Source organism: Argiope bruennichi, chromosome 7, assembly GCF_947563725.1.
Source record: "Argiope bruennichi chromosome 7, qqArgBrue1.1, whole genome shotgun sequence".
NCBI classification, from domain to species: Eukaryota; Metazoa; Arthropoda; class Arachnida; order Araneae; family Araneidae; genus Argiope; species Argiope bruennichi.
In genome coordinates this window covers 17,265,778-17,409,956 of record NC_079157.1, presented here as the reverse complement: position 1 = coordinate 17,409,956, position 144,179 = coordinate 17,265,778, and the positions used below count along the sequence as shown (strand labels likewise).

At 30.8% G+C, this 144,179-nt stretch overlaps 6 protein-coding genes across 12 annotated transcripts in view; 2 read left to right on the top strand and 4 right to left on the bottom strand.

Annotated features, from left to right (window-relative positions):
• Positions 1–14,657, bottom strand: part of LOC129975320 (zinc finger protein 239-like) — a 27,131-nt gene extending 12,474 nt beyond the window's left edge. For 3 of the 4 annotated variants that reach the window (XR_008785035.1, XM_056088382.1, XM_056088380.1), the window contains exons 1-2: positions 14,573–14,657; positions 1,535–1,604 (exon numbers count right to left, since the gene is read on the bottom strand). The gene's annotated coding sequence lies outside the window, so the exon portion shown is untranslated. Of the gene's footprint in view, positions 1–1,534; positions 1,605–14,568 lie in introns of all 4 variants that reach the window. The other variant, XM_056088383.1, reaches the window with a different exon arrangement.
• A 9,988-nt stretch (positions 14,658–24,645) lies between these two features.
• LOC129975298 (uncharacterized) lies at positions 24,646–25,746 on the top strand. The gene has a single exon (XM_056088352.1). The coding sequence runs from the start codon at positions 24,646–24,648 to the stop codon at positions 25,744–25,746; it is 1,101 nt and encodes a 366-aa protein (XP_055944327.1).
• Positions 25,747–35,682: 9,936 nt separating this feature from the next.
• On the bottom strand, positions 35,683–39,221 carry LOC129975297 (uncharacterized). Its single transcript, XM_056088351.1, has 2 exons — positions 39,137–39,221; positions 35,683–37,382 (listed from the first exon to the last, which is right to left on the bottom strand). The coding sequence occupies exons 1-2, from the start codon at positions 39,219–39,221 to the stop codon at positions 35,683–35,685; spliced, it is 1,785 nt and encodes a 594-aa protein (XP_055944326.1).
• A 3,620-nt stretch (positions 39,222–42,841) lies between these two features.
• LOC129975295 (uncharacterized) lies at positions 42,842–44,923 on the bottom strand. Its single transcript, XM_056088350.1, has one exon. It carries the CDS (start codon positions 44,921–44,923, stop codon positions 42,842–42,844), a length of 2,082 nt encoding a protein of 693 aa, XP_055944325.1.
• A 6,999-nt stretch (positions 44,924–51,922) lies between these two features.
• LOC129975321 (gastrula zinc finger protein XlCGF7.1-like) lies at positions 51,923–68,891 on the top strand. Its single transcript, XM_056088384.1, has 3 exons — positions 51,923–52,025; positions 61,008–61,077; positions 67,533–68,891. Exon 3 carries the CDS (start codon positions 67,861–67,863, stop codon positions 68,692–68,694), a length of 834 nt encoding a protein of 277 aa, XP_055944359.1. The 5' UTR covers positions 51,923–52,025; positions 61,008–61,077; positions 67,533–67,860; the 3' UTR covers positions 68,695–68,891.
• A 6,494-nt stretch (positions 68,892–75,385) lies between these two features.
• Positions 75,386–130,703, bottom strand: LOC129975316 (zinc finger protein Xfin-like). Of its 4 annotated transcripts, XR_008785033.1 has the most exons (5): positions 130,536–130,703; positions 117,575–117,640; positions 99,854–100,056; positions 80,306–80,384; positions 75,386–76,171 (listed from the first exon to the last, which is right to left on the bottom strand). XR_008785033.1 is itself a non-coding variant. In XM_056088371.1 (3 exons), the coding sequence occupies exon 3, from the start codon at positions 98,956–98,958 to the stop codon at positions 96,730–96,732; it is 2,229 nt and encodes a 742-aa protein (XP_055944346.1). In that variant the 5' UTR covers positions 98,959–100,056; positions 117,575–117,640; positions 130,536–130,703; the 3' UTR covers positions 93,157–96,729. The 4 variants fall into 4 exon arrangements, 2 of the variants coding, with proteins under 2 accessions (XP_055944346.1, XP_055944347.1); XR_008785034.1 differs by lacking the exon at positions 80,306–80,384; XM_056088371.1 differs by lacking the exons at positions 75,386–76,171; positions 80,306–80,384 and having other exon boundaries at positions 93,157–100,056.
• Positions 130,704–144,179: the final 13,476 nt, after the last annotated feature.

Here is a 144,179-nt window from a genome sequence, read left to right as displayed (position 1 = left end):
TGTGGATTCCATGTCTAATTGAGTGGATGCTGTGACTGAAGTCAGAGGCAACTTAACTAAATATTGCATGCTTTTCACTTCACTCGAACACTTATATTATCTTTTCTGATCAACAGAACTTGAAATTTTTCCTTCATTGCATTTTATTCCGGGGAACCAAAATGAATTCCGATACTGATAAGCTGTAAATTTTGTTTGTATTTTATTCTTTTTGAAATTAATCAATTTATTGTTTGTCCAATAGCTTAATTATACCATGCCTTTAGACTAATTTAATATATTGACATAAAAAATATCATTTTAAATGAAAAAAAATATTACTTTTCGGGGGCTTATTCTTGAAAAAATGTGAAATTTCCCAAACTTGCAATACCTTTGATCAGTAATACAAATGTTTATTCAAAGTCTGATGCTTTCGCATGCTATACTATTCGCACAATAATTAAATCTTTTTCATGCCTATATGTGCCAGTCAGTACATTAAAAATGGCAAAGTGTTATTTGTTTGTATTGTGCATTGCATTCCAACGGATTCTAAAACCCTTTCCGGTTTTGCCCATGAGTTAGAATGGGTTCAATTCAACCAAAAAGGGACGAGAAGAAAGATAAATGGAGGCGTATTTGCATTTAGCAATACAGTTAATTCCGGAAATGTGTACTTCCTTTAATGTCTCACCCATGAGTTAGATAGAAAAGTCGAAAAGTGGTAGTTTAAGGATAATAAAACAAATAGTATCTCCTGATTACATGACACCGATGTTAAACACCAAGTTAGTGTTATGATCTGGGGTTATGTGGCAAAAAAATTCATGGGCAGAATTAGTGTGATGGATGAGAATATAAATGCCCCCGAGTTCATAAATGAAAATTTATTCCAAAACGGCCGCCTTCTGTATGTGGTGTTTCTCAGGTAATGAAGAATTTATAATTTATCAGGAATCAACTATGTTATATAGCAATTGTATGTAAAAACTGACTTCAAGGCAATCGGCTTTATCCAAATCGAAAATCTCACAGAAGTAAGCTAGCTATTAACACGCAATTAATGAAATAATGATTCACCTCATAACAGCTGAATAACTAAAAGCATTGATGAACTACAAGGGACGATATTCAAGTTCGTCCAAATAAGAATTAACTGTCATAAAGAAGACTTTTTGCTTATGTCATTATTTCCGTTTCCTTTTTACTTCTTAACCACTGTCTTTCCAATATAAACATCCATCACAAAAATTATTTTATAGAATTCTTGGTTAAACGATCTTGAAATTGATGCATAACTTATGCGGCATCAAATCAAAAATAAGGGGAGTTTTACTAAAAAAAAAAAAAAAAAACTTTTTCCACAATTTTGGCCATTAAATATTTAGCCACATTTATGAAGCCAATGGCATTGAGGTAACTCATTTTATATTACTTTTTAAAAATTTTGTTCTGATATATATAAAAATTATGTCCTTTATTGCAAATATTTTTCTCTAAAGCAACTATATTATTCATTATTCTTGCTTCTAATGAATTAAAATTCACATACCTTTAAACACATAATTACAAGGTTTTACATGCTGTATACGTCAGTCTCCTCGCACCACTGCAGGTAACAACTGTAAAAAAAAAAATTTCAGGTTTTAGAACATGACAACAGGCATGACCCTGCAAAGGTGCTTACCACCTGTTACGTCATGGCATGCAAGAGCGCCACCTACAACAATTGTGATCTTGTGCATTCGAATGCTGTAACCCGTTGAGAGCGGTTGCACAAAATAAAAGCCTGAATAACTAACGTCATCCGTATTTTCTTCTATTACATCCATATTTAATCGACGATAACATTGATCAAAAGCGAGCCGGAGCAAATACCATGGATAAAAATGTTGAAAAAAGCGATGACCAAGAAGCGGTTTCAGAAAAGAAACTAAATAAACTGAAAGGCTCGATAAAAACTACTCTGAAAAGAATCGAGAGTTTTAGTGCCGAAAAGTCAGCTTCCAAAGACATTAAAGCAGTGGAATTAGAAGTGAAATTAAGAAAACTTGGACAATTGCAAGCACAGTTGGACAAAATATCCGAACAATATTGTGGTATTGAAACGTCGGAAGATATAGAAACCATCCTAGAAGATATTGATCAAATAAATATACGGATTGAAGAAACAGAGGTAGGTCTGAAATTGCTATTAAATTCAATTAAAGATGAATTTAAAATTAACCCTGTTTCAAAGGATAATACAGTAACTAAAATCCGACTTCCGGAATTTTCTGGGAAAATAGCTGATTTTGCAAATTTTAAAAATTTATTTGTTAATTTAATTAGCAACAATGAGCAATTAAATGATTCTCAAAAGCTGTATTATCTCCGTGCATGCTTAAGAGGAGAAGCTAAATTATTAGAATCGTCTAGTGATAACTTTCAATCACTCTTTAAAGCATTATCAGATCGTTATGAAAATCAACGTCAATTGATAGACTCTCATATACTAGAAATAATAAATTTTGAGAAAATTCGTAGCGAATCTGCTAAAGAACTGTGCGCCTTAATGAACTGCGTTAATAAAAATATCAGAGCGTTAAAGGTTCTTAAATTCGAGCAAAATTAAGCTATCTGATTTAATGCTAGTAAACATCATTCTACAGAAAGTAGATAAAGAGACAAGGAAACAATTCGAGCTTTCTCTAAATACGGCAGAAATTCCTACATTTGAAAATTTGATGAAATTTCTAGAAAAGCGAAGTTCTTTGTTAGAAAGTATTAACCGTATTCCAAGTAAATACGAACGTCCACAAAATACGAGCATAATTAAAAGAGCGAAAATACTTATAGTTAATAATAAAAATTCCAATGCTAAAGCTTGTATTTTATGCAAAAACTATCACGCACTATTTAGATGCGTTACTTTTCAAAATATGTCTATCGATGACAGAAAGAACTTTGTTAGGAATAACAAATGATGCATTAACTGTCTTAAACGTCATCCGGGGATCTGAAAATCAAAATATTCTTGCAATATCCCAAGTTGCGGTAAAAGGCATAACTCACTCATACATGATGAGTCAGCTAAAAATCGCGCTATCACTTCAGATTCAAGGGCACGGGCGAGCGAAAGCCAAACAGATGCAGAAACGAAACCGAAGCTAAACGTACTAACCGAAGTATCTGCTTTGACGTTGAATCCGAGAGAGACTAAACAGGCGAAAGAAGGGAATAAATCAGTTATATTAAACACTCTTCTTATTTATGTGAAAACTGCAGATGGTCGCAGAGATCAATTAAGAGGGCTCTTAGACAATGCTTCGACTTTATGTATTCTTCGAGAAGATGTAGCTAGAAAATTGGGAATCAAACTAAAATCAATAAAACAAGGTGTAACTGGTATAAATGGAACTACGCAGTTTATTAAACACGCTGCTAACATTGAAGTATCAAATCGAGATTATTCATTTTCACACATGGTGAAATGTTCTATTCTTCCTAAAATAACCGATGAGATTCCTATATCGAAATTAAATATATCTGAATTAAATATTCCCTGTTCAATTGAACTAGCTGATTTCAATTTCCACACACCAGGTCAAATTGATATACTATTAGGAAGTGAGCTATTTTTTGAGATTTTAAAACCTGAACAACTTCGTCTGCAAAATGGAGATGTAATATTACAAAATACTAAGTTTGGTTATTTAGTTACAGGCATTCTTCCCCAGTTACCTCAAAAGCCAATTGTTATCTTGTAAGTGAACCAAATTTAGATGAAGCAGTTCAACAATTTTTTGAATTGGAATCATTGCCGGGAAATGCTAAAGAAATAACAAAGAGTGAAGAAGAAATTTATTGTGAGGAGCATTTTGTTAAAACCTATAAAAGAGATAAAATGGGAAGATTTATAGTTCAGTTACCCATAAAGGAAAATGCCGAATCATTACTAGGAAATTCCAAAGAAAATGCAATCAAGCGCCTAAATGGTATCTGGAATAAATTAAACAAAAATAATACTATGGAAACCTTATATAAGGAATTTATGCGAGAATATGAGAGTTTAGAACACATGGAGGAGATAAAAATTGAAGATGATAGCAATGTGAACTATTACATTCCCCACCATGTGATATATAAACCTGAGAAAACGTCAACTCCCTTAAGAGTGGTTTTTGATGCAAGTGCAAATACAACAAGTGGATATTCTCTGAATTCCATTTTACTAAATGGAGGTATTATTCAGCAAGATCTTTTTTCCATAGTAAGTAGATTCAGAAAGCACAGATATGCATTTAGTGCAGATATTAAAAAAATGTACAAATATTGATCGATCCCACTCAAAGAGACTTACAGCGTATTGTCTGGAAATCAAGTGCTGATGCTAAAGTGAAGATTTTCAAACTGTCTACAGTAACCTATGGAACAGTTTTTGCGCCATTTTTGGCTACCAGGACCTTAACAGCTTTAGCAGATGAGGAAAAAAAGGACTTTCCTAAGGCTGCAGATGTGATTGGTTCTGATTTCTACAGGGATGACATTCTGTCAAGGGATGCAACACTGGAAGATACTAAAAATCTTCAAACCCAGATTTCTGAACTCCTCGGAAGAGCTGGATTTGAGCTTCACAAATGGGTCGCTAATAACTCCAATTTACTACAAAACCTGTCTACGACATCCTATTCATTTTCGAAAGAACAAGGTGTTAGTTCTGTAAAAACATTAGGTATGTTTTGGGATCCAAAAGAAGATTGCTTTACATATAAGGTAAAGATCAAGCCTAAGGACTCTTTTTCAAAAAGGGAAGTGCTGTCAGAAATAGCGAGTCTTTATGACCCACTTGGACTTTTAGGCCCTCTCATTACCAAGGCAAAAATATTTATCCAAGGACTTTGGAAGATAAAATTGGACTGGAATGAAAAATTACCATCTGATGCAATGACAGAATGGAAAAGGTTCTACATAAAACTCTCGGAAATAAACAACTTCAGAATTCAAAGGTTTATTCTACTTCCCGATGCAGTTCGCACTGAGATTCATGGATTTTCTGACGCATCAGAACGTGCCTATGCTGCTGTTGTCTATTTAAAGTGCTTCGCCCAATCTGGACAGTTTAAAACTAGTCTAGTGTGCAGCAAATCCAGAGTGGCTCCATTAAAGTCACTTACCATTCCCCGACTTGAACTGTGTGCTGCGTTGCTGTTATCTAGATTAGTGAAAAAGATAGTTCCAATTCTGCAATTACCCATTGATGTTATCTCATTGTGGACAGACTCTACTATTGTTTTGGCATGGATCAAGACTGAGCCCTATAAGCTAAAAACATTCGTCAGCAATAGGGTTGCGGAGATCCAAACGCTCACATCAGATTGCCATTGGAAACATATAAGTAGCAAAAACAATCCTGTAGACATAATTTCTAAAGGATGCAGTGCAGATGAACTCATAAGGAATAAAATATGGTTTGCTGGTCCAGATGAAGTTACTGATGAACCGGTGGACAATCAATCCATGCAGGATTTTGCTTTTGCTAATGAAGTAAAATGTGTTGTGACTCTGAACATTAATGACTTTAATTCAAATTTTTATGATGAACTCTTTAATCTTACAAATAATTTCATAAAATTAATTAGAATAATTAGTTTTATTTTCAGGTTTATTAACAACACTAAAACTAAGGAGTCTCGTAATAAGATAAGTAAATATTTAACTACTGAGGAGCTGCAAAGAAGTACTGAATATTTAGCTAGTGTAGCACAGTTGAGTGAATTTAAATCAGAAATAGATGCACTAAATAAAGGTGAAAATATTTTAAAAACAAGTAAGTTAATATCTTTAGATCCATTCCTAGATGAAAAAGGATTACTTAGAGTTGGCGGTAGACTTAAAAATTCTGACTTGCCATTTAAATCTAAACATCAAATAATTCTACCCAGTAAGCATACATTCACTAAGTTACTTTTTGAGCATGTACATAAAAAATGTCTACATATTGGTGCACAAGGTTTGTTACATCAAATTCGATTACAATACTGGCCCTTAAATGGTAAAGGTATTCCAAGGAAAATTGTCCATGATTATATTAGATGTTTTAGGCAAAGGCCTAGGGTGTTAGACCAGTTAATGGGAAATTTACCTTCAGAGAGAGTAACTCCTAGTTCTCCATTTTTAAATTCTGGAGTAGATTTTTGTGGCCCTTTTCAAATAAAGTTTAAAAACCAAAGAAAGGGAATATATTCAAAGGTTTATGGGAGGCAGGAGTAAAATCATTTAAACACCATCTTTATAGAACTTTAGCTAATAGTAAAATAACTATTGAAGAATTTGAAACAATAGTAATTCAGATTGAAGGTATACTTAATTCACGTCCCTTAATTCCATTATCAGATAATATTAATGAATATGAAGTTTTAACTCCTGGATACTTTATCATTGGACGCCCAATAACTTCAATACCTGAACCGGATATTGTAGATATTTCTGACAATAGGTTGTCGCGCTGGCAATATACTACCAAATGTGTTCAAACAATTTGGAAACGCTGGAAAATTGACTATTTGAATCACTTACAGCAAAGAAATAAATGGCAATTCGGAAATTCAAAAAAAAATAACGTTAAGGTCGGATGTCTAGTATTGTTAAAGGAAAATGATTTGCCTCCTTGCAAATGGGCAATGGCTAGAATTTTAGAGATAATTTATGGAAATGAAGGCAGAGTAAGAGTTATTAAATTAAAAACTAACACAGGTATTTTTACACGCCCTATTTCAAAAATTTGTCTCTTACCAATAAAGGATAACTTTGAAAATTAAATTAGTTAAAAAAGATAGTTGTGTATATTGTATGTACATAATAATTTTATTTATATCATGTTTAGTATACAATTTGCATATATTTTGCAATTTTGATGTTCACTTGTAAATATTTCATCTGAATAGTATTTATTTGGTTTTAGAAAATGTAAGCTAATTGTATAATTAAAAGTGTTTTGAAATCTTGCATATTTCATTGCCGGGCGGAATGTTACGTCATGGCATGCAGGAGCGCCACCTACAACAATTGTGATCTTGTACATTCGAATGCTGTAACCCGTTGAGAGCGGTTGCACAAAATAAAAGCCTGAATAACTAATGTCATCCGTATTTTCTTCTATTACATCCATATTTAATCGACGATAACACCAGCATAGACAAAGAAATCAAATTGTAGAACTTTTTAATTTTTTTATACATAATATTAAATTTTTTAATGCGTAAACAATTTTCTCTTTTAAATAGATAAATACATTTAGAAGATAAATCACATTAATTTAAACTATGTATTTTTTTAAAAAAAGATAAGCAGCTTGTGGGAAAAAGACCACTCAGAAATATAGTGTTTAAAATGAAAAAAATTAATTTTCAAAAATTAGAAGGCAATCGTAAAATTTTTTTAAAAATTCAAATAACTTTTCCTACAAGAAAGAGGTGTAAATTTTCATATTACATTAAAAATTGAATTTTAATATTGTTAAAAATAGGGGAGAAAGATATGCATTCATTAGACCTTTATGATGTAAACTACCGAATTTTAAAACCCGCATTCATCACAAGGCAAGCTGTAGAATTTAAAAATAAGGTTTAAAACATCTTTTGCACAATATCAGTTGTGGAAATTAATCCCGAAAAGTACATTTCAATTTTATTAAAAACCACAACGAAAACAGGTGCCAACCGTTTTTCAACGAAGTATGCCTCGGTGAAATTCGATAGATCAACAGCAAATTATGCAAGCCTTTAAATCACAAACATCCATTATCATTGAAGTTAAATTAATTTGTGTTATCTCTACAATAATGGAGGAGAAGTATAAGCTGTACAGACAAGCAGTTCGATCTGAGCACTTTAAATTCGGCTCAAATATTTTCGGTGGTAGGAAAGAGCAACTTCGAATGTGGTCCCCCTCCCACACACACACATTTCAATTAATTTACAATTAAACAATATTTTATTGCCATTTTAAAAATTGTGTTTTACAAGTCACGAAAATGTTGCCGCTGTCCTGATATATGGGTAGCGCGTCTTCCCCGTAATCAGGGCGTCCTGGGTTCGACCATGGTTGTTCTTCCTTTGTTCTATCTGAGAGATGTGTGAATGTGTCCTCCTGTAAAAAGGGGTTGAGCAAGCGAATGAGTGATGAGTGCCAGGCAAAATCGTACTCTTGGCCCTAATTGGCGTTACTAAAACAAGCGACGTTCCCCTATCGGCTTTAATCGCTGTCTTCGTAACAGCGGGCTTGTCCATGCAAGTGCCATAAGGAACAACACACACACGAATTTGTTAGACTTCCAATTTCTTCATCGAAGTTTTGCAATCGATCTGAGCACTTTAAATTCGGCTCAAATATTTTCGGTGGTAGGAAAGAGCAACTTCGAATGTGGTCCCCCTCCCACACACACACATTTCAATTAATTTACAATTAAACAATATTTTATTGCCATTTTAAAAATTGTGTTTTACAAGTCACGAAAATGTTGCCGCTGTCCTGATATATGGGTAGCGCGTCTTCCCCGTAATCAGGGCGTCCTGGGTTCGACCATGGTTGTTCTTCCTTTGTTCTATCTGAGAGATGTGTGAATGTGTCCTCCTGTAAAAAGGGGTTGAGCAAGCGAATGAGTGATGAGTGCCAGGCAAAATCGTACTCTTGGCCCTAATTGGCGTTACTAAAACAAGCGACGTTCCCCTATCGGCTTTAATCGCTGTCTTCGTAACAGCGGGCTTGTCCATGCAAGTGCCATAAGGAACAACACACACACGAATTTGTTAGACTTCCAATTTCTTCATCGAAGTTTTGCAATTTATTAAAAATATTTTGATTAATTTACGGTAATGCAGTTCGTGCCAAAAAAATTCAAATTGCTTCACCTGTTCCGTCAAATATTTAGTCATGTGGTTTTCTTTTGTTGTTGAAAGCTAAGAAAGATTCTGATTAATATTTAAGCACTTAATACGAGGAATAACGTTACCAGGAATGTAGAATATAATTTAAGTCGGATTATCACATTTTTTAATAATATTATAAAGTAAACCTAAATTATTATATCTTTGGAAGGTTGTTGAATAATATAATGTAGCAGCCGAGAAATATATCTAATTTATTCAACTGCTTAATTAAACTATTTCAAAAATTAGATATTATAAAGAGTCTCCCTCCTTCTCCTAGTAAGAATCATTTTACATATCACAAATTGGATGCCTTTATTGACGGGCGGGGGGGATGAATTAGTGAGATATTAATTGCTTTCATTGGTGCTAGAGCAAAATGTTAGTATTTTTTTTTCTTCTTTTTTGCTCCAAATCATTAGGAGTATCTGGAGGAAAAAAATAAATTACAAACAATGCATGGGTCCTTTTAGTCCCTTCGTCAAATTTTAAAAAATGACACAAATGCTTTGTCTTAACGGTTTCCTGACATCTCAAACTTTACATAGTGCATATGCAACTAAATAAAGAAGAAAAAAAGATAATAAAGTAAATAAATTAGCTGAAGGGAGACGGTTGGAACTTCTCCAGTTAATTATTTGCGTAGCCTAATTTGCTATGAAATAGCAGCTTCTTAATTTGCAGACAGAATGATATTGTAAGTTTATGATTTTCCTTGATTCATATTTTAGAAAGTAAAGACATATGAGAGGTGTTCTCGATAATAATAATTAATGATTAAAATCCGTCTTGAACTGTCTGAAAAATGTTCCTTCGATTCTTTTAATGGGATGAATTATACAGACAAATTTCATAATCTAAGTAATTTCCTATTCTTTCCAATTTGAAAAAATATTCTTAAATTTTAGGAGGTAAGAAAAAAAAATCATGTACTGTACATTAACAATTTATAAACAGTATTGATATTTGAAGAAAAATATTATTTCACTTTGAATAAAATTATACAGCTCAAAAAGAGGATAAAGCATGAAAATTGTTAAAATAATAGCTTTAAAATAAATATACAGTGCCAGAAAATTAACAAAAGAAATCATCTACAAATTACAAAAACTAAGTGCAGATTAAAAATTTCTCCCCCACTTCAATAAATATTTACAATAAACATCATTTTTTTTTTTACTAGACTAGACTTCAGTCAATTTTTAAAATAAAAATAAATTATATGTATTTAAACATAAATAATTAATTTTCATATTTAAGACACACTTTTCTTGGTCAATAAAGTTGAAATAAAGAAATGAATAGTAGAGCAAACTATACACAATATACTTGCTTCAACTTGAACAGAGATAGTGAAACTCCTTCAGTTTCAAAAGAATGCGATAAAATGTCAATTCTTTCAAAAGCTGTTTTAGTTTCTTTGAAAGAATCAAAATTTGATATGCTTTCAATATTATTACTTTCAGCTTAGAGTAAAAAAAATAGCAAAAAAATATGCACGGAAGTTCTAACAGCAGATATGGTTGCAGCTTGTCTTCATAAAGAGCATTCAGAATGTAAAATGTAGAAACAACAGTACTGTTGAAAAAAATCTGGTGGCAGACAAAGTATAGCAATTTAGAAAGATATCAGAGAAAGAATGAAAAGTAGAAGCATCACACTGTACACTTTGGAGAAAATATGAATTACAAAATTATTCCTTTTTATGCCAGCATTCTGGTGCATAAAAAAAATATTTTCTCCCACAATTTGCAATTAAAGAAATACCTGAGATCTGCTCATTAAAATTGGTGCTCCTATTATTTATATACATGATGAAATAAGTATCCCAAAATACATAAATTCAAGAAAAGGCATGAATGTTCCCTATAATCATCAAATTCCACATTTTTTTAATGTAATTTTTGTAGTTGGTTTAAATAGTTTAAAGAATTAATTTTTTCATTTTAAAAGACTGACAAAGATAAATATTTATGATAATAAAATAACACTCTTGCAACAGCAAAAAACTTTTTAAGAGGAGGAAAAGTAAAAATCAGACATTATTATAGCATAAAGAAGATTGGATTTTTAACTACATCTTGGTAGAGAAACAGCATACTGTTTCATATATTAAGGACTTATTTCCAATCATACAAGCTAGCAAGTAGGCAAAAAAATTTCTGAAATATTAAATTCACTACAAAAGAGCAATTTTTAAATTGTTTAAATTATACAGCATACTCTATACCAATCAACTTCTTAGGCCTTCTCGTAGTAAATAAAAAGTTTTCAGTTGTTAGTATTTAGTTTTATTATCTTTTCAATAATCACAAGTAACATTTTTTGACGGTATGTTTATACCTCATAAAACATTTCTTTAGAAAAAAATGGCACGTTGATCCTTAAAGGTTCGCCATTCCTGCTCTATACCAATCTAATTATTAGACCTTGTCCTTTTTTTTAAGTGGTCATTTTTACAGTTTTTTTTTACCTGCACATTGTCAGAAAGAAATCTCACCGCTCTTATGGTATGATCTCTACAAATTGAAAATAAGTAATTTTAAGATAATTTTACTCCATCCTACTGTATTTATATTTAAATTATCTTATGATATTTTAGTATTTGTAAAGTACACTTCTGACCTTTTAAAGTAAATACATTTTGTTTTTCATGGTGATCACCTTATTTAAATTCACAATACAATGCATACAAGAAAAGCCAAAAATGGTTACCACTCTGCAAAATAAACAAGTAAGATTTTATACTATATAAAGTTAGTATGTTGTGTTTTCTGCTCATGATAAATCAGCTTAAATATAGAAAACAATGCATACAAGATATGGCAAAGATTGTGTAATAAAAAAAGAAAATAAGGCACATGCTAGAGATTTTCCACTAGTATGCATCCAATCAAGCAAAAGAGTAGAAGATTTTTCAAATAATAATAAATTTATCACCTATAAAAAACACACATTAAAAAAATTCAGCTACTTAATAGCCAAATTTTAATTCCCTTAATAGAATGCAGGAATACAAAATAATTTTTATAATGAAATACATATTGCATACATTAATAGTGCAAATTCTTAGGAAAAATAAACGTTATGAACACGTAAGTCTCAAGTTCAATTTCCTAATGTTTATCTTAAATTGGCCTAATTACTTTATTTTAGAATTTTGTATTATTCTCTGATGTAAATTATACTTTTTCATTTAATTATTTTAAAGACACCTGTTAATACTATATTTCACACACCACAAACAAAGGAATAATAATTACAAACACCCTCACATTCCTTCAAAAATAACCAAGAACCCATTTTCTAAATCGACATATCAAGGAACTTCTACTAGATTTCCTTAGTAAAATCAGTTTCCTCATATGTTTTGTTGTGAATGAACAAATTCTAACTTCAACCCATGTACAAACTTTGCCTTCCCCTAGAAAAACAAATTGAAATTTATTCTAAGAGTCATCTTTTTGACCATGCATCTGTCAAAATTATTTTATATATATAGTTATGTTTTCACAATTTATGTTATTAAAGATAAGAAAAGAAACCCAAAAACCAAGATAAAAAATCTTATTGTAGAGAAGTAAATCAGAAAGTTATTGATTTTCATATTATCATACAAATATCCATGTATCTACAAATAACTACTATCCTATTATATCTAGAATGTTATCAAGTTTTGATGGCATAAAAAGATCAGAATTGCTCAAGAAATCTCAAAAAAATTCAACCATATTATTCTAAATGCAAACAACTGTATGTTTTAAGGCAGGGATTTATATTAAATGCTTAACAAGTATTGAAGGCAGGAAAAATAAATATTTTCAATATCTTGTTTGCAGGTCAATCCTTGTCAACTTGAAGTCATCATCTCCTTTATTTAAGAAGACATATATATGTGATTTCTAAAATTCTTAAACTTAGATTCCTTGTTTTTATTCTCTTAAAAATTAGATACCATATCACTTAGAATTAACTGATTATATTATTCTAGAAGACTGAAATGAGGTACTATATTGCAAAAAGCTTTAATATTTTTCACAGCAAAATTTTTTTCATTTTTATAATTAAAAGAGTTGCTATTATATTACTACTCAAATAGGTTTAATAATTCAATCACTGACAGGAGAACATGTAAATTCAGATAGTTCTTTTGTGATTATTTTAATCAAAATTTCATAAAAATTTAAAATTGATAGTAATTTTATTCCTGCAAAACTTTTCAAAAACACATGTAACATTTCACACTTAGAGTAAGCTTTTTTAAACCCTCTTATTTCTAACATCATTCGAGCTCAGTTTCTTCAACACACTGGAATGCATGGGTTTCTCTTTCAAACATAACAAAAATTATCTTCAGCCACAAAAAAGCAATAACGAGAATTCTTAAAAAACATTTCTGTCCCCAAATCAATCTGTGTGACAATTTTTAATGAACAAATTAGGTGCTAGGGGTATTAGCTCAATCACATTTGGCTGCTGAGAGTTTTGATATAGCAAATTAAAAGAAATCTGCATTATTATCTTAAAAATAAATTTTAAAGGAATATGCACAATACAAAAATGTGGTTTTACTGTTATAACAGTTAATACCATTCTGATGAATAAGAATTTTTCTTTATATTAGGCTCTTTATCTTCAAAGAATTTTATGTTTCTTAATTAATGAAACAGAACTGTCATATTCTACTTAACAGATATTTAAAGTTTCATTTCCATTGATAGCCTCAGCATGCAAAATATTAGCGGAGAATTTCTTGCCAAATATAATTCAAGTAATTTTTATTGCAGCTCTTGCAGTTTTTTAACATATCTGAAAGACATACAAGAAGCCGGATTGAATGATTTTCTCATGCTTAGAAAAGAAACAAGACACTAACGGGCCTCTGAAGAAACAATACAATTGTTTTAAAGGTCTGGAACACTAACCTCTTCTGCATTTATTATTCAAGAATAATCAATGGTCTATTTTCTGCTGTGGCCAGTCAGTTTCTTATAGCAGACCAGTAAGAACTCTTCCAGGTTTTGAAATTCTTAATAATTTTTGGGGTTAAATTTTTGGAAATATTTCTAGTTTACCAGTGGATTACATAAAACAGTAAATATAACATCTCTGACATTCATGTAAATACTTAATACATTTTATTTTTCTTACATTCACTAATCATTCTATGTTTTTACATGTTGAAATCTATGTAAAAGATTAAAATTATAATATGAGTAATTAATATTGTTAGTTGAAAAGTGAAATTTATACAACATAATTTCAAAACAACAGTAGGAGAAAGAATGTAAATAACATGGTGTGGGAAAAGCAACCATTGATTATTTTTCTCATTTGTTCTTGTTCTACGGCTATATGATATATTTTCATAGCGAATAATTTCATATAACTATAAATCTTACAAAAAATTTGCATTGGATTCATTTACAACATTAGTTGAAATAAGATACATATATTTATATATATATAAAATATACTATATAAATTATACTATAAAATATTATACTATATAAAAAAATACAAACAATACTTCGCGCGCTTTTTATTTACAGAAGAAGCAAGTGCTAAATTTTCAATACAACAACTATCTTATTTTAGTCATATATAACGACTTTTAATTTTTCAAAAAATAAGCTCTTTAAAATATAAAATGAGTTTCGAATCTATTAAAACTTACTTACAAATATTTCAAAATTAAGAACAGAAGTTGAGCTCAAACTGCGGCATTCATTACAGAGATTCGTTAACCGGAGGACGCTTGAACCCCCACCACTAGAGAAGCGGATAGCGAGAGAACGATCATGTAATGTTAACAGACTTAGAAAAATTTTTCGGAAGAAATATCTACCAGGCAGCTCTAATCGATAACATTTAGCTAAGGTGCTTAATTTTTGCATCCATTTCTCACTACGCACACTGGATCAGATTATTATTTAATTTTAATATTGTATGCAAATAATTTTATACTATTTGTTTTATTAATTCTGTAATTTTTTTGCTTTGATTTAGAATTTTGTTTAACACTTCAATTGTGTCATTATCTAGAATTATGCATATATATATATAGATAGGGATATAAATAATTTTAATTGAATTATTCTATGCAATGATTTAAATTAAAATTTAATTATTTTAATGATTAATTTTATCAAATTTTTGAAACTGCAATTATTAAAAATTAAAATTTACACTATTATAAATATCAGCTTTGTAAAAAAATGTTTTGTTTTATTATCATTTTCTCCTATTTAATCATATATATTATCTTACTATATATATATATATTGTTACAAAAATTTTTCTTCTACAACAAATACCGCCACTCAATTTTAATTACTCAGCGCATTTAATTGTAAGTTTAGCAGCTTGTTTGCTGTCTAATTATCCAGTTTCTTTACCTGTCGGCGACTCCGACCACTCTCACACACACAACTTCTGCCGATACACACACTTCTTCTCCAGCTTCAGAGGTCTGTCTTTTATAGCTCCGGGAGGCGGGACTAGAAACTTCAGACCAATCAGGGCGTACCTGGGTGTATCTCTGTTATTACTGGATGGATCATGAAACTTCTCGAACTTTCTGGTGTTATCCATTTAGTCGCCAAACTCGCCAAATTACAGATTTGTAACAATATATATATATATATATATATATATATATATATATATATATATATATATATATATATATATATATAACCAATCAAAAGTAATAAAAAGTTTGAAAACGAAACAAAACAGTTTCGAAATCGCAACTAAAATTTATTACCTATTTAAACTAAAACCAAAAAGGAACTTCATAGTATTTAGAGAGCGCAATTGCAGCTACTTCTAAAACACAGATGAATTGATACAAAAGTATTAGAATCAAGTTAATAGGAAAAACAAAAATCAAATAAAAATTAAACCAAAAAATTATTAAAAAAATATTAAAGTCTTGAAAAAGTCTTCAGGCCGGATTCTTTTTTAATATTTTTTTAATAATTTTTTTGGTTTAATTTTTATTTGATTTTTGTTTTTCCTATTAACTTGATTCTAATACTTTTATATATATATATATAGACCCCTAAATCCCATGCCCCTAAATCCCATGAGGCAAAAATCGCTGAGGAACATTTTGTTAAAACTCATTATAGAGAGCCTAGTGGAAAATATGTAGTCACAATCCCACTTAAAGAGGAACCTAGTTGTTTAGGCGAGTCTAAAAGTATAGCATTAAAAAGATTAAATTCACTTTGGAGTAAACTATCTAGTGATAAAACTTATTTAAAATTGTATGAAGAATTTATTAATGAGTATGAAAGGTTGGGACATATGAGAGACGTGACGCATGAGACAGAACCAGAAACAGTGTATTACATGCCCCATCATGGAGTATATAGACCAGAGAAAATGACCACTAAGCTTTGTGTAGTATTTAATGCCTCTAGTGAAACCACGAATGGAAATTCATTCAATAGCTTGCAAATTAATGGGGGAATTGTGCAGGAGGACTTAATTTCAATTAGGATGCGATTCCGCAAACATTCATATGCATTTATTGCGGACATTGAGAAAATGTATAGGATGATTTACATTCATCCCAGTCAGCGAAACCTACAAAGAATACTTTGGAAGGACAGTGAGTTTGGTTCAGTGAAAAAGTTTGAACTGTCCACAATTACTTACGGTACTACTAGTGCCCCATTTTTAGCTACTCGAACGCTAATTCAAATTGCAAGGGATGAGGGACACAATTTTCCCCTTGCAGCACCCGTTGTTGAGAAAGATTTTTATGTGGACGATGTGCTATCTGGTGCTAAGACTTTACCCGTATGCATAGAGATGCAACAGCAGCTCACTTCCATGTTAAAACGAGCTGGCATGAACTTGCATAAATGGCGAGGCAATCATCCTCAGTTGTCTACCACTTCTGGATGCAACTACGACTTTGCAGACTGTGATAACAAAACTTTAGGTGTCACGTGGGACCATACTAATGACTGTTTTTGTTTTAAGGTGTCCATAACTTCAACGGATGTTCATACTAAACGAACAGTTCTATCCACAATAGCCAAGTTGTTTGACCCTCTGGGCCTCCTTGGTCCTGTGATTTCACTAGCGAAAATCTTTCTACAAAAATTGTGGCTTCTGAATCTTCAATGGGATGATCAGCTTCCTCCTGAATATCATAGTGAATGGGAGAAGTTTTCAACCGAGTTACAGTGCATTAACAACATCAAGGTGAGCAGATGTATTCTTCCATTTTCCGACGTCGAAGCTATAGAGCTTCATGGTTTCAGCGACGCTTCTGAAGCTGCCTTTGGAGCTGTTGTGTACTGCAAATCCCAAACACCTGCTGGTGAGGTTGTTGTCAAGATGGTGGCCAGTAAATCCAGAGTGGCTCCACTGAAGAAGCTCACGATCCCTAGATTGGAGCTCTGCGCTGCTGTGCTGCTGGTGAAATTGATGCAGCGTATCCAGTCGGCTCTTCGACTGAAAGTGTCCAATATCTATTACTGGAGCGATAGTATGATTGTGCTGTCATGGATTAAAAAAGAGACGTCCCAGTTAAAAACCTTCGTGGCAAACCGTGTAGCCACACTTCAAGACCTTTCGTGTCAGGAGCAGTGGAGACATGTTTCGTCAGGAGATAATCCAGCTGACCTTATCAGTCGTGGTGTAAATCCGTCCAAAATGCTCGAGAGTAACTTGTGGTGGGAAGGCCCTGCCTTTCTAAAAGACAGTGAGTATCCGTGCAGAGAAATCTCTGACTCTGTGATAAAGGACGATGTAGACTGTGAACTCAAAAAAGTTGACTGTGAAAGTGTTTTAGTTACTACATTGAACAATTCATGTGTTACTGATATTCTTAATTGTAGTAATAGTTATACTAAAATATTGCATGTAATAAGTTATGTTTTCAGATTTCTCCACAACTTGAGGAGTCCAACTGAAAGGAGACTGGGTCCCTTGAAAACAGAGGAAATTAGGAAGGCTGAAACCTTCATAATAAAGGAAATCCAGAGTAGGGAATTTTCAGAAGAGTTAAGGTGTTTAAATAGAAATAAACCTGTTCTTGGCAAAAGTATGTCATCGGATGAAAGATTTAATATTATTATGGATTGATGAAAATTGTACCTTTCGATTCTGTTTCACCATTATGGTAATGTGATAGAACTGCGGTTTCATGGAAATTATTCTGTTATAGCAATTTTGTGAAATTTTTATATATTAACTGTTAAACTGCTTCATAGTATTGCATAAGAAATTGTGATTTAAATTAATGCAGCTATTTATATCCAACTCATGTGAAAACTGAATATGAGATTAATATCTGTTAGTAATATATAGAAATATTTATTTTGTTATGCATATTACTTACTTTATTAAATATTTTCTATTCTCTAGCTTTGTCCAAGTGGAAGGTAGAAAAAGATAATGTAAAAATCAATGAGTTAGTGCTTCTTAAAGATGAAAACCTACCCGATCAAAATTGGGCATTAGGTTGAATAATTGAGTGTTATCTGGGTGAAGATAAAAGGGTCAGAGTTGTAAAAGTTAAAACTCAATCTGGAGTTTATAAAAGAGCCATTTCAAAAATTTGTATTTTACCTATTGATGTGTAATCTTATATTAGTGTTCTTTATTGTGTGATTAATGTTATTACCTTGTAATGTGTAGTGTTTAAAATCTGAATTTCTGTGTTTTTATTCAGCATTGTGCATTGAATTGTGATATTCCATAGTTTTTCCTTCTGTGTGTGTGTTGACAACATTATGTCAAGGCGGGCGGTATGTTCCAACCTGTCACTGTGCTGCCCTCTTGCGGCAAAGGGAAAAACTCTTCAGTGTATCGTGTAGCGTTAGCGAGTGTGTGTGCGGTATCAAGGCTGCGCCTGCTAACCAATGATGGCCAGAATAAAGGAAAAAGAGTCCAAAATTATTCTTGTGTTGTGATTTTTTAATAATGTGAGAGCTATCAACATAAATTTAGTGCTTGTGTAATCAGTTGGAATCTTTAGTATTATATACAATTATTGTATTTTTTATTCTCACTTCAAATTACTACAAAAATAAGATCTAGAATTTGTAATTTTTTATCAGATCCACTTTCAATTAAAAAAAAAAAGAAGAAATTTTTTTAACTAAAATACTCAACAAAAGAAGATATGAAGAAAAACAGCAGCTTCAATTAATATGCTGGTTGATACTTCCTTGTTGCTCAAAAGCCCTTTTTAAAATAATTTCAAATGTTATTCTCAGAAATTCCTCAAAGGAAGATAAATTTCTTTAAGTTTTCTACATTATTGTATCAAATTCATATGTATGGGTATTTGATTACTAACATTTTTAAATAAAGCATTTTAAAAAAATAAGGTTAACCTTTATTTAACTTTAAATATAAGAAGAAAAAAAAAAACATAACCATACTTTCCTAACTTACATCATCAATATAGTATTGAAGACACATTAATTTTACTGTCATTTTTCAGGAAGTCTCATTAAATATTTAAGAAGCCAAAAATCAACCCTATTTTTAAAGTTTGAATTTTAAAACAATTTATTTATAAAATACTTTTTTAATTAACTTTCAAAATACATTGAAAAAAACCTTTCCTACTTTTTTATAATAGTTGTAAATGATAAAATATTTTTAACATTTTTGATTTTCTAAACACGAAAAAATTCTTCATCCTGATGATGCTCCTGACGTAAGCGGATAGCGAGAGAACGATGAACGATTCTGAACCATAGTGAATATTACTTATTTTCTCAAGTAAAATCGGAGCATGCGCAGAGACACTGATTCCTGTTCAGAAAATTTCTAAGTCCGTTAACATTGTATGATCGTTCTTTCGCTATCCGCTTCTCCCCACTAGAAGTTGAAAGGGAGGGAATCATTAGAAGTGATGGGATAGAGATGTAGCACTGGAGGACGGGTTTCATTCCGGTAGTGATGGAAATGGGGGGAATAGATGAATGGTTGCTTAAGGAAAATCTTTTTTGCGCCAAAAGGTGAAAATTTATTTACACGCCAAGAATGGGGCGCATTTTTGGTAGTACGTGGACTACTGTCAGGCGGATCTATGAAGAAGGCAGACCTTATTTATGCATGATCTTTCTTAATAAAAGGATAATACAGTGATAAAATTTATTTATTTTTGGTCATAATTACGTTTTATGAATCTAATTTTTGACTAGAAATGAATGTTGACTGTGGCTGAGAACAGTGAGAGCTTGAGAAAGCTGAATTTTCCACAGCCGCCTTCTATTTATAATTAAATGGCAAGAAACTAGTATGTTAACTAAGAATTAAATTCTATCTTCTACTGGTTTGTTAAATGAAATTTAAAGTTTCCACAAAGTAATGGAATGAACTTACACGTTTCATTTAAATTCTTAATGGAAGCAAAAAATTATGCTTTATTCGGAATACAAATTCGATGTTGTTTTAATTTTATTTCTTGCAATTTGGCTGTATTCATTGAAAAGTATTTTAATTTTTTTATACTATTAATTTTAATGCTCATATTTTGTTTAATATACAAAGCTAAATGCTTTTAAAAAATCAGCTAAAATTTTTTTTAATGATGCTTTTTAAAAATTTTATATATTTTTTTACCTAATTAAGTAATAAATTAGTGTTATAGAACATTTAAAACATTTTTTATAACTGCAGGCATGCTTTGATTTTGTTATTTGCTAGTATTTGTATTAGCAATCAAGCATTTATATTTTGTGGTCTAAAAATTGCAATAATAAAAATCTGTAAACTCTTTCTTGCAGTTTTGTCCATTCTTTTTTTTTTTTTTTAATGTTTATAATGTGCATGATAAACTCTTTAAATTTTTTTTTTCAAATTGAATAATTCATACTTGTAAAAATATGCATTGTAAAGATATATATATATATATATATATGAATTCTTTTCACTATATATATAATTTTAGCTAAGTTTTTGATAAAATATGGCTTATTTTCTGTTAAGAAAGTATGATAACCAAAATTCCTCAAAGGAATCATCAAAATATTCAATATTTTCTGTTTAATAAAAACTAATTTTTGTTTTGCTAAAATAAGATATATATTGAATTAAAAATTATATGCATAAGCTGATTAATATTACATGATTTTAAAAAGCACTTTTTCAATACATTTATTCCTTATTCTAATTTTTTTTTTGTTTGTTTCATAAAGGCTTAATAAATTTATTTATGCATACCACAATTTAATTCTTCTTTTAATGTTGAAAATCAGAATTTTGATTGAAAGTAGCCAAACTAAATCTGATAAGGTAATAGAATCAATTCTTTCTAATTATACGGTTGGTGTAATTGGTAAAATTGTAATATCTTGGATAAATTTGTTCAAAATGTTGAATTTTCTACTTTTATAATAATGCACAAAAGTAAAAACTTTTAACGATAATTTGGAATATAATTTTTAAATTCAAAAAATAAAATTTATTTTTAATTTAATATAATAATATAGTTTATTCTAAATTAGCCAATTGAATTTTCAATTAAATTGTATAATATCATTTGTTAATTTTTGCATAATATTTAAGTAATATTTTATTCAACACTTACATTTTCTTAAGTAATTTTTCTTTTTCTCTGTTTTTTGAAGCTTAATTTCCTCTCATTTTGATTTTCAATAATAATTCATGAAATAAAAGTGATTTCCTTCATAAGTATTCATTATTGTAATATACTAATGTATATTAGTTAACCAAACCATAAACAAAATAAGAAACATTTGCTCCACCTTAAAAAATGCTATACTAATATTGTTTTAACTGATTCAAATAAGTGGATAAATACTGAGTGGTGAATATTTCTGAGATATTGTGTAAAAAAATTTATAAAGGATGGTAAAAATTCTTAAAACCTATAAAACTTATATAGTTTATATACCTACTTTATCTTTTAATATTAAGGTTTTGACTAAATTATTTTTTAAAAAAATGACAATTTCTATAAGGATGTAGGAAAAAAAAATGTAGAAAAATGAAATGGGAGAATAATTTTTATTGTTTTAAAGTAATGATAATTACAGTGGAATAATGAATTTTAACACTGTTATATTAAGTTGAAAAAATTATTTACAATTTAGGATAAATAATAAAAATAATCATAATCTCTGAATCAAATTATCTGCAAATTCATTTGTTCAATAGGCAATTTAATAACTTGGAGAATATGACTTTAGTCACTTGGAGACTTTAAAACAACTTCCATTGTCCCCATTACAAAAACATGAGGAAAGGCTAATTTCCAAAAATAATTTAGTATTGATTCAGTTCACCTTCAGTAAAAATTTTAAAGCTAATGACACAAGTAGGTAAAAACTGTCTGAGTGGTTTAACTTACATATATCAATCGGATCAATAAAAGAAAATAGATGGTAATCAACTAAAGACAGATTTCATTCATTACCGAAAAAAGGATGGACAAAGAATGAAAAATATCAGAAGTATCACAAAATAGGTTCTGTCCACTGTTTTGATGAAGGAGTTTGCATGAAGCCAATATTTTACAAATCAAAGTAGTTTTGTACATTTTAAATGCAAGTGAAAGAACTTCCTGGGCCATTGTATTCACAAAAGTAGAAAAAAGAAATCTTGTAGCATATGAAAGAGCATTTGAACTTGGATATGTATCATATAATTGGAAAACTTATAAAGAGAACTTGATAGAAAAAAAAAAGTAAACAATGAACAAAGAGGAAGCACAATGATTTACAAGTGGAATATATGATATGATTATTCCACAAGATATTGTATAAAAGCTGATAATCTATGCAACTCCTCTCAAAATTCAAATTCTACCTCTAAAACATGATTCTTAATGCTTAAACCACAGCCTAAAAATCGGAAGGAAAAAAACTGTAAAAAATATCTTTCATTTTTGTTTCCAATATCATTTTAAGTGAAAAAAAAATCATTTTTTTAAAAAATTTAATTAAAATTACTTAAAAAAAATCGTCTACCTCATTACTGTTCATTGTAAATAAAAAGAATTTAAATCAAGTATGTATAATGTGTTATTGTTTGTTTTTTTATTAATTTTTTTTAAAATTTTGTAAAATAAAAAAAAATTATGTGCTTCTTTTTTTTTCTCTCATTTATCTTTATACTTTTTCTGCCCCTTTATAACATTAGCATATAAGAGCATACAGTTTCTTTTCTATGAATACAATTAATTGAAAAATAAATTTCCATTCTGGATATTTATCCATAAAATTAGATACCCGAATTGCATCACTAATCAACTCGCACTTAAATTTCTTTATAGCACTTTTTTTAAAGAATATTTTACTTTTGAAGAAAAATAATTCTTTCACAAATAAAATAAATCTTTGTTAATGCTTCAGAAGAAAATTTCATAATTTCCAAATGTTATTTTTGAAGTTTTAAATACTAAATCTGAATGATAAAATGGTATTTTAACAAAATTTTGAATATGGCTGTGTTAATTTATCTAAACATTTTTATTAAACAAATAAAATATCTTGAAGAGTACGAGAAATTGTCTTGTGTCAAGACGTCATAAGGAATTGTTATCCTCGTTTGTAGATTTTTCAGCTACTACTGCAAACATAATATTCCATTTTTTTTCAAAGATTATTATTATCAAATAATATTGTTGCTGCCATACTTTTTTTTATTACTATATTGCATACAAACAAACGTGTATTGTTGAGTGACAGAAAAAACAAGTTTAAATTAATAGCAAAAGAATAAATTCGTCTTTACTTGAGTAGTTACATTTTGATAGAGTATTGGGGATGAAATGAATTGTATTATAATAATAAAAAGTATTGTAGAAATACATTCTAAAATTTTTTAGTTTATTAATATTAAAAAGACAATTATATGATAATGAAATTGATATCAATAAAAGGATTTTGATATTAAGTTTGGAAAATGGTGTTCGTTTCATTTTTGTACAATAATATATTTTGGGAATTAGAAGAGGAAAACATCAACATTTTGTTTAGTTAAAATTAAAAGTGGAAATTTTGATGCATTGCATCAAAGCACATGCTTTCAACCTTTAAAGCATGTTTGATAAATTCTCAGTTTCTGGAGTCGGCAGTCTGTCTTATAACTCATGTTAAAGTATAGATAAATGTATGAAAACTGTATATTTCTTCAGTAAGATTGAAATTACAATTGCATATCTGTATGTTGACCTAATGTTATTCTTTTGATTTGATATCCACTGGAATGCAGCATCTTGTAAAATTTTTATTCATCTACTATTCTATTTAAAAGTGAAGGTTTTTTTTATCAAATAATTTTAATAAACATTATTTTGACATTTTCCCCTTTCTTCTTTAGCATTTTAATCAGCAAAATAAAATTGCTTAACTGTTGTTTCTCAAAGAAAGCTTATTTGCAGAGAAGTATTTCCTAGATAGGGCAGTAAGAGATGCTTTCATGAGCATCAAGGAAGAAAAATAGATACGTATGACAGTTCTGTAATTGATTTTTCTACTTCCATCTACTGTCTGTCGATCACAAGAATAGCACCCGCCAAGAAGTCTGTCTAGTGGCGATCGTTGTAGTAACAAGACTAGTTCATTTCTAATGGGGATTAAGCGTGTAGGGAATTGGCGGAATTAAAGGTTACATCACGTCATTCGTCTTCTCGGATTTAAAAGAGTTGCACGCGTTATCTTATCCTTGTGTTTATTTTGCTTTTGCTTTTATAATTATTTGTTCCTTACTGGTTTAATTGATTTTGCTAATTTGCTAAACTTGCAAGATGGCCTTTAAGTTAAGGAAGGGTGAAATTTTGAAATCACAGGCACGTAAAATTGTATATAATGTTGCGGAATTTTGTTCCAGTGAAGCTTCATCGAAATCTGCGTTAATTCCACTCCCACAAGCTCTGAAAAGGGCTTCTCAAGCAACTGGAATTTCTGAAGCTACAATAAAAAAAATAAGAAAGGAAGTTTCATTATCGGGCTCATCGACAGTTTTAAAATCACCCGGTAAACACCGTAAAAGAACTAGTGAGCGAAATTGTGAAATAGACGACTTTGATAAGTGTGTTATACGGCAAACAATTCAAGACTTTTACATAAAAGAAAGGAAAATACCATCTATCAGAAAATTACTACCCGTGTTCAAAGAAAAAATTGGATTTTCGTGGCAAAAAGACACATTGTACAAAGTCTTACATTCAATGAATTTCCGATGGAAGAAGTGCATGAATAATAGAAAAGTACTCATGGAAAGACCAGATATTGTTTTTTGGAGACACAGATATTTGAGAGAAATGAGATGTCACAGGGAAGCTGGACGACCGATTGTCTATATTGATGAAACTTGGGTAGACAGCAATTTGACATTTAAGAAATGTTGGCAAGATGACACAGTTTTGGGAGCTACAGCAAATGTTAATTCGAAAAATAGACTTATAGTTGTTCATGTTGGGTCATCAACGGGTTTCCTTATGGATGCTTTACTAGTATATAAAGCATCAACAAAAAGGGGGCTATCACGGCAAATGAACTATAAAAACTTTAAAAAATGGGGGTTGGAAAAACTTCTTCCAAATTTGCAACCAAACAGTGTTGTACGCATGGATAATGCATCGTATCATACGACTGTCGAAAACCCCACTCCAACGAAGTATTCTACAAAAAAAGTTATGATAGACTGGTTGAAAAACAACAGAATACCCTGCGATCAAAAAATGCGAAAAGCGGAACTGTTCTCTCTTATAGACAGTAATCGTCCAAAGAAAATTGTCTATAAAATTGATAATTTAATAGAGAAAGAAGGACATGAAGTTATCCGACTACCCCCTTATCATTGCGATTTGAACGCAATCGAATTTGTGTGGTCCTCTGTAAAATAAATGATAAAGGAACGAAATGTTACTGGCGATTTAAGTTTGGACAATCTGAAATCTCTTCTTCAAACAGCTATCACTGAAGTTACTTCGGCAAAATGGGCAGCGCATTGCAAACACGTAGAAGAGCTTGAAAATAATTATTGGAAGAAAGATGGACTGTTAGAAGATTCAGTGGACGAACTGTCATTTCAAATTGATACCAATGATGATTCTGATTCAGAAGAAACCGAAACTTGTGAGAGGGATTTAGAGGATTTTGAAATGCGTGAATGAACATTATTTTCGAAATTTAGACGGTATTTTATTTTACTTTTAAAACTGTTTTCCCTTAGAAATTGTTGGAAAATACATGCTGAAAGTTTAATAATCAACGAAGTTCTGTCATTGTATTAATAATCTGAAGTCCTTGATAATTATTAATAGTTATGAAAATATTAAACAATTATTAAAAAGTTAAATAGTTACTTTTTTATTGTAATAATTTTCATCTTTATTGCATATTCATTAATATTTCATTTTTATGTCTAAAAGTTTAAATATTATTATATAATTAATATATTAAACAATTTTTTTCACTCTTTATAAATCAATTAAAAAAATCGCCAATACATCATCAAGGCGATCAGTAAGCCAACATGGATGCCTTTCTTTTTAAATCCCTTATTGAAAATAGAGCAGGTCTTGTTTCCACGGCAACAGACTATCGTAGACATATTGGCGGGAGCTATTCTTGAGGTAGACAAACAGTACTTATTTATCACTGCTGCTTTTGAAAGCTACCCCAATTTGCTTACGGCAGCAAAACCACCTGGTGGTCGTAAGCAGATGCGCTCTTAACTAGTATCATATGTGCTGAAGTTGTAGGATTAATGGAATTTAATTACCTTTTAGAGAAAACTTGGTAAGCATTTAGAAAAGTTGTAGGGATTGCATATTTCTCATTCTTATAATGAGAGTGATTGATGGATAATGATTATTTTTTATGGGATAATCAACATTTTTGCCATGCGAAATTTGATAATTACTTGAACCCATGCCTAGAGATGGGAAAATTCAGTGAACTCATGGTCTAATTTCCTTCAAATAAATGCCTTCATTTTATAAAAGCAAATGAATAAATTTTTATAGAATTGAAAAAAAGACAAATTAAGGAAAAATTAAACAGACAGTTATTTGTTTACACAAATAATATAACAAAGTATTTGACATTCGCATTGGTCTGTGAATTTCCATTTTGAACAGATGTTTTTTAAGTAAAGTTGATTAAACTGAATCTAGTTTTCCCTTGTAGCATATAAATATTACTAATACTTGATAAAGAATATTGGAATTATTATTACGATTTATTTCTTATTTAATACTTTTTTTATCGATGTATTTTAGTCAGTTTTTGAGTTCGCTGTTTTGTGTTCAATTTTAGTATTGTTAATATTTTGATAGCAAAAATGGAACCATTTTTTTTTTATGTAACTATGTCGAATGAGTTTTATTTCAATAACCTCTAAATCACGTTTGCAAAATATTCAAGCTTTGAAGTCGGCAGTCTGTCTTGTAACTCATGTTATCGTATAGATATAAACACATTAACAAGTCTATTATTTTTCAATAAGATATCAGCACCTTACTATAACGTTATTATTTTGATTTATTATTCATTATAAACGACCGCGAAGAGCTATTTGGAATGCAGCATATAGCAAAATTTTTATTATTTTTATTCATCTACTTGGTGATAAATATTTTTAATCAAAAAAATTTTAATAACATGAGTTTTATATTTTCCTCTTTCTTGTTTGGTATTGTATTCATCAAAGAAAGAAATCGCTTAAAAGTCCCTTCTCTAATAAAGGCAGTTGTTTGCAAAAATTAATTCAAGTTAAAATATCGATTTTTATTTTTTTAATTATATTTTTTTATATTGGACTCAATTTATCATTCTGTTGATATGTCTTAATTTTTCTGAAAAGGATGTCGCATCATTTACAAAAATTTTAACATGATTAAATTTATAGACTGGATGTTGTCTCTGAATTAAGTTAGAAGAACTTTTATAATGCAAAAACATATTCGAGATTTCTGAAGGCTAGACCGTTCGACCGAATGTTGGTTCGTAATTTGAATAGTAATTGTTCACTAAGAGATGTTTTTAAAATTGTAAATAAGTTTTTCTTTAAAAATTTATTGATGTTTTAACCCTTCGTCTCAATAACTTTGGAGCGTATTGTTGCATAGAAACCATTCTTACGCCATTTTAAAATTCAAAATATTAATTATACAGTGATATCAATTTTATTTTTGTGCAATTTCTTTGCATATTTTAATTAAAGATTTGAAAATATTTTAAAGAATATTTTATAATAATACTTTCTAGTGCCTTTGTTACAGGGTCGGTCTTAGAAAACGCTAGGCCCAATTTGAAACTATTTTCTATAATACTTATTTCTAGACAATTTTAACCGGTAATATAAAATAACTTTTGTAAAAAAACACTTTTTAAAAGATATTTTAATTAGTGAATTAAAAGTAGATTTTAAAAAAATTTAATTTATTTTTTAAAATTTTTAAATCATTGTTACTATCTTCCTTTGACAACTAGCTGGTTTGCCAGCATTAACATTTGCTTTCCAATTAAATATTTTATGTAACTTGCTCTCTTAATAGATTCTCAAGCAAAATGTTTTTAAGCTTCAAATTTTTATAAACGTATCACCGATACTATTATAGAAGCCTTACCTTATTCTGTTCGTTCTTCGATGCCTTTCTCTAATTTTCTATCAGCTCCCATAAAATGTGAACTTGAAATTGAAGCTGGAATTGATAAATTTTCAATAAATACATTTTTTAAAATCCAAACACTTAAAAAAAAATATATGAGTTCAGAATTGAAATATAATTTGTATTAGAGAATATTTTAATAATTTATGAATTATATAAAAGCATTATTCAATAATATTTTCTTTGGCCTCATCATAAAATTTTATTTTCAATTTTGCTTTCTAAAGGATTTTAATGACGTAATATATAATTTTATTTCAATCAAAAAGTACTTCTGTAAACGATTATGAAGTCTAAATTTTATACGGTCCTTCAAGCCTAGGAATCCTATTCAGTAAAATAATCTTGACCATCTAACGTATCCATCTTTTGCGGCCAAATCTGACCGAATTATAAAGCCTTCAATATCCTTATTTTAGGACAATCAAAAATGTAACTATTTTAGGTCGATCAATCTTGAAGAAACTCAGGGCACTGATTGGATATCTTCGAGATGGTGAATGGAGTTCCGCGTTTTTATAAAACAGTGGCATTGAAATTGTCATAACTCACTCAGTTTTGGTCACAAAAGGGCGAACTTTTTTTTTTATTTAATACAACAAAATATATATAGAAAAATTATTAAAAGTATGTCTCATATTTAAGCCACTCAACACGGGAAAATAAACCGAACCTGTAGAAATGTAAATGGTTTCAGTTTCTCTTCAATAATAAAATATATGGCAAAGTTTTTAAGATTATTTTACAGTGTTGTAAAATAATCTTAAAAACTTTTAAAAAAATAAAAAAATATATGGCAAAAAATTTGGCATTATAAAAAAGATAATGTTTTGAATTTTAAGATGCTGTACAAATCGTTTTTCTGCTATAATATTTTCAGAAATTATTGCACAAACGCCGAAATTTCACAAATTTTAATTAACTGAAAATTCAAAAAATCGCACCGAAATTTCAAATTTCTCACTGCATATATGTGCAAAATTTGGTTGTTATAGATGAAACGATAAACGTATCAAGAATAATAATTCAAAAGCATAAGAATTCTGGAAAAACACCAAAGTTATTATTAAATTTGCAAAAAAATGTTCAGTTTTCGTTTTATTATGCGAATTATTATTCTGTCTTTTACAAAAAGTATTACTGGCAAAGCTAATTTCAGGAAAGTAAGCAATATAAATATTTAATTCTAAAAAAAAAAAAAAAAAAACTGAAAAATTTACATTTAAAATACTTTTAATATGAAGAAAAATGCCAATTTTTGTTTTGCTCTAGGTTAGAAATTAGATTGTATTGCTAAAAGACTAAAAATATCAAAGTGCATCCGTGATGGTTAGTGACGTTGGCAGAAAATTAGAGAAATGCGTAGTAAAATGAACAAAATCATAGAAGTCTTCTAATTTAATATTTATTATAGACTATCTATCAAAATTTGAAGCTTATAAATAATTTGCTGAAGCAGCTATTAAGACCCAATTAAGTAAAGTATTTAATTGAAAATTTTGGCTAGCCAATTGGTCGGTGACTAGTATTAAATAAAATGTTGTTATAGATATAACTCAGCAATAGAATGGAAATCACAAATAGAAATTAACGCTAAATAGAAAATGATTAAAACGGTTGTTGACTTTTGCATACCGTATACTTTGGGTGCCAGTCATAAAACTGTCAATCAATAGTCTCGTTTGCAATGCGGTTGTGTTACTGATAAGGGTCAGTTCTAGAAGAGGTTGCAACATTTTAAACGTTATCTAAAAGTGTCATATTTGACAAGATTTAGCATGATGTTTGATTACAATTTCGAATATTTAACGATACGTTCATTAATACAATTTCATGCGTTTTAGTACTATATGAATAATTTCCACTTTACTTTTTATGAAAGATGGATTGCTTTTCAATGTATTTATTCAAAAATGTATGATAAAAATCATTGAGGAATGATATTTTTTTCTCATATAAATATTGTATCCATTTCGAAATAATAATCATTTCATCTAGATTTTATATATAAATGCATTACTTTACATAAATATAACGTTTTGCATTAAACGAGGAGTTTGCGTTTCATTAGTTTTTGCTTTATTTTTTCTTGGTTCGTTTATTTAATTCAATACTTTCGAACATTAAAATGTATGTTATTTAAATATAGGCACTTAAAAAAAGTTGTTTCTTAAATTTAAAGTAGAATTAAATGAGGTTAGTGGTATTGGAATGATTTGTAAGGAGAGAAAAGTTGCAAAAGCAATTCTTGAAATGCCGTAAGTAGTAAGAAAAGCTTCCAATTACGGATGTTAAGTTACCATGCTATATCAGTTTTTAAAAAAATCAGTTTCCAGAGTAGAACGCCATTACAAATTTAAACTTTTCTGTTTATCATCGTAGATTTAATTTAAATGTTACATTTTTTTAAAAATCTGTACTCTGATAAAGATAAATTATTTGTTCATTATATGACTTTGCATTTTGTATGTGAAATATTGTAAGTATACGGTGCATATAACGGTGCGGCTTATTAACTCAGAAATATATTAATATTTTGCTAATTGATCATTTGTATCTGCGAAAATTTGTAGGAGATATTAGCTGAATTCACATTTAATTTTCTTCTAGTTGCACTATTTATTAAACCATAATCCAAATCTACTGTTAAAAAATTAAATAGAATTAAGAGAAACGTTTTTTACTTTAATATTGTTACGAAATTTCCGGGTTCGTTTGGATAGTGGAAATTATATGGTGTGGAGAATTCTCAATCAGCAGGCGGCAGTAGGAAAAAACAACGACCTTAATCTTTGGGACGAATCCAATCCAAACAGGGTCGCATCAACTCTTGCATCCATAGGCATCGAGCACGGGTCGCCACCAACAGACCCGTCCGAAGAAAGTCCATCTTCTCCATCCCCAAGCGCCTGCACTTTCGGTTCCACTTCAGGGGACTCATTCGGAGAAGACTGTTTCAGTTCCGCAATTATTTGACATTCTCCCTGTTCGTTCCTCTCCTTATTAAACTTCGGTTCATCCTCCGGATGGCTGAGCTCCTTTTCGGTGACACCTGTCTCCATTCGATCGTCAGCCTTTTCTTCTTCCACTTGGCTCTCACTGCTTCCTTAAATTTCTTCTGTGATAACTTGGACGTCTTCGATTTTATTAACTTGATATTTTAAAGCTTCTTTCATCGACGAAAGGTCTTTCTATAATTCACTCCTCCTGGCTTTCATTTCTTCCAAAAGTTTCTTTTGTCCGACTTTCAGTTCTTCCATAAAGGCTTTCATTTCTTGCAAAAGTTTCTCCTGTTCGGATTTCATCTCCTGCTCCATTCTTTCTTGTCCTTGCTTCAACTCATCTTGTCTTTTCTTCATCTCCTCTTGTCCAGCTTCCATAGATTTCTTCATCTCAGCCAACAGAGCCAGTAACTGACCATTGCCACTATCAGCCATCATAGCCTGAGATCTCGTTTTCACCATACACTGCTGACCACTATCCCACTTCTAACACCAAATGTTACGAAATTTCCGGGCTCGTTTGGATAGTGGAAATTATATGGTGTGGAGAACGCTTAATCAGCAGGCGGCAGTAGGAAAAAAAACAACGATGTTTATTTACACGAAGACACGCAGGACAGCACAAAGACGACAACTATATTCAGCATAGAGAAGACAATTATCTTCAGCCGAGACGAGCACACAACAAGACTCTACTGCAGACAGTAGCGCACAGCTTAGTTCAGCACTAGCTTGACTCCGTCGCTGCTCTGCTAATCTCTGGAAGATTCGTTCTTTATCGCCGATTCCGACTACTACCCCGGCAGCTGCAGGCCGCCTGCTTTTATAGGTCTCAGGTGGTGGGGTTAGAAGTATCTCAACCATTCAGGAACGTTCGAGGCGTATCTCATTTCCTAACGGACGGATCGGGAAAATTCTCGATGTTTTGGGTATAATCTATTTTGGCGCCAAATCCGTCGCCAAACTCTGGGACCTCCAATGCGACACCCGGACTCCGTCCAATACCAATGATTGTAAAACAGTCTTTCTGATGATGGAACCAACTATGCTGGGAAGCAGCATCACAGATTCCTAACAATATATATAGTATATATTCTTCAGACACTTTAATTTTATCGAAGAATGTTCTTATCTATACTTATAATGAAGCTCAATGTGTGTGTGTGTGTTGGCGCTCTATAGGCCTGACCGTTTAACCTACTTCTACCAAATTTGGCACATGTATATCTTGGAGGTCGCGAATGTGCACCTGGGGTCACTTTTTTGAATTTTTAATTAGAATTTTAATTATTAATTAAAATCTAACTTTCCCATCAAAAAAATCTTCATTTCCCCACCGTCAAATCAGTGAGGCCTCAGTTTTTTTTCCCCTACGCTTATGCGGTTAGGCTTAATATTTTTCGACCGATTATTTCAAACTATTTTCTTAATGTTTTATGCATTTAAAATTAAACATTGTTAATTAATCGATCTTTCAGATTTTTTCTGAAGTACTTTTGAATTAAAATGAAACAGAATAAAGGAAATTAAAAATTTCTAATCTGCTTAGCGTTACCCCAACTGGGGTAGAAAAATTCACGCATTTGCGTTACCGTAACTGGCGTTGAAAATTCATGCAAGCGCATTGTGTTAGGATTGTTGACAACTATTTTCGACGGATGTGGACTTGATTTAAATTATTTAGGTTAGTTGTGCGCTTTTGTAGTGAAATTGTATTTATGTTAGTTATATATTTTTTGTATATGCTTATAGTTTTAAGTACATCGTTTTCTTTAAGTAGTTTTTTTAAACCTGTTTTCGACCGATTATTTTAAACTATTCTGTTTATTTTCTTAGTGTTTGATGCATTTGAAACTAAACATTGTTAATTAATTGATCTGTTCATGTAGAATCTGAGAAAATTTTGTAGAAAACGTCTTGAGATATTACATAAATTAAGAAAGATATTCTTTAGTGCCCATAAGATTTAAATACTCAGCGACTCTGTTTTCAGTACTCATATTAAAAAAATGCTTCGTTTCAGTAAAAAATGTTCTTATATTAATTGCAATTTAACCATTTCCACTTTAATTTAAAGCAGAAATTCTACGGAAGCTAACAGAAAATTAGAGAGATACATATTATGTTATGGCTGAAGGCCTTTATAATATTACTAGCCGTATTTGGCTACCAGCCGGTTTTCCAATCTTAATGTTCGTTAAAATTTTAATATATTTTATGCAATTCCTATTTTAATAGCTTCTTCATCAAAATATTTTAAAACTTCAAATTTTGATAGTCATATAATTCACTCATAATATTACAAAGGCCTTCAGTCAGAACGTAATGTACATTTCTCTAATGTTCTATTAGCTCCCGTAGAATTTATGCTTTAAATTAAAGTGGAAAGGATTAATCTGCAGTTAATGCAATGACATTTTTTACTGAAACAAAGCATTTTTTTAATAATATGATTACTGATAACAGAGTCGCTGAGCGTTTAAACCTTATGGGCACTCATTTTTAATTTATGTAATATCTTAAGAATTTGCCAACAAAATTTTCTCAGATTCATCATGAGCAGATCGATTAATAAACAATGTTTAATTTTAAATGCATCAAAAACTAAAAAATAAACAGAATCATTTGAAATAAGCGGCCGAAAAATTTTAACCCTAGCCTCCTTAGCGTGGGGAAAAAAACTGAAGCTTTAATCATTTGGCGGTGGGGAAAATGAAAAGACTTTTTTTGTCAGATTCAGACTTTAATCTAAAAGTTTTAATTAACAAAATAAGATTTTCTTCCAAGAATAAAAGTGAATGTATATATATATGCGTCTATCAATCTATTTAAAATATCGACCATTGCACGTAGAGATACTAAATTTAGCACACGTATATTTGGAAGAGAGAAATATGCAATTTAGTGCATTTAAAAATATTAATACAAAAAATTATGTTATCGCTAACGTAAATTATCTTAAAATTAAAAAAAAAATCATTACTTTTATTGGTTTATCAGTCTTTGCGTATTTTTATTCTGTAGAAAGAATACAGATCTTATATAGCATGTGTGTTTTATAGTCAAGATCCTCCGTTTATATTTACTTATGAAAAGATAAAGTTTTCATATAAACGAGAATACTAGATTTTTAAATATAAGATAAGATATATTTTTATAACTATATCAGGCTTGTTAAGTTATTTATTTCATGTGTATATGAATTATTTATTTGATTACCAGATTTATCAAAAGCTTTGAACAGATTTAATTTCAAATAGTAGGAAATTTATCAACTGTTAAATTCTCTTATTGACTTGTGTGTTATTAATTAGCTGAAATGCACATTTAAATAATCCACTTATCTTAAAACAAATTGAATCGTTTGTGATGGTAATAGTTTTAAGTTCAGGTGTAATTGTTTAGAATGGAATTACGATTTCAGATTTTCTTTTAAAGTTTATTGATTTTTATTTGAGAACTATATTTAGCATGCTTTGACTGTGAATGAATAATGCAGAGAATTGATATGATTTGAAAGTAAAATCTATTTTTTACTGTAAATTTTTAGAAAGTTATCACGGAAAAATGTCAATATTTCTCTTAATTTTTGATTAATTAAAATTCTAATTAAAAGTTCAAAAAATCCCTTTCCTACCCTCCAAAGTATATATTTGCCAAATTTGATAGGCAGACGGCCTGGTGTGTACAGAGCCATGAATAGTGTTCTTCGAAACCACTCTAGTTATGCTCAAGCTTACATTGACGATATAATAGTGTACTCCAAAACATGGAACGAACATTTATTTCATCTGAGAAATGTATTGCAAGAATTAGAAAAGGCGGTGTCGGATATCGATCTCCAAAAACTCTATTATAGATCAATATTCCTAGTTCTCAATACTCATGTGATGTAGTATATAAAACTCAATAACTCTTCAAACACTTACTAAAGCTTTTAATCTACTTTAACTACATCTAATTACATTTACGGACATCTAAAACTACGACACACACAAAACGTTACATCAAAACATAAACATTAGAACAGAAGCCCGCCTAACAGAAGTTGCCAGATACAAGAATGCTACAATACAGTTTTAAAAATAATCTCGTAACTAGTCAGTTTTCTACATCCTCCCACCTTGAGTTGGGAGAGTTCGCAACTCAACAAATCTCAAAGTCACAAATCGAGTCTTTTTGGTCCATGTACGATTCTTCCAGATCGAGTTTTGACAGTTTCTGAAATGGGACCTTCAGGATCTAATACTCGTGTCTGCGACACTTCATGAGCAGCTTGCTCTTGTTGCACTTTAGGAGTAACTTGCTCTTGTTGCACTTTAGCTCTGACATCCTTAGCCACATCATAAGTTATCTCCAATGGAAACAGTCGTTGAATCGGTCTTAATATTTCTCCACGGGCTGTTTTAAGTATCACGAGTCTGGTAATTCCCTCTTTTCCGGGGATGATTTCTGTCACACGTCCCAAGGGCCAGTTGATACGCTTCTGATTATCGTTTCCTACAAGAACAACATCACCAACCGAAATAATCGACTTATTTTGAAGCTTTGGCCTTTGAATCAACGAACCTAAATACTCAGACCTGAATCTTTTCCTAAGGTCCTTTTGCAAAGCAAGACGATATTTTATCCTTTTATTTAGGCTTTTGTGATCTGCTGCATCACAGTCGGGCACTCCAACTTCTCTAATGTCTTGTAGGAATAATGATGGTGACAGTGGAACAAAATCTGTATCTCTTTCTGAAATATAGGTGAGAGGTCTCGAGTTGATTATCGATTCACAGTCGCAGAGAACCGTGATCATTTCCTCATATGACAAAAAGGCATGACCTAACACCCTCTTTAGTACATTTTTCATAACTCGAATCGACCTCTCCCACCAACCTCCCCACCAGAATGCAGTAGGGGGGTTAAATTTCCATTTAATGCGATGTATTGCTCCGTTCTCAACGATCCGGTTCCAGTCTAAAGAACGGAGCAAATTACTAGCACCAATAAAGTTTGTTCCATTGTCACAGTAGATAACTGAACATCTACCTCTTCTTGCCACAAATCTGCGCAGGGCCAACAAAAATGTGTCAGTGGAAATGCCTGATAGAAGCTCAAGATGTACAGCTCTGTACACCGCGCATGTGAAAAGACAAACCCAAGTCTTTTTCTCATCTTTCAAGTACAATGGGCCAGCTAAGTCCACTCCTACAATTTCGAATACAGCAGTGTCTCTGATTCGATCTTTGGTAATTGGGGCTGGCTCTGCATCTAAATTTTTTCCAGAATGCCTCTTGCAGATAACACATTTTGAGATGATCGATCGCACTGTTTTTCGGCCATTTAAGATCCAAAAATGTTCTCTCAGCAGGTTAAGTAGCATTTGAGTTCCCACATGTCCATGTCTATTGTGAAAAAAAACTATTAAAAGTTTCACAACATGGTGTTGAGAAGGAAGGACTACAGGTCTTCGAAAAGAATGGCTGTCTTCGCGATACTCAATTTTTGTTCTCAATCTGATGATGCCATCCTCATCTTTGTAAACTCTTAAAGTTTTCAATTTCTCGTTTTTCTCGTTAATGAATGCTTCACTTTGAATGATCTTTATTACTATTTTCTCCGCTTCTTCAAAGTCCTCTGCATCCAGAATATCCCCTTTTCTCAATTCTTTTGGTTTTTTACAGTTTCTAAAAAACCTCAATATCCAGCCGATCATACGCACAATTTTCTCATATTGGGAAAAGTAACTATAGTACCAATCAGGTTCTTCCGTGTTCACGTTTTCGATGGCGTGAGCACTCAAACAGGCAGTCGGGGTAGACACAAGAGTTTTCTTTCGTTCCTTCAGCACTTCATCTTCATTGACTACTACATCTGAGAATGGCCATTGATCAGCAGGTAAATATAGTCAATCAGGGCCCTCCCACCATTTGGACTGCACTAGTTTCTTGGCAGAACAACCTCTACTTGGAAGATCGGCAGGATTAAATGAACCAGGCACATGTCTCCAATTTTCTTTGGAAGTCAAAGTTCTGATTTCAGCAACACGGTTTTGTACGAAGGTACTCCAAGCATCTTCTCTTTTTATCCAAGTTATCACTGTTACGTAAGCATGTTGCCCCGCCTCTCACTTGTAACGCCCTCTAGCGGTATATGTAAAAAACCGTTAGTCTTTGTAACATCATCGACGAAGCAGCAACGCCGAAAGGCAAGGCTCAATCCAACTCCCGAAAGCGGAGAAACAATAAATTCTTTAAAATACAAAAAAGGTCCGTCATCATTATCGAACCTCTCCATTCTGGTCCTAGCGATCCGGAGACGAATTAGCGAAACTATGGAGAAAAATAAAACTCAAAAAGCCAAAGAGTTAAATAGAATCCTTGGAAGGATAAAGGCCAAACTAACAAGTGTTAAAAAGTTTGTTGAAAATAGTTCAACGGTTTTAGAAGAAAATAAATTTATATTCACCTGTCAACAAAAGCTTAGAATTGTGGAAGAAATAAAAAATGAATTAGAAATTTTATTCAAGGATTATTTAGAAATCGACGAAGATGAAACGTTAAGCCAGAAGTGCGATCAAGAAATATTGGATATCGAAGAAGAAAGAAACGAATTAGAGATAAGTTTGAAATGCTTACTCTCTAATTATAATGTTAACGAAAATGCAATTCATAATATAAATGATCAAAATTCAAATTTGAACACTTATATGAATCATATTCAATTAAAAACGAAACTTCCGGAAATTCCCTTACCGCTATTTTACGGAAAAATGGAAGAATTCAGTAATTTCAAAAGTCAATTTATGTGTCTAATAAACGATAATATCGAATTAACGAATGATCAAAAGTTATTTTATTTAAAAGCTGCCCTCCGTGGTGAAGCTAAATTTATAGAAACAAGTGACGATACGTTTGAGTCACTGTTTGCTGCTCTGGAAGAACGCTTTGAAAATAAGCGAGCAATTGTTGATATTCACATTCGAAATATGCTAAAACTAGAAAAATTAAATTTTGAGTCTGCAAAATTCTTACGAAATATCACAGACACAATAAATAAAAGTCTGAGAGGTTTAAAAAGTTTGAATTTAGAATGCAATGACTTAACAAATGCTATATTAGTAAATATAATATTAGAAAGCCTTAACAAAGAGAGCAGAAAGGCATATGAAATGTCCACACAATCAAAACAAATACCTTCATTGAAGGAGCTCTTGCAATTTTTAGAATCAAGAGCGATGGTACTCGATCAATTAGGGAAATACCCTACAAGTAACAAATTCCACAAGGAATTTCAAGGCGCAATAAATAAGCCAAAAAACTTTCTTCTTAATGCGAATAAACTAAGTAATGTAAAGCCATGTATTTTATGTAAATTGGAACATCCTTTACAAAGATGCTCTGAATTTTTAAAATTGAGTGTTTCTAAAAGAATCGAGCTTTTAGAAAAATATAACATTTGTAAGAACTGTTTGAAATTGCATAAACCACCCTACAAATCCACATTCCGCTGCCGAAGCTGTCAAAAATCAGGCCATAATTCTTTGATACATCTGGATCCTAAAAGTACGCGCCTTGCAGAGGTAACGCCCCCAGACGCGGGGGAGCAACTTTATGTAAACAATGAACCGTCTGCCTCGTCGAGGTTGCCGCAAAAACTAACCCCTGATGCTGAGTCAGCGCTTACAAGTAACTCGAAACTATCTTCAAGCATTCTATGTACCGCGCAGTTATTTATTGAAGATGCATTTGGTCAAAAAATAAAAATAAAAGCCCTGTTGGATTCTGGGAGTTCAGTAAACATAATAACTGCAGATTTGGCCAATTCTTTAGATTTGAAGCGGGAAAAGGTTAATGCATCCATCTCTGGTATTAACGGAGGAGAATTCTTCGTTAAAAATAAAATAACCACTACCATTTTTAATGAAAACAATGATTTTTCCAGAACTCTATCATTTTTAATTATGCCTAAAATAACGCATTTAACTCCTTCTAATGAAATTGATATCTCAAAAGTTAACTTCCCAAGTGAGATAAAACTTGCGGATGAGACTTTTCATACTCCTAGTGAAATTAATGCATTACTCGGATGCGAGTTGTTCTTTGATTTATTGAAGGCAGAAAAATTTAGATCATATGATAATTCACTCTTGTTACAAAATAGTGTGTTCGGATATTTAGTAACTGGAACAATCAACGGCAGAAATTCTCATTTCTTTTCTGGATTAATTTTTAAAAATGATAATCTGGAGAATTCTGTTAAAAATTTCTTTAACTTAGAATCTTTTCCTGGTGATAATACAGATGATTCAGTCGAATCAAAAACATATGAAGAAACTTACTGTGAGGAACATTTTCTTTCCACTCATAAGAGAGATAGTACCGGAAGAAATGTTAAATTACCAATAATTGAAGAAAAACGTTCTACTCTAGGCGATTCAAAAGAAATGGCGGAAAGACGTTTAAATTTACTTTGGAAAAGATTAGATAAAAATAAAACAATGGCAATACAATACAAGGCTTTCATGGATGAATATTTCCAGTTAAATCATATGGAAGGAATTTTAGATTCTCCTGAAATTGCTAGTAGTGAATATTATATCCCTCATCATGCCGTATTTCGCCCAGAAAGCACATCAACACCCTTTCGTGTCGTTTTTGATGCATCTGCAAATTCTAACAATGGCGTTTCACTTAATTCCATTTTATTGAACGGCGGAACAGTTCAACAGGAACTATTTTGCATCATTCCAAGATTCCGAACATATCAGTTTGCATTTAGTACAGATATAAAGAAAATGTATCGCCAAATTTTGGTCGCAGAAACAGATAGAGACCTGCAAAAAATTCTGTGGAAACCTAACAGATTTTCTCCTGTGGAAACATACAGACTACGGACTGTGACATATGGAACAAAATGTGCTCCATTTTTAGCCACCAGAACACTCAATCATTAGCTGAGAAAGAAAAAAGTGAATTCCTTCAAGCATCTGCAGCACTTCTTACTGATGTTTATGTTGACGACATTTTAACTGGTTCAAATAACTTGCTAGAAACCAAGGCCTTACAACAGCAGTTGATAGAACTTTTAAGTAAAGGAGGCATGCAACTTCACAAATGGGTTTCAAACCATCCTGAATTATTAGGGAATAAATCAAAACTTAAATTTTGAATTTCCAGACTTAACAACAGTTAAAAATTCAAAGATGTTGTTACCATCAAGAATCCCGCCACCATAGACCTACATTGCTTCTGTGATGCCTCAGTTAAGAACTACGGTGCAGTCATCTAAGTGTGCTCAAAAAATAAATCCAGTGAAGTGAAAACAAATCTTTTGTGCAGCAAATCGCGAGTGTGTGCAATCAATAATGACTTTATGAAAGAAGTTAAAACTCTTTGTGAATTGAATTGACTAACTAATATTTCTAATAATTTTATTTGAATATTTTAAATTTAAGTAACAACTATACTAAAATTGTAAGTTATCTTTTCAGATTTATTAATCATTTGAAGTGTTCTTCTAAAATGTAAAAAAGGTAAGATAATAATAATGGAAATTCAAGCAGCATCCAACTTCATGGTAAGCAAGGTGCAATCTTCTGAATTTTCAGAGGAAATTAAAGATTTGTCAAAGGGTATTCATATTAAACAAAGTAAGATTAAAAATTTAGCACCATTTCTAGATGAGGATAATATTCTTCGTGTAGGTGGTCGTTTGCAAAAATCTATATTAACTCAAAATGAAAAGCATCCTAAGCTTCTTCCTGCTCATCATAGACTTACAAAAATAATTATGGAATCTTTTCACAAACGGTATTTACATGTAGGTCCCCAAACCTTACTCCATCTTGTCAGACAGGAATTTTGGCCAGTTGGAGGAAGAAATTTGGCTAGAAAAATAGTTAATGAATGCATTGTTTGCTTCAAAAATAAACCAGTAAGTTGCAATCAATTATTAGGAAATCTGCCAGCGGAAAGAGTAACTCCTAGCCCACCATTTTTAAATTGTGGTATCGATTTTTGTGGACCATTCTTAATTAAATATAAAGGCCAACGAAAAGGTATTTTTCAAAAGATTTATATTGCAGTTTTCATTTGTTTCTCAACTAAAGCCATACATTTGGAATTAGTTACCGATCTAACGTCTAATGCTTTAATTGCAACTTTAAAACGCTTCTTTGCCCGACGCGGTAAATGTGCATGTATATTTTCGGATAACGCAGGAAATTTTGTTGGAACAAATTCAGAATTAAAAAGATTGAAAAAATTAATGAGTAATCCTGATGATACTTTAAATAATTATCTAACTACAGAAAGTATTGATTGGAAATTTATTCCCCCAAGGTCTCCTAATTTTGGAGGCTTGTGGGAATCAGGTGTCAAATCTTTTAAATTTCATTTAAAGAGAGCAGTAGGCTCTATAAAACTGACATTTGAAGAATTTTTAACATTAACTGCAGAAATCGAAGGTATTCTAAATAGTAGACCTATTGTACCTTTATCTACGGATCCTAATGATTATACAGCTTTGACTCCGGGACATTTCTTAATTGGCCGTCCAATAACTTCAATTACTGAACCACAATTAATTGAAAAATCAGATAATTATTTGTCAAAATGGCAAAAATTAACTAAATTAGTACAACAAGTTTGGAAAAATTGGAAACGTGATTATTTGAATAATTTACATCTTAGAAACAAATGGCAGTTTGCTAAGAAAAATGTAAATCTTAATGATATGGTTGTAATCAAAGATCCAGATTTGCCTCCATATAAATGGAGACTGGGTAGAATTCAAGAATTAATAAAAGGTTCTGATGGTTTAGTCAGAGTTGTTGTAATAAGAGTTTCGAATGGTGTTATTAAAAGAGGTATTAGTCAAATATGTTTACTTCCAAAAAATTAATTGGATTTATATGTGTATATGATTGTAAATAATATATAGAGACTTTAACTCATTTGTATAAATGTGTATATATAAGAATTATTTCAGTACTATTTTGTGTAAATTTATATTTAAGAATTATTTCAGTATTTTTTTTAATTTGTTTTTACATTTATTCATTTTTTGTAATAATTCTGTCGAATTTATTGTTATGTGTGAAATTCATATGTGTCTGAATATTGAAATTGTGCAATTTCAAGGCGGGAGTATGTTACGTAAGCATGTTGCCCCGCCTCTCACTTGTAACGCCCTCTAGCGGTATATGTAAAAAACCGTTAGTCTTTGTAACATCATCGACGAAGCAGCAACGCCGAAAGGCAAGGCTCAATCCAACTCCCGAAAGCGGAGAAACAATAAATTCTTTAAAATACAAAAAAGGTCCGGCATCATTATCGAACCTCTCCAATCACTGTCGTTGAATCGGACCACAAATAGATTTTTTCATGTGGGATCTCTTTTGTGATAGATGAGGCAAGGCGTGCAGTGATTGTAGCCGCCAATAACTCTAGTCTTGCAATAGTGGTCTTCTTCTTTCCCGTTGGGGAAACTCTGGCTTTAGCACTTAACAACTGAACTTTGACATACTCACTCGTCTCAACTCGAAGAAAAGCTACTGCTGCATAAGCATACATGCTCGCATCACTGAAAAAATGCAAGGAACATTTCTCATTCGCATCACCAGTTTTTAAATGTCGAGGAATTTGCACCTTTTCGAGATGAAATATGTCTCTCATCCACTTCAGAAACTCTTCTCTAGTATTGGAGTCCACTTCTTCCTCCCAATTCAATTTTCGCTCCCAAGTTTTCTGTAGCAGAAGTTTTGGAAACAATGCAACAGGAGAAGTTGCACCAATAGGATCGAAGATACGATGAGATGCGGAAAGAATAGTTTTCTTCGTCACATTCTCTACACAAAGTTCCTTCAGGCTGTTCTTATTTATACCCAAAGTATCCAGACCTTTGTCCCACTGTAATCCTAAAACATTCGTGACAGGAGCGCTTCTATCCTTTAAACATGTGCTTTCCCAGCCTCTTAGTTGAAAACTTCTCTCAGCCATGACATTGGTCGCAACCTCAATGAAGAGTTCAAGCTCTTTCTCGTTTGGCACACTTGTCACACAATTATCCACATAAAAACTCTGCATTAACAATTTTACCATCCTCTCTGGATATTTCTTATCTTGATGGTTTAAGACCTCTTGCAAGTGGTGCATAATAACAATTCCAAGCAAAAAGGGACTGCATGACACACCAAAAATTACACGACAATGTCTAAAGTACTTCAATTTACCATCTTCTCCAATCCACAGAAAACGCAAAAAATCTTTATCTGAAGGTGACAGACAAACTTGCAAAAAGGCCTTGCGAATATCAGCAATAACTCCAATTTTTTCCAACCGAAAACGATATAAGATATTTGGTATCAATTCAATCAAATTAACTCCAGTTTCTAAACAGTCATTGAGGCAAGGGGCACCTTTCTGTCTGGCGGAAGCATCGAATACAGGTCTGATTTTGGTGGTACTATTCTCCTTCAAAACAGGACGGTGTGGTAAATAATGTGCAGAGATATTAACCTCGTCTTTAGTCACTTCTTCTATGATATCTTCTTCCAACCACTCTTTAAATACTGCTCCATAGGCTTCGAACAGTCCTTCGGTTTTAAGTCTCTTTACAACTTTGTGTAATCTCTTCTCAGAAAGTTCAAAATTGTCAGGAAGTGGAAGATGATCTTCACTCCAAGGTAAACTCACAATATACCTATTGTTCTCTATTTTAACTGTGTCTAAGAAATGCTGCCTCGCTGCTTCTTGTAATTCAACCGCCGTCTTCTTTTCAGATGGGTCTGTGATACCAAGAGAGTCAAGAGTCCACAAATCTGTTATGCAAGCACTTGTCGTGAGCATTGAAGTGATTAATAAGCTTGTATTCTCACTATTGGCACGTCCTATAACCGTCCAACCTAGCTTTGTTTCAATGGCAGTGATTCCATTTTTCATTTGGAGATGGTTTCCGGTAATCAGCTTTCCTGCAACATCAGCTCCTATGAGAATTTCAATCGGACCATCCAAATCTTCTGCCAAATGAATGTTGTAATCTCTAAGTTCTTTAAAATGTGACCCTCGTTTTCTAGACAATATTGAGTCACAAATCACTTCCTGTCCGAGCACTTCAAAATGGCAGCTATACTCCTCGGAAACGCTTGACAAATATATCATATATACATCATGTTGGCAGGTTGAGGTATTGGAACCACCGAACAGTGAGTGTTGTAAATACTCTCTCCTTTTGGCCTTGTTATTCCTTTCTTCAGCTGTTGCTTTCAGAATATACGACCGCTGAGATCCAGAATCAATGATGGCTCGAGCTTTACGTTTAGTGGTTTCTCCTCTCACAAGAATGGTTAAAGTTTGTAGGAAAACATTGGAACATTTAGACAAGTTGGCCAGAGCTTCGTCGTGTTGTATCATTGATTCTCGAACTTTAATATCTGTAGGGACAGAGGAAGAATTGGGTTCTGGTGACAATGCTCTACACAAAAATAAATGATGCTTCTTCCCACATAATTGACAGTTGAACTTGGAACGGCACGTCTTCACTCCATGTCCCTCTCTCAAACACAAGAAACAACAAAGGGCCTTCTCTACAGCACTTTGTTTTTCATGCAAAGTCAGTTTAGAAGCTTTTTTACAGTTCCATGAATTATGTTCCTCAGTACAAAAAATGCAAAGCTTCTACTTATTGAGATTAGAGGCCAAAAGATCAGTTGCTGATGATACTCTTGTTTGAAACTTCTTCTCGTTAGATTCTCGACGACTGTTGGAAAAGCTTGATTTTTTAGGTTGATCAAAACTTTGGGAGGCTAACACAATTCTGTCTTCTCCCTCCACTTCATCCTGAAGAAAGTCTAAGAGCCGATCTAGATCATTACTTGGCATTTTCCTACATGAAGAGGTATCTTTTTCCTCGGTTGTTAAACTATACGTCACCTCCTCACTCACTCGTCTATGTGTAGTTCGGAATCGCTCCCAGGTCTTTAAAGTCTCGTCAGGGAGAGACGATTCAACTAGAGGGAACAACATTGCAGCATATTTATCCTTGGTCACTCCCAAAGTCTCTAAAGCTCTTAGTTTTGTTTCTAATTGATCATACAGTTTACGTATGGGGATTTTTTGCAACTTTTGTTTTAATAGTACAATAGATAACAGATCTCTCACGTAAACCTCGACGAGCAACTCTTCTCTGCCATAGCGTAGCTTCAACTGTTTAACCGCTTTTTCATAATTTTCACCGCCAGGGGGAAAACTTTTAATCAACTCGTCAGCGGGTGAACCTTTCTCCATAGCGTGTGCTAAATAAGCATATTTATCATGGTTATCGAGATTGGAATCGTTATCAATTTTTTGAAATTGTCCCCAAAAACACAACCAGTTCCTTATATTTCCATCAAAAGTGGGTAAATTGATTTTAGGATAATGCAATAAATTGTTCGGTGTAGTACTCACCGCATAAACATTAGAACAGAAGCCCGCCTAACAGAAGTTGCCAGATACAAGAATGCTACAATAAAGTTTTCAAAAATAATCTCGTAACCAGTCAGTTTTCTACAGGCGGGGTTTTCTGTAAAATTTAAAAAATACACTTTCGTGGCCCGATAACTACAATTTTTAGGCCATAAGATAGGAGGTGGTAAGCATGCCGCAGACGAAGAAAAAATTGCTGCAATAAAACGACTTGAAAGGCCAAAGACGAAAAAGGAAGTAAGATCTGTGTTAGGACTAATGGGATTTTATCGATCATATATTCCTAATTATGCGGAAATCGCAACCCCTCTAACTGAACTAAACAAAGGAAAAAAAGCCAGGAGATGTAAATTGGGGAATACGTGAAGAAGAATCGTTTTATAGGTTGAAGAAAGCTTTATGTGAGGCGACAGCGTTAAATGCCCCTGATTTTGGTAAACCTTTCGAAATTCACTCAGATGCTTCTGATTACGCAGTTGGTTGTTATCTAACCTAAAAGGATGGAAAGGGAAATTAGAAACCCATCGCATTTGTAATCCAAAAATTTAACAAAACTCAAAAAAATTGGTCAACCATTGAAAAGGAAGCTTATGCCATCTTGTTTGGATTTAAAAAAATTGATAAATGGTTACATGGAACTACGATAGAAATCGTAACTGATCATAATCCATTAAAATACTTAATTGAAAAAAGTCCTAAGTTAACTAAGTGGGTGTTGGTTTTGCAACGATGAAGTTACAAAATTACTCATCGTCCTGGAATGTTAAACAAGATACTGATGCTTTATCTCGTCTACAAACTAAACATTAGTTCTGTTTCCTGTTAAAATTAGTTCTCAACATCCATTGTGTTAATGTATGTTTCGTTTAGTTTTTATTTCTACATATGTACGCTATATTCTTATTGTGTTTTGTTATTTTCCATATATGCATTCATTTTTATTTAATATATGTATGCTATGTTCTTATTTCGTTCAATTATTTTTCATATATATATTCGGAACTTTCATTGTTATTTCAGTATGTGTATGAGATGTTCTTATTTCGTTTAGTTATTTTTCCACATATGTTCAGAACTTTGTCCGAAGGAATCAGAGAAAAACTTTTGTCGTTTGAACCCCAGTTTTTCTCTTAGGGGCGGCGTGTGAGGGCGCTGCTGATGATGAGAATCAGAAAACAAACTGAAGGGAAGAGAGGGGAGGAGTTAAACGAGAGGAGAGATGGTGCCCGGAGAGAAGATGGATGTTTTAGAGCTCGATGATGTTCTTGTATTAAATTTTGTTATATTGTTCTTGTGTGTTATGTGTCGTCCTAAGTGAAAATCAATTAAATGTTGTTAAAAAATTAAATTTAGTGTCATACTGATTATTCTAGTTTACATTTGCTAATGAAAAGGGTAGTCTTTGCCTTACTTATTTTTCCAGATGAGAAATCGAAATTGAAAAAGCTCGACAGCACCGACAAAGGGGTTTATACATTTCAGCTTATTTTCATCAAATAATCTACAAGCAAGTTCATTACATTTTCAGAGAATAAATGTAGATTATTCAAAGAATAGTAGTTGATTAGAAAATATATGTAGAAATTTATAGAACAATTAAACGTCCATTCTACAAATTCAACATTAATATAACAATATAGGCACATACCCGGCAGCTGAACATAAATGCTAAATAGAGAATCAGTCAATAAATACTAATTTTGGATTTTAAGAGGAATTGGTGCATAACTAAGCAGGTATTTCATGTATAATATGGCTAGAGCCCAAGAAGAAACATGAACTCGAATGTTAGCTAACTATTTAATATATAAACACCGCGTTCCCCAATGATATACACTGTTTTGTTTCACATTGAAAACACATTTCCATTATAAGGATGATTTTTGTTAGACTTATACTTTGGAATCGAAATAATTAGGGATGTACCAGCTGCTTTCGGTGACCAGCTGGTCTGTCCATCATACATTTAGCATTACTTTAATTATGTCAATTAATTATAAAGTATTTAAATATAAATTTAATTTTTGTTAAATTAATGCATGAATTGCAAGAAAAGAACAAATTATATATAGATGTAAATTATTATAAGAAATACTGTTTTTTAGCTTTTTATGAGAATTACTGTTTAAGCAAACTATAATATATAAATAATTAACATAACCTTCGAAAAGAATTATCTTGCAGTTGATGGAAGACTTTAATGATTGAGCTAAGAAGTGTATACATTAATACTAATAGAAAGTTAATTTAAAATTGCTTTTTATTAAATGCTAAAAAAAACCCATAAAAAACTGCTAAAATAAAAAAAATCAACTGTATTTTATTAGGAAAAAAAAATATGATGCTCCATTTATACCTATTTTTTAATTTTTACGCTAACCTAAAATAAATAAAATGAAATAAATAAATAATAGAAATGAAAATAATAAAGCAGATTTGAATCGTCATCCAAAACATTATAGGAAGCCAAGGTTGTAGATTTTAATTGTTTAGTTTTATATTATCTTTAAAAAATTAAAATGGCAATAATATGTACATAAAATTGTATTTGATATCACTGCAATGTGCTCATATAGAAGTATAGTTTACTAAACCAATGAAAAATATTTTTGAAAAATATGTTTAAAAGTATTTTGAAAAATACTAAGATCAAAGAAGAAAAATATTGAATGGAATTAAAAAAGAGATAACTGAAACACTAATTTTTTAAAATTGAAAATGTTTTTGGTCCGTGATATATTTCGAGGTTATTAAAGAGAATGCTGGAATTTCGTTAATTTTTTATTAAAAGCTTAATTTAATTTTTGAAACACTATTTCTTAATACAGAAGATTCCCGATTATCCGCGGGCGGGTTATCCGCGCCTGCCGTACTAAGTTTTTTTTTTGTTTTTTTTTGCTTCCAAGCAAAGAGAAAATGCTTCCAAAGCAAGAAGCAAATACAAATGACTGATTTCTTCAAAAAGGTGTAGTCTCATAGTTATGCTTTTGTAATTACATAACACATCACAGTATTAAAACAGTACATACGTATTAAATTTTCTGTGTATCCTTGACGCCTCCCGTAAGTGCAAAGCACTTTTCTGTTTTCATTAACAAAATGCATTTTAGGTTAGTTTTGAGTGATATACTAAAATATTAAGCGTTAGTTAAACATTTCCTGCTGTTTAATTTACGTTTTATTGTACGTAAAACGATTTTTCAAAGTTGGAATGACTGTTTTCTCTTTTGCTATGCCCGTTTTTAGCTTTTTTCGGATTATCCGCGACTGTTGTTATCCGCGGCGGCCGCGCCACCGAATTCCGAGGATAATCGGGAGTGTACTGTATTGCTATCCAAGAAATAGCTAAATTTGTAAGCACGAAGTCCAACAATCCGCCCCGAAAGACGCAATTTATGCCATCCTATAATTTTTTATTATATTAAAAGTATGAATAATTTTATCTCATATTTTTTTAACAAAGGAAAATCGTTCAGCTTTGATTGAACAGTGAAAATGATTTCTCTTTCATTTACGATATCGTTGAAAATCAATATTTAAAAATTTGTTAAACTAAAGAAGGAATATCATAAGATTTTATAATTAAAAAGATATATGTATAAAGTTACTTTTATTTTAAAGATGAATTAAAATCTTTTTTAATCTGGAAACGTTTTCGGAAGTTATTGCAGAAAAACGTTAAACTTTTTAGCTGTTTTTAAATAATAAAAATTAAAAAATTGCTCTACCAAACACTACACTTTCCCACCCTCCAAAACATATTTATTCTTCTCTGCAGACACACGCGCACGTTCTCTTTTATTAGAAAAAAAATTTATGTAGTAAAAAATTAATTATATATATATATATATATATATATATATATATATATATATATATATATATATATATAGAATATAAAAATTTATATATATAATATATGGAGAGTCCTTCCAGCCAAATGTTATTTCGAATCGCAATAACATAAAAACATTTATTTATTCAAATTTTATATGAAAATATTTCTATTATTTTAACGACGTTTGTAGACGTTTTCTTGCAAATGAAAAATAATTATACAATAATAAAATAAATAAAAAATATTAAATAAATACATTTATATTTTTAATAAGTTATTTAATAAATAATAATTTTTAACGAACGTCTTTTCAACATTCTTAATAAATAAATACATTTTAATAAAATAAAGAATGTATTTGCATCAAATTCAATTTAAAGTAAAAAATTATCAGATGAACTTCTGAAAGAGTAAAAGAAACGAGTAAAGTTTCAGAAAGAGTAAAAGAAACGAAACAGTTTGAAGATTGAAAGTTTTGGCGGAATAAACTAAAAAACAAAATCGCGTAATTAAAAATGAAAAAGATTGGCATAATTCGCCACAAATATGCTTATATGCTAAATATTATAACCCCTATAACAGCTAACCCTAGAATTGGGATAGTTCTTGTTAGCGCCTATAGATGGCGAGTTCGCAAATTGTACATACTAAGTCTATGGCAAAGGATACCGACGTGCTCTGATTGGTTTAAGCCTTGGCATGTTTTTGGCAATGTTTTGCCAAAAAGATGCCATACTGAAATATATTTTTATAAAAATAAATAAAATTTGTGAATTTATCCCCCCCCCCCTCTATTTTTTACGGTTTACATGTAATATTAATCTGGAACACATATGCAGTGGAAAAAATCAAATCCTGAAACCTAAATTCAGGAAATATAAAAATTACAATTTATTACAAATATTTTTTTTGTGTGTTTTTTCTTAATATTATTTTGATATAACGAAAAAAATTAGCTTCGAAAACACATTTTCCGTTAAAGCTTACATATTTATACGTTTTGGGAATTAAGTAATCACCTCCTCTTATGTATTTGAAGGGTAAGTAATAAACGTTTAGCAACAAGTTTCAATGACTGCATAAATTATCTAATTAAGGCACGAAAATCATAGAAAAATAAGAATTATTTAATTGCTGAATAATATGGTGAGTAATTACTTTCATTTAGTTTTTATACTTTTGTGCATAAACAACATTAGTTACTTGTATTACTAGTATTATTAGGAATATTTATTATTATTAATTAGTATTAGTAGTATGACTAGTAATATTTAGAGAAAATAATTATATTAATAAAAATTAGATCGTGTTGATATTCACTCGTATCTGCCAAAAAACTAATGAAAGGTACAAAGTTTGAGCCAAATAAGCGAAAACTACACTATTATGAATGCCAAACATTACCAAAAAGATGCCAAGGCTTAAACCAATCAGAGCACGTCGGTATCCTTAGCCATAGACTTAGTCTGTACAATTTGCGAACTCTGTAGAGAGCTGGCTGTAGAGAGCTGGCGCCGTTATAGACACTAATTGGAACCTTGCTTGATCCTTCAATACGTTCTCCGGCTAACGCTACCCTGACATGACTCTCTAATGACATACTTTCATTTCACTCTACACGCGCCATCTATTTGCAGAATAGAGAACTAAAGTCAACATTTTAAGGAAATAACTTTTTTTTTATTCGATTTTTCAGAAAATTGCTTACTCCAATACATAAACTAAATTAATAGTTTTGAAAAAAATTTAAATTAAAAAATAAGCTGAAATAGATAAACTAATACAATCACACGTTACTTAAAATAGTAAGTTACGTATTAATTACAATTAATATTTTTTATTTAATTTAATTCTAATTTTAATTTTAATTAATTCTAATTTTAATTTCAATTAATTCTAATTTTAATTTCAATTAATTCTAATTTTAATTTAATTTTTTAATTATATTTAATAATAATTAATAATTTTTAATTAGTAATATGAATGAAATAACAGATATTTGGAGCGAATATTTAAAGATAACAATAGCAAAATAATTTGTTATTCAAAAAATCATGGATTATGCATCTCTAGTTGCGTCTAGCTGAATGCCAGTAAAAACTCTTGGTAAACCAATGCTACTAACTGCAACTTTTGGTATACAGAGAAAACAAATTTGGTAATAGATACCGTAGTTTGAATTCAACTTCTTTTCTTAACTTTGAAATAATAGTAAGTAGGTTTTAATAGATTCAAAACTCATTTTATATTTGAAAGAGCTTATTTTTTGAGGAATTAAAAGTCGTTATATATCGCTAAAATAAGATAGTTGTTGTATTGAAAATTTAGTGCTTGCTTCTTCAGTAAATAAAAAGCGCCCGAACTATTGTTTCTATTCTTTTTAAGATATATATAGATATTCAACTAATGTTGTAAATGAAACCAATTCAAATTGTTTGTAAGATTTATAGTTAGATGAAATTAATCACTATGAAAATATATCATATAGGCGTAGAACAGTTTGCAAATGAGAAAAATAATCAATGGTTGCTTTTCCCACACCATGTTATTTACATTCTTTCTCCTACTGTTGTTTTGAAATTATGTTGTATAAATTTCAATTTTCAACTAACAATATTAATTACTCATATTATAATTTTAATCTTTTACATAGATTTCAACATGTAAAAACATAGAATGATTAGTGAATGTAAGAAAAATAAAATATATTAAGTCTTTACATGAATGTCAGAGATGTTATATTTACTGTTTTATGTAATCCACTGGTAAACTAGAAATATTTCCAAAAAATTTAAGCCCAAATATTATTTAGAATTCGAAAACCTGGAAGAGTTCTCACTACTCTGTTATAAGAAACTTACTGGCCACTGCAGAAAATAGACGTTTGATTATTCTCGAATAGTAAGTTTGGTAGGGGTTAGTGTTCCAGACCTATAAAACAACTATATTGTTTCCTCAGAGGTCCCAGTAGTGTCTTGTTTCCCTCTAAGCATGAGAAAATAATCCAATGTAGCTTCTTGTGTCTTCAAGATATGCTAAAAAGATGTGAGAGCTGCAATAAAAATTACTAGGATTATATTTGGCAAGAAATAGTCCCCAAATAATTCAAACACTGAGGCTCTCAGTGTATATGAAAACAAATATATCTGTTAAGTAGAATATGTCGGTTCTGTTTCATTAATTAAGAGACAATATTTCTTTGGAGATAAAGAGTAATTTAGAGAAAAGAATTTATCCATCATAATAGTATTTACTATTATAACAATAAAACCTCATTTCCTACTGTGCATATTTCTTTAAAATTTATTTTTAAGATAATAATGCAGATTTCTTTTGATTTGCTGTATGAAAACTCTCAGTAGCCAAATGTGATTGAGTTAATACCCATGGCATATAATTTGTTCATTAAAAATGCTCACCCAGATTGATTTGGGGGGGAGGAAGGTTTTTTGAAAATTCTCGATATTGCTTTTTTGTGGGGTAAGGTAATTTTTCTGCTGTTTGAAAGAGAAACCCATGCATTCCAGTGTTCTGAAGAAAATGAGCTCGAATGTTGTTAGGAAGATGAGGATTTGAAAACTGTTATTGAAAGTGTGAAATGTTACTACATGTGTTTTTTAGAAGTTCTGCATTACTATCAATTACAAGTTTTTATGAAATTTTGATTAAAATAATCACAAAAGAACTGTCTGAATTTACATGTTCTCCTGTTGGTCATTGAATTATTAAACTTATTTCAGTAGTTATATATTAGCAACTCTTTTAATTATCAAAATAAAAAATTTGCTGTGAAAATATTAAAGCTATTTGAATTATAGTAGCTCATTTCATTCTGCTAGAACAGTATAATCAGTTAATTCTATTATTCTAAGTGATATGGTATTACTAATTTTAATCTATCTAATTCTAAGAGAATAAAAACAAGGAATCCAAGTTTAAGAATTTCAGAAATCATACATATTTGACTTCTTAAATAAAGATGACTTCAAGTTGACAAGGATTGATCTGCAAACATGATACTGAAAATATTTATTTTTTTCTGCCATTAATACTTTTTAAACATTTAACGTAAGTCACTTCTTTAAAACATAAATTTGTGTGTATTTGCAATAATATGGTTGAATTCTTTTGAGATTTAATTATGAAAGCAATTCTGATCTATTTATGATATCAAAATTTGATAACATTCTAGATATAATATGATAGTAGATATTTGTATGATAATATGAAAATTAATAACTTTCTGATTAACTTCTCTACAATAAGTTTTTTTTTTTATCTTCTTGTTTTTTGCATTTCTATTCTTTTCTTTAATAACATAAATTGTGAAAACACACACAAAGACATGCACACACACATATATATATATAGAGAGAGAGAATAATTTGCACAGATGCGTGTCTAAAAAGATAATTCTTTTAGAATAAATTTCAATTTTTTTTTTGTGGGAAGGCAAAGTTTGTACATGGGGTGAAGTTAGAATGTGTTCATTCACAACAAAACATATGAGGAAACTGATTTTGCTAAGGAAATCTTATAGAAGTTCTTTGACACATATCAATTTAGAAAATGAAATTTTGATTAACTTTGAAAGGAATGTGTGGGTGTTTGTATTTATTATCCGTTTATTTGTAGTGTGGGAAACACAGTATTGCCAATTTTTTCAGGCATGTTTGAAATAATTAAATGAAAAAGTATAATTTACATAAGGGAATAAGAGAAAATTCTAGAATTAGGTAATTAGGTTAGTTTAAGATAAACATTAGGAAAATAATGAGGCTTTAAATTAAGTTCAGATATAATTCAGTTATATATATATATATATATATTTAAATTCTACTACACACATGTATATATATTTTCATGAATAATGATCTATTTACCCATTAATTGAATTATTTTCAAATTTAAATAATCTGTAATAAATTCTATTGGGTTTTAAAATTATTATTATTATTATTATTTTTGCTATTATATATTGTAAAACTTGAGACTAGATGTTCATAATGTATATTTTTAGTAAGAATTTGCACTATTAATGTACTCAATTTTCGTTATAAAAATTATTTTGTATTCCTGCATTCTATTAAGAGAATTAAATTCAGTTATTAAGAAGCTGAATTTTTTTGTTATATAGGTTTTTATCGGTGATAAATTTGTTAATATTTGAAAAATCTTCTATACTTGAGTTTGATTTGATACAAACTAATAGAAAATCTCTATCATGTGCTTTTTTTTTTTTTTTTACACAATACTTGCCATATCTTGTACGCATTGTTTTGTGAATTTAAGCTGATTTATCATCAGGTGAAAACAAAACATACTAGTTTTATATAGTACAAAATCCTACTTTAAAAATTTTGAAATATGTTAATTAGCTGAAGATTTTTTTTAACTACAGTTTTTAAAAATTGTATTTATCTTTAATTTGCTTATATTGCATTTTGGTAACCAACTTCAGCTTATCTTGTATGCATTTCAAAAAAAAAAAAATTTAAACTAGATGATCGCTATGAAAAACAAAATTTATTTATTTTAAAAGGTCAGAAGTGTACTTTACAAATACTGAAATATGCTAAGGTAATATAAATATAGTAGGATGGAGTAAAATGATCTTGAAATTAGTTATTTTCAACTTTATAGAGATCATACCAAAGAAGTGGTATAATCTTTTTCTGACAATGTGAGGGTAGGAAAAAAGTCCAAAAATGACCACTTAAAAAAGGACAAGGCCAAAGATGTAGATTGGTATAGTGTATGCTGTATAATTAAAAATAGCTTTTTTGTACTAGATTTAATATTACAGAAAATTTTTTGCAAACTTGCTAGCTTGTCTGTTTGGAAATGAGTCCTTAGTATATGAAACAGTATGCTGTTTCTCTATCAAGATTTAGTTTAAAAAAAAAAAACAATCTTTTCCATGCTATAACGAGCTCTGATTTTTACCGTTACTACTCTTAAAAAGATTTTTTTTTTTCTGTTGTAAGAGCATTATTTTACTATCATAAAAATTAATCTTTGTTAGTCTTTTAAAATGAAAAAGAAAAAAAATTTTTTTTTTGAACCACTAAAACCGATTGCAAAGATTAAATAAGGAGAAAAAAAAAAGTGGAATTTGATGACCACAGGCAAATGAGGGCACTCATGCCTTTTCCTGAATTTGTGTGTTTTGGTATACTTATTTCATCATGTCTATGAATAAGAGAAGCACTGATTTTAATGTGCAGATCTCAGGTATTTTTTTAATTGCAAATTGTTTGAGAAAATAATATTTCTATTTTTGTTCACCAGAAACCTGGCACAAAAAGGAATAATTATGCAATTCATATTTTGTCTAAAGTGTGCACTATATGATGCTCCAACTTTCATTCTTTCTCTGATATTTTTCTGACTTGTTGCACTAGGTTTTTTTTTTGCCACTAGATTTTTTAAACACTTTACATTTACATTCTGAGCGCTCTTTATGAAGACAAGCTGCAACCAGATCTGATGTTAGAACTTCCTTGCCTTTTTTTTTAATATTATTTTTGCTTCACTCTTAGCTGAAAGTAATAATTTTGAAAGCATATTGATTTTTGATTCTTTCAAAGAAGATAAAACGAAAGAAGATAAGAAGATTGAAATTTTATCGGATTCTTTTGAAACTGAGTTCGTTTCACTATCTCCTGTTTAAGTTGTAGCAAGTATATTGTTTAGCGTTGCTCTACTATTCATTTCTTTATTCCAACTCTACTGACCAAGTAAAGTGTGTCTTAAATATAAAAATTAATTATTTATGTTTAAATACATATAATTTATTTTAATTCTAAAAATTGGCTAAAGTCTAGTCTGGTAAAAAAAAAAAATAATAATAATGATGCTTATTGTAAATATTTGTTGAGGGGGGGGGGGATTTTTAATCTGCACTTGGTTTTTGTAATTTTTAGATAATGATTTCTTTTGTTAATTTTCTGACACTGTATATTTATTTTCAATCTATTATTTTAATAATTTTCATGCTTTATCCTCTTTTTGAGCTGCATATTTTTATTGAAAGTGAAATATTATTTTTATTCAAATGTCACTATTGTTTGTGAATTGTTAATGTACAGTACATGATCTTTTTTTCTTAGCTCCTAAAAGTTTTAATTTTTATATAAGATGAAGTATATATAAGATAAGATATTTTATATAAGATTTTTTAAGAAATTATAAATACTAAATTATTAAAAATTCAGCTCTTGTTGGTTTGTTTTTTATATCTTTTAATTTTAGAAGACTTCAAAATGTAAGAATATTTTTTCAAAATGGAAAGAAAAAGAAATTACTTACATAGATTATGAAATTTGTCTGTATAATTGATTTCATTAAAAGAATCGAAGGAATATTTTTCAGACAGTTCAAGGAGGATTTTAATCATTAATTATTGTTATCGAGAACACTCCTCATCTGTCTTTATTTTCTAAAATATTAATCAAGAAAAATCATAAACTGACAATATTATTCTGTGTGCAAATAAGAAGCTGTTATTTCATAGCAAAACCGTCTCCCTTTAGCTAATGTATTTACTTTATTATTTTTTCCCTTCATTATTTAATTGCATATGCACAATGTGAAGTTTCAGATGTCAAGGAACCGTTGAGTCCAATCATTTATGTCATTTTTTAAAATATGACGAAGGGACAAAAAGGTTCCGTGCACTGTATATCATTTATTTTCTTCCTCCAGCTACTCTTAATAATTTGGAGTAAAAAAAAAGACTTTCTCAAATGATAATTAATTAATTGCCCATTCATTCATCCGCCCCCCCCCCCGTCATCAATAAAGGCATCCCATTTGCGAAATTTGTGTGTAAAATAATTCTTAGAAGGGGAAGGGGGAAGACTGTATTTATAATATCTAATTCTCGAAATTGTTTAATTAATCAATTGAATAAATGTGATACATTCCTCGGCTGCTAGATTATATAATTCAACCATCTTTCAGATATACAGGGTTTTGCCGAATTCAATAGACAAATTCAGAGGGATGATAGTAGGCATCAAGTGGGTAAAGAATCACCATACAACATGGGGTCCCAAACGTCGTTTAGGGGGTGAAAATCGCAAAAATATAGGGAGTCGGAGAACTGTTGGAAACTGTAAAAAATTAATGAAAAAATAACAAATGTTGTTTCAACTATGAATTTATTTTTAAATGAAAGCACATTATTAAAGGCAATTTTTCATGTAAGTAAATGCTGATTTGGTGAACCAGGGGGTCGTAAATTATTGAAAACGAAAAAATAATTTAGAACCCTTATCTGCAAAAATATTAAAACTTTAAGAAAAATAAAAGCTTGAAAATATAAGGAATTTTATACTCTTTAATTTGATATAAGTCTGTAGTGTGAAAACTGAGGAAATTTTAAGATATTCAAGAAAAACTAAAATGTTTGCCGGGAAACATCGCTGCAACATCGGCACCAATGTTTACAGAAGGTATAGCAAAATTCTATCAGAAAAATTCTGAGGAGTAATAGTAGGCATCAAGGAGATAAGAATTTTCAAAGAAATATAAAGTCTCAAACGACGGTCAAATTTATTTGCTGGAATAGAAATACAGCATACATTTACAGCACAGACATTTTAACATAAGAACGAGACGATGAGAATCTTTTATAAGAATTGCTCAGTGTTGCGGCCGCGAAGGTCATTACACAACCGACACCGACGTTTAAAGGACCCCCGAACGCGGTCAAATATACCAGATGTTCTTGCGAATTCTCCAGCAGCGATGACGATCCATGCTACGAGATCTTTCAATGTATCCAAAGGTGTCTGATAAACAAAAGATTTCCTATGGCCCCAGAAGAAGAAATCCAATGGATTGGGGTCCGGGGAACGTGGAGGCCAATCTACAGGTCCGCCACGTTCTATCAACGTCCCAGGATATGTATCATCTTGGTAGTTACGCACAGAATTCAAAAAATGCTCTGGTGCACCAACATGCATTAACCACATGTTCTGGCGTGCAATGGCCGGTATTTCCTGCAGTAAATCCGGAAGGACGTGCTGCAAGAAAACAAATACTTTGTGCCACTGAGGCGTTCGGGCCCTGCACTTGTCCTAGTTATTTTGAAGGATCCTGTCTCCCGCACTATTGATATATTCTTTGTACTAGCCGTCCATTACCATCCGCTCGGTCGTAAATTAAATGCAAATCCGCATATTCGTCATTCGTGAAATCTGACATGTTGTTTGCGAATGAAACTTATCAACAATCAATTCTGCACTGCTCTTTAATGAATACAAGCTGCTTTTATATTCCTCGAACGCATGGAAAATTTAGATATGAGAAAGCATCTTCTTCTCCACTACCCTGTCCCAAATCCTTGCATTCTTAGGGCCATTCTCTTCGCCAAACTACTTGTCTCTTCGATGTCTGCTTTTGCGATTTTCACAGAATAAACGTCGCCTGCGATCCTATGTTTTATGATAATTTTTCATCTCATTAATGCTTACTATCACTTCTCTAAATTTACCTTTCGAATTTGGCAAACCCTCTGTAAACATCGGTATCGATGTTGCAGCGATGTTTCCTGGCAAGCATTTTAGTTTTTCTTGAATATCTTAAACCCTCCTCAGTTTTCACATTACAGACTTATATCAAATTGAAGAGTATTAAATTCCTTATATTTGCAAGCTTTTATTTTTCTTAAATTTTTTAATATTTTTGCAGATAAGAGTTCTAAACTACTTTTTCGTTTTCAATAATTTACGACCCCCTGGTTCATCAAATCGGCATGTTACTTACATGAAAAATAGTCTTTAAGAATCTGCTTTCGCTTTAAAAAAAACTCATAGTTGAAACACCTTTTGTTATTTTTTTATTAATTTGTTACAGTTTTCAAAAGTTCTCCGACTCCCTATATTTTTTGCGATTTTCACCCTCTAAACGTCGTTTGGGACCCCATGTTGTATGGTGATTCTTTATCCTTCGACCTTCTGAATTTGTCGGCCGAATTCGGCAACACCCTGTATAATAATTTAGGTTTACTTTACAATATTATTAAAAAAATATGATAATCCGACTTCAGTTATATTCTGCATTCCTGGTAACGTTATTCCTCGTATTAATTGCCTAAATATTAAACAGAATCTTTCTTAGCTTTCAACAACAAAAGAAAACCACATGACTAAATATTTGACGGAACAGGTGAAGCAATTTCAATATTTTTTGGCACGAATACCATTGCCGTAAATTAGTTAAAATATTTTTAATAAATTGTAAAACTTCGTCGAAAAAATTGCAAATATAACAAATTCGTGACTTATAAAACAAAGTTTTTAAAATGGGAATAAAGTATTGTTTAATTGTAAATTAATTGAAATGTGTGTGTGGGGGGGAGGGGGACCACATTCGAAGTTGCTCTTTTCTACCACCGAAAATATTTGAGCCGAATTTAAGGTGCTCAGATCGAACTGTTTGTCTGTACAGCTTATACTTCTCTTTCATTATTCGTAAAGATAACACAGTTTAATTTAACTTCAATGAGAATGGATATTTGTGATTTAAAGGCCTGCATAATTTAGTGTTGATCTGTCGAATTTCGCCGAGGCATACTTCGTTGAAAAACGTTTGGCACTTGTTTTCGTTATTGTTTTTAATAAAACTGAAATTTACTTATCGGGTTTATTTTCCGCAACTGATATTGTGCAAAAGATGTTTTAAACTTTATTTTTAAATTCCACAGCTTGCGTTGTCGATGAAAGCGGGTTTTAAAATTCGGTAGTTTACATCATAAAGGTTTAATGAATGCATATCTTTCTCCCCTATTTTTAACAATATTAAAATTCAATTTTTAATATAATATGTAAAACTTTAATATAATAATCTCTTTCTTTTAGAATTTTTTTTTAATTCTTACGACTAACTTCTAATTTTTGAAAATTAATTTTTTTCATTTTAAACACTATATTTCTGAGTGGTTTCTTTTGCACAAGCTGCTTATCTTTTTTTTTTTTTTTTTAAAGACAGTTTAAATTAATGTGATTTATTTTCTGAATGCTTTCATCTATTGAAAAGACAGTAAAAAAACGTATAAAAAATTTAATATTATGTATAAAAAAATTAAAAAGTTTTGAAATTTTATTCCTTTGTCTACGGTGTTAAGTACCTTTGCCTGTTGTCATATTTTGTTCTAAAACCTGAATTTTTTTTTTTTTTTTACAGTTGTTACCTGCAGTGGTGCGAGGAGACTGACGTATACAGCATGTAAATCCTGGTAATTTTGTGTATAAAGGTATGCGAATTTTAATTCTTTAGAAGCAAGAATAATGGAAATAGTTGTTTTAGAGAAAAAAAATATGCAATAAATTACGTATTTTTCATATATATGAGAACAAAATTTTTAAAAAGTAATATAAAATGAGTTATCTCAATGCCGTTGCCTTCATAAATGTGGATAAATATTTAATGATCAAAATTGTAGTAAAAATTTTTGGGATAAAACTCCCCTCATTTTTGAGATTTGATGTCTTCATAAGTTATGCATCAATTTCAAGAATTTTATAAAATTTTTGTTATTGGATACTTGTATTAGAGAAACAGTGGTAAGTCAACCATCTAACTCACCGAACCGCCACGAAAGCATACGGATTTAAACCATAAAACTCAATGACCGGACCGCCGCAACAGCAACATTGGCGGGAACTGTGGTTGAGTCCTAATGGCCGTCACCGGTCACGGTACAACCCTCCCCGAAGGAAATACGTCCCGTCATCGATGGGAGGAGTCAGATCCCTCACCTATTAGTGTACCCTCCAGGGTGGCGAGATCCAACCACCATGCCGGAAGCATCTCATCCTCATTTCGAGGTACCCCCCCCGGGGGTTGAAAAACAGTGGTAAAAAAGTAGAAAGGAAACAGAAATAATGACATAAGCAAAAAGTCTTACTTATGACAGTTAATTCTTATTTGGGTAATCTTTAGCAACAATTACGAACTTGGAAGGTCGTCCCTTTTAGTTCATCAATTCTTTTAGTTCTTCAGCTTTTATGATGTGAATTATTATTTCATTAATTGCGTTTTAATAGCTAGATTACTTCTGTGTAACAAGTTGCTTGGTTTGCTTCATAGATTTTCGATTTGGATAAAGCTGCGAAATACGATTGTCTTGAAGTCAGTTTTCACATACAGTTGCTATATAACATAATTAATTCCTGATAAATTATAAATTCTTCATTATCTGGAAAAGACCACATACAGAAGGCGGCCGTTTTGGAATGAGTATTTCATTTATGAACTCTGCGGCATTTATGTTCTCATCGCTCACACTAACTCTGCACGTGAATTTTGTTGCCATATGACCCCTGATCATAACACTAAGAGGGTGTTTAACCTCGGTGTAATGTAATCAGGAGTTTCTGTTCGTTTTATTATCCTTAGATATTCACTTTTCGACTATTCTATCTAACTAATGTGTGAGACGCGGAAGGAAGTGCGCATTTCCGGAATTAGCTTTATTGCTAAATGCAAACACCCCTTCTTTCATCTTTCCTTTCACCCCTGTTTGGTTGAATTAAATTCATTCTAACACATGCGCAACAGCGCGAAAGATTTTAGAATCCGTTGGCAAACAATGCAACGCACAATACAAACAATTAACAATTTGCCATTTTTAATGTACTGACTGGCACATATAGGCATGAAAAAGATTTAATTAGTGGACGAATAGTATAGCATGCGAAAGAATCAGATTTTGAATAAACATTTGGATTACTGATCAGAAGTATTGCAAGTTTGAGAAATTTTACTTGTTTTTTTTTTTTTTAAGAAAAACCCTGAAAAGTGATATATATATATATATATATATATATATATTATATTCCTTTAAAGTGATATTTTTTTATGTCAATATGTTAAATTAGTCTAAAGGCAAGATATAATTGAGTTATTGAACAAAAAATAAATTAAGTTCAAAAAGAATAAAACAAACAAAATTTACAGCTTATCAGTATCGTAATTCATTTTGGTTCCCCGGAATAAAATGAAATGAAGGAAAAATTTCAACTTCTTTTGATCAGAAAAGATAATAAAAGTGTTCAAGTTAACTGAAAAGCATCCAATATTTGGTTAGATTCCCTCTGGCTTTAGTCACAGCATCCACTCTTTTAGACATAGAATACACAAGGTTTTGCAACACTTCTTCCGATATTTCATGGTTAAAAACTTTAATTATTGTTTCTTGAATTTCTAGTTTTATTCTGGAATGATTCTGAGTTAATTTCTTTCTCATTATACTTCATAAATTCTTAGTGGGGTTTAAATCGTTCGACTTTAATGGTCATGCGAAAAAATTAATACAGTTTTAAATTTGCAGCTTTAACTTAAATATAACGAATGTCTCGATATAGAGGTGAGAACTGAACTGAAATTAAATTTAAAATTAATTGTGAATTTTGTCTTATCTTTTTCAATGTATGGTAAGGTAATAGAGTTTCCGGAAATATCCATTTCTACCTTGTTAACATGTCACGAGCACTTCGAAGCAATTGATCCTTCAGTACACTCAAATACTTGTCACCATTCATGGTTTCCTGTACAAAATAAATTCGTCCAGTTGACTGATATGGCATGCAACCCCACACTATTATGCTTTCTGGGTGTTTTGATGTACAAACTAGGCATCCTGGCCTCATAGTGTTCTTTGCTTCACGTCAATCGTGGTCAGGCTTGTCAGACATTAAGGAGAAGTGACTTTCGTCTCTGAATATAACTTGCCTCCATTCCGAAATGCTCCAATTTTTGTGCACCTCGCTGTTCTCCAATCGTTTTTTCCATATTGCTTTCGTCAATAGTGGTTTTTTTTCCTAGGTACTTGTGTCTTATAACCATCTTCACAGAGCCTCCTGCGAACTGTTCTGAGAGTGTCAATGCACTGTTCTGCGAACTGTTCTGGGAGTGTCAGAACTTGCAAATCTATTTTTATGGCATTATTCTGTCAATGTAGCATCAAACTGCTCGCATTCGACTGCTCAAAAAACAATTAAATCCTTCGCAGTCGGAGCGATTTTATAATAAATTATGAGGATGATAAAATCAGTGCATTCGATTGCTTCATAATAGATGACGTAATAGCTGTAAACTTCACCACATTTATACTAGAAAATATTACTTTTGGTGGCCTTATTTTTTAAAAAAATGTCTGAAATTTCTCAAACTTGCAATATTTTTGACCAGTAGTGTATTTCATTCTACGCTAAATATCGAGAGAAAACATCAACCAATTTAAGATACTTTGCATATCCTTGATGAATATGATAAGTATTTTTTTTTGGATGATAATTATAATTTAATAAAGACACTTGCTCTAATGTAAGAACTTCTTCAGATAATATTTCAAACTAGCCTCCTTTGACGACCATCTGGCTCGTAGAGAATATTGACTGCATTTCGTTCCAATTCATTATGTATTACTTAATGTTTGATTTTCTCAACCCACTATATTATACAGTAGACTACCGATTATTCGCGCTTGCCGCACAAAGTTTTTTTTTTTTTTTTTTTTTTACTGATTTCTTCAAAAAGGTGCAGTTTTACAGTTATGCTTTTGTAATTACATAATACATTACAGTATTAAAACAGTGCATATGTATTAATTTTTCTGTGCATCCTTGACGCCTCTCGTAAGTACAAAGCACTTTTCTGTTTTCATTAACAAAATGCATTTTAGGTTAGTTTGAGTGATATACTAAAATATTAAGCGTTAGTGAAACATTTCCTGCTGTTTATTTTACGTTTTACTGTACATAAAATGATTTTTCAAAGTTGGAATGACTGTTTTCTCTTTTGCTATACCCGTTTTTAGCTTTTTTCGGATTATCCGCGATTTTTGTTATCCGCGGCGGCAATTCCGCGGATAATCGGGAGTGTACTGTATACGGAATTGTTGCAGCCATTACAACCGTGTTATTTTAAAATCAATATTCTGTTTTGTTCGTTGTGTATGAAGTTCCATACGATCATAGTGTTACTAATTTTGGCTTCATTTGTTTTCTAACATTTGTCGTACTGTAACTCCGCTTTGTTATTTCTCAAACACGCTACTCAAGTATTAAACAAAATCATTTTCCGTGATATTTTAACTGAGAAACCACCGATTATATATTTCAGGAAACAATGAAAACGATTCGAATTCCTTTGCAACAAAATGTATTATTATTATATTGTTAATTTCACCAAACCATAAAAAAAATGTCGCTATTCACCGGGAAAAAAAAAAAACCCTGCACGGTTAACAAATTGGTATCGTGAAAAAGAAAGTTTTTATATTATTATTTTAAAGTATTTCATAAATTAATTTAACAAAATAATATTGTTGAGAGTTTGCAGGAAAAATATCAAAATTTAGTTTTATTTTCATTTTATTGAAATTTTTAAAAAAGCGTTACTTTGTGCACATTTTAACCTACCAAAAAATATTTTTGACAAATTTTTGTTTCCATTGGCCAAACAGTTTATCCTGAGGCGCGCCAACACACACACGGGGTCTCTTTTATTCTAAATAGATATACAGAATGCAATTCATTTATCTCTAATGAAACGGGATGTTAATAGTTTGAAGGATGTGTTATTTCTTCTGCAACTATCAAATTTCTTTCAAGAGTTCTACGTGGAAAAACGTTATGAAACTCTATTTCTTTCTTTATTATTCTCTTTATTATCTCTCTCTCTCCGTGTGTGCGCGCGTTTGCGTTTGTGCTTTTAACTAAATTAAACTCTGCTATTTTCAGGAATCTTAATATATATAAATTACGTGTCACGTTGTTTGTCCGCGATGGACTCCTAAACTACTTAACCGATTTTAATCAAATTTGCACACCGTGTGCAGTTTGATCTAACTTAAAAGATAGGATAGCCCTTTTTTTGAATTTTTAATTAGAATTTTAATTATTAATTAAAAACTAACTTTCCCGCCAAAAAAATCTTCAAATCGCCAAATGAGTACGGCTTCAATTTTTTTCCCAACAGTCATGAGGCTAGGCTTAAGATTTTTCGGCTGATTATTTGAAACGATTCTATTTATTTTCTTAATGTTTGATGCATTTAAAATTAAACATTGTTAATGAATCGATCTTTCAGATTCATTCTGAAGTACTTTTGAATTAAAATAAAACAAAATAAAGGAAATTAAAAATTTCTAATCTGCATAGCGTTACCCCAACTGGCGTAGAAAAAATCACGCATTTGCGTTCCGTAACTGGCGTTGAAAATTCACGCATGCGCATTGTATTATGATTGTTTACATTTCAACGGAAGCGGACTCGATTTAAATTATCTTTAGGTTCGTTGCATGTTTTTGTAATTAAATTGTATTTAAGTTAGTTATATATTTTTTGTATACGCTTATAGTTTTAAGTACATCGTTTTTTAAGTAGTTTTTTTTAACCTGTTTTCGACGGATTATTTTAAACGATTCGTTTTATTTTCTTAATGTTTGATGCATTTAAAATTAAACATTGTTAATGAATCGTTCTGGTCATGATGAATCTGAGAATATTTTGTTGACAAATTCTTGAAATATTACATAAATTAGGAAAGATATTCTTTAGTGCCCATAAAGTTTAAACGCTCAGTGACTCTTTTCAGTAATCATATTACAAAAAAATACTTTGTTTCAGTAAAAAATATTATTATATTAATTGCAGATTAATCCTTTCCACTTTAATTTATAGTATAAATTCTACGGGAACTAACAGAAAATTAGAGAGATACATATTACGTTGTGACTGAAGGCGTTTATAATATTATGAGTGAATTATATATCAAAATTTGAAGTTTTAAAATATCTTGATGAAGAAGTTATTAAAGTAGGAATTGCATAAAATATTTAATTATTAAAATTTTAATGAACATTAAGATGGGCGAACCGGCTGGTCGCCAAAGGCGGCTAGTATCTTAATAAAATGTAATTCTACTACGAGTTTCTTTAATTTAGCTTAAAATTCAATAGTTTAACATTTACATTAATTGAATTAAATGCATAACCTAATTTCAACATGTTTAAGGCAAATTTTTAGTAAAATATGCTATGAGATATTTACTTCTTGATGTGAGATTCGATTGAATTTTTTTTTTTTTTTCATATTTATACAAATATTTATAACTAAGATGTAAAAGTACTGTATGTTTTATCTATAATACACATTATAATAAATAAGTAGCATAATACGTTGAGTGTTAAAAATATATTGCATAGAGCTTTATGTACACTATATATATATATATATATATATAACCAATCTAAAGTAAGAAAAAGTTTGAAAACGAAACTAAAATGAAAACGAAACAAAACAGTTTCGAAATCGCAACTAAAATTTATTACCTATTTAAACTAAAACCAAAAAGGAACTTCATAGTATTTAGAGAGCGCAATTGCAGCTACTTCTAAAACACAGATGAATTGATACTAAAGTATTAGAATCAAGTTAATAGGAAAAACAAAAATCAAATAAAAATTAAACCAAAAAAATTATTAAAAAAATATTAAAAAAGAATCCGGCCGGATTCTTTTTTAATATTTTTTTGGTTTAATTTTTATTTGATTTTTGTTTTTCCTATTAACTTGATTCTAATACTTTAGTATATATATATATATATATATATATATATATATGATAAATTATAATACATTGTCAAAATATTATTAAATTTTGTAGACTTGTAATTTTGATTAATAAAATTTACCTTTTTTAGGTTATGGAACCAACGAACAGAGCAAAAATATTGCCGATAAATCTTCAAGATTAAATGTATGAACAATAGAAGTTTATCAATTCCTGCTTGACGACCAATATGCTTAGGGATAAATATATGCAGTTAACGCCCTACTTTTCAACAAGGCTTACTATTTCATCCACTCAATGATTGAGAAGAAATGACTATCCTTTTCTAAAAAGCATGCTTTAGCGAGGCATATTCCAACACATGTGAGAGAAAAGCCTATCTGTGGATTATACAATATAAAATATTTTCTAATCAAAGCACATTGAATATATGCAAGCTTACGAAAGAATTCTGCAAAATGTGTACTAAAGTCTTTTCTACGCAGGAATATATAATACCACAAGTCTCGACGCATATTAAAGAGAAACCATTTGTTTGTAATGTGTGCGATAAAATATTTTCTCTCAAAGGAAGTTTAAAGACACATTTAAGGACGCATATGAAAGCGAGTCCGTATATTTGTGGGGTTTGCAGTAATGCGTTTTCTCATGAAAGAAATTTAAAGGTACATTTAAGGACGCATACCACAGATAATCCGTATGCTTGTAATGTGTGCGATAAAGTATTTTCTCACAAAGGAAATTTAAAGACACATTTAAGGACGCATACGAAAGAGAAACCGTATGTTTGTGTTTGTAATAAAGCGTTTTCTTTACTGGGAACTTTAAAAAGTCATTTAAGGACGCATACGAAAGAGAAACCGTATGTTTGTGAGATTTGCAGTAAAGCGTTTTCTGAACTAGGAGTTTTAAAGAATCATTTAAGGACGCATACCAAAGAGAAGCCGTATGTTTGTGAGGTTTGCAATAAAGCGTTTTCTCGACGAGGAAATTTGAAGGTACATTTACTGACGCATATAAAAGAGAAACCATATATTTGTGAGTTATGTAATAAAGCGTTTTCTCTACGAGGACATTTAAAGAGACATATGAGGACGCATACGAAAGAGAAACCGTATGTTTGTGAGGTTTGCAGTAAAGCGTTTTCTCAACTAGGAAATTTAAAAACACATTTAAGGACGCACACGAAAGAGAAACCCTATATTTGTGAGACTTGCAGTAAAGCCTTTTCTGAGCCAGGAAATTTAAAGAAACATTTAAGGACGCATACAAAAGAGAAGCGGCACCTTTGAAATGTATTCAATAAAAACTTTTTCTTGTGGAAAACTTTTATAAAAATATTTTCTGATGCATGCGAAACAAAAACATCTGCCTGTAATAAAGCAGTTACTGCCAAAGGAAATTTGCAATTCCATTTACCGACCCATTCAAAAGAGTGGCTACATGTTTGTGATCTGTGTAATAAAGTGTAATAATTTTTTGGTCGAAATATTGTAAGGAGATATTCATTGACGTATACAAAAGATAATCCTCATGCTTATAAGATATGCAACACGTTTTCTCTGTGAGGAAATATGAAAGTGCGTCTATAGGTTCATACGAAATAAAAATGTGTGCAGTACAGCATTTTATAAACCAGTAAGTTTAAAGCCACTTTTACTAATGCATATATGAAAACTCTGCATGTTTGTAGTGTATGCAAGAAAAATTTTTCTCGCCGAAGAAATTGCCAAAATACTTACTGACGCGTAATGCTGAGTAATAGTATTAATGCACATTCTACACTTGAGGTATTTTTTCCCCCTCTTTAGGAGTTAAGTTGCATTTACTGACACATAACAAAGTGAAATCTTAAAGAACAGAAAAGAAAGTGAAATATTATGGACAAGATCCATATGCGTATGGATCTTGTCCATAATATTTAATTCAGTGACGGCGTAAAAAAAAATTACATTTTTATTTAAAGGAAACATTAAGAAGAAGTTTTTAGCTAGTTAATGGAATACACATACAAACATATATATATATAAATCTCGGAAAAAAGAAAATACAATTAGCTCGTGCATCGCAGGATTAATTTCCTTGATTGAGAACGCAGCCTGAATTGCGACGCCTTTTTGATGAAAGCAAGATCATCACAGTACTCCCATAAACTCTGCGAGTACTTCCCCTTCCCCCCGTGTTAGTACAGCAGTTGCTGGTATTAGAGGTATCTTTCCCTCGTTACTTCTAATTCCAGTGGTTCTAATTGACGGCCGTATCTGGTCCCATAACGTGATATAGTAGAATTCGAAGAGAACTCGGGAGTTAACGAAGAATGCTCAGGTACTGACTGCTCAGAAGATGGAATTGCAGCTGATGATGGCGATATGATGGGTGCGGATGACTGATGAGGGTTTTCGAAGAACGCATGCTTCACACGATCAATGGGGATCGTAGATCCTTTGCCGTTCATCACTATTGTGAAGGTTTTATCAGTACGTCTGTCTATACAGTAAGGGCCATCATGCGGTACTTGCAGGGGTTTCTTAATGGCGTCGTGGCGCAAGACTAAAGCTGGATGTTTGAAGACAGTTTTTTAATTATCATTAGATGCAGCTGACGCAGGCTTGAATTGCCCCATCGAAATTCGTAAATTTTGTAAAAATCCATGAGGTTCAACGTTAAGTGAAATGGTCGCTGAAGTTCCGCGGATAGTTTCAAGAAAAAGTTACACCAATTCTGCTGATGTGGGCACCGCAGATCTTTCTTAAATGCCGTTCTGTGTCCGAGTAAAACTAGTGGAATGGATTCTGTCCATTTCGCGAGTGCCTGAGATCTGAAATTTTGTTTTAAAGAACGATCAAATCGCTCTATTTATTATTTATCGTAATTATTTGCAACGGTACTCGAAATAGAAGTAAAATTTAAAAAAGAAATCTATTTGCATATATTAAAAAAAATTTATTTATATGACATTTTTTTGAAGATTTTCTATAGACATTGATGACGAGTTTAATGAAGCATGCATAACACCGTTTCATGCCCCTGCAACTATACCCTACTGATTATTATTTAAACAGTGTAATGAGCATGAAATTGCAGAGACGTCAAAAGACCCTCCTGTTCTATTCATCGCTGTGTCTTATCATCTAGATTGACGAGAGCGAGGAACTGGTTGAAATTGAAATGGTAAATGGCTTTGGCTTATTACAGGAACTATCAAACAGAAACTAAAAACTTATGCTAATCTGCATAAACAGACTTACTGTTTGTTTATGATTACTAAATTCAGAAAAAATAAACTAATAAAATTATTAACAAAAAATAAAAAAGGCTGCTAAAAATGAGGACGAAAAAAAAAAAAAAAAAAAAAACAGGAAAAAAAATTCAGATACAAATAAATGCTGTGTTCTCACACGAAAATAAGAGAAAATCAAAATATATGTGTATAATAATACTCTTCGAAATAATGTTCTTTAAATATGAATAGATCTTGATTTTCTTCGAGATGACGAATGATTCTCGGTATTTTCATTCTGGATCTTTGGGAAGAAGCAACGCTACGAAACCAAATTTGTTCTAATTCAGACCTTAAATTGGTCATGTGAAAAAAGGAAGTCTGTTGCGTAGTGGATAGGAGTGGCATTAAGATTTCCGCAAGGGCAGAAGGCATTTGAGATCAAATTAAAAGGGCGAAGTTGGAGGGGAACGGCCCATGGAATGTAGAGAAAAGAACATCTCCCCTTTTCAGTTACTTGGTTGAAGAGATACTTTGGGGAGAATATTGAATGTAGATCACCCCGTATTTCCGTCTTCGGAATGCGTTTGCCCCTCTTTCATCAATTCCTGCTTGAAGAACGGTGTTAGGTAGGATTTGGTACCTTGTATCTTAGTGCGACAATGTTTTATTCCGCGGCTTCCTTCGTCAGTCTGTCGGCTTCATCATTTCTCACATACCCAACGTGCGTTATAATACGGGAAAGTTTGATTTGCCTGTGATGGATTAAATTTTTTCAAATGGCCCTCGTAGCTGGATTTTGGTTTTGGTTCTAGCTGCCGCTTGCACTGCGGCTTGGTTGTCAACTAATAGTGTGAAGCGTTATGAAATAAGCATACAAATAAATCAAAATTATGCGTTTGTGAAGTGTTTTGTTTATCTTTTTCTATTGACGTAGATTTAAGATGTCATTTATTGACTTTCTCAGTTTGCACTTGGCCAGGCTTTTTTTAAATTTTTTTTAATTAGTTTTAGTTTTAATGACATCCCTTTTAAAACAACACTAAGGCTATTTTGGGACGGACCTCTTAATTTTGGACCGTGAGCAGATGACGAGGACAGCGCCTGAGCTGGCACGTCCTCTACGAACGTCCATACCAGACCAGCGGCAGTGGCCCAGAAGGATTTAACGTACATCACATCCCCTTACACGACGGTTCTTCGTTGGAATCAGTTTTCGAAGCTGAAACCCTCCGATTCCAAAGCCGAGATCTTACCACCTAGCCACCGTGGCCCAAACTTGACCTGGCAATTTAGACCAATTTTTATTAAAACGCACCAAAGAAAAAAACGTAGACACAAATTTACTAAACATTCACTTGCACATTAAAAAGAGAAATAATATTTTTCAGATTTAAATAATAAAGTATTTCCTTTGCACATCTGAAGGCGTTTTTACTAATGCTTGCCTACAACTTTAACGTATTTTGTGAAGCTTCGCCTCAGCAACCCATTTCAGGAAGCAACACTAAATGTAAAAAGTAAACTAAACGAATATGATTTTTTTGTTGAATTATTTTCTCCGAAAAAAATTGATAGAGATATTTATTGGCAAATTTAAAGGAGAATCATTGTGAACGTGACATCGTTTAAAGAATTTTCCGTGAAAAAAATGATTGCATATTTACTGACATATACGAAAGAAAAACCGTCGAATGTGCCATTTTTAGCTAAATTTTTTCCCTAAAGAATGATTTGATAAAAATGTGCTCTTTTTAAAAATGATTTTATCTGTTAATGTTTTTCTATATTGATTTCTTTATTTTTTGAAATTTGTTTCCCTTATGTTTGTATTTAAAAAACTAAAATAATTACTAAAAAAATTATTTTTATTCTACTTTTGCATTGTTACCAATCATGAATATTGATCGCAATTGTCGCCAATCTTGAATATTGGCACCATTCCACATCGCTATGATTCGGTAGGTCTTTGTTTTTTCCCCGTTGATGAAAACGTACTGAATTTTTAATTTTCTGGAATTCGAAATTTTATGCATCAAAAACGTATTTTGAACTGAAAACAACGTCTTCATTTTGTACTTCGAAAAATCGTAAACGAATTTGGTTCTTTTTCGAGTTTCTTTTTATAATTATTATTATTAAAATGAAAAACTTTCAAAGATTTTTTCCTTCCGTGTGTCTTTTTAGTTGGAATTTAAAATAAAAATTTCTGAATGAATATAATCAGTATATACGTTGATATAATCATAAGACAAATTTGAAGAGCGAATTGCTTATTATTTTTTTTTTTTTTCATCCATTGCAAAACGGTTCTTTAAACTAAATATTTGCAGTAACAGAAGTGTTTTAAATATGGAATTTTTTAGTTAGTTAGTTTTGATTTAAATCTAATATTCCCTGTTTAATCTTCATACAGGGTAGTTATAATTTAAGTAATCCTATTCTCAGAACCCGTTCTACCCATCGGATTTTGATGAAACTTGGTATACACATTATATAAACAATGAGAAAAAGATATCTGTAATATTAAAAAAAAAATAGCTCAAAGTTTGACTACCAGAGGGCACTTTTTAAAAATTCCTTTTACAATTTAATGAAATCTATAAAGAGATTTGCAGACAGAGCTCGAAAATCATTCTGCGTGCCTTTGTCATTGTCAATCATGCCCTTACAGAAGAAAGATTGAGTTTTACTGGTAAAACTGTTTTATCAGAACGGCAGCAATAGCTTAGCTGCACTGCTTGAATATCGTCGTTTAAATTAATCGCGAAAAGGGCCCATGTCGAAGAATTGTTTAATGAAGATAATTATGAAATTTGAGGAGATAGGAGACTTGGGTGTATTGACAAGGACGGGGTGGAAAACGGTTGTGAATGAAACTATCGAAGTAGCAGAACAGTTAAAAGAGCCTGCCGTTTCAGCTAGTCTTTATCAAGTATTCGTAAGTTCGAAAAATTCTGCTATCATTTTAAACTGGTATTCGTATAAGATTCACGGTGAGTAAAAGCTGCCACCAAACGCTCTATGAATTTGCTTGCCGATTTTTGGCGAGAATGGAAGTTAAAGACGTGTGGCGTTGGCAAATTCTATGGTCAGATGAGGCGCAATTTTCTTTTGATGGAGCTGCGAATTGTCAAAATTACCACATATGGGGTGCTTCACCTCCTAATGACCTGCACCAACAACTGATTACGTTACTGCATGGTGTGGGTTTAAGGATAATTTTATCCTTGGACCATTTTTTTTTAAAACTAACTCCTCAAGGTCCTAAAACGTGCTCTGTCATGAGTGCACGATGCATTGAACCATTGCTGCTAAGAGGAATGTTAGTAGACTACTGTCCCCATGCAAGATGGAGCAACTCTCCACATTGAGTGGAATGTCAAAGAGCTGCTTCGGGCTAACTTTGGCGAAAATCATCTAATATCTAGAGCTTTTCTGGACACTTGTCCTCCACACTCACCTGACTTAAACCACTGCGAGGACTACTAAAAGGCCATGTTTATGGTGGAGGAATTAGGACTTCTCCTGAATTAAAATCCAGCATTACAGGCCATGTTGCTGCAATTCCTCGAAGGATTCTTCGCGCTACCATTGAAACCATTATCACGCGCTTTCGACTCTTAATTGATATCAATGGAGCACATGCTGGGTGCATTCTGTATTTGGATAAATTTTAATTACTCTGACAGATTGTTTGTCCTTCTTTAGGAGCTACGATTCCTCCTAGAGGTCAAAATTTGAACTACCTTTTTTTATTTTTATTTCAGAGGCAAATTTTGCAAATTTATCAATTAAATATTTCAAATTGCTAACACCTGAAAATGAACCTTTTGACTTGAATAAATGTTTACTACAGGTTTATACAATGACGGAATTGGTAATTAAATTGGCATATACAAATCAATTAAACTAAATTCTAATTAATTACATCGTCATGATCCGCTCACTTAATTACACATATTGAAACAACAATATTTAGTAGCGATCATAATTTTATCCAAACACCTATCACCGATTTCTTCCATTTATTTAAGTTTTCAGAGTAGATAAAGTTAAATATATCTTAAACAACTCACTCTATATTAACCATTAATTACTTTCTACAACTAAACTCAAATAGTAATCAAAATTCAATTCAAATAGATTTCATTAGATATTTCGAAATTTATATAATAAATCATATTTAGAGTAAATAAATTTAATTACATCATAATCAATCTCATTCAGATAATCAATTAGATATAACTCAATACCATCAAACACAACGAATTATCATTCATCGTAGGCATAATCATCATAGGCATAGTAATCATAATTCATCGCAAGAACATTTCACAAAATTTTATTTTCCAAATTTATTTTCAAATACAATTAATTGTTAATAAAATTTAAATTTAATATTAACAGTTTAATTATAATTGCCGAGATGAACATAACCACATTAAAGTGTAGCTGAATCTCAAAATTCCAATGTTTGTAAACAGAAAAGTTACAACATTTATAGTGGCAACAGTTTAATCCTCAAACTAAACAGAAAGTTACAAAATTTCTAGTGGCAACATCGGAACATCTTTCATCTTGGAATTTAGAAACGAAAGCAATTGCATTGCATATGAAATACAAAGACTTTTTTGAAACACATGCTTCACTCAAAATTAGTTTTTTTTCCCCTTAAAATAACAAAATATGAATTTACAAAATAATCAAAGCATAAATTCACAATACTATTAATTCAATACTATTATTCCTGTTAAGAGAACACATGAACATACCAATGTCAGAAACGAAAGTAATTGCATTGCATACGAAGTACAAAATTTTAAAACACTTGATTCATTCAAAATGAGATTTTTCCTTAAAATAACAAATTATAAAATAATGAAAGCAGCATAAATTCACAACATTACTAATTCATTTCCTGTTAAGAGATCACATGAACATACCAATGTCAGAAACGAAAGTAATTGCATTGCATACGAAGTACAAAATTTTAAAGCATTTGATTAATTCAAAATTAGATTTTTCCTTAAAATAACAATTTATGAACTTATAAAATAATCAAAGCATAAATTTACAATTCTAGCAATTCATTTCCTGTTAAGAGAATACACGATCATACAGAAAACAAACTAAGAAACTTATCTGAGAGATGCGGGATGTATCTGATATTATAGACTCCATAAGAGGCAGTATACCTATTTTCAAATTGATCAGGTTGAATTCTTTCCGTAAAGGTACAGACGACCGTCTTTTTACCTAAAACAAAGTTGAGCCATGCGTGCAATTCACAAGCTGCATGGTCCCGCTTACAGGGCGCCAATTTATAGGTATTAGTCAAGTAATAATTTAAGAGAAATTTTAATTAACTAACTAAAAAAATTATATTCCTTACGTTAAACATGGGTTCCTCACATGCAAGCAAGTGAACCACATACAGACTGAAGAAAAACTCCGCAAATACTCTATTTCCGGTGTCAGGGTGGCTTGAATGTTCGTTTAAGGCAGAGATCTGTCAACCCATCCGGTGACGCATCACAGTTCTGGTGCTACAAAGAATAATTTATCGAAAGTAGTTGGAGAGTAAATATAATAAAGCTACAACAGTTTTTACGGATTTTATAAATTAATTTTATGATTTTCAGATGTCACATTTTTATATTTTTTTACCTAAACTGTTTATTATTTAAAAAAAAATCACAATTTATAACTTAATTTGATTTGATACATGAGCTTACAAAGCAGGCATTTCGGTAGGTACAAAGAATACCTTTTCTAATGATTTTTTTTTCATTCGTTTACAATATTAGGGTATCCTTTATTATAATTTTACCTTAAATCAACATGAATATTGTTCGAAGACCATCCGCGTTTTTGCGCATGCGTCAGGATGCGTTTATTCAGTCAAAAGGGCGGGTGAAAGGACCGATGAAAGAAGGAGATATTTACATTTAACAATTAGGTGAACTCAGATTATACGTAAATAATTATAACATGATGCTTCACTATGGTTAACAAATATGGACATTAATATGTAGTTCACATTACATTCAGAATTTTAATGTTATCAGATGCATTTTTATAGAGTTTTGTTGCCTTTTATTTCAAATACAGAAGCAAATCATCAAATATTTAGATTGTTTATTTAAATGCTCAGTATAGAAAAATAAGATTCGCAACACAGGTAAAATATAAATAATAACAGTGAAAGTAAATTTTAAATACTCTTGGCATTTGCCAAATTGCATTTTAACATTATAACTTTAATTTAAAAATAAATTTAGGATAGCACCAAACGAAACACTTATTCACTATATATCTGTCATTAATAGTGACAATATTAAATGCTATTAATAAATTTGATACACTCCTTGTAATATACTATGTAATACTATAGTCCTATACTAGCTATCTTTAAAGATTTATTTCGGACATATATTTAATAATAAAAAAATATATGCATTATTTCGGTGTTCTTTATTATATAATGTGAATTGTAATCAAAAAATTTTGGAAAAAAAAAAAGATAGGTACATGCTACAAATTCGATCCTATATGGGGGAAGTCTCAAAACATCATGTCCTTGTTCTTTTAGAATTTCGCCAATGAAATATTTTTTTCGTCACTTGTATTTGCAGCAATCAGTTTGAGTAACTGAACTTTTCGCATTTTTTTTTATCATATGGGATTTGCTTTTTTTGCAACCAGACACACATTTTATCCTTTTTTGAACTTTTTGTGGGTACGGGATCCATCACTTTTGTGTGATAAGTTGCATTATCCATAACTAATACCGAATTCCTTGGAATATTAGGTAACAGCTTCTCAACTATCCATTTTTTATGATTATCATAGTTCATCTGCCCGTGATAATCCAGTTGCAGATCCAGCTTTAAATATTAATCCGGCATTTGGAAAGAAACCAGATTCTGATCCAGCATGAACTAAAATCAGACAATGACCTGAGATATCTTTGATGGCAGCGCCAATTTTTTCATCTCTCCAACATTTTTCGAAGAAAAGATAGCTGTCCAACCACGTTTCATCTATATAAATAATGTTAATTTTTACTTCTTGGAATTTTATCATTTCCCTAAGAAAACGAAATCTCCAAGCTACAATGTGCGATCTTATGATTAAGATCTGTCTTTGGTTTGTACTGAAAACCGCAATATGAAGGTATTTCCATAGAGTTCCTCTTTTCGGTGGAAAATTTATCCTTTCTGTTATGAGCGCCTTTGGCTAAAAACTAGATTTAATTTTAAGCATACTAGAGCTGTAACTTACTTTCAGAACTCTAAAGTCAGAATTAATTGCGTGCGAAACCAATATACTGTTTTTGTGTATGGCAACTATACAAAGCAAGCAACTATATATATCAGGTAAATAGAATTGTACATAAGTGAGAATAAAATGGAATCAGATTAACAACGAGTGAATTATTTTACATTACGAACCCACATCTTTGAATCTTACTAGAGGAGAAATGACTGAATGAAATGAAATTCAGATAGAGTCTCAACATTGTGGTGACCCGGACGTGATCGCTAAAAATACGGTACGTCTGTTTTTATTTGCAATAAGAATTAAGTAGCGGAATAAAAATGGAGATGTTCGTTAAGAAGCGAATACCTACCTATTAGATCTAACTTTACGAAAACATATAATGTTCTGATTGAAAGATTAAAGATCGTTAAACCTCAGGAAAAAGAAATTAAACCACTTTTCGGCAATTTGGAACGAATTTATTCGGATTTGGCCAAATTAGATAATGAAATATGTAGTTTTCTTCAGAAAAATCCGGATACCGAAAAGTATAAGGATGAATATATGAAAATCGAGAAATACAGCTAGGGATTGCAATACCGGACCAAAATTTCAATACCGGTATTCGGTATTTTTTAGATCTTAATACCGGGATTCCGGTTTTAATACCGGTATTAGAAATTTTAGAAAAAGAAAGAAAACAAGGTGTTTCTTTGTTTTATTTGCCAGTTTTATAAGAGAGTGTAATATCACAAAAAATAATATGGAACTTATAAATTATAACAGTATATAAAGAATCACAAAAAAGTAAAGGAACAACTTATTTATTTAAATCACAAAAAAAGTGTAAATATCACTATTCAGTCTGTGATACTATTACAAATTTTTGAAATGTGATCTTAAAAACCATAATGCATCAGTTGTACTGTCATTAAAGCTGAAAAGTAATTTTGTGTAAAAATTACCAGGTGTCGAAACCACTCTTTCGGCATCTACGTCTACGTTCTTCAGATAGTGATTTGTGCTGTTTTTTCATGATTGCAACATGAAATTTATTGTTGCATTAGCTGTTAATAAATTAAAATCTCTCCCACATAATGCCTCTATAGTCAGTTTTATTGGAAGTAGAGCTGATATAGTTCTGGATATTAAGACGAATTCACTGTCTGAAAAAATTAATTTGCAAGTTTAAGTCGATTATTGCTTTTTGGATTGGGTTTCTAAATTTCAAAAACCGTTCCATCATTAGGAGTGAACTGTTCCAACGTGTCTTAGAATATATTATTAACATATATTATGTTTTATTTTCAGTCAGTATATATTTTTTAATATGGAGTTTTTTGTAGAGGAAAGTTTAAATATCTTAACAATTTTTCGATCTTTATAAATTATAGGAAGCAATTCTTGATGGGTTAATATTTCATCCTCATTAGCAATATCTTCTTCCACAATTACATTGTCATTATCTTCATTGTCAATATCACTCTAACTCTTACTCTATTCAATGTCGGAATCCGAAGTTTCTATATCCACAATATTTGGAATCTTCTGTACTTTATTTTTTTGGTATAATACATCTATTACCCCTAATTGAAATCCATGAGCATAGCACAATTGCTGATTTGCACCAATCAACTTACCAGATTTTTTCATAACTGTTGCTCCATTAGTCGTTATAGATACAATATCTTCTTTCAGGGATAATCCATGTTTCGCTAAATAAGATTTAAGCAATTAATTAAGCCATTAATTAGCTAATTAATTTCGCCAGTTTGGGAGACAAAAAAGCAAAAACGTATACTATTTTGCTATGTTTGCGATCCCTGAAGACATAGTGGAGACAATTTAAAAAATGTCTAGTGAATACCGAAAAACCGGTATTTAAACTGGTGAATACCGGTATTACGAAATTGTAAAATGGCTCAAAATACCGGTATTCGGTATCCCGGTATTGCAATCCCTAAATACAGCACAAAAATGATTGATGCGAAAGTAAATGTGGACATATAGTTAACTAAACTTTCTGACGCTCAAAAGGAAAGCGTTGGTTCTGTTTCTCCTAGAATTAAACGAAAACTTAAGTTACCTAAAATAGAACTCGTTAAATTTAACGGTGAAATTAAGAATTGGCTGGCTTTCTGGTGTCAATTTAAACGTATTCATAATGATGATAAATAAGAAAATGAAGATAAATTTCAATATTTGATCCAATGTGTAAGTGAAGGAACTAGAGCACGTTAAACTATAGACAGTTATCCTCTAACAAATGCGAATTATTGCAAGGCAATAGAAAGTTTAAAATCGTGTTTCGGAAGGGATGAGTTGCTTATTGAGTACTACGTTCGTGAGCTACTAAAACTAGTTATAATAAATGTTACAGAAGCTAAAAGGAAATTCATGATAAATTAGAAACTTACTTAAGAGCTGTAAAATCAATTGGATTAACATCAGACATGTAATCAGCAATGCTTTTTCCCCTCGTGGAATCCTGCATACCTGAAAATATTTTCAGAGTATGGTTACGTAATCCTATTGTGATAGCAAATCATGACTCGGAAAGCAATGCTTATAATGAAAAACTTATTACTCTTTCTGAAAACGGAAATAGAAAGTGATGTTTGGCGAAAACAGGATTTGCACGAAAGGAGTATAATAAGAGGAAAGAAAGAGTGTTACATTCTGATTCTGTGGCTACGGCTACAGATTTGTTTTCAGGTGGTATAGAAAAAAGAAAACATACCACTAGGTGCAAAAACTCATGAAAGCAAAGAATGTTATTATACCAAAAAATTTGATTTTGAAAAAAAAAAAGAGATTTTGAAAAATAAAAAATGCTGCTTCACTTGTTTAAAGCATGGCCATACATCAAGAATTTGCAAGTCAAATGTACAGTGCCTGCTTTGTAATAAGAGACATTGGGCTTTGATTGGACCAATAAACAAATCAAAAGTCAAAACACCTGAGGTGGAAGAGAATCTGAATGTCAATTTATCCATTCAGTGTGCTGCTGAAGAAGTTTTCCTTCAAACATTGCAAGTTTATATTAAAGCAGAAGGCAAAACACGCTGAATACGAGTTCTTATTGACAGCTGTTCACAGCGATCATACTTATTAAAGAAAACAATTAAAGAAATGAATCTGAGACCCATTGAAGTTAAAGATATCATACATTCGGTATTTCGTGGATCTACGTTAGAAAAACAAGATCATGGACTATATGAAATAACTCTTCAGAATTTGAATACTGGATTTAGTTTCGATATGCAAGTACTCGATCAACCAATTATATGCGGAAAAATATCTCGGATCAAAAAATGAAATTGGGAAAAGGAGTTAAAGAAAAAGAATATAATACTCTCTGATCAAGGCAAAGATTGTCCTGACATTGAATTGCTGATGGGGCTGACTTTTGTGGACAGTTATTCTCAGGAAATATATATAATCTGAAATGTGGATTAGTAGCATATGAAACAAAATTAGGCTGGCTGATCATGGGTAAAGTTTTGGAGGAAAAGGAGAAAATACTTCCCCTCATCTGGTGACTTCAGTGCTAATACAAAATAGCTCTATTGCTGATCTTTGGAATTTGTAAACTTTAGGTATTATTGGAAATTGTAAACTTTAGGTATTATTGGAAATTGTAAACTTTAGGTATTTAGTTGAAGCTAAATCCAAAGAAGAAATGAAAAGAAACGCAATGGATCATTTTATGAAAACAGTGGATAGAGATGAAAATGGCAGATACATAGTTAAGCTACCTTGGATAGAAGCAAAAGAAATTCTACAAGACAATAAATCCACAGCTGAACAACGTTGTATCCGTACTTCACAAAAGTTAAAATATGCAGAATATGAAGCTGTTTTTGAAGATTGGCTTGAAGAAAATATAATAAAGAAAGTGCCCAAAATGAAGGAAGGAAATCCAAGTTATTATTTGCCACACAGAGGTGTTTTTAAGAAAAAGTCATCAACCAAAGTATGTCTAATGTTTGACGCTTCTTGTCGAGTTAAGAAACTTTCGTCCTTAAATGACTGTCTCGAAAAAGGACTAAATTTAATACAGCAAATTCCACCCATTTTAAGAAAATTCAGACAAAATGACATTGGGGTAATTTCTGATATTAAAAAATCCTTCCTTCAAATTTCAATTGCAAAAGAGGATCAATATGTTTTACAATTTCTTTGGTGGGAAGATTACGAAACAAGAAAATTTGAGATACTTCGTCACCGCCGTCTTGTTTTTGGCCTCACGTGTAGTTCTTTCCTCCTGGCAGCGGTTTTGTATAATCATCTAGAGGAAACTAAAGAGCGCTTTCCAGAAACCTCCGAAATACTGAAGAATTCCTTTTATGTAGATAACTGTGTGACATCCGTGCACAATGCAGATGATCTGACCCGATTCATCCAAGAAGCAAGGCCGTTGTTGTCCAAGGTTTGTTTTGATCTTCGGGGTTGGGAATATACAAGGGAGCTATGTCGAGACGAGCCAACCGCTCCAACCTCAGTACTTGGACTGTTATGGAATATAAATGAAGATTTCTTTTTCTGTGATTTACAAAATGCTGAATTTAATTTTAATGTTTGCAGTAAAAGAAATATTCTGTCAACGACTCAAAAGATATCTGATCCACTGGGATTTTTATGTCCTGTGACAATATGTTTAAAACTCTTAGTGCAAAACATTTGAAAAAGAAACTTAAGGTGGAATGAAATTCGACCAGATGACATTCAGAAAAAATTCAGAACTTTCATTGTTGATTTGAAATTGCTGTCTGAAGTTAAGATCCCTAGATGTGTAAAGATCAATGGCGGCACGGAAAGACTAAGTTTTCATTCCTTTTGTGATGCCAGCAAAGTTGCATACAGTACTGTTGTATTTTTGAGAAATACCTTGGGAGAAGAAGTCAAAATATATTTTATAGAGGCAAAAAGTAGAGTAGCACCTTTAAAGATTATTGCAATACCTCGTCTAGAGTTATTGGCATGCTGCATTGGAGCTCGGTTAATTTCAGACATTAAAAAATCTATGTCTTTGAGAGACGTATCTACTTTTTATTGGACAGATTCTTCTGTCGCCCTTTATTGGATACAAAAACAAGATCATTGGGGTACGTTCGTGAATAACAGAGCAGAAGAAATAAGAAGTCTTTCTTCAAAGGATGCTTGGAAGAATCTCCCAGGGACTTGCAATCCTGCTGATCTCCCTTCCCGTGGCTTGGATCCAAGGATTTTTGAAATCAAGATGGTGGGAGGGTCCACAGTGGTTGAAACTTTCAAAAGAAGAATGGCCAGCGATAGACATTGAATACAATTTTGAAGAGGTTTTCCAAGAAAGGAAAAAGAGGGTCGTAACGTTGGTCAACTCTATAGATCTGAATAAATCCTGGTATTGTACAAGTTCTCAAGATATTCAAAAATTGTGCGAATGCTAGCATGAATGCTACGATTTGTACAAAATTGCCGAAATCCGATTAACAAGATAAAACACCTTTTAAATGTTACAGAACTAGATGCGGCCGAAAAAAAGGTGATACAAATCGTGCAACAAGAAACCTTTAATAACGAAGATGTATATCAAAACTTAAATCACTCTGTGTGTTCAGTGATTCTGATGGACTAATTAGATTAAAAACTAAAATTACTAGACGAGATGATGAAGAAAATTTTAGATACCCTCTAGTATTGCCAAGCAAGCACCCATTAGTGGAGAGATTGATTTTCGAACATCATTTGTTCTCTTCCCATGCTGGAGTTCAAGTTCTCCTAACAGATATCCGTCAAAATTTTTGGATTCTGCAAGGTCGAAAAACTGTCCAGAAAGTGCTCCCAAGGTGTATAAGATGCAAAAGATATACAAGCAAGAAAATTGAATCAATTCCCGCGCCACTGCCGGAAGACCGTGTACGGGAAGCCTTGGTATTCGAAGTCACTGGAGTGGATTTAGCAGGGCCGCTTCATTTAAAAAATGGGGAAAAGGCCTGGATCTTGCTTTTTACTTGCGCTGTATATCGGGCCATTCATTTGGAATTAATACAGAGTCTTTCAACTAATGGATTCCTTTTAGGTTTTAGAAGATTCGTCGCAAGACGAGGGTGACCTAGGGCTATATACAACGATAACGGAACAAATTTTACTGGAACAAATAATTTGATGGGTTATCTTGATTGGGACAAGATTGCAAATGACGCTTCCGTCTTAAGAATCCAGTGGAAATTTAACTCCCCAGCAGCGGCTTGGTGGGGCGGATTTTTTGAGAGCATGATTAAGATGGTGAAGAAGCTTTTAAGGAGAGTTTTAGGAAAGGCATCGCTTCATTACGAAGAAATATTTACTTTTCTTTGTGACGTAAAAGCCAACATCAATTCTCGACAACTGAGTTATCTGTCAGAAGATCCTAATGATTTAACTCAACTGACTCCCTCGATGTTCATTCAAGATACTATAAAGGTAGGAGTTCCCGATTTGGATAAAGTAAATATCTCCAAACGATATCAGTATCAACAAAAATTACGAGAGGACTTGAAGAAAAGATTTCGAAAAGAATATCTAAGCTTGTTAATCCAGAAGAAGCCAAAAAGAAAAGAATCTAGACAAGTGCAAGTGGGAGATAATGTTATAATTGAAAGTGATATCAAAAAGCGACTAGACTGGCCTTTGGGAATGATAATCGAAGTTTTCCCTGGGAAAGATGGTTGCATCCGAGTAGTAAAGCTGAAAACAGCGAGCGGAGAAATTGTGCGTCCTGTGAAACGTTTATCCCCTTGGCATTAGACAATGACGATCCTGTAGTTGCAAGAAAAAACGAATCGGTTGCTTCGTATGAAGAAATCAAAATCCCGTGCTCAGAAAATAACGACTGCGAAACAAAAACTAAAAGTGGAAGAAGAGTAGTTAAACCTTCACGTTCTAACTAACTTTTGAACTTTATTATATACTTTTCAAATATGTAAATTTCATGTTTTGATTTCTTAATATTTTGAATGTAATATTTTGTTAATTTTGAGTTATTTTGATTTTGTATCCGCTTAATTTAAAAATCAAAAGGGGGTTAAGATATTACGAGCACAATTGGCTAAAAACTAGATTTATCTTTAAGCATACTAGAGCTATAACTTACTTTCAAAACTCTAAAGTCAGAATTAATTGCGCGCGAAAGCAATATACTCTTTTTGTATATGGCAACTATACAAAGTAAGTAACTATATATAGCAGGTAAATAGAATTGTAAATAAGTGAGAATAAAATGGAGTCAGATTAACAACGAGTAAATTATTTTACATTACGAACCCACATCTTTGAATCTTATTAGAGGAGAAACGACTGAATGAAATGGAATTCAGATAGAGCCGCAACACATTCTTGTCATACTGTGTTTATACTTTTTCTAAGTGTCTAGAAAAATAAATGTTGATAGTTTTTTGAATTAGTGAGTACATTGAAACATCCATTTGATCATATTTTTTAAAATAATTATTATATATATATATATTATCTATATTTATTATGTCTTTTTGTAATGTGTAAATAAAAAATATGAAAGCGTAATTTTGTTTGCTTTTCTTTAATGATCTCTACAAATTAAAATGAAATAACTGATTCATAAGTTGCATAGATTTAAAAAAAAAAGATATCTATACATTTTATATTTCATAATTTGAAATTGTAAACATAATTTATTCAATATATACTAATTTGAATTTCTTTTTCTTTCCTCTGAGCAAATTGAAAACATCAAAGTCTCAATATTAATAAAAATCATTACATAAGAAAAAAAATGTAATAATTTTATTAGTAAGCTTTAATATATTACTTTATCTAAGAGTAATAATTTATTTTTAAAAAGAACTATATTCATATGATTCAACATTCAATAATATTTAAATAATATGTAAAAAAGAACATATGTAAATTTTCAAAAACACTGCCATAGTCATTTGTTAAAATGTATCATTTGGATAAAAAAGGAGGGGGAAATGATATGGGAAAGAAAAGAATAAAGCAGCACGAAGCGAATTAAAAAGCGAAGTTAATTATTTGTGCAAAAACAATAATTCCATTGAAAATACAAATTAAAATTTTAATATAAGAAATAAAATTATATAACTACGAAAATTTGGAGAAAATAATTCAAAATAATATCTTTAAAAAAATCAGAAATGTTTAATAATTGATCGGCTAGTCTAATATTTACTAAACAATAGTTACATCAAAGTTATCGGCAGACGCCCCGACATGCGCAGAACGGTTGAAAATTGAACAGAAACGGTTTGTTTGGTACCTGACACGTGACCGTGAATTGATCCCCATTGTGCATATTCCTATAAAATTTAGTTTTAAGATAACAATGCAAATATCTTTTGATTTAGTGTATCAAAACTCTCAGAAGCCAAATGTAATCGAGTTAATATCCCATATTCACACAAAAAAATTCCATTTTTGTTGTGAAAAATTTTAAAGCTTTTTGCAATATAGTAGCTCATTTCCTTCTTCTAGAACAATAAAATCAGTTAATTCTATTATTCTAAGTGATATGGTATCTCATTTTAATCTATCTAATTCTAAAAGAATCAAAACAAGAGATCCAAGTTTAAGAATTTCAGAAATCATATATATTTGATTTCTTAAATGAAGGAGATGATGACTGCAAGTTGACAGATCTGCAAACAGGATATTGAAAATATTTATTTTTTCTGCCATCAATACTTGCTAAACATTTAATATAAATCACTTCTTTCAAACGTAAATTTGTGTGTATTTGGAATAATATAGTTCTTTTAAGATTTAATTCTGAAAGCAAATCTGATCTTTTTATGGTATCAAAATTTGATAACATTCTAGATATAATATGATAGTAGATATTTGTATGATAATATGAAAATTAATAACTTTCTGATTTACTTTTCTACAATAAGTTTTTTATCTTGTTTTTTGGGTTTCTTTTCTTTTCCTTAATAACATAAATTGTGAAAACATAACTATATATATATATATAGAATAATTTTGGAAGATTCTTATCCAAAAAGATGACTCTTTTAGAATAAATTTCAATTTATTTTTCTATGGGAAGGCAAAGTATGTACATGGATTGAAGTTAAAATGTGTTCATTCACAACATATGAGCAAACTAATTTTACTAAGGAAATCTAATAGAAGTTCCTTGACGCATGTCAATTTAGAAAATTGGATCTTGGTTATTTTTGAAAGAATGTGAGGGTGTTTGTAATTATTATCCCTTTGTTTGTGGCGTGGGAAATACAGTATTAACAGATGTGTTTAAAATAATTAAATGAAAAAACATTATTTACTTCAGGGAATAATAGAAAATTCTAAACTAAAGTAATTAGGCAAATTTAAGATAAACATTAGGAAATTGATGAGTGTTAAATTAATATATATATATATCATGTCCAAAATTAAGGTCACAAACATAAAATCTGCGAAAAATGAAAAACTATTCACTGTGTTGCCACGAAATTTGGCACAAAGGTACACCACAATGGAAGAAAGAACATAGACACATAACAACATGTAAAAGATTTTAATTGGGAATTAAGAAACAAGTTATATCAAAAAGTGTTACATTATGAATCAGAGATAAAGCATTTATCTCGGGGAAAGCCTGTCTAATATGGAGTGTGACCACCGTGCACTGCTATACAGGCTTCACAACGAGCTTTCATACTGTTTATGAGGGTGTCAATAAATGCTTGGGGCAACAAAGCCCATTTTTCCAAAAGCACGGCTTTTAACTATTGGAGGGTATTAGGAGGGGGGTTACGCTGTGCAATGGCTCTTCCGAGACCATCCCAAATATGTTCAATAGGATTGGAATCCGGAGACCTCGATTGACAGTCCATACGTCGAATATCCTCTTCCTCAAGAAAATCATCAACGATCTAGACTCTGTGTGGACGCGCGTTATCGTCCATAAACTTGAAGTCTGGGCCAAAAGCACCTCGGAACAACCTCATACAGGCTTCAAGGATTTCATCCCAATAGCGATGTGCATTGACAGTACCCGCATCGAAGACGTGCAGTGGTGTACAACTGCCCAACATTAGGCCACCTCAGACAAGGATTCCTCTGTCAGCAAATCTGCCGATTTCTTTTACGTAGGAGGGATGATTTCTCGCTCTTTCCAGATGAAGATTCAACGAGTGTCACTCTGTGTGGTAAATTTCGACTCATCGCTGAAAAGAACATGCCCCTCTTCTTGATGTGCCCAAGACTGATGTGTTCGGCACCAGAACAACCGGGCTTTTCTGTTGGATGCAGTCAAAGGGACGCACTCAACTGGTCGTCGGGCATACAGGGTCCTCTCTGCTAGACGTCTGTATACTGTTTGTCTGGAAATTCTTATTCCAGACGCAGCAGCAAGGTCACGAGCAAATTTAGGAGCCATTGTCAGCCTATGCTGTCGTGCGCTTAGTACCAAATAGCGATCCTGTGCAGGCGTCGTTGCTCTGTGACACCCTTGGCTGGCCTTCCTGGTTACAGTACCACTTGTTTGGAATTAATTCTACAACCTGAATACCACTTTCGGTGCCACTTGTAACCATCGAGCCACCTCCGCCTGAGACTGCCCTGCTCCAAGCCTGCCAACGGCCCTGCATCTCAAGGAATCGTCTAAATGATTATGAGAACTCATTCTCATTGGAAACATGTTAAATTTTTTGTTTTTATGCAATATTCATAAAATTGCAGGCAAAAATCCCAGATGCCTAAACGGTCTAATTTCTGTAGTTCCTCAAAAACTAATGCTAAGCAGCATTTTTTTCCACAACAAAGGTTAATATCGTGTTGCCGGTCCTTCGCAATATACAAAATATAATTTGTTTAAATTTTACTGGTAGCTATTTAGAATTACTTTGAAAAACATTTTTGTGACCTTAATTTTGGACACGAGTGTGTGTGTGTGTGTATATATATATATATATATATATATATATATTTAAATTCCACTACACAGATGCATGTATGTTTTCATGAATAATGATCTACTTAACCATTAATTGATTTATTTTTAAATTTAAATAATCTATAATTAAGTATTCTTTTGGGTTTTAAAATGATTTTTGTTTGCTATTATACATTGTAAAACTTGAGACTGTACTTGTTCATAATGTACATTTTTAGTAAGGATGGGCACTATTAACGTAGGCAATTTTCGTAGTAAAAATTATTTTGTATTCCTGCATTTTATTAAGGGAATTAAATTCAGCTATTAAGAAGCTGAATTTTTTTTCTGACATAGGCTTTTTTATAGGTGTTAAATCTATTAATATTTGAAAAATCTCTACCATGTTTGTTTGTTTTTGTTTTGTTTTTCACACAATTCTTGCCATATTTTGTATCTATTGTTTTATGAATTTAAGGCTGATTTATCATAAAAATAATTGGATGTTTAGGAACTTAAAAATAAAATATTTTTCTTCAAAAGTATAACGAGAAGTTAGGTAGTGGTAGTAGATAAAGATAGTATTAGAAGTAAGGTAGACAATTCATTTTTGATCATTGCAGCAATATCAGCCACATTGGATTAGTTTATTCTGGAATTATCCAGTGCTTTGATATTAATATTGTATATTCCTACACTTCAAGCAAACGTTTTTGTAGCATTTGCAATTCATTTAATAAATTTTGTCATAACTGGAGATTTGTAAAAATATTTCATATATAAAGAATGTGTTATGTAACCACAAATGTTAAGCTTTTTGATAAGGAACAAATTATTTGCAAGGATCTTTCATCCATAGGCTCTAAAAAATAAATGTTGATTCTAAAAGTAATTACGTGGAATCTAAAATTTATCTTTCTGTTCTAATTTCGTATCTAAATTAATTTTTTTTAAAGAATTTTGAAAAGTAATCAAAACTGTTACTCTAAATTCACAATCTAAAAACCTTCTAAAGTAAAATTTCATAACCAGTAAAATTTACTGCAAAATTGTAGAGACACGATTCAGTGAGATTTAATCAGTCTTCTTTAGTGAAATTTTAATTTTAAATTTTCTCTTAATGGGACCGAATCTGTAGCATTTACCTATATTTTATTTACGTAATTTTTTTTTTATTACAACTCACATTATATAATAAAGAATACTGAAATAATGCATATATATATATATATATATATATATATATATATATATATATATATATATATATTATTAAATACATGTCCAAAATAAATCTTTAAAGATAGCTAATATAGGACTATAGTATTACATAGTATATTACAAGGAGTGTATCAAATTTATTAATAGCATTTAATATTGTCACTGTTAATGACAGATATATAGTAAATAAGTGTTTCGTTTGGTGCTATCCTAAATTTATTTTTGAAATTAAAGTTATAATGTTAAAATCCAATTTGATAAATGCCAAGAGTGGTTAAAATTTACTTTCACTGTTATTATATTGTATCTGGATTATGAATCACATTTTTCTATACTAAGCATTTAAATAAAAAATTTAAATATTTGATGATTTACTTCTATATTTGAAATAAAAGGCAACAAAACTATAAAAATGCATCTGATAACATTAAAATTCCGAATGTAATGTGAACTGCATATTAATGTCCACATTTGCTAACCATAGTGAAGCATCATGTTATAATTATTTACGTACAATCTGAGTTCACCTAATTGTTAAATGTAAATATCTAATCCTTTCATTGGTCCTCTCACCCACCCTTTTGACTGGATAAAGGCATCCTGACGCATGCGCAAAAGCGCGGATGGTCTTCGAATCTGAGTACGAACAATATTCACGTTGATTTAAGGTAAAATTATAATAAAGGATACCCTAATATTGTAAACGAATGAAAAAAAAATCATTAGACAAAGTATTCTTTGTACCTACCGAAATGCATGCTTTATAAGCTCATGTATCAAATCAAATCAAATTATAAATTGTCATTTTTTAAAAATAATAAACAGTTTATGTAAAAAAAGAGAATGTAAAAATGTGACATTTGAAAATTATAAAATTAATTTTCAAAATTTAAAAATTCTACAATTTTTATAAAATCGCAAAAAATGTAGCTTTATTAAATTTACTCTCCAACTACTTTCGATAAATGATTCTTGCAAATAAGTTACAAGAGATAGTTTCACTTTAAAATTGTGATTATACACATACAAGCTGGTAATAATTAAAGTGACCCTATTCAAACTGACTGTTCTAAAATCTGTTCCGCCAATCGAATTTTCATGAAACTTGGTACATATGTAATATGGACCATGAGAGAAAGGTCTCAAAATTAAAAAAAAGTAGTTCAAATTTTGACCTCTAGGAAGAATCGTAGAGCCTAAAGAAGGACAAACAATCTGTCAGAGTCATTAAAATTTATCCAAATACAGAATGCACTCAGCATGTGCTCCATTGATATCAATTAAGAGTCGAAAGCGCGTGATAATGGTTTCAATGGTAGCGCGAAGAATCCTTCGAGGAATTGCAGCAACATGGCCTGTAATGCTGGATTTTAATTCAGGAGAAGTCCTAATTCCTCCACCATAAACATGGCCTTTTAGTAGTCCTCGCAGTGGTTTAAGTCAGGTGAGCGTGGAGGACAAGTGTCCAGAAAAGCTCAGGATATTAGACGATTTTCGCCAAAGTTAGCCCGAAGCAGCTATTTGACATTCCACTCAATGTGGAGAGTTGCTCCATCTTGCATGGGGACAGTAGTCTACAAACATTCCTCTTAGCAGCAATGGTTCAATGCATCGTCCATTCATGACAGAGCACGTGTTAGGACCTTGAGGAGTTAAGGATTTCAAAGAAAAATGGTCCAATAATAAAATCAGCCGTAAATCCACACCATGAAGTGACGTAATCAGTTGTTAGTGCAGGTCATTAGGAAGTGAAACACCCCACATGTGGTAATTTTGACAATTCACAGCTCCATCAAAAGAAAATTGCGCCTCATCTGACCATAGAATTTGCCAACGCCACACATCATTAATTTCCATTCTCGCGAAAAATCGGCAAGCAAATTCATAGACCGTTTGGTGGCAGCTTTTACACACCGTGAATCTTATACGAATACCAGTTTAAAATGATAGCAGAATTTTTCGAACTTACGAATACTTGATAAAGAATAGCTGAAACTGCAGGCTCTTTTAACTGTACTGCTACTTCGATAGTTTCATTCACAACCGTTTTCCACCCCGTCCTTGTCAATACACCCAAGTCTCCTATCTCCTCAAATCTCATAATTATCTTCATCAAACAATTCTTCGACATGGGCCCTTTTCGCGATTAATTTAAACGACGATATTCAAGCAGTGCAGCTAAGCTATTGCTGCCGTTCTGATAAAACAGTTTTACGAGTAAAACTCGACCTTCCATTTGTAAGGGCATGATTGACAATGACAAAGGCACGCAGAATGATTTTCGAGCTCTGTCTGCAAATCTCTTTATAGATTTCACTAAATTGTAAAAGGAATTTTTAAAAAAATGCCCTCTGGTAGTCAAAATTCGACTTTCCCCATTATTCATATAATGTGTATACCTTCATCAAAATCCGATGGGTAGAACGGGTTCTGAGAATAGGATTACTTAAATTATAACTACCCTGTATGAAGATTAAACAGGGAATATTAGATTTAAATCAAAACTAACTAACTAAAAAATTCCATATTTAAAACACTTCTGTTACTGCAAATATTTAGTTTAAAGAACCGTTTTGCAATGGATGAAAAAAAAAATAATAAGCAATTCGCTCTTCAAATTTGTCTTATGATTATGTCAACGTATATATTGATTATATTGATTGAGAAATTTTTATTTTAAATTCCAACTAAAAAGACACACGAAAGGAAAAAAATCTTTGAAAGATTTTCTTTTTAATAATAATAATTATAAGAAGAAACTCGAAAAAGAACCAATTTCTTTTACGATTTTTCGAAGTACAAAGTGAAGACGTTGTTTTCAGTTCAAAATACGTTTTTGATGCATAAAATTTCGAATCCCAGAAAATTAAAAATTCAGTACGTTTTCATCAACGGGGAAAAAAGAAAGACCTACCGAATCATAGCGATGTGAAATGGTGCAAATATTCAAGATTGGCGACAATTGCGATCAATATTCAAAATTGGTAACAATGCAAAAATAGAATTAAAAAAAAATATATTTTTAAATATTCATTTTGGTCTTTTAGATAAAAACATAAGGGAAACAAATTTCAAAAAATAAAGAAATTAATACAGAAAAAATTACCAGATACAATCATCTTTTTTAAAACTTTATTTTAATAACTCTAATAACATGGAAATGCCTATTTTGTGGCATTTAATATAAAAATAATACATTTTCATCAAATCATTCGTTAGGGAAAAACGTTAGCCAAAAATGTCACATTCGACGGTTTTTCTTTTATATATGTCAGTAAATATATTCTCAATTTTTTTTCACGGAAAATTCTTTAAAAAATGTCAAATTCACAATGATTCTCCTTTCAATTTCTCAGTAAATATGTTTTAAGAATTTTCTTTCGGAGAAAATAATTCAACATAAAATTCACACTCGTTTAGTTCACTTTTTACATTCATTATTAAATGCTTCCTGAAACGGGCCTCTGAGGTAAAGCTTCACAGAATACGTCAAAGTTTTAGGCAAACATTAGTAAAAACATCTTCAGATGTGTAAAGGAAATACTTTATTACTTAAATCTCAAAAATATTATTTCCCTCTTTGATGTGTCAGTAAAATGGACTGGTGGTAAGGTCTTGACTTTGAAGCCGATGGGGTTGAGGTCGAAATCGGATTCCAACGAAGAACCGTTGTGTAAAATTGTCTGGTCCACGTTAAATCCGTCAGGGTCAAACATACTCCCGTATCCTCGTCATCTGACCGCGGTTTCAAATTACGAGTTTGCCAAAAAATATCCCGAGTTACTTTAAAACGGGATGTTAATATAACTAAAACTGATAAAAGCTAGAAAAAACCAGTGCAAGTTTAGACTGTGAAAGTCAATAAATGACATCTTAAATCTACATTACTAGAAAAAGGTAAACAAGACACTTCCCTAACGCATGATTTTGATTTATTTGTATGCTTATTCCACAACACTTCACGATATTAGTTCACAACCAAGCCACAGTGCAAGCGCAGCCAGGCCCCCGAAACCGAATCCAGTTGCGAGGGCCATTTGAAAAAAGCTAATCATACACCGACAAATAAAAGTTTCCTGGATTAAAGCCCACGTTAGGTATGAGGGATATGAGCCTAGCGAAAGAAACCGCGGAATCAAACATTAAATTATGTCACACTAAAATCCTACCTAAAATCGTTCTTCAAGCAGAAAATGACGAAAGAGTGGCAAAAGGATTCGGAAGACGGAGACACGGGGCGATCTACATTCAATATGCTCCCCAAAGTCTCTCTTGAACCAAGTAACTGGAAAAGGGAAGCTTTTCTTTACATTCCATGGGCCATTCTCCCCACATCTTCGCCGTTTCAATCTGATCCCAAATGCATTCTGCCCTTGCGGACATCTTGGTCCCACTCCAATTCACTATCCAACAGTATGTAATCCCTTTTTCAAATGACCAGGCAACGGTCTGAACTAGAACGAATTTGGTTTCGTAGTGTTGCCTCTTCCCAAGGATCCGGGATGAAAATACAGAGAATCATTCGTCATCTCGAACAAGATCAAGACCTGTTCAGATTTAAAGAACGCTGTTTCCAAGAATAGTATTATACGCATATATATTGATATTCTATTACTTTCGTGTTTCTGCATAGCATTTATTTGTATTTGTATTTTTTTTTGTCCTATTCTTTTTTTTCCCATTTTTCTCATTTCTAGCAGCCTTTTTTGTCAATAATTTTATTATTATTATTTTTTCAGAATTTTGTAATTACAAACTAATTGCAAGTCTGTTTATCTAGCATAAGTTTTCAGTTTCTCCTTGATAGTTTGCTTAATAAGCCAAAGCCATTTCCCATTTGAATTTTAACCAGTTCTTTGCTCTCGGCTATTTTTTTTAATCTAATATTAAAATCCTCTTACCAAATTTCAATAAATAAATATCAGACGTCGAACAATTTGGATGAAAGTCACAGCGATGGATAGAACAGAAGCGTCTTTTGATGTTTCACCCATTTCATGCTCACTACACTATTTAAATAATAATCAATAGGTTATAGTTGCAGAGGCATGAAGTGGTGTTATGTGTGCTTCATTAAACTCGTAATCAATAATGACTATAGAAAATCTTCAACAAAAAAATGTCAAATACATAGTTTCTTTTTAATATATGCAACTAAATTTCTTCTTTAAATTTTACTTCGATCTCGAGTTCCGTTGCAAATAAATCGAGCGATTTCCTCGTTCTTTAAAACAAAGTCTCAGATGACACGCACCCGCGAAATGGACAGAATCCATTCCACTAGTTTTACTCGGACTCAGAACGGTATTTAAGAAAGATCTGCGGTGCCCACATCAGCAGAATTGGTGTAACTAATGTCTGAAACTATCTGAGGAACTTCTGAGGCCAATTCACTTAACGTCGAACCTCATGGGTTTTTACAAAATTTACGAACTGTGATGGAACAACTCAAATCTGCGTCAGCTACATCTCGTGATTATAAAAAAAGTGTTCACACATCAAGCTATAGTGTATTGCACTCATGTTTCGTACGCCACGACGCAATTAAGAAACCCCTGCAAGCATCGCATGATGGCCCTTACTGTGTACTCAGACATACTGATAAAACCTTCACAATTGAGGAGAACGGCAAGGAATCTACGATCAGCATTGATCGTGTCAAGCATGCGTTCATCGGAAAATTCTCATCAATCACATGCACCAATCATATCGCCCCCATCAGCTGCAATTCCATCTTCAAAGCAATCAGTACCTTAACCTTCTCCGTTGACTAATGACTTCTCTCCGAATTCTATGTAACAAAGATCTGGCCGTCGATTAGTACCACAGGAATGAGAAGTAACGATGACCAGATTGCCCATCGTTATCTCTCATCCTAGTGCCTGCTGTACTAATAGAGGGAGGCGGGGTAATCATAGAGCTTATATGGGAGTACTGTGGTGATCCTGCTTTCCCAAGATGACGTCGCAGTTTAAGCTGCATTCTCGTGCAAGCAAATTAATCATGCGATGCACGAGCCAATTGCACTTTCTTTCGTTTTTCTGAGATTTATATATGTATTCCATTAACTAGCAAAAAACTTCTTAATGTTTCCTTTAAATCAAAATATTATTATTTACGCCGTCATTGAATTAAATATTATGGCCAAAATCCACACACATATATAAGATTTCTTTTTCATATGTGTCAGTAAATGCAACATCAAATTTCCTTAAAGTGTAAAAAAAAAAAAAAAAAAAAAAAAAACACCTTAAGAGCACAACTTGTAGCGATGCGGTTGCTTAGTATTATGCATCAGAAAATATTTTGATAATTACTCCGACGACAAAAAATTTTCTTGTATACATCGCAAACATGCGGGGTTTTCTTGTAGTTAGTAATGTGGCAAGTAAATGTGGCTTTAAACTTAACGGTTTAGAAAAGGCTTTATTTCTCTCATTTTCATTTCGTATAAGCCTATAAACGCACTTTTATATTTCCTCGCAGAGAAAACGTGTTGTTGCATATTTTGCAGGCATGAGGATTTTCCTTTTGTATGCTTCAATGAATATCTCCTTACAATGTTCGACCAGAAAATACTTTATTACACCCATCACAAACACTACAGACACTCTTTGTAGCCACTCTTTAGAATCGGTTGGTAAATGGAACTGCAACATTTGTTTTGCAGTAAATCCTAAATTACACACAGAGGCTTTTTTTTTTCGCATGCGTCAGAAAATATTAATATAAAATGTTTCCAATAGAAAACGTCTTATTGCATACATTCCAAAAATGCGGTTCCTCTTTCGTATGCGTCCTTAAATGTTTCTTTAAATTTACTGGCTCAGAAAAAGCTTTACTGCAAGTCTCACAAATATAGGGTTTCTCTTTCGTGTGCGTCCTTAAATGTGTTTTTAAATTTCCTAGTTGAGAAAACGCTTTACTGCAAACCTCACAAACATACGGTTTCTCTTTCGTATGCGTCCTCATATGTCTCTTTAAATGTCCTCGTAGAGAAAACGCTTTATTGCATATCTCACAAATATATGGTTTCTCTTTCGTATGCGTCCTTACATGTTTCTTTAAATCTCCCCGTTGAGAAAACGCTTTCTTGCATATCTCACAAATATATGGTTTCTCTTTCGTATGCGTCCTTATATGTGTCTTTAAATTTTCACGTAGAGAAAATGCTCTATTGCATATCTCACAAATATGTGGTTTCTCTTTCGTATGCGCCCTTAAATGTCTCTTTAAATTTTCACGTAGAGAAAATGCTCTATTGCATATCTCACAAATATATGGTTTCTCTTTCGTATGCGTCCTTAAATGAGTCTTTAAATCTCCCCGTTGAGAAAACGCTTTCTTGCATATCTCACAAATATGTGGTTTCTCTTTCGTATGCGCCCTTAAATGTCTCTTTAAATTTTCACATTGAGAAAATGCTTTATTGCATATCTCACAAATATATGGTTTCTCTTTCGTATGCGTCCTTAAATGAGTCTTTAAATGTCCTCGTTGAGAAAACGCTTTATTGCATATCTCACAAATATATGGTTTCTCTTTTGTATGCGTTCTTAAATGTCCCTCTAAACTTCCTGCCACAGAAAATGCTTTACTGCATACCTCACAAATATATGGTTTCTCTTTCGTATGCGTCCTTATATGTGTCTTTAAATCTTCCCGTTGAGAAAACGCTTTCTTGCATATCTCACAAATATATGGTTTCTCTTTCGTATGCGTCCTTATATGTGTCTTTAAATCTCCCCGTTGAGAAAACCCTTTCTTGCATATCTCACAAATATGTGGTTTCTCTTTCGTACGCGCCCTTAAATGCCTCTTTAAATTTTCACGTAGAGAAAATGCTTTATTGCATATCTCACAAATATATGGTTTCTCTTTCGTATGCGTCCTTAAATGAGTCTTTAAATCTCCCCGTTGAGAAAACGCTTTCTTGCATATCTCACAAATATGTGGTGTCTCTTTCGTATGCGTCAGTAAGTGTTTCTTTAAATTTACTTTATGAGAAAACGCTTTACTGCAAGTCTCACAAACATAAGGTTTCTCTTTGGTATGCGTCCTTAAATGTGTCTTTAAAGTTCCCCGTCGAGAAAACGCTTTATTGCATATCTCACAAATATGTGGTGTCTCTTTCGTATGCGTCATTAAATGACTCTTTAAATGTCCCCGTTCAGAAAACGCTTTATTGCATATCTCACAAATATATGGTTTCTCTTTCGTATGCGTCCTTACATGTTTCTTTAAATGTCCTCGTTGAGAAAACGCTTTATTGCATATCTCACAAATATATGGTTTCTCTTTCGTATGCGTCCTTATATGTGTCTTTAAAACTCCCCGTCGAGAAAACGCTTTCTTGCATATCTCACAAATATATGGTTTCTCTTTCGTATGCGTCCTTATATGTGTCTTTAAATCTCCCCGTTGAGAAAACGCTTTCTTGCATATCTCACAAATATGTGGTTTCTCTTTCGTATGCGCCCTTAAATGTCTCTTTAAATTTTCACGTAGAGAAAATGCTTTATTGCATATCTCACAAATATATGGTTTCTCTTTCGTATGCGTCCTTAAATGAGTCTTCAAATGTGCTCGTTGAGAAAATGCTTTATTGCATATCTCACAAATATATGGTTTTTCTTTGTTATGAGTCAACAAATGTTTCTTTAAATTTTCACATAGAGAAAATGCTTTATTGCATATCTCACAAATATATGGTTTCTCTTTCGTATGCGTCCTTAAATGAGTCTTTAAATGTCCTCGTTGAGAAAACGCTTTATTGCATATCCCACAAATATATGGTTTCTCTTTCGTATGCGTTCTTAAATGTAGCTTTAAATTTTCACTTTGAGAAAATACTTTATTGCATATCTCACAAATATATAGTTTCTGTTTCGTATGCATCCTTAAATGTGTCTTTATATGTACTCGTAGAGAATACTTTATTGCATATCTCATAAATTTCTGGTCTCTATTTTATATGCATCAGTAAATAGACATTCAAATTTCCTCGTTGAGAAAACTGGAATCTTACTGGAAACGCCACAAACATACGGTTTCTCTTTCGTTTGCGTCCTTAAATGGCTCAGAAAACGCTTTACTGCAAACCTCACAAACATACGGTTTCTATTTCTTATGCGTCCTTAAATGTTTCTTCAAAAGTTCCTGGCTCAGAAAACGCTTTACTGCAAACCTCACAAACATACGGTTTCTCTTTCGTATGCGTCCTTAAATGTATCTTTAAATTTCCTTCGTGAGAAAATACGTTATCCCACACATTACAAGCATACGGATTATCTGTTGTATGCGTCCTTAAATGTATCTTTAAATTTCTTTCATGAGAAAACGCATTACTGCAAACCCCACAAATATACGGACTCTCTTTCATATGCGTCCTAAAATGTGTCTAAACTTCCTTTGGGAGAAAATATTATATCGCACACATTACAAACAAATGGTTTCTCTTTAACAAGCATCGAGATTTATGGTATTTTATATTCCTGCGTAGAAAAGACTTTAGTACACATTTTGCAGAATCCTTTCGTAATCTTGCATATATTCCAAATTTGAGTATTTTGATTAGAAAATATTTTATATTGTATGATCCACAGATAGGCGTTTCTTTCACAAGTGTTAGAATATGCCTCGCTAAAGCATGCTTTTTAGAAAATCTTTTGCAACACAAATAAGATCTGATTAAAAGTTTTCATCATGTTAAAACATAAATATCTATGAAGTTATGCAAAAGTATCTATTAGATATGCTTGCTGATAGTGCGCATGATATATATTTTACAAAAATCGATAGAATAAATATTTTTTTTATTTAATTTTTTAGAGAACTATTTTCTTACTTTGCATATATAACATAATAGTTTTTCTTCTCCATCACTGAGTGGATGAGGTCGTAAGCCTTGTTGAAAAGTAGAGTTAACTACATATATTTAACTTTAAGCATATTGGCTGACATGCAGGAATTGTCAAACTTCCATTCTTCATATATTTAATCTTGATTATCTATTGCAAATATTTTTGCTCTGTTGGTTGGTTCCATAACCTAAAAAAGATAAATTTTATTAATCTTTGCATCCGAAGTTAAAAATTCAAAATTAACAAAATTACAAGCCTACAAACATTAAATAAGAATTATTTGGACAATGTATTACAATTTATTATAATATATAATGTGTATATAACGCACTACGCAATATATTTTTAATACCCACCGTATTATGCTACTTATTTATTATAATGTGTATTATAGATAAAACATACAGTACTTTCACATCTTAGTTATAAATGCTTGCATAAATATGAAGGAAAAAAAATCATTCGAATCTCACATCAAGAAGTAAATACCTCATAGCATAGTTTACTACAATTTCGCTTTAAATATGTTAAAATTAGGTTATGCATTTAATTCAATTAATGTAAATGTTAAACTATTGAATTTGAAGCTAAAGTAAAGAAACTCGTTGAAGAATTACATTTTGTCAAGACATTCCTGAAAAAAAAAAAAAGAATTACAATATTAATTGGTAACAATTTTTTAATTGAATTCCAACTTATTTTCTTATATTATGATCGGGTATCGCGTCAGTGATCTCGGAGGTTGACATCAAACTTGGAGACATTGGCGATCAAATAGAAATTACTGGATAAATTTATTGAATTAATTAATATTTGGAAAAAACGTTATTAACATTAAATGTCATCCATTACAAGTTTTAAAAATGTATTTGAATTTGAATGGATGAATAAAACGTATTTTATTAACCACTGGTAATTTTAACAATATATATATATATATATATATAGGGAGAGTGTGGACTAATTGTAGGAATTGAATAATAAAGTAAGAAATAAGAGTTTCACAACGTTTTTTCATGTAGTACATTTGAAAGAAATTTGATATTTGCAGAAGAAATAACACATCCTTTAAACTATTAACATCCCGTTTCATAAGAGATAAATTAACTGCATTCTGTATATCTATTTAGAATAAAAGAGAACGCGCATGTGTGAGTTGGCGTGCCACAGGATAAATCCTTTGGTCAAGGGAAACGAAATTTGGCAGAAATATTGTTTGGTGGATTAGAATATGCACAAAGTAATGCTTTTTTTTAAACTTTAATTAATTGAAAATAAAACTAAATTTTGAAATTTGTCCTGCAAACTCTCAACAATATTATTTTGTTAAACTGACTGATGAAATACTTTAAAATAATAATTTAAAAAATTTCTTTTTTCACGATACCAATTTGTTTACCGTGCAGTTTTTTTTTTTTTTTTTTTTGTTCCTAACGAGTAGTGGAAATGCCACTCGTTTCCCAACGAGTGGCATTTTATTTATATATTTTATGATTTGGTAAAAAATATTTTTAAAAAAAATCTATTTTTTAACAATACATTTTGTTGCAAAGGAATTCGAATCGGTTTGATTGTTTCCTCAACTATTGGGTTGGCAACTAAGTGATTGTGGATTTGTTTTAGAAAATCAAAGACAATTTTTTCCTGGAACTAAATAACTTTATTCTGTAATGTATTGCCCATTTTGATCCATGACCTTTTGCCATCTTTCAGGCAGCATCATAATCCCACGTTCATAAAACTTCTGGTTTTTATTAGCAAAAAACTGAATCAGGTACGATTTGACATCATCATCATTATTGAAATTTTTACCATTCAAGGAGTTTTGTAAAGATCGAAACAAAAAGTAATCAGATGGTGCAAGGTCAGGACTATATGGTGGATGTGGAAAACATCCCAACCAAGCTCCAATAATTTTTGCCGAGTGACCAAAGATGTGTGTGGCCTTGCATTGTCATGATGGAATACAACACCTTTTCGATTTGTCAATTCGGGCCGCTTTTCTTCAACTGCATTGTTCAATTTCGTTAGTTGTTCAATGTAGACATCAGAATGGATCGTTCGGTTGGGTGGTAAGAGTTCAAAGTTACAATTCCTTTGTAACCCCACCAAACTGATAACAAAACCTTCTTTTGATGAATATCAGCTTTTGATGTTGTTTGAGTTGGTTCACCTGGCCTGCTCCACGATCTTTTCCGCTTGATATTGTTGTAAACAACCCATTTTTCATCGCCAGTTATCAGTCGTTTTAAAAATGGATCATTTTCATTACGTTTCTTTAGCAAATCGCAGCTGTTAATGCGTTGCGTTAAATGCGTTTCTTTCAGTTCGTGAGGAACCCATGTATCGAGTTTTTGAACATAGCCAAGTTGTTTTAAGTGATTTTCAATGCATGTATGTGATTCATGAAGCTTCTCTGCAATCTCACGTGTTGTACTGTGACGATCCGAATCGATTATTGCTTTGATTAGGTCGTCATCAACTTCAACCGACCAGAGCGTTTTTCATCCTTGAGTGAAAAATCACCAGAACGAAATTTGGCAAACCAATTTTGACACTGCCGTTCTTTTAAGGCTTCTTCACCATGAACAGCACATAACTTTTTATGAGCTTGCGATGCGTTTTTCCCTTTGCGGAAATAAAAAAGCAAAATATGACGAAAATGTTCCTTTTGATTTTCCATTTTTCAACGAACGCCAAACGAAAACTACGCAACCGATCAAAAAACTTTTTTTACTGATTGACAGCTGAATTGCCAACTATCAAATAACAAAATGTGTTTTACATTTGTACTACGGTAAAAAATACGGTCTGCAAAAATAAAAATTCAACTGAAGCCATCTATGAGTGAAATCCGCAATTACTTAGTTGCCAACCCAATACATAATCGTGTGATTTCACAGTTAAAATACCATGGGAAATGATTTTGTTTAATACTTGATTAGCGTGCCTTAAGAAATAACTAAGCGAAGTTACAATGACAAATGTTAGAAAAGAAATAAACCCACAATTAATAACACTATGATTGCGTGGCAAGTAATGCTTTTTTAATGAGTAGCGACAATTTTTCTTCTTTTTTTATGGTTTGACAGAAATTATTTTTTTTAAAAATCAACAATACTTTTTTTTGCGAAAGAAACAATACATTTTTTTGCAATATCACGGAAAACGATTTTGTTTAATACTTGAGTAGCGAGTTTGAGAAATAACTAGCGAAATTACAGTGTGACAAATGTTAGAAAACAAATAAAACCAAAATTAATAACAGTACCATCGCATGGAACTTCATACACAACGAACAAAACAGAAAATTGATTCTGAAATAACACGCCTATAATGTCAGCAACAACTTGGTACCTAAAGATATTGTGTTGAGAAAATGAAACATTAAGTAATGCATAATGAATTGGAAACGGAAAACAGTCAATATTCTCCATGCGCCAGATGGTCGTCAAAAGAGGCTAGTTTGAAATAACATCTGAAGAAGTTCTTATATTAGAGAAAGTGTTTTTATTAAATTATAATTATCATCCAAAAGAAAATACTTATAATATTCATCAAGGATATGCAAAGTATCTTAAATTGATTGATGTTTTCTCTCGATACTTTGAGTACAATGAAATAGACTGCTGGTCAAAAGTATTGCAAGTTAGAGAAGTTTCACGTTTTTTTAAGAATAAGGCCCTCAAAAGTAACATTCTTTTTTCATTAAAAGTGATATGTTCTAGTATAAATGTGGTGGAGAGGTTTCAAGCTATTGCGTCATTCATTACGAAGCAATCATCTGCAATGACTGTCATCCTGGCAGATTATTATGAAATCGCTCCAACGGCGAAGGATTTCATTTCGTTTGTTGAGCAGTCGATGTGCGTTCGCAGTGCATTGCTTTTCCATTTAAATGTTCATTTCTTCTTAAATAGTGTGTATTAACTCATGAGAATTGCCAGGCTGTTATTTTAAGGCACCAAGAAAAAATTTCAAATGTTAGGACTGCTGATCGGTGAAACTGCAATGAGTCGACTGCTTCACGCTTCATAAAGACATTCAAAACCGAAGGAACCGTAGCTAAAAAGTCTAGACATGGTCGTTTGAGATTTCTTCTAAACATGCTGATGCTACATTGACACGATTATGCCATAAAAATAGATTTGCAAGTTCTGCTACACTTGAAAGAGAATGGAATGAGTCCACGTCTGTCATTGCCAATCCGAGAACAGTTCGCAGGAGGCTCTGTGAAGATGGTTAAAAGGCACAAGTACCTAGAAAAAAAACCCCACTAATGACGAAAGCAATATGGAAAAAACGATTGGAGAACAGCAAGGTGCACAAAAATTGGAGTATTTCGGAATGGAGATAAGTTAGATACGAAAATCATTTCTTCAATGTCTGACAAGCCTGGCCTCGTTTGGCGTAAAGCAAAGGAGACTATGAGATCAGAATGCATAGTTTGTACATCAAAACACCCAGAACGCATAATGGTGTGGGGGTGCATGCCATATCAATCAATTGGAAGACTTCATTTTGTAGAGAAACCATGAAATGTGACAAGTATGTTGATGTACTGAAGGATCAATTCCTTCGTAGTGATCATAACTAGGGATTGCAACACCGGGATACTGAATACCGGTATTTTGAGCCATTTGTACAATTTTGTAATACCGGTATTCACAAGTTTAAATACCATTTTTTCTGTATTCACTAGAAATTTTTTAAATTGTCTCTACTGTATGTTCAGGGATCGCCAACATAGCAAAATACTATACGTTTTTGTTTTTATGTCTCCCTAACGGACGAAATTAATTAGACTGTGAATACAAAGTTGCATCGTACAATCAAGAGAAGTTATAAAACACTATTTGACAATTCGACTTAATATCCACAACTGTATCTGCTCCACTTCCAATAAAATTGGCTGTTGAGGCATTATGTCTGAGAGATTTTAATTTATGAATAGCTAATGCAACAATAAATTTCATGTTGCAGTCACTGAAAGAACAACACACATCACTATCTGAAGAATTATATATTACATTGAAAAATCGCACAAAAGAAAGGCATACTCAAATAAAAAATGTATTACGGTATTTACACAATTATATTGATTTTTAAAATGAAAATGAAAAAGAAGAAAAGGGACTAACCAATTCAAATCTGGTCAAGTTTATAGTAAATTTTCTTAAATTTTTTTACCCACATTCAGAAGAATTCAGAAGAGTTGTCGAAGATTACGAGGATACTAAAGTCGATAGTGAAAAGGAATTGTCTATTGAACAAAAATTAGAATTAGCGATAAATTAAAAAAAAAATTCAACAAACCAAAATACAATACAGAAATCAGCTATATCCAAAACCATCCGACGAAAAATCGATTTATTTGATGATGAGGAATTTAGAGGTAAATACTTGGAAAAAGTATATCGCGCATTGCTAACAGTACCACCAACTAGCGTAGATGCCGAAAGAGCATTTTCGACAGCTGGTCATTTTTGCACAAAATAACGTTCCAGGCTTAATGACAGTACAATTGATGAATTACGTTTTTTAAGATCTCATTTCAAAAATTTGTAATAGCACTCCAGACTGAATAATGATATTTACACTTTTTTGTGATCTAAATAAATAAGATGTCCCTTTACTTTTTTTGTGATTCTTTGTATACTGTTATAATTTATTAATTACAAATGATTTTTTGTGGTATTTACCCTTTCTAATAAAACTGGTAAATAAAACAAAGAAACATCTGTGTTTTCTTTCTTTTTCTAAAATTTCGACTAATGATATTAAAACCGTTATTAAGATGTAAAAAATACTGATACCGGTATTGAACTTTTGGTCCGATATTGCAATCCCTAATCATGACATGTTTCCAAGGCAGAAATCTATATTTCCGCAAACTCTAGTAACCTACCATACATCGAAAAAGATAAGACAAACTTTACAATCACTTTTAAATCTCATTTCATTTCAATTCTGACCTCTATATCGAGACATTCGTTATTTTAGGTTAAAGCGGCGTTTATAAAACAGTCTATTAATTTTTTCGCATAATCAGAAATGTCGAACGATTTAAACTTCACTGAGAATTTATGAAGTTTAATGGCAAAGAAAATATCTCAGAATCATTCCAGATTAAAACGAGGACTTCAAAAAACAATAATTAAAGACTGACACCATGAAATACCGAAAGAAGTGTTGCAAAACCTTGTGGATTCCATGCCTAACAGAGTGGATGCTGTGACTGAAGTCAGAGGGAACCTAACTAAATATTGCATGCTTTTCACTTAACTCGAACACTTATATTATCTTTCCTAATGAACAGAACTTGAAATTTTTCCTTCATTGCATTTTATTCCGGGGAACCAAAATGAATTCCGATACTGATAAGCTGTACATTTTGTTTGTATTTTATTCTTTTTCAAACTTATCAATTTATTTTTTGTTCAATAACTTAATTATATCTTGCCTTTAGACTAATTTAACATATTGACATAAAAAAATATCACTTTAAATGAAAAAAATATTACTTTTCGGGGGCTCATTTTTGAAAAAACGTGAAATTTCTCATACCTGCAATACCTTTGACCAGTAATGCAAATGTTTATTCAAAATCTGATGCTTTCGCATGCTATACTATTCGCCCACTAATTAAATCTTTTTCATGCGTATATGTGCCAGTCAGTACATTAAAAATGGCAAAGTGTTAATTGTTTGTATTCTGCGTTGCATTGTTTACCAACGGATTCTAAAACCCTTCGCGCTTTTGCCCATGTGTTAGAATGGGTTTATGTCAACGAAACAGGGTTGAGAGAAAAGATGAAAGGTGGGGTGTTTGCATTTAGCAATAAAGGAAATTCAGGAAATGTGCCCTTCCTTCCGCGTCGCACCCATTAATTAGATAGAATAGTCGAAAACTGGTCGTCTAAGAAAAATAAAACGAATAGTAACTCCTGATTACATGACGCCGATGTTAAACACCCCGTTAGTGTTATGATCTGGGGTTATGTGGCAACAAAATTCATGGGCAGAATTAGTGTGATCGATAAGAATATAAATGCCCCCGAGTTCATAAATTATCTTTTCTGATCAAAAGAATTTGAAAATTTTCCTTCATTTTATTCCGGGGTACCACAATGAATTCCGATACTGATAACCTGTACATTTTGTTTGTATTTTATTCCTTTTGAAATATATCAATTTATTTTTGGTTCAATAACTTCATTATATCTTGCCTTTAGACTAATTTAACACATTGATATAAAAAAATATCTTCTGACTCCCAATGCGGCCGAGAGGGCTGTACATTCGGTTACGTGGCCAGAGCGGACAGTGGCTACAGCGGACACGTGAGAAGAGCTGGGTGGGCAGAGCGGACATTTTTGCACCTATTGTGTTGTTTCCCTAATCAGTCATCTATTATGTAGTTTCGAGCTTTGCACCTGCTGTAGAGATAAGCCGATATTATTGGGAGAGAAGGCCTTTCTCCAAATATGCCCATTAAAGTATGGAATGTATATGGACAGCGTCATAGGACAAATAATTATGTTGAAGGGTGGAATTCCAAATTAAATGCAATCACTAGCAGAAACTAACCTAATGTCCACTTATTAGTTAAAATACTAAAAGAAGAAACACAAAAAGTGTCTTTTAATTTGAAATCCAGAGAGTTAGACGACTCTGGAATAAAAAGGAAAAAAGCATATGTAAAATTGGATGAAAGAATTGAAAACATCCTAAAAGAATTCGAAACATCAAACAATTTAGAAAAATGTTTAAAATCTTTAAGTTTTGTATCTAGGTTGGACTAAATTCTATGGTAAATGATATTTATGCCTTTATAATAAAGGTTAGTTAATATTTATTTACTTGTGTTTATTTTTCTTTTATTTACTTGAATCTGTTTTATATATTTTACTTCTAGTATTTATTTTTACTTACATTGATGAAACTAATTAATTTTATGGCAATGGCACCTGTTCTAATATTTATTTGACTCTAAAATACAGTTTTCCACAAAATCCTTGAAATTCGTTTATACCCTTCATTATGCTGTTACTTACTTTTATTTTTTAAATATTTCTCTGAAAGTTTTTATTTTTATTACATTTCGCTATGTTTAAAATGCATTCGCACTATAATATAATATAAATAATTACATTTGATTGCCAAAAATGTATTTATCCTTGGTAGTTCGATAATCTAGTGCAAAAACAGAAAACTTCGGTAAAAAAAAAAAAAAAAAAAAAAAAAAAACGTTATCCCACGTGAGAGAGATTTGCCGCTTAAAATACTGTTTTAAATTATATTTGTGATTTTTCAAAGTATTTATTTACTTATTTATCTGTTCTAAGATGGCGGAAAAATGTGTCCGCTCTGACCACGAAATCTTATGTGTCCGCTATAGCCACGTCCGTTGTAGCCACACCACCGTACATTCAGACACTAGCGTCTCAATCGCATGTTTACGTTTACAAGTTACGTTACAATCACACAGGTACGTTTGCCCGAGAAGGGCAGCAGGGATAAACGTTGGCTTTTAAATGTTGAGTTGTAGCTCAACGCTTATCCCGGTTCAGTTGAATCATTTTTCGTTGATCACGAGGGAATACGTTGTCATTACTTTAGCATGTGAATGTGGATATAGTTTTCCCCTCTATTAATGTCTATTTTTAAATCACTATTTCTTATCTTTGAAAATGTTGTTTTGCAGTTTACAAATTTGTTCTTGTGTTGCATTTCATAAACGGATCATATATAATTTTTAGAAATGTATAAAATTACATTGTGAATGAAGAGGTAATGTGATATTGATATTTAAGTTTCATAGTATGTAATATGGAAATAAAACAACTCATTAACCATTTCATTTTCATACTTGTTGATTTTTTTTGTCATTATATTACTCTTGTGCTTTGTAGTTTTAAGTAAATACATGTTAAATTCTTGTAAAGGTAATAAACTAACAGGAATGAAATAACTTATTGAATTTAAACAACACGTTTTGTGAGTAGAAGACATATAACCAAAACTTAATGATCTAGGTCATCTTTATTTTTAAAAAAATAAGTAAAACAACTTTTACATAAATTTAGAAAAATAATTTTATAAAGTGCTTACTGTAAAAACAACTTTATCACAAAGTTTATTTCCTACTCAGGGATCATAGTGTAATAATAGACATAGCTTGTTGAGTAGGTATATATTGTAATATTTATTGTATATCAAGTCAAGCCTTTATTCAAGAAACAATTTTCTTAAATGAATTCTGATTTCATTAATGTTTGATTGAAATTTATTTTACTATATTATAAATTTCTAAAATTTTTATTATCACAAGTTATTTTCCTCTTCTCAATAAATAAAACAAATTGAGTTTTATTACTTAACAGATAAATCTCATTAAATGAGCTATAAAAATTTGAACCTTTTTAATGCATGAAATAAAACTATTTTCAATTCATGTTTTATTGATAATTTAAGTTCTTTTGTAACAAATTAGTCCTACATAAATGACACAATTGTAAATATATTTAAAATATTTTCATTTGATGAAGTTATTTTATTAGTTCAATTAGTATTATTTGAAAAATAACATTTTAATGTCTGTTAGCAATTTAAAGTTGCAAAGAATTGTATTTTATAGTGATTTTTTTTAACATAGTACTATTTAAATTCAATTTTTTTATCACAAGTATAAGATTATATTCAATTATATAAAAGTATTAAAATGTAACTCCCTGCGAATGTTTCGGAGGATATAAGTTTTTTTTTCTTTAAATTAGGGTTTGTTTTTCTAGTTATTAAGAAATCATCTTGCAGCTTCCTCAGTATATTTCAAAATATAAATATTCTTGAAAGATTAATATAATGGTCTTTTTGACAAAAAGATGTTCAGAATATTCACAATATTGCAACCTGTTACTGACATTCTGAATATAGGAAAGGAATAAATCTCTATTTTTAAAAAATGAAACCACTAAATTTTCCAGTTAATAACTGAAACAGAAGTGATATTGAACTAATATATTATACAAATATAGAAAGCCTGAATGTTCAGAATGTCACATGTTCTATTTCTAGTAGCACAAATATGTTTCCACGTGAAAACTTTTTTAAAGAGGGTTAGTGGAATTTGGCTTTATTCTATTTAGTTGTAGATGCCTCCAAATGGGGAAAGTTATTTTATGGTCACCCTGTAGTTTAATTACACAAAATTTTTGAAATATGGCAAAATGAAGTTTTAAGAATTCACTTAAGAAAAGTAAAAATTGGAGCAAAAAAATTATAGTTAGGAAAGAATTAATTTTACCTGCTAAATCATGCAGCAGTTATTTTTTTCATGTTTAGGTGTATGAATATAATATCCTGAAAATTCTATAATTAAATAACAAGCTAATTTTGAATTAAGCAGTAACACTTGGAAAAATAAAAATATAGTCAAATATCAAATTCTTATTGGTTTAACAGTATAATATAAACAAATTAATCAACATATGAAATAAAAACTAAAGAAAATAAATAATATATAGCAATGTATTACACAATTTTTTGACTAAACTTTAATAAGTTAATGTCATAACTAGGCAGTTTTTAGAGTGATGAAAAATAAAATGTACCGATTGTTAGCTTTATACAGCTATAAAATGTAAATAAATATGTTCATAGAAATCTTTTTCAGATTGTTGTTCTGTGACATAAAATCATATTTACAGTGTTTGGGAATGAAGTAATCGTGTTATCTTCCTTTTGTGAATAATTGCAATACTTATTAATTATTTGAAAAATCTTGGTTGGTTTCATTATAAGAGTCATAAAAAGAAATAGTTATAATATATATAATCCTTATCATGAGAAAGGTTTTATTTGAATTGTCAAAATTTTTCTCATCTAAATCTTAATGCTTATCTTATTAAAATGATAGTGCAAGTTTACACATTACTAAAGTTTCTACTATTTTAACAACAAAACAATGACAAAATGAGATTCTCGTCTTACTGTTTATCAAATAAAATACAAAGATATCCTTACCAAATATGAAATCATGATAAAAAGAATTAAATAATGATTAGCAAGTTCGTTTGAATCACAACAAGGAAAACTAAAAGCTAAATTTAGAAGAGCCTACAGAAGCAAACTGTTTTTTGAGATGTAATCTAACTGACATTGCTCACAAATGGTAAAATGTTTAGTATGTAATAAAGTTAAATATAATAAAAAAGCAATATATATTTAATAAGAAAACGTGTAATGAAACAAACAGAAAATGGATTAATAAAGGACAAGGGAATACTATGCAATATTAAAACATGACATTGTTTTCATATTTGTTATAGTATGTTCCATCATTTTGTTATGCATTTCATAGTATATACAGTAGACTCCCGATTATCCGCGCCTGCCTCACTAAGTTTTTTTTTTTTTTTTTTTTTTTTTTGCTTCCAAGCAAAGAGAAAATGCTTCCAAAGCAAGAAGCAAACACAAATGACTGATTTCTTCAAAAAGGTGTAGTTTTTCAGTTATGCTTTTGTAATTACATAATACATTACAGTATTAAAACAGTACATATGTATTAATTTTCCTGTGTATCCTTGACGCCTCTCGTAAGTACAAAGCACTTTTTTGTATTCATTAACAAAATGCATTTTAGGTTAGTTTTGAGTGATATACTAAAATAGTAAGCGTTAGTTAAACATTTCCTGCTGTTTATTTTACGTTTCATTGTACATAAAACGATTTTTCAAAGTTGGAAAGACTGTTTTCTCTTTTGCTATACCCGTTTTTAGCTTTTTTCGGATTATCCGCGATTTTTGTTATCCACGGCGGCCGCGCCACTTAATTCCGCGGATAATCGGGAGTGTACTGTATATTTATATTTGTCACATCAAGTGACCAGTTTGTTCACCAGGAATATTGGTTGTATTTGTTTTTAGATGAACTGTTTAGATAAAACTTCATATCAATGAGGCAGATTTTTCAAACATTTCAAATGCAATTTAGTTTCTCCATTTGTATATTGTATCTATTTATTAAAAAATACAGCATTGTAGTTTTATTAGAAACAAAGAATTTTTCAAAAGCATACGATATATTTCATCATTTTAAGAACTTGTGCTATTTGACTTTAAGAGGCAGAAAAAAAAACTTAACACAAATTAAAAAAAATATAATGAAAATAGTTATTTCCATTTTTTTTATTAGTATTTATATAAAAATATGTTCTTTTCTATGAGAAGAAATATTATACTTCTATAATTTTATATTATTTATTTTATCGTTTTACAATAAAAAAAAACAATAAACACAAAATAAAGTTGGATGGACACTCAAGAAACAAAGTTATAGCAAGTCTGACAAGTCAAGGAAACAAAATAAACAGAATGAAAGTAATTTGATTAAAACTTGTTTTAAATATTTACATAACAGCTCATTTTTGTGAGGGAGTTAAGAAAATAATATATTTGTTTTCATTAGGTTTGCTTCGAAATCATTAAGGAAACCAAAATATGAATGGCTGATAAGCATAGATAATATACTCTCAATTAGCATTGGAACCATTGTGCCTACATATTGTGCATTATATATGCAATTCTCATAAATGTGCTATAGGTATAGGAAAAATATTTATTCACTTAAAATATAGAAATGTTACAGTGTTAAAGAGTATAGTAAAAATATTTACAGATTGGTTACAGAAGGCTACACTTAGCTGAATGCCTGCTAAAAATGTCTTTGGTAAGTGGTTAGTGATTAAAAAAAATAACTATAATTTGCTATTTATTTACTGAATTATATAGGTAATTCTCATAATTTATAAGACTAACAATGAAAAACATTTATACATAAATATTTGACCGAGTTAGTCCAACACACATTGATATTGCATAATAGGAGATGCTTTGGATGTAGAATATTTTACTATATAACTTTCAAAAATCAAATAATAAAAACAGCAAATTATTTAGCATGTAACTAAATTGAAATACTAATATGAAATTTTTTTTGTCTATTGAATTGTTATATTTGGCTCTAATTTACAATGTAAAATTTTAATGAAAGGAATTAACAGTATCAAGAGGGTTTTGCAATGAATAGATACATATTAAATGCACAAACTACATATAAAATGCTAAGCAAAATGTGTAAATTTTACTAAGAATGAGAACAACGCATAATATAAAAACAAAATATTACAACTGAAAAACATAGCTACCATAATTACAATTTCAGGATCAATAAAGTAAAGAAAGCGACAAGAAGGAAAAATTTACCTAAGTATTTTAAACACTAATATATCTTCTCACAAATCATGTGATGTGTCGCATTTTATCGTTAAAAAACGTTCCAAGATTCAAATTGCCAATACTACAATTGATTTTGAATAATCAATTTTTGAATACTTAGTACACTCTAAAAGAGACACTATGAATCTATGTGTGCAATATTTTACTTGGATTTTTTCTTTTTAAAAAGAATTTATCATAGCATGATTATTTTTAGAAACTATATGTAAAACATATGAAGTTCCCAAATAATGTCTTAAATTGTGTTTTTATGATATGAGAACATGATACAGTTTTGGGAATGAAATTTTTATTTCAGAAGAAAATTGGCCAGCTATATCTTTAAATTGGGATTGCAGAAAATGCAAAATATCAGAAAACATTCTAAATCCATTCCAAATTTATTCTGTTTGAGTTTATATTCTGAATTAACAACATTCTAATCATATTATAGAAAATACTTCTACAGAAAGATTATATCAGGAAGCATATTCAATTTAAAGTATATATATTTCAGATGCTTCAATTTGTCAATGCCTTTTGTGACTATCTATGGTTTAAAAATCCAACTTTTAGTTTATATTACAAAATTAAAATGTTCTCATGTCATATTTTAAATTTAAAAATAGAAGTATACATTTTTTTTTTTCAGTTCATGGTAACATATTAAGACAAATAGAAATGTGAAGTTTAGGAATTATAAAAAAATAGACATACACTGTTCTGGGAATGTAAAGGCAAATATAACCATTTGCAGAATATTTTTTCTCAGACTATAAAGATATTATATCCATACAATCATATAATAGGCACATCTTTTTTATTTATTGCAGAAATAGTATATGTTAGATGTAAATGAAAAATATGTTTCCATATTATTCAGAAATTTTTCTATAAAGGAATGTTATCATATTACAATTAATTTTTTTTCAAAATTAGTAAATTACCAGTTTTGAAGATGATGTATTAATGGAAACATTTGTCGCGTCAAAAGTACTTTTAAATGATTTCAAGATTCATTAATATCAGGAAATTCAGAACCCTATAAAAACAGAATTAGTAATAATAAAAATAAAAACAGTAGAATACAAGTAAAGGCCACCTGAAAATGAATTGTCTGAAATATTGCTTTTGTACGTTTGTTGTTTTTCTGCTATAAATTTGATTAAATGGTATTTGTATTAAATATCCATTGAATAAGATGAAGGTCACTGAAAAATATGTTTTAAGCTAATATGTCGACAGCTTGCTTGGAAAAGGCATCCTTCCACTCCAGCGGAAAACGATTCAATTGAAGCGGGATAAGCGTTGAGCTACAACTCAACATTTAAAAGACAACGTTTATCCCTGCTGCCCATCTCGGTCAAACGTCCCTACCTGTCGAAAGTATGGTTTGGGATGGATTCGCCCATCCCATAGGGATAGACGTTGCGATTGAGATGCTAGTCATTCAGACGTCCACAGAACGGCCGAGCGACCTAAATGAAACCTGTTTATTTTCTTCCCCTTTTCTCAGCAGGGTCGTAAAACGGTGCGGGGGCGCTTTTGACTAACAGTGGTCACTGTTTATTAGTGTCTCTAGAAAGTGTTTGAGGGCAGATGCTTAATTTACAGTACGCTTTCTGCAAGCCAGCTACTAAAATCTCTTGAAAAAATGCCGGGTTATCGGAAAGTCTTAACTCAAAAAGAAATTAATAAAATACTTTTTGAAGATTCAGATGAATCTGATTTGATATACGTGATGAGGAAGATGCTGGATTTGACACTTCAAATTCTTTTCAAAAAGAAAATATTTCTACTTTGTTAGAAAATGATTCTGTTAACGAAGATGATATTGAAATCTCCAAAAATAGATAACTCGGGCAAATTATTGAATGGATATCAAATTCGATAGTAAATAAAATTATTTCCATTACGGAATTTGACCAACTTTCAGGCCCAATCCATAATTTACAAATATCGGAAAGTATGTAAAAATAATAAATTAAAAAAATTAACGAATTGAAATGCTTATTGTTTGAGAAAACTGTATTTAAAATAGCATTAATTATTTTTCAAAGCTCAATCTCCAGTTTTTACTTACCAGTACCAGTTTTTGAAACAGTTTTAATTATAAAATAACAAATTAAATATCCCTTTCTTAAAGAATTTTGCAGATCGTTTGAAAATTGGCTGATATTATATATTTTGTGCATTGCTTAAATCAAAGAACATAATTAAAAAAATGCTAGCAAACGTTCTCTTTGGTTAGAAATTCGGAGTTCGATTACTGTATTCATAAAATCGGAAATTTTTTCATAGTACGCATATTTTAGTATTTAACAGCTACTGTGGGTATGCAGGTTCGTTTGGAAGGGAAAAGAGAAGTTTTGATTTGGATAATTTTGGCAGTATACCTGCAAAATATTAATGGGTTTATATCAACCAGAAAAATAATATTTTTTCCATAAAATAATGTTTGCCCTGTGTTACTATTCTGTCATTTTAAATTAATAAATTTTAGTAAATTTTAAAAATTTACATTGTTAATAAAGATATTTATTAGATCTACATATATCTTAATAATTTTTCAACATTAGAACACTATTCTCTTTATATTCCAATAAATAAATGCAAGCAATTGCTTTGGGATTTAATTAATGCATAATTAAAATTTGTAAGAATTTTTAAGTACTTACAGTAAGTTATTTATATCAATAACTCTTAAAATGAAAAGAAAAAAAAAAGACGAAAAAAAAAAAGGAAAAAAAGAGAGAACTCCTAAATGTTTAAATTTTCTGATGCAGCAATGATTTTAATGAATATGCAAAGATGCTATTTCAAAGTTATATTTCAACATCAAATGCGTCTTTCCGTAATTAATAAATTATAATCAAACACAGCGGTAAAAAAAAACGGAACATCTGCAAAATCTTTAGGTGAAATTATAAAGTGCTATTAAATTTTGTATACAACCCCTTATTCTCCAGCAGTAATTTGACTACAGGAATAGGGCGATACGCGTACTCTCCACACGCTGCAAATGAACTCTTCACCGCAAGAAAAGGGAGGGAAATGCTTGCCTTCTATCGTTTATACTTTCGGTCGCTTGGACTTTAAAAGAACTGCATTTCAAAGAGCAAAGGAATTCAGAGGGTTAAATGAAAAAATATATATATTTTTCGGGGGCTTATTTTTGAAATAACGTGAAATTTCTCAAACCTGCAATACCTTTGACCAATAATGCAAATGTTTATTCAAAGTATGATGTTTTCGCACGCTATACTATTCACCCACTAATAAATTTTTTTTTCATGCATATATGTGCCAGTCAGTACATTAATAATGGCAAAGTGTTAATCGTTTGTATTGTGCGTTGCATTGTTTGCCAACGGATTCTAAAACTCTTCGCGGTTTTGCCCATGCCTTAGAATGGGTTTAATTGAACAAAACAGGAGCGAGAGAAAAGATTAAAAAAAAAAAAAAAATAGGTGTTTGCATTTAGCAATAATGCAAATTCAGGAAATGCGCTCTTCCTTCCGCGTCTCACCCATTAATCAGATAGAATAGTCGAAAAGTGGTCGTCTAAGAATAATAAAACGAATAGTAACTCCTGATTACATGACAATGATGTTAAACACCCCGTTAGTGTTATGATATGTGGTTATGTGGCAACAAAATTCATGGGCAGAATTAGTGTGATAGATGAGAATATAGATGCCCCCGAGTTCATAAATGAAATACTAATTCCAAAACAGCCGTTTTCTGTATGTGGTCTTTTCCAGGTAATGAAGAATTTATAAGGAATAAACTATGTTATATAGCAATTGCATGTAAAAACTGACTTCAAGGCGATCGTATTTCGCAGCTTTATCCAAAATAGAAAATCTATGAAGAACTAAGAAACTTGTTACACAGAAGTAATCTAGCTATTAAAAAGCAATTAATGAAATAATGATTCACCTCATAACAGCTGAAGAACTACTACAAGGGACAACATTCAAGTTCGTAATTGGTGCTAAAGATTACCCAAATAAAAATTAACTGCCATAAATAAGACTTTTTGCTTATGTCATTATTCCTGTTTTCTTTTTACTTCTTTACCATTGTTTTTCCCATATAAACATCCATCACAAAAATTATTTTATAGAATTCCTGGTTAAACGATCTTGAAATTGATGCATAATTTATGAGGCATCAAATCTTAAAAATGCGAGGAGTTGTACCCCAAAAATTTTTTTCCAAAATTTTGGCCATTAAATATTTAGCCACATTTACGAAGCCAACGGCGTTGAGATAACTCATTTTATATTACTTTTTTAAAATGTTGTTCTCTTATATATAAAAATTATGTAATTTATTGCATATATTTTTCTATTTCTTTTGCATATATTTTAAACAACTGTATTATTCATTATTCTTGCTTCTAATAAATTAAAATTCACATACCTTTACAAAATTATCAGGATTTACATGCTATATACGTCAGTCTCCTCGCACCACTTCAGGGAGTAACTGTAAAGATTTTTTTTTTTTTCAGCTTTTAGAACATAGTATGACAACAGCTTACCACCGTAGACAAAAGAATCAAATTTTAAAACTTTTTAATTTTTTTATACATAATGTTAAAAAATTTTATACATAAACAATTTTGTCTTTTAAATAGATGAATTCAAAAGATAAATCACATTAATTTAAACTATGTTTTTAAAAAAGATAAGCAGCTTGTGCAAAAAAGATCACTCAGAAATATAGTGTTCAAAATGCAGAGAATTAATTTTGAAAAACTAGAAGGCAGTCGTAAAATTTTTTTTAAAAAATTCAAATAAATTTTCCTACAAGAAAGAGATGTAAATTTACATGATATATTAAAAATTGAATTTTAATATTGTTAAATATAGGTTAGAAAGATATGCATTCTATAAACCTTTATGATGTAAACTACCGCATTTTAAAACCGGCATTCATCGACAAGGCAAGCTGTCGAATTTAAAAATAAAGTTTAAAACATCTTTTGCACAATATCAGTTGCGGAAATTAATCCCGAAAAGTACATTTCAGTTTATAAAAAACAACAATAAAAACAGGTGCCAACCTTTTTTCAACGAAGTATGCCTCGGTGAAATTCGATAGATCGACAGCAAATTATGCAAGCCTTTAAATCACAAACATCCATTATCATTGAAGTTAAATTAATTTGTGTTATCTCTACGAATAATGAAAGAGAAGTATAAGTTGTACAGACAAACAGTTCGATCTAAGCACATTGAATTCGGCCCACTTACTTTCGGTGGTAGGAAAGAGCAACTTCGAATGTGGTCCCCCCCCCACACACACGGACACATTTCAATTAATTTAAAATTAAACAATACTGTAGTGATTGGATTTTGAAGCGTTAGGGAATAAACGTTCATAGATGGCGCTACACAATTAGTGCGAGTGTAATTAAAAGAGTGATGTCATTCGAGTGTTTGCTCTTGGAGGAGAAGGAGTTACTGAGCAGAGTAACTCGAACGAATCTGCAATAAATTTGTTGTTTTCTATTTGCTTATTTATTCAAAGCACTCACGAACCAGCCACGACATTTGGCGCAGTCGAAAGGATTGAGCATCGAGTGCTATTTTTGACGAACTTGAAATCGAACTTTATTTGATAAAGATGTGCTTTCGGTATCGATATGGCCTTTCTAGGCAGTGCGAAAAAGGAAGATTTGAAGTTGTTGGCGGAAGAGATGGGTGATGAAAATTGTGGACTTAAAAAAATTAATTACTGGAAGTAAAAATTACGAGGAAGAGTTTGTGAAGAAATAAATGATAGTTATCATAGAAGATAGAAAAGAAAGAAAAATTATAGAAGAGCGAGAATTGCAGGAGAAAAAGGCACAAGAAGAGCGAGAATTCGAACTGGAGAAACTGTAGCTGCAATATTCCAGTGTACCCGTGGATGTCGAATTACCAACTCCCAAGATAGAACTCAGGCACGTGATGCAGAAATTCGATGAAAAGAACAGTGATATCAGTTTATATTTGCAGTTGTTCGAGAGGCAAGCCGAGTGGGCTCAAATAAAACGAGAAGATTACGTGTCGCATCTATTAGGATTATTGCCAACGGATATAACCCAACTCATCGCTCGAGAGCCAATCGAGAAAGTTAAGGACTATGACCACATCAAGAGTTTATTAGTGAAACGATTTAAACTCAGCCCGGAAAAATTCAGGCAAAAGTTTATGACTCATTTTAAAAGACCGGAGACTACCTGGTGCGATTTTACTTACGAACTTCAAAATTATTTTGAGCAATGGATTCAAGGATTGGAAATAACTACTTTTTAAAGTTTGTCGGGTTTAATCATAACAGAACAGATAAAGCGAAAAGTACCTACGGATATTAAAGAACATTTTATTGATGTTTGGTCACAATTCACGAATCCAAACGAAACTGCAAGCAAATTAGATGATTATGAAAATGTGCGATCAAACAGTGTGAGGAAAAAGAAAGAACTATACCAAGAGAATAACTGTTCTAAACATCAAACCGACGAAAGAGAAGAGAGACATTTTTCGGAACGGAAATATGTACCCCCGCATCAACGAGAATTCAGAAACAAAAACTTTAATAAAAACGAAACTACAAATTCAAGAAAAGTAACAAGAGACTGTTACGTTTGTGGATTGTCACATTTTGCTAGAGACTGCCCAAATAGACATAAAAAAAATCGCAGTTGAGAGAATCTGCGGCAGAAAAGAAACGGGAAGACATTTTAACCGCGGAAATTCAGTCGGAATTAATTAATGGTGAAAAAAGCTTAAGTATCAACCCTTTACAATACGTTGATATTTGTGTGGACAATAGAGAACTGAAAACCCTAGTTGACTCAGGTGCTATGATACCAGTTTTAAATTCTAAATATGTGTCACGTGAACAAAAATAAAAAGGAAAAATCATTTTAAAAAGTGCATTTGGAGAAAGGATTAACGCTACTCTTTCGAGTTTTCAAATATCATTAAAAGATAAAAACAACGAAGGATTTTCCAGGCCTTTTGGGATAGTTGCAGCTATCACGGATAGAATTCAAGAGCAGTTCACCCCCCCCCCCCTCTGTATTAAACTTATTGGGAGAAAGCATAAACCACAGCCGCACCCAAAACTCGTCTGGATTAGAGGCGCCGATGGAAGAGAGCTTTGATGAATTTATGATTTGTTGTGGAGTTAGTCAGAGCGAAGAACAACCGAGCGGAAATGAAAGCGATTCTTTGGATAAGAAAAACAAATTTAATGCATTGAAAGAAGAACAAAGAAAATGTGATACTTTGCAGTCAGTAAGAAAAAATGTATCGCTTGGAAAAGGAAACTTTTTTATGAATGATGAATTAATATTCCACCGGGATAAAATATTAGGCGAAAAAGTGAGTCAGTTGGTTTTCCCCAAAAATAAGAGACTGCAAGTTCTTAAATTAGCACATGAATTAATTTTCGGATGCCAATGGGATTAAAAAAGACTAGTGAAAGAATTAAGTACAGTTTTTATTGGCCAAATATGACAGATGATATTAAAAACTTTTGTAAATCCTGTAAAGAATGCCAGTTGTGGAGTCCAGAAAAAATGATTGATAAAATTCCTATTACTCCTGTTCTCCGTCCGGAATTGCCATTTGAGATAGTAAATATAGACCTAATAGGACCCATTGAACCCCCTTCTGCTCGTCGGCATAAGTATGTATTATGTCTAACGGACCAGCATTCTCGATGGCCGGAGGCTATCCCTCTTCGTTCGTTAACGGCTAAAGCTACGTGTGATGCTTTATTGGAAATATTCATGCGGACTGGAATACCCAATGTTATGGCAAGTGATAATGGAACAACTTTATTTCTAAGTTAACCCAGGAATTCATGAAAAGATTAGGTTGTGCTCCCAGATTTACGACGCTTAACCATCCAGCTGGGAATGGCCTTATAGAAAGATATAATAGGGTGTTCAAAAATTCACTCCATCACATTATCAGAACTGATCCGAGTAATTGGGATAAATACATTCCGTATATGCTTTTTGCGTACAGGGAAGTTCCTTACTGTACGACGGGTGTTTCGCCATTCAAGTTGATATATGGACATGAAGCACGAGGACCTCTCAGTGTTCTAAAATCGAGCTGGTGTGGTGATATTGCCATTCCGTTAAACATGGAGAAATCAGTTGTGGATTATTTACAGGAGCAAAAAATAAACTTAGAAAGAGCTGCAGAGGAAGCATCTCTCGTCGCTTCTGGTAAACAGCAGGCATATGCAGAATATTTTAATCGCCGAACCGCTTCTAAGGAATTTAAGCCAGGTGACCAAGTTTATTCATTAATACCTGATTCATCGAACAAATTGTATTCCCGTTGGACTGGTCCTGGAGAAGTTATCGAGCATTGCCCTCCACATTCATATAAAGTAAAACTTAGTGATGGAAAAATTCGGCATTGTCATGCAAATAAAATTCGGAAATACTATCCAAGAATTAATGCTGTAGGCATGATCTTTGAAGATGATGCAGACTTTGGAGAAATTTATTCATCCCCCAGTTATAAAAATGTATGTTACTGGAAAGAGATATTTGATCAAGTGGATTTGCGACATCTTTCTGAGGAAGTGAAATGTCAAATCCTGAACTTATTGCGGAATTATCATTCAATATTTGCCGGACAGGTTAGAGTTGCAAAGGTTGGTCATCACAAGATAAAATTAGAGGACGATAAAGAAAGGAAAAAACCTTACGTGTACAGGATTCCTGAAGCGCTGAAACCTCAAATAGACTCCCAAATCGAAGAACTCCTAAAACTAGATCTAATCGAAGAGAGCTCAGCTGACATTGCTTATCCTATAGTCTGTGTAAACAAGAAGGATGGATCTATCAGGAATGTGTGTGGATTATCGAGCTTTGAATGCAGCCACTAAAACCGACGATTTCCCCATGGAAGACGCAACGGAATTAATATATTCCATAGGACAGGCAAATGTGATTAGTGTGTTAGATCTTTTGAAGGGGTACTATTCGCTTCCCATGGAAGAAGATTCGCGGGATTATACATCTTTTAAGACCCACAGAGCACAATATCGTTTTAAGGTGATGCCTTTTGGGCTGAAAAATGCAGCTGCAACTTTTCAAAGGGAAATGAACAAAGCATTGTCGCCATACAGAGAATTTTGATGCGCTTATATTGATGACATTGCTATATTCTCCAATGATATTCCCTCTCACTTGAAACATCTTCATTTGGTGCTGGATAGATTGGAAGAGCTGGAATTCACTGTTAATCTTTCAAAGTGTGCTTTCGCGAAATCTGAAATTTCATACCTGGGACATATAATTGGCTCAGGAAAGCATCAAGTTGATCCAGCTAAGTTAGAAACGATCTCTCATTTGCCCGTACCTGAAACCAAGAAACAACTACGTAGTGCTCTTGGCCTGTTCAACTATTATCGTGATTATATTGCGAATTTCGCCGAGATTGTCTTTCCATTAACGGAAGTAACAAAGAAAAGAAGCCCTGATGTGTTGCCGTGGTGTGAAATGCATAGTGTTGCTTTTGAAAAATTAAAATCAGCATTGTTACACGCTCCTACTCTACGCACTCCGAATATGAGCAAACCCTTTGTGATTCATTGTGATGCCTCGTCAATCGGGAGTGGCTCGTGTTTATCACAGACTGTTGATGGAAAAATGTGCCCTATCGCTTATGCAAGTCAAAAATTAAACAAAAGCCAACTATCTTGGTCGACAATCGAACGGGAAGCATTTGCTATAGTTTGGAGCTTGAAAAAGTTTGAAACCCTTGTGTTTGGATCCGAGATCCACATTTTTACCGATCATAAGCCTCTTCTTTATCTGACCAAGTGCGCTCCTCAGTCATCTCGACTACAAAGGTGAGTATTTGCCTTGCAGAGATTCAACATAACATTAAAACATTGCCCTGGTTCTAAAATGCCGCATGCTGATGCTCTGTCACATTTATTACCAAAATAGACTGAAAAACATTTTTTTTTAGTACTGATATCAATTTTCTGTTTTATATATCAATATGGGATTAATGACTATAAAATAATAATAATTTGTGCTTGATATTTATGTATATTTGTTTTAATGTTTTTTTTATTATCATTTTTTTAATATGTTGAATAATTGGTATTCGCAAGTTTGGTTAAGAGTATAACGTGCAAAACTATTTGAAATAGGATTAGTTACAGGAGTATAACTTTTTCTAGTGTTTGTTATAAATTTTCATTCAGCAGTTTTGGTTATATTTGAAACATCAACTGAGTGATGTTTATCAAGTGAAATCCTTCCTTAATTATGTATTAATGTTTACTAAGTGATTATATTCATTATAAATTTATGTTTATTAGTTGATAAGTGATTATATAATTATTAAGTATATATTAATGTATATTAACTGATAAGTGAGTTTCTTATTATCAAGATGGTATTTATATTCAATTGTGCATTTATTGCTTTCTTCCATGTTTGTTAGTAATTACTTATTCATTCAAGTTAACTTTGCATTTGTGTTTATTTTTATTTGGATAATTTGATGTTATTAGATACGTTTTAAAATCCAATTCATAATTTTAATTCAGAGATATGTTTATGTTTTCATATAAACACTACTCTTACGTTGGGGGTGTAGTGATTGGATTTTGAAGCGTTAGGAAATAAACGTTCATAGATGGCGCTACACAACTAGTGCGAGTGTAATTAAAAGAGTGATGTAATTCGAGTGTTTGCTCTTGGAGGAGAAGGAGTTACTAAGCAGAGTAACTCGAACAAATCTGCAATAAATTTGTTAACTTTTCTATTTGCCTATATATTCAAAGCACTCACGAACCAGCCAAGACAAATCCTTACCGCCACTTTAAAAATTGTGTTTTACAAGTCACGAATTTGTTGCTGGCGTCCTAGCATAAGGGTAGCGCGTCTTCTTCTGATCAGGGCGTCCTGAGTTCGAGCATGGTTGTTCTTCCTCTGTTCTACCTGTGAGATGTGTGAATGTGCCCTCCTGTAAAAAGGGGTTGTGCAAGTGAATGAGTGATGCGTGCGTGACAAAGTCGTACTCTTGGCCCTAGATGGCGTTACTAAAACAAGAGACGCTCCCCTATCGGCTTTAATCGCTGCCTTCGTAACAGCTGGCTTGTCCATGCAAGTGCCATAAGAAAGAACACACACACGAATTTGTTAGACTTGCAATTTCTTCGGCGAGGCTTCGCAATTTATTAAAATTATTTTGATTAATTTACAGCAATGGAGTTCGTACTAAAAAAAATTCAAATTGCTTCAACTGTTCCGTCAAATATTTAGTCATGTGGTTTTCTTTTGTTGTTGAAAGCTAAGAAAGATTCTGATTAATATTTAGGTAATTAATACGAGGAATAACGTTACCAGGAATGTAGAATATATTTGAAGTCGGATTATCACATTTTTTAATAATATTATAAAGTAAACCTAAATTATTATATCTTTGAAATGTTGTTGAATAATATAATGTGACATCTGAAAATACATCAAATTTATTCAACTGATTCATTAAACTACTTCAAGAATTAGATATAAAGACAGAATTAGAATCTTCCCCCTTCCCCTAGTAAGAATCATTTTACACCACAAAAATGGGATGCCTTTATTGATGGGGGGATGAATGAATGGGATATTAATTGATTGTCATTGAAGCTAGTCCTTTCTTTTTTTTTTTGCTCCAAATTATTAAGAGTAGCTGGCGGAATAAAATAAATGATATACAGTGCATGGGGCGTTTTTGTCCCTTCGTCATATTTTGAAAAATGACAGAAATGCTCTGTCTCAAACTTTACATAGTGCATATGCAATTAAATAATGAAGAGGGAAAAATAATAAAGTAAATAAATTAGCTAAAGAGAAACGGTTGGTACTTCTCCATTTAATTATTTGGGTAGCCAAATTTGCTATGAAATAGCAGCTTCTTATTTGCAGACGGAATAATATTGTAAGTTTATGATTTTTCTTGATAAATATTTTAGAAAGTAAAGACATATGAGGGGTGTTCTCGATAATAATAATTAATGACGAAAATCCTCTTTGGACTGTCTGAAAAATATTCCTTCGATTCTTTTAATGGGATCAATTATACAGACAAATATCATAATCTAAGTAATTTCCTATTCTTTCCATTTTGAAAAAATATTCTTAATTTTTGAAGTGTTTTAAAATTAAAAGATATAAAAAACAAACCAAGCAAGAGCTGAATTTTTATTAATTTAGAATTTATAATTTCTTAAACAATCTTGACTTCATCTTATATAAAAATTTAAACTTTTAGGAGCTAAGAAAAAAAAATCATGTACTGTACATTAACAATTTACAAACAGTAGTCATATTTTTAAAAAAGTAACATTTGACTTTGAATAAAATTGTGCAGCTCAAAAAGAGAATAAAGCATGAAAATTATTAAAATAATAGTTTCAAAATAAATATACAGTGCCAGATAATTAACAAAAGAAATCATTATCTAGAAATTACAAAAACCAAGTACAGATAAAAGATTTCTCCCCACCTCCACAAATACTTACAATATAAATCATTTTTTTTTTTTACCGGACTAGCCTTCAGCCAATTTTTAGAATAAAAACAAATTATATATATTTAAACATAAATAATTAATTTTCATATCTTTAATACACTTTACTTCGTCAGTAAAGTTGGAATAAAGAAATGAATAGTAGAGCAACAATATAATTGCTTCAATTTAAAGAAGAGATAGTGAAACGCCTTCAGTTTCAAAAGAATGCGATAAAATTTCAATTCTTTCAAAAGCTGTTTTAGCTTCCTTGAAAGAATCAAAATTCGATATGCTTTCAATATTATTACTTCCAGTTTAGAGTGAAAAAAAAAATAGTAAAAAAAATTAATTCTAATTAAATAATTAATTTTCATATCTTAGAAACACTTTAATTGGTCAGTAAAGTTGAAATAAAGAAATGAATAGTAGACCAACCACTAAACAATATACTTGTTTCAACTTAAACAGTTAAAGTGAAACGACCTCAGTTTCAAAAGTATGTGATAAAATTTCACTTCTTTAAAAGGCTGTTTTAGCTTCTTTCAGAGGACCAAAACTCGATATGCTTTCAATATTATTACTTCCAGCTTAGAGTGACAAAAAAATAGTAAAAAAAAATATGCAGGGAAATTCGAACAGGACATCTAGTTGCAGCTTGTCTTCATAAAGAGCATTCAGAATGTAAAATGGGGAAACAGTACTGTTTAAAAAAATCTGGTGGCAAACCTAGTGCAGCAATTTAGAAAGAGATCAGAGAAAGAATGAAAAGTTGGAGCTTCATATACTGCACACTTTAGACAAAATATGAATTGCAAAATTATTCCTTTTTGTTCCAGGTCTCAGGTGAACAAAAATATAAATATTATGTTTTCCCACAATTTGCAATTAAAGAAATACCTGAGATCTGCGCATTAAAATTGGTGCATCTCTTATTTATATACATGATGAAATAAGTATCCCAAAACACATAAATTTAGGATAAGGCATGAGTGCCCTCATTTGCCTGTGTCATCAAATTCCACATTTTTCTTTTATGTAATCTTTTTAATCAGTTTCAATGGTTCAAAGAATTTATTTTTTCATTTTAAAAGACTGACAAAGATCTATTTTTATTGTAATAAAATAACACTCTTGCAACAGAAAAAAAAAAAAAAAAAATATGAGGAGGATGAGTAAAAATTAGAACTACACTTTGGTAGAGAAACAGTATACTGTTTCATATATTTAGGACTCATTTCCAAACAGACAAACTAGCACGTAGGCAGAAAAATTTCTGCAATATTAAATTCACTACAAAAGAGCAATTTTTAAGATTTTTCAAATATACAGCATATACCAATCTACATCTTAGGCCTTTTCATAGTAAATAATAAGTGTTCAGTTGTTAGTATTTAGTTTTATTATCTTTTCAATAATCACAAGTAACATTTTTTTGACGGTATGCTTATACCTCATAAAACATTTCTTTAGAAAAAAATGGCACGTTGATCCTTAAAGGTTCGCCATTCCTGCTCTATACCAATCTAATTATTAGACCTTGTCCTTTTTTTAAGTGGTCATTTTTACAGTTTTTTTTTACCTGCACATTGTTAGAAAGAAATCTCACCGCTCCTATGGTATGATCTCTACAAATTGAAAATAACTAATTTTAAGATAATTTTACTCCATCCTACTGTATTTATATTTAAATTATCTTAGGATATTTTAGTATTTGTAAAGTACACTTCTGACCTTTTAAAGTAAATACATTTTGTTTTTCATGGTGATCATCTAGTTTAAATTCACAAAACAATGCAAACAAGATAAGCCGAAGATGATTACAACAATGCAAAATAAACAAATAAAAGATTATTATAATTTTAAAAACTGTAGTTAAAAAAAATCTTCAGCTAATTAGCATATTTCAGAATTTTTAAAGTAGGATATTGTACTTAAGCACAAAAGTGCAAAAGTAAAAATTTAGTAAGTGCAAAATTAAGTACAGAATTTTTAAATAATTGTACTTAGTATGTTTTGTTTTCTCCTAATGATAAATCAGTTTAAATTCACGAAACAATGCATACAAGATATTGCAAAGATTGTGTGAAAAAATGAATAAATAAAGCACATGGTAGAGTTTTTCCACTAGTTTGTATCAAATCAAGCTAAAGAGTACAAGATTTTTCAAATAATAACAAATTTATCACCTATAAAAAACATACATTAGAAAAAAAATTCAGCTTCTTAATAGCTGAATTTAATTCCCTTAATAGAATGCAGGAATACAAAATAATTTTTATAACAAATTACATATTGTATACATTAATAGTGCAAATTCTTACTAAAAATAAACATTATGAACAAGTACAGTCTAAAATTCAATTTCCTAATGTTTATCTAAAATTAGCCTAATTACTTTATTCTAGAATTTTCTATTATTTCCTGATGTAAATAATACTTTTTAAATTATTTATTTCAAACATGCCTGTAAAAAGTTGCTAATACTGTGTTTCCTGCACCACAAACAAAGGGATAATAATTACAAACACCAACCCATTCCTTTCAAAGATAATAAATATTCCATTTTCTAAATTGACATGTGTCAAAGAAATTCTATTAGATTTCTTTAGTAAAATCATTTTCCTCATATGTTTTGTTGCGAATGAACTCATTCTAAATTCAAACCATGTAAAAACTTTGCCTTCCCATAGAAAAATAAATTGAAATTTATTCCAAAAGAGTCAATTTTTTGAACACACATCTATCAAAATCATTCTATATATAAAGTCATGTTTTCAGAATTTATGTTATAAAAGAAAAGAACCCCCCCCCCTTCCCTAAAAAAATACAAGATAAATAATATTCCATTTTCTAAATTGACATGTTATCAGAAAGTTATTAATTTTTTATATTATCATACAAATATCCATGTATCTATAAACATCTATTGTCGTATTATATTTAAAATGTGATCAAATTATGATAGCATAAAGACATCAGAATTGGTTTCATAATTAAATCTCAAAAGAATTCAGCCAAATTGTTACAAAAAAATTTGTTTTAAAGAAGGAATTTATATTAAATGCTTAACAAGTATTCATGACAGAAAAAATAAATATTTTCAATATCCTGTTTATAGATCAATCTCTGTCAACTTGAAGTCATCATCTCCAACTTGAAGTCATCATTAGATACCAATCACTTAAAATATTAGAATTATATATTGCAAAAGCTTTTTGCAATATTCTATATTTCAAAAAGTTTTAATATTTTTCACAGCAATTTTTTTTTATTTTTATAATTAAAAGAGTTGCTATTATATTACTAGTCAAATAGGTTTAATAATTCAATGACTGACAGGAAAACATGTAAATTCAGATAGTTCTTTTGTGATTATTTTAATCAAAATTTCATAAAAGTTTGAAATTGATAGTAATTTTACCTAAGCAGAACTTTTCAAAAACATATGTAACATTTCTCACTTTGAATAGCTGTTTTTTTAAACCCTCCTATACATAACATCATTTGAACTCAGTTTCTTCAGCACACTGGAATGCATGAGTTTCTCCTTCAAACATAAGAAAAATTATCTTCAATCACAAAAAAACAATGACGAGAATTTTCAAAAAACCTTCCTGTCCCCAAATCAATCAGGTTAACATTTTTAATGAACAAATTATGTGCCATGGGTATTAACTCAATCACATTTGGCTCCTGAGAGTTTTGATACACTAAATCAAAAGAAATTTGCATTGTTATCTTAAAAATAAATTTTATAGGAATATGCACAATAGGAAATGAGGTTTTACTGATATAATTGTTAATACTATTTTGATGGGTAAGTACTTTTCTTTAAATCAGGTTCTTTATCTTCAAAGAATAATATGTTTCTTAATTAATGAAACCGCACTGTCATATTCTACTTAACAGATATTTTCAGTTTCATTTCCAATGAAAGCTTCAGCATGTGAATTATTTGCTTACAATTTCTTCCCAAATATAATCCTAGTAATTTTTATTGCAGTTCTCGCATCTTTTTAACATATGTTGAAGCGATACAAGAAGCTGGATTGAAAGATTTTCTCATGCTTAGAGAGAAACGAGACACTAACTAACTCTGAGGAAACAATACAATAATTTTATAGGCCTGGAACACTAACGAATTCTGCCTTACTATTAGAGAATAATCAATGGTCTAGTTTCTGCTGTGGGCAGTCAGTTTGTTATAACAGACCAATGAGAACTCTTCCAGGTTTTGGAATTCTAAATAATATTTGGGCTTAAAATTTTTGGCAATATTTCTAGTTTACCAGTGGATTACATAAAACAGTAAATATAACATCTCTGACATTCATGTAAATACTTAATACATTTTATTTTTCTTACATTCACTAATCATTCTATGTTTTTACATGTTGAAATCTAGTAAAATGATTAAAATTATAATATGAGTAGGCAATATTGTTAGTTGAATTGAAATTTTTACAACATAATTTCAAAACAAGTGTAGGAGAGAGAATGCAAATAAATTGGTGTGGAAGAAACAAACATCGATTATTTTCCTCAGTTGTCCACTGTTCTACGCCTATATGATATATTTTCATAGCAAATAATTTCATCTACTTATAAATCTAAAAGAATTCGCATTGGCTTCATTTACAACATTATTTGAAATAAAATATATTAGATTCTTAAAAAAAAAAATACAAATAATTTTTCGCGCGCTTTTTATTTACTGAAGAAGCAAGCACTAAATTTTCAATACAACTATCTTATTTTATCCATACATAACGACTTTAAATTTTTCAAAAAAATAGGCTCTTTCAAATAGAAAATGAGTTTCGAATCCATTAAAGCTTACTTACAATTATTTCAAAAGTATGAACAAAAGTTGAATTCAAACATCGCCATCTATTAAAAATCTGGGCCTAAGTGAAGATTAGTGTGCACCGAGACTCATTAACCGGAGGACGCTTGAACCCCCCATTTGAAGTTGAAAGGGGGGGGGGAGCAGCACTGGAAGACGGATTTCATTCCAGTAGTGATGGAAATGGGGGAATCGATGTATGGTTGCTTACGCTTTACGCTTTTGAAAAAGCTTTTTTCGCCAAAAGGTGAAAATTTATTTACACGCCAAGAATGTAGCGCATTTTTGGAAAGTATAGGGTGGAGTCGGTTGGATCTATGATGAAGGCAGACCTTATTTATGCACGATCGTTTTTAATAAAAGAATAATACCGTGTTATATAATATTTATTTTTGCTCATAATTAAGTTTTATGAATCTAATTTTTGACTAGAAATTAATGTTGACTGTGGCTGGGAACTTGGGAAAGCTGAATTTTCTACAGACGCCTTCTATTTATAATTAATTAAATGGCAAGAAACTAATATGTTAACTCATAATTAAATTCTATCTTCTATTGGTTTGTTAAATGAAATTTAAAGTTTTCACAAAGTAATGGAATGAACTTACAAGTTTCATTTAAATTCTTAATGGAAGCTAAAAATGATGCTTTATTCAGAATACAAATTCGATGTAGTTTTAATTTTATTTCTTGCAATTTGGCTGTATTCATTAGAAAGTATTGTAGTTTTTTTATACTATTAATTTTAATGCTTATATTTTGTTTGTTTGTTGTTGTACAAAGCTAAATGTTCTTTTAAAAAATTAGCTAAAATTTTTTTTTAAATGATGCTTTTAAAAAATTATATATATATTTTTACCTAATTAAGTAATAAATTAGTGTTATAGAACATTTAAAACATTTTTTATAACTGCAGGCATGCTTTGATTTTGTTATTTGCTAGTATTTATAGTAGCAAAAAAGCATTTATATTTTGTGGTCTAAAAATTGCAATAATAAAAATCTGTAATCTCTTTCTTGCAGTTTTGTCCATTCTTTTTTTTTTTTTAATGTTGATAATGTGCATGATGAACTCTTTAAAATTTGTTTTCAAATTAAATTATTCATACTTGTAAAAATATGCATTGTAAAGATATAGATATATATATATAATTTTAGCTAAGTTTTTGATAAAATATGGCTTATTCTCTGTTAAGAAAGTATGATAACCAAAAATCCTCAAAGGAATCATCAAAATATTCAATATTTTCTATGTAATAAAAACTAATTTTTGTTTTTTTAAAATAAGATTTATATTGAATTAAAAATTATATGCATAAGCTGATTAATATTACATGATTTTAAAAGGTACTTTTTCAATACATATATTTTTTATTCTAATTTATTAATTCTTTTTCATAAATGCTTAATACATTTATTTATGCATACAGCAATTTAATTCTTCTTTTAATGCTAAAAATCAGAATTTTGATTGAAAGTATCCAAACTAAATTTGAAAAGGTAATAGAATCAATTCTTTCTAATTATACGGTTGGTGTAATTGGTAAAATTGTAATATCTTGGATAAATTTGTTCAAAATGTTGAATTTTCTAATTTTATAATAATGCACAGAAGTTAAAACTTTTAAAGAAAATTTGGAATGTAATTTTTAATTTCAAAAAATGAAAATTATTTTTTAATTTAATATAAAAATATTAGTATATTCTAAATTAGTCAATAGAATTTTCAATTGTAAAGTATCATTTGTTAATTTTTGCATAATATTTAAGTCATATTTTATTCAACACTTACATTGTCTCAAGAAATTTTTCTTTTTCTTAGTTTTTTGAAGCTTAATTTCTTCTCATTTTGATTTTCAATAATAATTCATGAAATAAAAATGATTTGCTTCACAAGCATTCGTTATTGTAATATACAAATGTATATTAGTTAACCAAACCATTAACAAAATAAACATTTATTCCACCTTAAAAAATGCTATACTAATATTGTTTTAACCGATTCAAATGAGTGGATAAATATCAAGTGATGAATAGTTCTGAGATATTGTGTAAAAAAAATTATAAAGGATGATGAAAATCCTTAAAACCTATAAAACTTATATAGTTTATATACCTACTTTATCTTTTAGAATTAAGGTTTTGACTAAATTATTAAAAAACACAATTTCTATGAGGATATAGAAAGAAAAAATGTTTTAGGAAAAAAAAATTGGAAAATAATTTTTATTTGTTTTAAAGTAATGAATAATTACAATGGAATAATGAATTTTAACACTGTTTATGTTAAATTGAAAAAAATTATTTACAATTTAGAATCAATAATAAAAATGTCATAATTTCTAAATCAAATTATCTGCAAATTCACTTGTTCAATAGGAATTTATTAACTTGGAGAATATTACTTTAGTCACTTGGAGATTTTAAATCAACTTCCATTGTCCCCATTACAAAAACGTAAAGAAAGGCTAATTTCCAAAAAATAATTTAGTATTGATTCAGTTCACCTTCAGTAAAAATTTTAAACTACTGATACAAGTAGGTTAAAACTGTCTGAGTGGTTTAACTTACATATATCAATTGGATCAATAAAAGAAAATAGATGGCAATCAACTGAAGACAGATTTTATTCATTACAGAAAAAAAGCATGGACAGAGAATGAATAATATCAGAAGGATCACAAAATATGTTCTGATCATTGTTTTGATGAAGGCGTTTGTATGAAACCAGTATTTTAAAAATCAAAGCAGTTTTGTACAGTTTAAATGCAACTGAAAGAACTTCCTGGGCCATTGTATTCACAAAAGAAGAAAAAAGAAATCTTTTAGCATATGAAAGAGCAGTTGAACTTGGATATGTATCATATAATTGGGAACTTCTAAAGAGAACTTGACAGAAAAAAAATAAACTTAATGAACAAAGAGAAAGCACAATCATTTACAAGTAGAATATATGATATAATATATTCTCAAGATATTGTATCAAAGCTGATAATCTATGCAATTCCTCTCAAAATTCAAATTCTACCCCTAAAACATGATTCTTATTAATGCTTAAACCACAGTCTGAAAATTGGAAGGAAAAAACTGTAAACAGTATCTTTCACTTTTGTTTCCAATATCATTTTAAATTTAAAAAATCTTTCTTTTTTATTTAGTTAAATTACTTTTAAAAAAATCGTCTACCTCATTATTATTCATTGTAACTAAAATGAATTTAAATCATGTATGTTAAATGTATGATGTGTTATTCTTTATTTTTTTTATTAATTTTTTAAAAATTTTATGAAATAAAAAACATTATATGATTCCCTCCCTTTCTCTCTTTTATCTTTATACTTTTTCTGCCTCTTTATAACATTAGCATATAAGATCATACAGTTTTTTTTTATATGAATACAGTTAATTGAAAAATAAATAACCATTGTGGATATTTATCCTTAAAATTAGATACCTGAATGCCATCACTAATCAACTTGCACTAAAAGAAAATTTTACTTTTGAAGAAAAATAATTATTTTGCGAATAAAAGAAACCTTGGTTAATGCTTCAGAAGAAAATTCCATAATTTCCAAATGTATTTTTTGAAGTTTTAAATACTAAATCTGAATGATAAAATGGTATTTTAACAAAATTTCGAATATGGCTGTGTTAATTTACCTAAGCATTTTTATTGAACGAATAAAATATCTTGAAGGGTATGAGAAATTCTGTTGTTTCAAGATGTCAGAAGGAATTGTTTACCACGTTCGTAGATTTTTCAGCTACTACTGAAAACATAATATTCCATTTTTTTTTTCAAAGATATTGTTATCAAATAATATTATTGCTGTCATACTTTTTTTTTTTGTAATCACTATATTGCATACAAACAAACGCGTAATGTTGAGTGACAGAAAAAACAAGTTTAAATTAATGACAAAAGAATAAATTCATCTTTACTTGATTAGTTAAATTTTGATAGTCTTGGGAATGAAATGAATTGTATTACAATAATAAAAAATATTGTAGAAATACATTCTAAAATATTTTTTTAGTTTATTTATATTAAAAAGACAATTGTATGATAATGAAATTAATATCAATAAAAGGATTTTGATATTAAGTTTGGAAAATGGTGTTAGTATTATTTTTGTACAATAATATATTTGGGAATTATAAGAGGAAAACATCAACATTTTGTTTAGTTAAAATTATAAATGGAAATTTTGATGCTTTGCATCAAAGCACAGGCTTTCATCTTTTAAAGCATGTTTGATAGATTTTCAGTTTCTGGAGTCGACAGTGTGTCTTATAATTCATGTTAAAGTATAGATAATTATATGAACAACTATATATTTCTTCAGTAAGATTGAAATTACAATTGCATATCTGTATATTGACCTAATGTTATTCTTTGATTTGATATCCACCGGAATGCAGCATCTTGTAAAATTTTTATTCATCTACTATTCTATTTAAAAGTGAAGGGTTTTTTTTATCAATTAATTTTAATAAACATTATTTTGATATTTTTTTCTTTAGCATTTTAATCATCAAAATAAAATTGCTTAAATGTGGTTTCTCAAAGAAAGCTTATTTGCAGAAAAGTATTTATTAGACAGCGCAGTAACCGATGCTTTTATGAGCATAAAGAAAGAAAAATAGATACGTATGACAGTTCTGTAATTGATTTTTCCACTTCCATCTACGGGCAACGGCAACGTCGTGATGTTTCGGAGTTCCGCGATGTGACAAAGTGGTCACGAGCACCTCCACATCATAATTTGGAATAGATACTTTAATTTGTTAGTTTAGGGAAAAGTTAAATTTAATTGAACTAGTTTGGACGAGCGCAATAAAGCTCTAACGTCATGAAATTTGGTATTTAATTCATATTATTATTATTTTTGATACAATTAATTAATTTAAAAATAATATTTATATTATTTATGGGGTAAAATAGAACTTTAGTGGAATTACGTTGCACGTGCCTTAACTATTGGGGCTTTTTTGGAACTAAACTTTCTGAAGGAAAAATTTCAAGGAATTTCACGCGTGTAGCTCATCGTAGCTATCTGAGGCCAAAACAAATAATTTTGATAAATTTAATCCACCAGATTGGTAACAGAGTTAATTAATTCTCAGTTTTTTAACTGAGGGGAAATTTACATAGACATTGTCTATTGCAGCTCTAGGTCTTTTCCTAGAGCTGGGTACTGCAGGATCATAAGCAGGTAGATTAAGTAACTTGTTACGAATCTGGGGCAGTTTTTCGAAGAAATTTATTGATGTTCTTCTAATAAATTCCGAAACAGGTTCAATTTTGAGATCGTCATGTAAGATCTTTCTCCTGATATACCAGGGGGCGTTAACAATCTTCATCAGGTGCCTATTTTGAAAAACTTGCAACCTCTTAATGTTTGTGGCTGATGTCGCCCCTCATATTTGGGAGCCGTACATCAGTATTGGTCTTAAAATAGCTTTGTAGAGCAGAAGCTTGAGCCTAATCGATAGCTTACTCCTAGGAGAAATTAAGCTGTTGAGTTTAACACTCGTTCTAGTAGCTTTGGTGAGGGCTGCTTTAATATGACTATTAAAGCTTAATTTTGCGTCTAAAATTAACCCTAAGTATTTGTATTCATTTACAAAGGGGACGGGTACTTCCATCTACTTATCTATCTCTGCTGCTTTTGAAAAGCTACCCCAATTTGCTTACAGCAACTAAACCACCGGGTGGTGGTAAGCAGATGCGCACTTATCTAGTATCGTATGTGCTAAAGTTGTAGGATTAACGGAATTTAATTTCTCTAAAAAGAGAAAACTTGGTAAATATTTAGAAAAGCTGTAGGGAATGTATATTTCTCATTCTTATAATGTGAGTGATTGATGGATAATGATTCTTTTTTATGGAATAATCAACATTTTTCCCGCGCGAAACTTGATAATTACATTTGAACCCATGCCTGGAGATGGGAAAATTCAGTGAACTCATGATCTAATTTCTTTCAAACAAATACCTTCATTTTATAAAGGCAAATGAATAAATTTTTATTGAATTAAAAAAAGACAAATTAAGGGATAATTAAAAAGACGGTTATTTGTTTACACAAATGATATAACAAAGTATTTGACATTCGCATTGGTCTGTGAATATCCATTTTGAACGAATGATTTTTAAGTAAAGTTGATTAAACTGAATCTATTTTTCCCTTGTAGCATATAAATATTACAAACACTTGATAAAGAATATTGGAATTATTATTACGATTTATTTCTTATTTAATACTTTTTTTATCGATGTATTTTAGTCAGTTTTTGAGTTCGCTGTTTTGAGCTGCATTTTAATATAGTTGATGTTTTGATAGCAAGAATGGATAAAACCATTTTTTATAAAACCATGTCGAATGAGTTTTATTTCAATATATAGTATGTATAAATATATATATATATAGAGAGAGAGATGAATTAAAATTCGAGTTGTAAATTTTGATAAATTGCCTAAAAGTACACATTTTTATCCTCTAAATCACGTTTGCTAAATGTTAAGCTTTGGGGCGGCAGTCTGTCTTGTAACTCATGTTAACATATAGATAAACACATTAATAATTATATTCTTCTTCAGTAAGACTGAAATTACGAACGGGTATCAGCATCTTACTCTAACGTTATTCTGTTGATTTAATATTCATTAAAAAGGACCGAGAAGAGCTATTTGGAATGCAGCATATAGCAAAATTTTTATTATTTTTATTAATCTGCTTAATGATGAAGATTTTTAACCAAAAAATTTTAATAACATGAGTTTTATATTTTCCCCTTTCTTGTTTGGTATTGTATTCATCAAAGAAAGAAATCGCTTAAAAGTAGCTTCTCAAATAAAGGCAATCGTTTGCAAAAATAAATTCAAGTTTAAATATCGATTTTTATTTATTCTTTTATTATTTTTTTTATTGGGCTCAATTTTTCATGCGGTTGATATGTATAATTTTTCTGAAAAGGATGTTGCATTATTTACAAAAATTTTAACATGATTAAATTTATAGATTAGATGTTGTCTCTGAATTAAGTTAGAACATTTATAAGGCAAAAATATATTCGAGATTTCTGAAGGCTAGACCATTCGACCGAAAGTTGGTTCGTAATTTGAATAATAAATGTTCACTAAGAAAAGTTTTTGAAATTGCAAATAGGTTTTTTTTCTTTAAAAATTTATTGACGTTTTAACCCTTTGTCTCAATAACTTCGGAGCGTATTGTTGCATAGAAGTCATTCTTATGCCATTTTAAAATTCAAAATATTAATTATTCAGTGATATCAATTTTATTTCTGTGCAATTTCTTTTCATATTTTAATTAAATATTTGAAAATATTTTAAAGAATATTTTATAATAATACTTTCTAGTACCTTTGTTACAGGGTTCGTCTTAGAAAACGCGAGGCCCAATCTAAAACTATTTTCTATAATACTTATTTCTAGACAATTTTTACCAGTTATATAAAATAACTTTTGTAAAAAAAACCACTTTTTAAAATATATACTAATTAGTGAATTAAAAGTAGATTTTTAAAAATTTTTAATTGATTTTTTAAAATTTTTAAATGATTGTTACTATTCCCCTTTGGCAACTAGCTGGTTTGCCTAGAATTAACATTTGCTTTTCAATTAAATATTTTATGTAACTTGCTCTCTTAATAGATTCTCAAGCAAAATGTTTTTAAGCTTCAAATTTTTATAAACATATCACCGATACTATTATAGAAGCCTTTCCTTATTCTGTTCGTTCTTCGATGCCTTTCTCTAATTTTCTATGAGCTCCCGTAAAATGTGAGCTTGAAATTGAAGCCGAAATTGATAAAACTTCAATAAATACATTTTTTAAAAACCAAACACGTCTTTAAAAAAATATATGAGTTCAGAATTAATATCTAATTTGTATTACAGAATATTTACATATTTTATGAATTAAATAAAAACATAATTCAATAATATTTTCTTTGGCCTCGTAATAAAATTTTATTTTTAATTTTGCTTTCTAAAGGATTTAAATGACGTAATATTTTATTTTATTTCAATTAAAAAAGTACTTCTGTAAACGATTATGAAGTCTAAATTTTATACGATCCTTCAGACCTAGGAATCCTATTCAGTAAAATAATCTTTGCCATTTAACGTTTCCATCTTTGCGGCAAATCTGACCGAGTTATAAAGCCTTGAATATCTTTATTTTAGGACAATCAAAAATGTAATTATTTTAGATTGATCAATCTTGGGGAAACTCAGGGTACTGATTTTGTATTTTCGAGGCAGTCAATGGAGTTCCGCGTTTTTATAAAACAGTGACATTCAAATTGTCATAATTCACTCAGTTTTGGTCACAAAAGGGCGAACTTTTTTTTTTTATATAATATAACAAAATATATATAGAAAAATTATTAAAAGCATGTCTCATATTTATGTCAACTCAACATGGGAAAATAAACCAAACCTTCATATCTTGGTCATATCAGTGGGAAAAGGCTAAGATTAGGTATTAGGAGCAACAATGTAAATGGTTTCAGTTTCTCTTCAGTAATAAAATACAATGTTGTAAAATAAACTTAAAAACCTTTAAAAAAATTAAAAAATTATATGGCAAAAAATTTTTATCATTAAAAAGATAATGTTTTGAATTTTAAGATTCTGTACAAATTGTTTCTCTGCTATAATATTTTCAGAAATTATTGCAAAAACACCGAAATTTCACAAATTTTAATTAACTGAAAATTCAAAAAATCACACCGAAATTTCAAATTTCCGCACTGAATATAAGTGCAAAATTTGGTTGTTATAGATCAAAAGATTTGCCCTGTACAGTACCAATAAAAACACACACAAATTTATCTTTATAATTAGTGTAGATTATATGCATTATGTAATTTAAAAATAAATTGTTTTTTTTTCTCATATTCAGTACCGGATGACACTACTCATATGAAATTAAAAATTAAGTAAATTGACAAGTTCATTTCTAGCAAAATTATGTATAGTCATAGAGAATACAAACGTGTAGTGCAATTTTGAACTCTGTCACTTGAGAGAGTGAATAAAAATTCCATTACAAAACTTCATCTTTACAAACATGAAATGCATTATTACTAATAATAAAGCGTATTATTAGTAGAGCGATCTCTACTAATAATAAAGATGAATATGTGTTTGTGCGTCTGTATATCTGGGTGTTGACGCTCTATTAATCAAACCGTAAGACATATAGCTATCAAACTTAGTGCGCACGTACTATGTTAGACGGATGAAATGTGCACTTCGGAGCAATATTTTAAAAATTTCATTTAGAATTTTAATTAATTAAAAATTAAGCAAGTTCTTGATGTTTTTTTTCCTCGATAACTTTCGAAAATATTACAGTATAAATGTTATTTTTATATATTCAGAATTTTTCTTTCAATGATTGTAATTTTTTGCAGTATAAATGTTATTTTTATATATTCAGAATTTTTTTTCAATGATTGTAATTTTTTGCAGTATAAATATTTTTTTCATATTTAATCAATTTTTTAAAAATATATTAAGCACATTTTCCAGCAAAAATCTTAAGAATTCTGAGCAAATATTAAGCGTATCAAGAATAATAATACAAAAGCATAAGAATTCTTGATGAACACCAAAGTTATTATTAAATTTGCAAAAAAATGTTCAGTTTTCGTTTTACTGTGCGAATTATTATTCTGTCCTTTACAAAAGTTATTACTGGTAAAGCTGATTTCAGGAAAGTAAGCAATATAATTATCTAATTCAGCAAATAAATAAATTAAATTTAAAAAAAAAATCTGAAAATTTTACATTTAAAATATTTTTGATATGAATATGCTCTAGATTAGAAATTAGATTGTATTGATAATAGACTAAAAATATCAAAGTGCATCCGTGATGGTTAGTGGCGTTGACAGAAAATAAGGGAAATGCATAGTAAAATGAACAGAATCATAGAAGTCTTCTATTATAATATTTATTATAGACTATCTATCAAAATTTGATGCTAATAAATAATTTGCTGAAGAAGCTATTAAGACCCAGTTACGTAAATTATTTAATTCAAAATTTTAGCTGCCATTAACTTTGGCTAGCCAATTAGTCGGTTACTAGTATTAAATAAAATGTTGCTATAGATATAACTCAGCAATAGAATGGAAATCACAAATAGAAATTAACGCTAAATAGAAAATGATTAAAACGTGTTTTTTACACTGATAAATAAACCAAGCATACTCGTAAATTTATATATACTTTAATACATATGCTTTAATTTTTAATTTATGAATGCACATAAGTTAGCCAACAAATGAACAAAAATTTGTATATTATCTGTAATAAGTAAATAGGTCACTATACTATTTTTTTCAGTGACTTAACAAAGTTTTATAAAAATTCTTTATTTGGTGCAAAAAGAAAATTGAAATGCAAGAACATTGTCAGAAATAAATAATTTTTAGGACTTACATAAAAAATAATTGAAAATTCATAGATCATTATTGCCATTTATTATTAGGGAGCAATTTTTCTTGCTTTTATTTCCTTTTGTGAACGTTTTACATAAATCCGAAATCAGGCTGATTTCAGATCCAATCGATATAACTGCCGAACAATTTAAGCGTTCTTGCTCAATTAAAGATCGTAAGTATGTTTTATAATTAATGATTTAATGATCGTAATTAATTTCAAGTTGGAAAACTTTCTTTCTACAAATGCTACAGAAACTGAAATTGTCAAGAGAATCCGTAGATGAATATATAAATTTGAAACGCATCTTAGACAAAAATCTGGTAATAATGATGAAAAAAAAAAAAAAAGTCGATACAAAATTAGTATTAACATTGAAAACGGCTTTGAGCTTTTCTTTCCAACAATAAAATATATATTGTTGCAAAATACGTTTAAAATGTTTAAAAAAATTTATTAAATATTGTAAGAAAAATTGTATGATAAACAAATTTGGTATCGTTAAAAGGATATATATTTTTTTAATTTTATCATGCTATAAAAACTATTTTTCTACTGTAAATTTTTAAAAAGTTATCCCTAATAAAGACCAATATTTCACTTAATTTTTAATTAATTAAATGTTTTTAAAAATCGCTCTGAAAAGCACATTTTTACCTACCAAACTAAATATTTGCCAATTTTGATTGATGCATGTCAAAAAGGCTGGTTTGCAAAGTCAGCACATGTACAGACAGTCGGAAGCTTTTTCCTTATGTTTAATTATCAAAATTTAGTTAAAATACCAATACATTTTCTCACTAAACATTCTTGACAGCAGGCTTATATGTTTTTAGCAAAGACTAATTACTCCCTAGCCACTTTTTTCAATGAACTAAGAATGATTTATTGGACGTTTGACTCGTACGGAAATATCCGGTCCCAATACCCTTCTCGTGCCCCTTTTTTTCCCCCTACTAAAGCTACAAAGTAGCTACAGATTTTATATTACGAACATACAATATCCTTCGTAAAAAGACTACTAGGATTCTTTTATGTTTGTTAAGATCCATGTCAAGGCGGAAGAAAAATTAACCTTGTATGAAGGAAATATGAAAGAGACCTTATGAACGTCGCCCAGTTGGAAGCAATCGACTACAGCCCGATCCTACTTCATTCTTGATCTTATACTAAAGAATGTGTTTGATGTTGTCCATATTAAACACCATTTTTATTTACTTTATTGTTGTTGTAATTAAGGGAAAAGAATAATATAAAGATAGATTAAAATGAAACCTAAAATATTATTATATTACGATATTTCGAATTAAAGGTTCGAATCCCCTTAATATTTATTTTTTGTATAATTACTGTGATAAATTTGAAAAGAGAATATAAGTAGAAAATATAAGGATCTTTTTGATCTGCCTTCAAAGGCATTTTGTTCCTTCATCTGTTTTTTCCTAGCAGATAACGAATAATCAAGATCAATTACATGATGTCATTCATACCGGATAAGATTAATGGATTAACCATTGGAAGGAGTAATAGGATTTAATTGAACAAAATTAAAACACAATGCCTGAAAATTTGCCATTGCAGGATATCCCCTTTCCGAAAACTAAGAGAACTGCTCCACTTCGGCTCCTTCATGGTTTTTTTCTATCATTTTTCCTGATAGGTTTTTCCAATATCCTTCTATTGATAGTGTTTGAAACAGTCATAATAATAGTTTTTATGCAAATTTAATTTAACTTTTTTTATTTTTTAAGATTTGAAGTCTGATTGGAAGAATTTACTTAATAAAATCATCTATCATAAATCCCATTATGGGTTTGAAGGGGTTTATACATTTCAGCTTATTTTCATCAAATGATCTATAAGCAAGTTCATTACATTTTGAGAGAAAAAATGTAGATTATTCAAAAAATAGTAGTTGATTAGAAAATATATTAGAAATTTATAGAACAAATAAATGTCCATACTACAAATTCAACATTAATATAACAATATAGGCACATACCCGGCAGCTGAACATAAATGCTAAATCGAGAATCAGTCAATAAATATTAAGTTTGGATTTTAAGAGGAGTCGGTGCATAACTAAGCAGGTATTCCATGTATGACATGGCTAGAGCCCAAGAAGAAACAAGAACTCGAATGTTAGCTAACTATTTAATATATAAACACCGCGTTCCCCAATGATATACACTGTTTTGTTTCACATTGAAAACACATTTACATTATAAGGATGATTTTTGTTAGACTTTGATTAGATTAGATACTTTGGAAACGAAATCGAAATAATTAGGGATGTACCAGCTGCTTTCGGTGACCAGCTGGTCTGTCCATCATACAATTAGCATTGCTTTAATTATGTAAATTAATTATAAAGTATTTGCAATGAATTTAATTTTTGTTAAATTAATGCATGAATTGCAAGAAAATAACGAGTTATATATAGATGTAATTTATTTAAAAAAAAAATGTTTTTTTAGCTTTTTATGAGAATTACTGTTTAAGCAAACTATAATATATAAATAATTAACATAACCTTCGAAAAGAATTACCTTACAAATTATTATATTATTATTATCTTATTTAAATAATCAACTGTATTGGAAGAAAAAAAAAAGATGATGCTCCATTTATACCTAATTTTTAATTTTTATGCTAACCTAACATAAATGAAATGAAATAAATAATAGAAATGAAAATAATAAAGCAGATTTGAATCGTCATCCCAAACATTATAGGAAGCCAAGGTTGTAGATTTTAATTGTGTAGTTTTATATTATCTTTAAAAAATTAAAATGACAATAATATGTACATAAAATTGTATTTGATATTACTGCAATGTGCTCATATAGAAGTATACTTTACTAAACCAATGAAAAATATTTTTAAAAGTATTTTGAAAAATACTAAGATCAAAGAAGAAAAATATTGAATGGAATTAAAAAAAAGATAACTGAAACACTAATTTTTTTAAATTGAAAATGTTTTTGGTCAGCGATATATTTCGAGGTTATTAAAGAGAATGCTGGAATTTTGTTAATTTTTTATTAAAACGTTAATTTAATTTTTGAAACACTATTTCTTAATATTGCTATCCAAGAAATAGCTAAATTTGTAAGCACAAAGTCCAACAATCAGCCCCGAAAGACGCAATTTATGCCATCC

What these genes read in the sequence shown, in the direction of transcription:
- LOC129975321 (XM_056088384.1), top strand. Translation starts at nt 67,861, where the DNA reads ATGTGTACTAAAGTCTTTTCTACGCAGGAATATATAATACCACAAGTC.
- LOC129975298 (XM_056088352.1), top strand. Translation starts at nt 24,646, where the DNA reads ATGGCCTTTAAGTTAAGGAAGGGTGAAATTTTGAAATCACAGGCACGT.
- LOC129975316 (XM_056088371.1), bottom strand. Translation starts at nt 98,958, where the DNA reads ATGAGATATGCAATAAAGTATTCTCTACGAGTACATATAAAGACACAT.
- LOC129975295 (XM_056088350.1), bottom strand. Translation starts at nt 44,923, where the DNA reads ATGATACAACACGACGAAGCTCTGGCCAACTTGTCTAAATGTTCCAAT.
- LOC129975297 (XM_056088351.1), bottom strand. Translation starts at nt 39,221, where the DNA reads ATGCTTGAAGATAGTTTCGAGTTACTTGTAAGCGCTGACTCAGCATCA. An exon ending in CAACCTCGACGAGGCAGACG is followed by an intron (nt 37,383 to 39,136) that starts GTTCATTGTTTA and finishes GGCCATTCTCAG; the next exon opens with ATGTAGTAGTCAATGAAGAT.